Genomic DNA, 141681 nt, shown 5'->3' with positions numbered 1-141681 from the left:
TCTCCAGCCGGACCAGGCAGTTGAGGAAGTCATCAAAGCCCAGCTGCAGGTTCTCGTCTGTGTACCTGAGGACAATCAGCTGCAGGAGGCGACCGCTCAGCTGGAAGCCTGCGGGGAAGAGTGAGGAGACCCCAGCCCGTCAAAGGCCGGGCCCCGCCGGCGGGCGCACCTTCGGGAAGCGCCTGGCGCTCTGTCCGCAAAGTGCGGGTTCTCAGGCCCAGCGGGGGGCCGCCGTCCTCAGACACTGCATGTCTCCACTAGCTGATGATGTTTCTGGATGTTTGGTTTCCCTGGGAGGGAACCACATTAAGAACTCTGGCAGGGCCCGGGGGGGGCCTGTCTGTGAGGCATGTTCTGTGAGAAGCACCACGCAGCTTGGCAGGGGCTGTGGGCTGCAGTGGCCTCAAGGCCACGGCTACGTGCAAAGGACGGCCAACCCCAGACACTCAGACCGCCATGGTGGGGACTGCGGGGGGATGAGAGACGCCCCCTGGATCCCGTCCTTTGCGTAGGGAGCTCGTAGATGTTAGGACTGAATCATCTGGTTTGGATTCAGTCTGCTGGTGACAAAGCCAGGGGCAGGGTGGCAGATGGCGGAGGAAATCTGTGACCCCAACCGTGGGATCAGCGTGCCCTGCCTCGTCCATGATAATCACCGTCCTAAAGTGCAATTAGAGGCTTGGAAGCACCACGGCCTGCCACCAAAGGGCCACATGTACCCCCGCTTGGCCAGGAAGCTCGGCCAGAGGCTGAGAGAGGGGGTGAGGCTAAGTTCAGCCCTGGTGGGTACATTTGAAAGACTCCAATATTGCACAGCAGTTTAAAACACGGGTCCCGGTGTGCGGGAGTGAGTCCTGAGCCCAAGGCCTGCCTCCGGCACTGACAGGGCTGTGCTCTTAAGAAGCATGAACTCAGGGGCACCTGGGTGGCTCAGTCGGGTGAGCCTCTGACTTCGGCTCAGGTCACCATCTCACGGTTCGCTAGTTCGAGACCCGCGTGGGGCTCTGTGCCGACTGCTCGGAGCCCGGAGCCCGCTTCGGGTTCTGTGTCTCCCTCTCTCTCTGACCCTCCCCTGTTCATGCTCTGTCTGTCTCTGTCTCAAAAATAAATAAACATTAAAAAAAATTAAAAAAAAAAAAAAAAAAAAAAAAAAAAGAAGCATGAACTCAGGTTAAAGACCGGCCACCCTCTAGGGCACCAGAAGCAAGTGGCTTCTAGTCTCTTCTAGGCTTTTCTTTACCTGTGGCTTTCAGGGCGGTCCGCAGCTCATAGGAGGACATGGTGCCAGACTTGTCAGCATCGAACTGAAGGAACAGGTTCTACAGGGAGGACAGAGGCATTGAGAACCAGAGGGCACCCAGGGGCACCAGCCAGTGACAGCCAGCGCGGGAGGACAGACTCCCCACAGGGTCGGGCAAGGCCTTCAACACAGGCGGGTCCCTGTGATTTCCCTTTTCAATTTGGGCGCCAGCGCTGTGGTACTTTGCTAAGCCTGAGATGTGATCTTGGGAATGGAAATTCCACCATAATTACTTCCCTTCTGCCCTCTCCTGGCCGGCAGCACCTTGACCGTTTAGAACCCCCTCCTGCTCTAGGCTCGCGCAATCCCCAGAGGCCAGGCCCCGGCCGGGTTACTTACTGTCCACTTCTGCAGCTTGTCCCAGAACACTTTGAACTCCGCGAACTCCAGCTTCCCGCTGCCGCTGGTCTGTGCCGAGAGCATTAAGGAAGGAAGGGAAGAAGGCAGGTGAGCCGGGTTTCAACCCGGTGCCTCGTAGGACTCCAGAGATGAAGGGGCAAGGGGCTGGCCCGGGGGACTGGGGACACAGATCCAGGGCTCTTAGGGAGGCGGCTTAATTACAAACCATGCATCTCTGAAGAATGAAAACTGCAGGGGTGAGATGGGGAGGGCAGCAGAAGGCTCGAAAAAGCACATTATAAAAAAAACTCCCTTTATTCTCTTAGAGGGGACCCCAAAGTGGTAACAAGATCCCCAAGTCCCTTCAAAACCTTCCCCCCACTGGCCAGTTCGGGCCTCTTGATTCGGTTCCAATTCTAGGGGCGGCCATCTTGGGTTGTTCCCCGAGGAGACGCCTATCCTACCCGTGAAGGAGGCCACATTCTAGAAAGGTCTGCACCGCAGGAAAGCACAGCTATTTCTGCCCATGAATTTGGAAGGATACGTCCATTAGAGAAATGATGTTTTTACAGGAAATCAGGCTGAGCTTCTTGAATTTGACGTCCTTTTCTGAAATCACACACGAAAGCAGAATTCATGGGACATGTGATAAGATAAACCTATTTCCAGCTGCTGGAAGTCCTACGGTGTGGTCAGATCTGGGGCTGGTGAGGGGGACACGTGGTCACTCCCAGGATGCTGGTGACAGTGGAAACTGACAGGGCCCTTTGTGAGGAAAATTTGCTAAATATAAAAAAGATGCCTTAAAAATGGGAATATCTTTACATTCCTTATCCTAGTTTTAAGACTCCCAAGCAAAGAATTACAAATTAAGATTTTTTTTTTTTTTTATCGTTTGGTCATTAATAATGGCAAACATTTAGAACAGAAAGGGGCAACAATGCAAATGTCTCCCCGTGGGGAATAAACGACACCTGGTATATTCTTACAACGAAACATTATCTGGCCACAAAAAGGGATGCAGTGATCCTGGTAAATACTACAACGTGGATAGATCTTGTGAATGTTATGCTAAGTAAAGAAGCCCATGAAAAAGGACTCCCTATTACATGATTTTTTTTTTTCCCTACGTAGGCTTCATGCCCAGCGTGGAGCCCAACATGGGGCTTGAACTCACGACCCTCAGATCAAGACCTGAGCTGAGATCAAGAGTCGTCGATGCTTAACCGACTGAGCCACCCAGACGCCCCACAGGATTCTTTTTATATGAAAAGTCCAGAACAGGCCAGCCTAATAGAGACAGAAAGTAGATAGGTGGTTGCCATGGGATGGGGGCGATGGGGAGTGACAGCTACTGGGTACAGGGTTTCTTCTTGGAGTGATGGAACGTTCTAAACTTGGTGGTGGTCGCACAATTTTCCGAACATCCTAAAACCCGTCGGGGGTGAATTGTATAGTAGGTGAATTATATCTCAAAGCTGGGACATTAAAAAATAAAATTGTCAAGGGGCGCCTGAGTGGCTGAGTCGGATGAGCATCCGACTTCGGCTCAGGTCATGATCTCGAGGTTCACGAGTTCGAGCCCTGCATCTGCGCTGACAGCTCAGAGCCCGGAGCCTGCTTCGGATTCTGTGCCCCCCTCTCTCTCTGCCCCCTTCCCCACTCCCGCTCTCTCTCTCTCTCTTTCAAAAATAAATAAACATTAAAAAAATAAAAAATAAATGAAAATTGGATCTATAATTTAATGACAATTATGTGTGTGCACATATATCCACACACTGAGAGATACAGACGACATATACTATACACATACATGAAGATACACACACGTATCTTAACAGTGCTTATTTATGGGCAGTTGATTATTGGTGGCTTTGGTCATTGTCGTGGGGCTTTTCTGAATAGAATTTTCTGCCAGAACTGGCTTCGTTTTTGTAATCAGGAAAGAAACAACAAAAGCTATTTTTAAAGTCTACCTAAGGCCAGCCCTGGAAAGCAGGGAACCCGGGAGAGCTGGAGGAGAGCCCAAGAGGTATGCAGTCACAGGTCACACGTCCCCTCCATAGGAGCCCTGGGGTCCCCGATGGGTGGTGGGTATGAGCACTTACTCTTTCGCAGCACAGCATTTAAAAAATATTCCAGTTTCTCTGCAGTTACCTCCATATCCTGTGGGAGGGGAGATAATTGCTTTTGATGGCCCATAGCACCTTCTTTGTGAGTTGTTTCCAGTTCTGAGCTTGATTTGGCTCAAGCAATAGCCCGGCCCTCAAGGACCTTGCCACGGGCCCGTGTGCCCACGTCGTGAGTGACTGCAGCCTGCTGAACTTCTCAGGGACGATGGCCAACCCAGAAAGGACGGGAAGGCTGGGCCCCACAAGGCAAGCTTCCCCACTGAGCTAAAGTTCCCAAGTGCTTATGTCAGAGCACATTGATGTCTGGTTCTCCAAGCCTCTGTGCAGCAGAACCGCCTGGAGAGTATTAGAAATGCGGGCATGGATTATTTCCATGGATTGTTTTCAAAACCTCTAGGATGAATTTCAGAACCGCTTCTCTAAGGCCGTGTGCTCAGTGCGCTAAATCTCGGCATGGAGGACACTGAGAAGCTGGTTAGAGATGGGGAGGTCCAGGCCCCGCCCCTGACCTCCTGGTGAGGAAATCTGCATTTTCCCAGGATGCTCAGGCGATGTGTCTGTATGTGACTGAGCAGCGTGGACTTAGGGCTCCTTCTGTCCAGGATTTTGAACCAGCATGCGAAACAATCACCTGTGAAGTTACTTCCGCACACACCTGCCCAGGTGCCACCCCGGAGCTTCTGAGGCCCAGGTGTTTTTTGGTCGTCAATACAGTTTGAGAGAATCTCCTGCAACATTCCTCACTTCCCTTTCCAACCCGGATCTCCAGTTCCAGCAACTTCTGTCCCTCCTACGCTGGGAGGGGTTGCTCACCCAGGCCTGTCCTCCGGATGGCATCAGATGCCGGAAGTTAACCATTCACTCCCTTCCCCACCCGGCCAATCAGCCCCGGAAGGAGAACGGATGGCCGCTTTGCCTGCACGGGCCCCCACTTTTCTCCACCCAGACTGTTGTCCCCAGGTCTCCCTGACCTCCCGTTTATGGCACTGCTTGAAATCCCACTGTTAGGGCTTCGACCCCAGGGGCAGGAGTCACACGGGTTTTACGATTCAGGAGACCCATTGGAGCAGGAAGCTAATGAGGTCATTAGTACCGACCATGAAATGGTTAACTCTATTTATGGCTACCAGGGAACACAGTTGGGGACAGTTTCTAGGAGAACGGAGGAGGCCGGGCCAGGAGATACCCAGGGCCCCCAACAAACAAGCTAAGTACTGAGGGGGCAGGGATGGGGTCGGGGTCAGAGAGCGGGAGGTGAGGGACAGATCCTCTCCTTCCCCAGTGGCTGGCCCCGGCCCGAGCTGCCACACCCGGTCACGCTGCTGATGTCACTGAACAGAAATCATGTTTGTAATTTAACGGTGACGTCCAAGCAGCACCACCCTCCCCCGGAGCAGAGAGAACATTTTAATGGCGGTGGTCTATGGGTAGAGTTCAATGGGCCACGTCTTCCAAGCTGTCTCTAGCCTTTCACAGAACGCCTCTGGGCCGGGCTGAGCTCCTTTGGGTGCTATTACCCCACGGACAGTGGCAGACCGGCGTGAGAGTGCGGTGGGGGAGGCGGTCCTGAGAGCCTCTCAAGGGACTGGGGCTGGTCTTCCAAGTGACCTGGGCTGGCCTCACGTTGGAACTAGGTCCGCCAGGCCCCCGGGAGGCGTTGCTGACCAGCACCCTGCTGCATCCCTGGGCGGAGGAAACCAGGCCCCTGAGCTCTGCAGAGGAACAAGGCCGAGTGCAGCTTGCGGCCAGCCCTACCTCGCCGGCAACTTGTTCAAACAGGGCCCGGAACTGCAGTTGCTCGTCTGTCTCCTGGCCAGCTGGAGTCGGCTTCGGAGGCTAAAAAAGCAACCAGAGGAACTCACGTTGGGCCCCACGAGAAAGGAACTTGGCATTTGCTTTCCCAAAGAGATAGCAAGAGAAAAAGAGGCTCGCCCTGGAGACGGTGTGGCCCCGTGGGATACGCTGGGACCTCGCTGCTGTGTGGGGCGGGGTGGGGGTGGGGGACAGAACTGGCCACCATCTGTGGCATTAGGAACGGCAGCCTGATTCCTTGCGACGGCTTTTGAGAGGGAGAGTCTGGAAGGACTAATTAGTGGGACTTTGCAGGTAAGAGCGACAAAGGAGGCCAGAATCCTGACCGAGTTGGGGTCCCGGCCAGGGTGGTCACAGCCCCCCGTCTGACCCTCACCACTCTTGACTGCTTGACTCTTACTTGCTTCACCATCTGTGTTGACAGGTGGTAAACTCTTTGAGGGCAGGAGTTTGTCTCTAGCCAGGAGCCCAGGGCCTCGTGCGTGGAAAGAGCTCAGTAAACGTTTTGGGTGTTTTGTCCTGTGTGGATCCGAGCTGACTTGGGAAGCATCAGACTGTTCCGGCTACACCTCAGCACCTCTCGAAAGTCTTAGAGCCCTTGGACAAGTATAAAACCCGCCCCTCCCTCTCCCCCTCCCCACCCACGTATCGTCAGGAAGAAGTAACATGTTGCCCTAAGTCTGCTGTAAAAGAATCCACCAGCTACTCTCGTTTTCTTCTTATCGCTTATTTTTCTTAAATTGAATGTGATTTAAAGATAATTCATCCCCTTCGGAGGCAGCAGCCACTTCTCAGAGAACAGAGCGAGTTGGTTAGCACAGAGAAAGATCGGTCCAAACAGAGCTTCCTTCCGGGCACCTACCTCGTCCCCGTGCCTGGTCCTGGTGGCATACGAAAGACTTGGAAGGTACAAAGCCTCTTCTCCAGGAGGTTAGAATCGAGGTACTTACCTGATCGCAGGTAAGACACTCCCCAAACTCCAAAGTTTTGAATGATGCTGTGACTGGAGGAAGCTTTCAGGACAGACACTGAATCCCACCCTCCAGAGTAACATGAGAAGGCTCACCTCGGGAAGGTCAATGTTCACATCTCCATCCATGTCCCTGGGTGGGGCGGGGAGGGGGGCAGAAAACACACCGACTCACTTGTGGATTCACTTCCTCCCTAGGATCTGCAGCACTAACGGGGCCCCAGAGGGCTTGGAAGGCTCTGGCCCATTGAAGCCCTTCTTTTTCCATGATGTTTATGTGTCACAGGGTCTGCAGACCTCCTGCGTTGACCTCCCTCTGTCTCCCCTATCACTCAGACCCTGCCCAGCACGAAAATGAGAGGGAGGCAGTGTAGCCATCAGCCAAGGAGAACTCGTAAATCCTGGACTTCTAGAAGTAAAAGAAACTACCAGCTACCACCGCCCGTTTCCTGGATGTGCTTTCGCAAGGGATATTTATGGAGTGAGGGTTGGGCTGTGTGTGTACGTGCCTATGTTGGGGGAAAAGAGGAGAACTAATGGAAAGGTTTATTTTGCTGTTCACATATTTAGGGGAACCGATAGTGTTTGGAAAGCAATAATATTGGCAGCAGGAGGGGGGCTTCAGCTTTTAGTGAGACGAAAACATTTGGGAGAATCCAATCTTACAGAGGAAACTCGAAGCACTCCCCAAGAAAAACTGCTAAAAATTCAGAGGGAAGACCCATAATCAAACGTTAAAATGGAGCCCAGATTGGGGGGGTGGGCAGAACTGGCCGCTGCCTGTAGCATTAGGAACTGCAGACTGAGTCCTTGTGAAGGCTCTTCAGGGAAGAGTCTGGAAGGACTAATTGAAATTAGTGGGACTTTGCAGATAAGAGCGACAAAGGAGGCCAGACTCCTGACCGAGTTGGGGTCCCGGCCATCCCCTGGGCATGCACAAGAGAACGCTTCCAGAACTTTTTAAATTGTTTAAGATCCTCTCAAGAGGACGAGGCCAATGGCAGTAGAGGTCACTGTGGTTCTTCAGTTACTGAGCTACGGAGCTGGTGTGTATGCCGGAGGCCCCTGGGTGGCTCCGTCGGTTAAGCGTCCGACTTCGGCTCAGGTCATGATCTCACGGTTCGTGAGTTCGAGCGCCACGTCGGGCTCTGTGCTGACGGCCCGGAGCCTGGAGCCTGCTTCGGATTCTGAGTCTCCCTCTCTCTCTCTCTCTACCCCTTCTCTGCTCACACTTTGTGTCTCTCTGTCTCTCAAAAATAAGTAAATATTTAAAAAGAAAATTCAAGTACTGTGTTCAGGGCAAACGTGAGTATGGACCCTAGCTCTGCCATGTGTGAGCCTTCTATGAATGCCCGGGCTCTGATCTCACCCCACTGTTGGGGCAGGGAGCATAAAATGTGGGATGGACACAGCCTGGTTTCCCTCTCTTGTTATGGGTGCCCACAAAAATCGCCTATCTTCACGCCTCTCGTACAGGTGCTCTTGCGTGAACAGACACGGGGCTCGTACAGGTGCTCTTGCGTGAACAGACACGGGGAAATGTACCCTCAGCTTGCACTGGCATCTGGGAGAAGGCCGGAGGACAGCTCTCCAGCAGGATTTTTAAAAAAAATTTAAGATCTTATTGCCCCTATTTAGCTGATGGGAAAGAACCACGCCTTTTGTAATCAGCTCGGGAAACCCAGTCAGACTTGAGAACCGAGAGTATTCTCAACGCCCGCCACCAGTCCAACTCCATGCCACGAGACACAAGCTAAAACTGGAGGCCACGAAGTCACCGCTGACTCCATCTTGTTTTCTCAGGTCGGTCCTCGGTGGGGGGTGCATCTAGCTCAAATACAGAATTCTCTGCGATCCCTCGAATGCCGCTAGAACGTCGCCCTGATGGCGAAAAGAGCAGCAATGGGAAATTTTTTCTTAGAAGTATCTGATACGGTCTAATTTTTTGCTAAGACGCTGCAAAGGGGAGGCGGCAGAAAGTCGGGTGTATAAAATGGAGGGCAGACTTGGGTAAGGTAAGCACTTGGCTTTGGTGATTGTAAGTGCCTGACATTACGTTCTGGACTGTCGAGGCATCCATTTCAAAGACCCTCATCTCAAATAAACACATCTCGAGCGACATGGCTAGATAAAAAGCCCAGCTACCCCACCCATGAGGTTGCCCCTTTTTTTAGAAAGCTCCGGTAGACCATTTGACCCACTGCTTCCTTTGCCTTCAAGCATTTTAATTCACCAATAGTGACCCTTTTGAAACTCTAGGCTCCTACCCTCGACCCCAATAAAGGCAGAACCCCAGGCCTGTGCGCTCTCTCTCTCTCTCTCTCTCTCTCTCCTCAAGATATTGCTGTGTGACTCCAGGGGTGCTGTGTATCTTCCAGAACCTGTGAGCAATAAACCTTGTCCTTTCCAAGTTCCCTGGGTCATTGCTGAGATGCGTCTGCCCTCAACGTTGGCTCCAGCTGGGGAACTGTCTGGGGGGGCTCGCCACAGGGAGTACAGGCCCAGGAGAGTGCCCTCAGATGTTCCTAGCTGATGGCATCACTGTCCCTAGGCTGAGACCGACGACCCCAAACAACTTGGCAATATTTATTAACTGACGCTGAAAGAGCAGGTCATGCTAGAAACTTTCTAGAAACGTGTTCTAGAAGGAACTGGTCATTGTAATAGCCACCCCCTTCACTTTGTTCAGAAATAAGTCCTAGCATTTCTAAATGTGGGTCCCACTCCAGAAGCTTCTTGGACATAGAGTTTGGAAAATGAAGCGCTCCACCCGAGGGGGTCTGGTGAGCATGATTCTGGAAGTGGTTGGAGAGAGCAGCTTTTCAGTGGCCTGTTTGAGGGAAGGAAGGAGCAGAACCCAAATAGAAATGTATCCCACTTTGCAAATGGGTTAAGGGACCTTCCTGCCTGCTTTCTCAGGTGCGTCGTGGAGAAGAGAAGAAAGGGGTCAAGGCTCCAACAGTCCCCTGGTGACTTCTCGGGGATTGAACCACTAAATGAAGAGGGATTCTTGAACCTGTTACTCACTGGGTGATAATTTTCTTCTCCGTAAAGATCCTCAGGCAGAAATCAGCTTCCTGATGGGGCTCAAAAGTGCTGGGTATCAGGATATACTCCCCAGGGGGCAGCTGGAATCGGTCGGAGACTTCTCTCAGGTTGATGAACGTTTTGCTTCTGGCCTGGGAAGCATGGTACCTGAAGAAGTCTTTGTTCAGGTGTTCGTCTTTGCGGGGGCTCTGCAGTGGGAACGTAAGAGGGTGGTTCTATAAGGAGGGCCACTGGTCTTGGGTATTTGGACACAGTTTGGGGACTGACCATTGAGTCTCGGGCATGTGGCTGAGAATCCAGGACATAGGCGGTGGGCTCTAAAGCTCAGCTTGGTTCCTACCCACCTGGTAAATGGCATAGCCAATGGTCAGCATGTCGGCACCAAACCTCTTGAGTTTCCTTCGATCTTTCTGCATCAGGGCCACAAGGAAAGTGCAGTCCTCCTGCCCCTCATCTTTCTCAATCAAGGACAGTTTTATCTGTGGATTGGTCCAGAAGGTATCTGCCATTGAAAGAAGTGAATTATTTTGCTTTCCTTTAGAAAAACACAAAGGACACCCCCCTACACACACACACACACACACACACACACACACACGCACGCACCATCCACCCCCACCACAACCTCCCAAACCTGAGAAAGTCATTCATTTCTTATCTCCCTGTTCTGATGGCCCTCATACCCTACTTCCCATAATCCCAGTGAGAATGCCAAGTGCTCTCCCTTTTCATTTCCACCTTCTCTTGAACCATTTCCCACAGAACTTTTAAAAGACATTCTTCTGGGTCTAGTCAACTACAGTTCATTCCATCTTATTTTGTCCGTGTGGTATTTCAAAGGAGAGTGCGGTGCCCTTGGAGTTGTGCAATTTGAGCACTTTGTTGTGCAATTTGGCAATGTGAGCCACCCCACTCTGGCTCCAAGGGTGAGCACTGAGTGGTTTATGTTCGCCCCTGTTGCCTCGGACAACTGGAACAAAGCCAACCAGCGTGTAGCATTCACCAGGCAATATGGGTTCAAGGAATTCCCAGTAGAAGGGAGTTGAGGACTACTGTTGGATGACCCTTGGGAGCTCTCACTGTTCATGCAAATGAGGGCTCAGAAAGCCCTGAATGCTGCTGCCAGCCCTTCTGTGACTCTCAAGAAATCCAGACTGAGGAAAAAGTCAACAGAGGGAAGAGGGCAGAGCAGAGGATTACAAACCAATGCGTTGACAGAACTATGCCTGAAGGCCACCCCGCTTCTCCTCTGAATTTTTCAGTTATGTAGGGGAAAAATCCCTTTTTATTGCTAAACTAGCGTGAGTTGTGTTTTCTATTATTTGTGATGGAAAAGAACCTAAGTGGGAAAACAAGAGAGTTTCCTTGAGCAATTCTTATCCAACTTCCTGCTCCTTCTTTGCAGCCCTCACCGGCCATCTCTGAAATCTTACTGTCTAAACTCTACACTTCAGGCTTTCTCCAGGGTCCTGGCCCTGATCCACTGATGTACCCCAGGTTGGACTGGACACTTGGCAATGACAGAAAGTGACAGGTGGACGACCAACCTAGAAAATTGCGGCAGCCCCCGGCGGTGGAGCCCCGCACCCAGCTTCCTTGATGGACCGTCACCTCCCATTTGTGGACAGCATCCTCCTCCAGGGCGTCAGGAGTCAGGTTGCAGATTTCTACCTTGTCAAAGTGGGTCTTGAAGTCCCTAAACGCCATCCTACAACAAGGTGGAGAGACACCAAGGCGTAGGAGGTGATGGTGATGCCATGATCCACTCAATCGCTTAATCATCTAACCGACCACTAGTGAGTGTCTGCATCTGTCCTCAAGACTCAGGTGTGGGCAGACAGAAAATGCACAAACAAAGGTAAGGAAAACCCAGAGCCTCTGTACTCAAAATTCAAGGTAAATGCATCTCTAATTTCCAACTGAATGGCTTGTTAATCTCTCAAGCTTGTGGATCCTACGTGTTTTCCACAAATTTCTTTGACTCATGACCGCATGGTTCCTGAAGCAGGCCACCAAAGTTCACCCATCAAAACGGGGCCAAGGACTGCAACCCACTCCTTCCATCTAGAGTGGGGTGTAAGCAGTGATGTGTGGGTCAAGGCTGTTGGGAGTGGGGGTGTCTTCTCCAACCTTTCCTGTTTTTCCTCTTCTGCTGGCTTCCTGCAGGTGACTGTGTGACCCCAGGGGAGGGGGGAGCCATACAGAAGAAGGGGCTTGGGTCCCTGAATCACTGCACAGAAAGGGCCACCCACAGAATAAGGGTGTCTTCCTGGACTGTTATAATGAGTGAGAGATAAACTGTATTGCATTTGAGTCTTTATACATCTTGAGTCTATTTGTGACAGCAGCTGGTGTTACCCTAAGTCATTGGTGCCTTGAAGCATGGAGCTGCCATGACCGAATTCTTTTTTTTTTTTTTTCAACGTTTTTTATTTATTTTTGGGACAGAGAGAGACAGAGCATGAACGGGGGAGGGGCAGAGAGAGAGGGAGACACAGAATCGGAAGCAGGCTCCAGGGTCCGAGCCGTCGGCCCAGAGCCCGACGCGGGGCTCGAACTCACGGACCGCGAGATCGTGACCTGGCTGAAGTCGGACGCTTAACCGACTGCGCCACCCAGGCGCCCCAACCGAATTCTAAAATATGTGATATCAGCTTAGCATATGGGCAGGTTTCAAGGACATATTGGAGATAGAAAATAGATATTCATGTTAGGAATGGCAATATATTTATTAAAACTGTAAAAATAGGGGCAGCTGGGTGGCTCAGTCGGTTAAGCGACTGACTTCGGCTCAGGTCAGGATCTCGCGGTCCGTGAGTTCGAGCCCCGCGTCAGGCTCTGTGCTGACAGCTCGGAGCCTGGAGCCTGTTTCAGATTCTGTGTCTCCCTCTCTCTGGCCCTCCCCCGTTCATACTCTGTCTCTCTCTCTTCTCAAAAATAAATAAACGTTAAAAAAATAAATTAAAAAAAACTGTAAAAATATGGAAGACAGAGGCTGTGCTCCAGGGGAAAAGAATGGAAAAAGCTGGAATATTCACACGTACCGGTTTTTGCTTAGGGTGTTTAAGAAGGTATGTAAGAAAGAGGTGAGCTCAGGTAAGAATTGACTGGTTTGCTCACCAGGGAATAAAGCTAGAAATCCGAAATGTGTGGTCTTACACAGGGGAAGAGGCAACTGTTTTCTGAACCCCACAGGAAGAAATATGATTTAAAAAAAAAGCTTCTAGAGATGAAGGTCCATTAAAAACTTTCAGTTAGGGGCGCCTGGGTGGCTCAGTCGGTTAAGCGTCCGACTCTTGATTTGGGCTCAGGTCATGACCTCACGGTTTCGGGGGATTGAAAACCACGTCGGGCTCTGCATTGACAGTGCAGCTCCTGGTCGGGATTCTCTCTCCCTCTCTCTCTCTGCCTCTCCCCCACTCGTGCGTGCTCTCTCTCTCTAAATAAATAAATAAATAAACGTTAAAAAAAAAAAAAAAAACCTTTCAGTTACGCAAAACCTTTCAGTTTCCACCCTGTGGAAAGTCCAGATTAGGAATGTTTTGTGCCCACTTCAGTCTATATTCAGCTCTCAAGGTCGCTGCCTTCAGGGGTCCTTGTCATCAAGTGGGGCGAAGGAGTAGCCCGGGGAGCAGTGGGGCTGCCTGCTTTCAAATTCACGGTGCAAACTCGGATGATGGGTAGTTTGGGGGACGGGTGCCGGGCTGCAGACCCAGGCTCGGCCGCATGTACAAATCAAATTCTCTGCCAACCTGGGTGAATGCGAGGGGGTTGAGACAGATGCATTTGCTTTACCAGAGAAATCAAACAAAGACAGACAGACAAGGGAAACATGCAAGTAAGCCAAGGGCCATAGGGCGCTCTCATACCCGTTATGTCGTTAATACAGAAAGGAAAACAGAGGCCAGCACTGTACCAGAATTCCCCGTCGTCGAGAGAGGTGTGACACAGGCGCTTCTGCTCAGCTGGCCCGACCGAAAGCCACTCGGAGGAACTAGGGATAAGCAAAATCAGGCTTTAGGTGGAGGGTCTTGCACAGCGGCCGAAACAACACTGGCCTTGTTGGAGAGGAGTGTCCCTCCTGGGGAGGCAGGGTATGCGGCCATGTGGGGAATGGTCCCGGTCAGTGACTGCTCCCTGGGCCCCAGAAATGTCCCAGGGGAGCTGGAGGCTGGTTGAAAAGTGAGCGTCCAAAAGCAGCCGATGGAAAAGGCCCTTGGGGTCATTTGAACCTCCTCCATGGGGGATTCTCATGGGGCCGTCATAGGATGTTGAACACCAGCAGGGTAGCAGAAACTTCCAACTGGAAGCCACGAGTGGACTGAAATGCATGCCCGGGAGCACCTCCTGGCCTCGCCTCTTCGTTTGTAAGCGACGTTTTGACAGGTGATGGTAATAATGCCTTATGTTCACCTGGGCTTGAGATTCCACACGCCAAACACCTTCTTTACGTGACTGTGCTAGGAGGCCAGGTGGGGTTCTGTGAGGTTCACAGGCCCATTTCGTGGACCAGGGCACCCAGGTGGGCAGCCGTCACCACCCGCCTCCAAACCCAAGAGTTCCACCTCGCCTCCGAGTTCGCTGTGTCTCCGCGACCCCCGCAGCCACCCCCAGAGAGTTCAGGCCGAGTCACCACCAGTGTGGTGCTCAGCCAAGGCTGCCCGCCTCACCCACGCCCTGCATGGGCCCCTCCCAGGAGGAAGGAGCCCCTCTCCAGGTCCAAACAGGGTTGGAACAGCAGAACTAAGAGCCATTATTTTTTTTTTGAACCATTACCTTCCACAGGGCTCACCCCCCCCCCCCCCCCCCCCCCCCCACCGATAGCGGTCAGACTGGCTAAGGAGCGCTTTCAGCACTTCCGTCGTAACAGGGGGTCAGGATCAGGAATCAGGATGGGGACCCGCCCTCCATCACCCCAAGGCTGAGCGGGAGCGTCCGGCCTTGACCCCAGTAAATGCACTCTCCTTATTTCGCCCTCTGCGTGTTTCGCAGGAGAAGGAGAAAGGGGCCCCTCACTCTTTTACGCCGCGTGTTCTCTAAACTGAAGGACGGGATGAGTCTACGCAGGATAGGAAGCCGTCTCGTTCATTTGGGTTTCAGTATTTCTGTGCTTTCCATTTCTGCCAGGAGAGGGAGGCCGCTCTCTTCCCTCCTGTGATGCTGCTCGGGTGTGAATCCATCTCGGCCACAGCTCCCGGGCTCTGAGGAGGCAGGAGCCGAACCCGGGCGGCAGGTAGGGGGACAAGAGCAGCAATGGGAGGCCTGGCCTCCGCGGGGGCGTGTGCTGTGCCCTCGGGCTGGAGTCAAGTTAACGGAGACACAGACGCGGTGGCTTTGTTGTGAGCAGAGGACAAACACGAGCTCAAGATCTATTCAGGTTCGAGACTTGCCGGAGGTCTCCCCAGGGCCCCACGAGCCATGAGCGGGCGGGGCTGGGACAGCAGGACCCCAAGACGGCAGGGGCAGGGGCAGGGTGGGCCCCGCCCAAGCATATCTAAACATTCCCTGGTCCCCGTCACCTGGGCCGCTTCCCGAGGGACAAGGAGGGGACACACACCTGCAAAACAAAACTTTCTTTATAACTGGGGACCAAATAAAGAACCCTGGCTGACTGCTCTGTAATGGATGAATTTCCTGTCGCGCTTCCTCTGTCTCTCCACTGGGCCACCGGGCCTCTGGCCAGTGGTCACTGACCAATGAGAGAGAACCCTGGAATGACCTGCCTGGTGATATTTCAGGGATCCTCACACCCAAAATACTCATTGCCACCCCCACCCCCACCCAAAACACATACATACCAAATATCAAAGCTACCATAATTGGAGATCAAGCCTTTCACAATACCATGGGGATATGAACTATTCCCATGGGAGGGAATACATCCACTGACATAAATACAATTATTGGAAAGTTTAAAAAGACATTAGGGGCACCTGGGTGGCTCATTCGGTTAAGCGACCGACTTTGGCTCAGATCATGATCTCGCAGTTTGTGGGTTCTGTGCTGATGGCTCAGAACCTGGAGCCTGCTTCAGATTCTGTGTCTCCCTCTCTCTCTGCCCCTCCCCCACTCTCCCTCTCTCAAAAATAAATAAACATTAAAAAAAATGTTTAAGCCATTATAAGGGTGTTCCATTTTGACTACATGATGGACCAGAGGGCTAAAAAGGGAGGAAGTAAGGCCACCCAGAAGCAGGACCCTGAACAAGAGTCAGGAGGGAACTGGGAGCTGTAGACCAAGGGCCCCTTCTTCATATGTCTGCACAAACCAGTGCTGGCCCCTCTGTGCCCCAGAAGGCAAGGAGGTGGGGACTGACCTGTCACTCCAGGACCCGTTCCACTCAACCTGGCCCCAAGGGTTCCGGACTCTGATGAGCTCCACGTTCTGGCCTTGGAAGTTTACCTGGAGGGGAAAAACACCAGGGAGATTGTATATTCACATGTGGACCTCAGAGTGTTTCACCTCCAGCCCGGGCTGGATTTACTGAAAGCCTCTTGGCTGTGACACGCTAAAGCCATGTCCAAACTCATCGATTCTTTTTTTTTTTTTTTAATTTTTAAATGTTTATATTTATTTTTGAGACAGAGAGAGACAGAGCATGAGTGGGGGAGGGGCAGAGAGAGAGGGAGACAGAATCCAAAGCTGTCAGCACAGACCCCGGTGCGGGGCTCCAACTCGTCAACCGCGAGATCATGACCTGAGTCCGAGTCTGCTGCTCTGGTGACTGAGCCACCCAGGCGCCCCGAAACTCATCAACTCTTCACTGGCCCTTGGAATTTTCTAGTTCCTAGTGAACATAATGGCTAGCGTTACCAGCACCGTTATATCAATCACCCACGATGGTTGCACTGCAGCTGGGAAATAACGTAGAATTATAAATAACAAGAAACTAGTCCACACGAATCTTCAGATGAACGAGTTTTCTGTCTGGACTGGACTCTCCCTAGACGCGGAGACCAAGTCTTATTTATCAGTGTACCCTCAGCGTCTAGCACAGCGAGCGGTAAAGAGTGGCCAGAAGTACTCATGGAGTGAGTTTTCTTCATCCGTAACATCTTACTCATGGATCAGTGAAAATTATGCAAGCACACACTGGAAATGTAAACAATGAATAAACAAAAACCACTTGCAAGCCTTCTGAATCCAATCTCCCCCCACATTCAGGTGTCAGGTGAAGATTTCTGCTGTCCATATGGAGAACCCTTGGGCCGGTAAAGAAGGATGATGCAGTCATGGCCTTCATGCTCTGCCCTGGACCAGGAGAGAGGGCCAGTGCATTTAGAAAGATTTTGGAGGAAAGAGAGTAGAAGTAAATGACTTTTGTTCATCAGTGAACCAGAAATTTTAGCTCAAAACTCTTTACCCTCATGCACTGGGCACAAATTATATTTTTGACCTGTAAAAATTAAGTTAGTGTAACCTCTCCAGGGTCCAAGATGCAGCCCGTAGCTCATCATCTAAGATGTCCATGAAGAGAATTGTTCACGGAAGGTAAATCCCTTGTAGGTGGAGAGAAAGGAAAAACAACTGAACAGATGTGATGAAAGGTTTCTATTTCTTAAAATAATATTTGGAAGATGTAACATTAAAAATCACCTGCCAAAAAGAAAAAAACCACCTGCCTACCCAAGTGAGTGATTGGCCAGGCATTATGGGTGGGAAGGAGGAGGTAAGAACACTTTGCAAACAGTTTTAATTCTAAAGAATGCAACTGTATCCCCTGGTGAGGAGGAAGGACCGGCTTCCTTCTGCACTCCTTACTTCCCACTCCTCTGGACTGGGTTTCTCAAAACATGGGTGGCAGCAGGAGGAGACCAGAAGTGCTGGTGTCCTCTACAAACCGGGTTTGAGACTTGTCCAACAGAAGCATGAAGTGGGCAGACAAGCCTTCGGACTTCGTTGAACTTGAACCTGAGAGGATACAGCCCTTGGCTTCTTGTCCTCCTCTTCCAGGTCATCCCCTTTGCTTCTCTTTCCCACGTGTCCCCCCAGGAGCGCTTGTCCAAACCAAGCACTCACTAGAAGTCAGGGTGGTGTGCCGTTGGGTCTGGAAGCCCCCGGGAATCAGTTCCACCCTGGACTATAGCTGCAGAGAATAGGACTTTTGAAGGTTAATTTTATGCGTCACCCTGACTTGGCCACTGGTGCCCAGATATTTGGTTATACACCATTTGGGGTGTGTCTGTGAGGGTGTTTCTAGAGGAGATTAGGATAGGTAGACTGAGTCAAGCAGATGGCCCTCCCTAGTGTGGGTGGACCTCATCTGATCACTTGAAGGTCTGAATAGAACTACAGAAGGTGGAGGAAAGGGAGAATTCACTCTGTGTCTAACTGCTGAGCTTGGACTTTGGTCCTCTTTTGCTCTGAGACCAGGACATGTACCCTTGGTTCTCCTGGTTCTCAGTCTTTTGGACTTGGGCCAGAACATCATCCCCAGCTTACAAATGGCAGATCACAGGACTTCTCTGACTCCATAATCATGTGACCCAATTCCTCATTATCTATCTATCTATCTATCTATCATCTATCTATATTTTAAAATTGTTTTTAAAGTATATTTTAAGAGAGAGAGAGAGAAGGAGAGAGACAGACTATGAGCTGGGGAGGGGAAGAGAGAGAGGGAGAGAGAGAATCCCAAGCAGGCTCTGTACTGTCAGCACAGACTGTGAGATCATGACCTGAGCCAAGATCAAGAGTTGGGCACTTAACTGACTCAGCCACCCAGGCACCCCTCATCTATCTATATCTTATTGGTTCTGTTTCTCTAGAGAACTATGACCAGTACAAGACTGGTAGAATTAGGGTAGAAAAAAAAGAAAAAACAAAGCCCAGGCTCCCACACCAGCTAAACAAGGTTGTTACTCTGGTGGAATCACATGTTTCTCTCCCTCTCTCTCTCTCTCTCTCCCCCTCTCTCTCCTATTTTCCTCTTTTGAATTCCAGCTGTCTCTCATCCTTTAGATGAGACATCCTCAAAAATATCTGAAAGTGTGGTTTAGACTGTGATGCCCTGAGGGTTGCTTCAAGATTCACAAATCAGTAGGATACACCACATTAATAAAAGAAAGTATAAGAAATAAGAACCATATGATCCTGTCAATAGATGCAAAAAAAGCACGTGCAAAACACAGCATCCATTCTTGATAAAAACCCTCAACAAAGTAGGGATAGATGGAACACATCTCAACATCATAAAGGCCACATATGAAAGACCCACAGCTAATATCATCCTCAATGGGGAAAAGTTGAAAGCCTTTCCCCTACGGTCAGGAACAAGACAAGGATGTCCACTCTCACTGTTACTATTTAACGTAGTTCTGGAAGTCTTAACCAGTCTTAACCAGGCAACCAGCCAACAAAAAGAAATAAAAGGCATCCAAGTCGGCATGGAAGAAATCAAACTTTCATTATTTGCAGACAACATGATACTCTACGTAGAAAGCCTGAAAGACTCCACCAAAAAATCGCTAGAACTCATACATGAATTCAGCAGTTGCAGGGTATAAAATCAACTACAGAAATGTGTCGCATTTCTATACACCACTAATGCAGCAGCAGAAAAAGAAATCAAGGAATCAATCCCAATTGCAGTTGCACCAAAACCAATAAGATACCTAGGAATCCACCCAACGAAAGGGGCAAAAGATCTTTACTCTGAAAACTACAGAAGACTTATGCAAGAAATTGAAGAGGACACAAAGACATGGAAAAGTATTCCATGCTCATGGATTGGAAAAACAAATTGTTAACATGTCAATACTACCCAAAGCAATCTACACATTTAATGCGATCCCTATCAAAATACCACCAGCATTTTTTTGCAGCGCTAGAATAAACGATCCTAAAATTTGCACGGAACCACAAAGACCCCTGAAAAAGAAAACCATCCTGAAAAAGAAAAAAAAAAAAACCTGGAGGCATCATCAGGGAAATACAAATCAAAACCACAATGAGACGTCACCTCACACTTGTCAGAGTGGCTGAAATTAACCACGCAAGAAACAACTGGTGTTGGTGAGGAGGCGGAGAAACGGGAACCCTCTTGCGCTGTTGGTGGGAAGCAAACCAGAGCAGCCACCCTGGGAAACAGTATGGAGGTTCCTCAAAAAAGTGAAAATAGAACTGCCATATGATCCAGCAATTGCACTATTAGGTATTTAACCAAAGGATAGAAAAATACAGATTGGAAGGTGTACATGCACCCCAATGTTTACAGCAGCGCTATCAACAATAGCCAAACTATGGAGAGAGCCCAAATGCCCATTGGCTGATGAATGGATAAAGAAGATGTGATATATATAATGGAATATTATTCAGTCATCAAAAAGAAGGAAATCTTGTCATGTGCAACGATGTGGACGGAGCTAGAGTGTATTATACTAAGTGAAATAGGTCACTCGGAGAAAGTCAAATACTATATGAGTTCGCTCATATGTGGAATTTAAGAAACAAAACATGAAAATATGGGAGGGGTACTCTTAACGAGATCATACTCTTAACGACAGAGAACAAGCTGAGGGTTGATGGAGGGAGGGAGGGAGGGAGGGAGGGAGGGAGGGAGGGGATGGGCCAGATGGGTGAGGGATATTAAGGAGGGCACTTGTGATGAGCGCTGGGTGTTGTATGTAAGTGAAGAATCACCGCATTCTACTCCTGAAACCAATATTGCACGGTATGTTAACTAAAATTTAAATTAAAAACAGAAAAAATAAAATAAAATTTAAAACCCTCGAAGTCATTGGCAGTCGGATACATACAAATTAAAACAGTGATGCAAGATCACCTCATACCCGTTTGTTCGGCAAAATGCAAAGACCGGCTGTTGGCAGAAATTCGAGGAGGGGACAATTTGACACGTGTACTGGTGGAATCGTAGCGTGTTGCGACCATTCTGGAGAGTAATCTGGCACTATTTAGGCAATTAAGTACATGCCTCAGATCCCGCAATCCCACCTCTGGGCATGCATCCTCCAAAACGTTTTGCCTAAGTGTCTGAGGAACCATGTTAAAAAGAAAAAATATATATAATGTGACACACTAAATAAGTACAAGGGACTAGCACGACCGAGGCTATTCCTATACCCTGTCCACAGGGGTTCACATCGCCTACCTGGTCAATTCCTGTCACACTGTAGGCATGGCCCTTAATGAGACCAAAAGGTGTCCGGGCTTCAGACTCTGTAGCATTTCGGATCTGGAACATGAAAAGAGCACCGTTGGACCCATTGGGGACCTTAACCTTTTCTTCCCTGCCCAGACCCAGCTCCAGGCCGGGGCTGGCCCCTTCGAGCCATGTGCCTGAAGCATAGCCTCGCGCCAGGGTGAGGAGACCCTGAATCCCGCGACAAGTTCACTTTTTGCGCCCAAACAGAGCAACTTGACCGCCCCCATCATGCAGCACGGCACAAGACAGAAGTAAGATCCCATACACCCAAGAGAGGATAGCCGGCATTTAACAGTAGACAACCCTATGTCACACGCCTGAAAGCACAGACGAAATGGATAATTTACTAGCAAAGAACACATTCCCAAGGTCGACCCAAGAGGAGACAGAAAGCTTGAACAGGACTCTAACAACTAGCTGGGATAAAATTATATGTGTGTGTGTTTGCACGCATGAAGACATGGAGAGTCCTCTCTACAGATACGAATTTTTTAATGATATACGAAGCAAAAAAAAAAAAAAAAATTCAGGCAAGTATAAAGTAAGATTCCATTTAGTAAAACCAAACTAAACTTCTGCTGTGGTTGTGTATGTATGTGCATGCCTGTGTGTACAAAGAAGAGCGAGGTGTGAAGGGCACACACCCGGTGTCACAGGGCTGGGACTTGGGGAGGGAGATAGGGATTTGCCTTTATAGATCGCACGATTGTCCCACTGGCTACAGTAAGTACACCCCAACTTTGTAATTTGGAAAACATGAAATTAAAACCTCTGTTTTAATGAAAATAAATAAACATTGACACCACCCTCCCACTGCCTGAAAGTTATGTTCTTCCTCACACGGGGCCAGGGCAGCTGGCCCAGATCCCCAGCCCCAGGACAGGGGCGGGCATGTGAACAAGCCAATGAACGACTTACATCAATGGAGCAGCCCACGAGAGAGCCCCTCTTCAAGGCCTTCTCCAGAATCTCATAGAAGTTCTCTGGAGCCTCTTTAGTTGCAAAGGTCTCTGCTACACCCCCGGTGAAGTCTTCCATGGCCTCGATGGCGCTGCCTCCCTTCAGAGCCTCATAGCTACCGCTCAGCCTGTAAGGGCGGCAAGGAAGCACGGACACCGTTGCAGGGAACCAGGAGGACCACCAGGTGGCGCCCCTTGGCCAAAGATTTTCTAACTTGTAGGGACCGTCGTTCAGGGCCTTGCCCTGGCTGGGTGGTGCGGAAGGAAGATGGGAAGCAGGCATAGGGCTTTACCTGGAGCTCCAAGGATCCAGGCTCTCTGTGAGACAAGCAGTTGGCTGTGGTGGTAAAGGGCGTGGACTCTGGTCCCTGACCGGCTGCAGGTTCAAGGGCTGGATCCACAATGTACAAGCTGAGCGCTCTGGGGACACCTCCCTTACCCAATGCTTCAGTTTCCTCATTTGCAGAATGGGGGTGATGGGTGGTGTATGCTCCCTCCTGGGACTGCTGTGAGGTTTAAATGAGTCTCTCTCTCTCTCTCTCTCTCTCTCTCTCTCTCTCTCTCTCTCTCTCCTCCCCTCTCTCCCTCCCTCCTTCTCTCTCATCTTACACAGAACAGGGCTTGACCATGAAGGTGTCAGCTATATGTAGACCTGAGACAAAGTTGAAGATCTTTTTCTTCCTTTCTGGTCTTGCATAATCACAACTTTTTTTCTCATAGTTGTATTTTTTATTAATATAAGTTTTATTAATATAAATTCATATCAGGTAAAGCCCTATGCCTGCTTATATATTATATATAAATTTATATTAATATTATTATGTTAATTTCTATTAATATTAGTTGTATTTTTATTAATATTATTAATATAATAACTTATATTCATATAAGTTAATATAATATAATATAATTAATATACGTGCACACACACACATACACATATAGGCATCCTGCTTCAATTTTAAAACAAACTTTCCCATTTAGAATAGTTTCAGATTTAAGGAAAAAATTGTACATAGTACAGAAAGTTCCCATCTACCCCCACCCAATTTCCCCTAGTGTTAACATCTTACGTTAGTGTGGTGTACTTGTTCCCGGTGACTGAACCCATACATTGTTATTATTAAGGTCCTTACTTTCTTCTTATGTCTTTAGTTTTTACCTAATATCCTTCTTCTGTTCCAAAAACAGGATATCCCATCCAAGATATCACATCACACTTAGTCCTCATGTCTCCTTGGCTGTGACAGTGTCTCGGACTTTCCCTGCTTTCTATGACCTTGACAATTACGAGGAATACTGTCGGGTGTTTTGTAGAATCTCTCTCAATTAGGATCTGTCTGTTGTTTATCTATTGGTTAGACCGGGGTTATGGGTTTGGGGGAGGGAGACCACAGAAGTAAGGTGTCCTTCTCATCACGTCACATCCAGGGCCCAGATGTCACCATGACTTATCGCTGCCCATGGTGCCTTGACCACCTGGGTGAGGTCATGCCTGTTAGGTTTCTCCACTAGATAGTTACTCTCTCTCCCCCTGTCCACGCCGTCCCCTTTGGAAGGATGTCATTACGTGCAGCTAAGGAGCAGGGAGTTTTGCTCAACCTTAGATGACTTGCAATTCTTCTACAGGGTAGATTTATTCTTTTCTCCGATTTATGTATTCAGTCATTTGTTTATATCAGATGGACTCATGGGTATTTGCTTCGTACTCTGGCTTATAATCCAATACAACTTTACTTATTTTGTTCCTCACACTGTTCTAGGTTTGGCTATTTTCAGCTTCTCCAGCTGGCTCCTGGGTCCCTTTGACATAACCCCATCAGTGTGTGTGTGCGTGTGTGTGTGCGTGTGTGTCTAAAACATGTTCTCACTCCTTATTACTGCAAGATGCTCTAGGCTCATCTTATGAATTTCCCGCCCCTGTCCTACAATCAGCCTTATCTCCACGGAGCCTTGGTTCCTTTCATTGGAAAATGGTATTTAGAAACCAAGACCCGAGAAGTAGGAGTGCTTGTTGCTGTGGGGCTGCCATTGTTTCTAGGCCATCTCTGCTGACAAAGCGGGGAAATAACGTATATACACTGACCCTGTATATATACATATATCTTTATGAAACCATCTCTTTTAAACAAGACGTGAGTTCAGCCTGAGTCGCCAGTCCTAACCCATGACAACATGCATTATTCCAGCCTCCTCCCCTTGCTTCTTTGTAACCTCCTCTCTAACTGTGAAGAACCTAGCTCGACCACCTGCCTTAATTGTTCAATTCACAATTATATACATGTATCATATATTATATATGAAACATATATATTACAAAACATATATATGATACATGTATATATGCATAATATATGTATTATATATATACACACATATATAGCACATATATCATACACACACACACACACACACAATTATAAATGTATAATGGTATCAGAATGTTGTCCTGTGCCCCATGAGAAACAACTTTATCAGCCCAAGTAGAATGCTCGTGTACAATTCCTCTTGCCGTTAATCTTACAGACCCCACTCATCTCCACCGTTACTCAGGTTATCTCCCTTTTCTCCTACCCTCCAGTGAGTTTGTTTCATAAATTTGTGATATAGTTAAATGAAATGCATAGCCTGCATTTCATCCTGGGATTCTTCATCCTTCTCGATGATTTTTAAATCTTCTTGTATTAAGCTTCATTGTTTGTGCCGTAAAGGGTTATGGGTTTGGTAAATGAATGGCATCATGTATTTACTATTACAGTATCCTACAGAATAGTCTTGCCACCCTAAGAAAAGATCCTTTGTGCTCCACATATTCATCCCTACTCCTCTCTGTCCCTCCCCCTGAACTCCTGGCAACCACTGATCTTTTTATTGTCTCCATAGTTTTGCCTTTTCCAGAATGTCATACAGTTGGAATCATACAATATGTCGTGTGTTCAGATTGGCTTCTTTCACTCTGCAATATGCGTTTAAGATTAATCCATTTCTTTTCATGGCTTGATAGCTCATTTTTTTAAATCACTAAATAATGCTTCATTGCCTGAAAGTACCACATTTATTTACCCATTCATCTTGAAGGACACCTTGGCTGCTTCCAGTCTTTGACAATTGCGAATAATTGTGTTCAGGTTTTTGTGTGGACCTAAGTTTGTATCCAAGTCATTTGGGTAGAAATGACTTTTTACCCGACTCACCTACCGAGAAATGTGACTGATGATTCATTAGGTAAGAGTGTGTTTAGTTTTGTAAGAAACTGCCAACTTGTCTTCCAAAATGGATGACCCATTTGGGCCACCATGGCTCCCCCCATGGCCATTCATTGGCTCCTCCCACCAATGAATGAGAGTTCCTGTTGTCCACATCTTTGTCAGAAATTGATGCTGTACGTGTGTGGTGGTATTTCGCGATTGTTTGTAATTTACAGTTTCCCAGTGACAAATGATGTTGAGCATCTTTCCATGTGTTTATTTGCCCCCTGTCCATGTTTTTGGTGAGGTGTATCCCAATCATCTTGGGCCTCTTCTAATGACCAAAAACTAAACACAGATTTTCTTTTTTAGGAAACTTATTCTTCACTCTTTGAGTGAATACCCTTCATATTCCACTGACTCCTACCAGCTGGAATTCTTGACCCAAAGCCTTTTCCAGGGCTGCTGGGGGAGGATTTCCCTGTGCTGGGCTCACCGAGAAGGAAGCTATGCCCACCCAGCCCTGGAAAGCACAGGCTGTGGCCCCTGGAGGTGACGGTTGCACAATAATGTGAAGGCACTGAATGCCACGGCACTGTATACTGAAAAAGGATTAAAATGGTAAATTTTACCACAGCCCAGATGTTTGAGCTGTAACAGCGCTCGGTGGGAAGTCGGGAGAGCCAAGATCTGTCAACACATCCAGAGTTTCTTCCACCTCCCCTCCCAGCTCTTCGGAAGGCCAGATTTGTGACACAGGGAGAGAAGAGGGACGTGTGTCACCACTCTGCCCAAGAATGGGCACAGCTAAGCCATGACAGGAAAACTATCCACACTTTCCTTTTCCACCTCCGAGCCTGACCGAGCCCCAAGAGGGTTGGCCACACGGGGCCACACCTGTGAACTCTGTGTCCCTGGTCATTGAAGCTCTCTGAAAAGGCTCTGGGGATAGAGACCACTTCTTGGACCTGCCTGGCCCTTGGCCTGGCCCTGCAGGGGGCACTCACTTGGCATAGGCTTTTTCCAGCAGGGCACTCCAGAACTCTCTGTGGTCGGCTGAGTGGAGGAAGATCAGGCGGTCCCTGAAGGTGGGCAGTCGGTCATCGATGACCACATCCAGCCATTCGCTGTGCTGCCAGAACTGTTGGCCAGATGGAGATGGAAACCATGGGGGTGAGGCACAGGGGAGGTCCAACCCCATCTGTAAAGGCTTGGCTCTTTCTCCCACCCCGGGCTCCCTTGGCACTTCCTCCCTCAGACCAAACCTCCCTTAGGGTCTTGAGGAAACTCACACGTGGGTTCCATGATGGGTCCCCTGGACTTTGTCCACCAAGCATCCCACCCCACCGCTGGCAGCGGATTGGAGACCCAGTGTCGACCCATCAAAGCCAGGGTCACACGTGGACACTGCAGGGTGGGCCGAGTTAGCTCCTCTCTCCCGAGCGAAGGGGGTCATGTGGGGTTGGCTCCGCTGCTGCGCAGCTCGCTTCTCCATGTCCCTTTCTCCACCAATCGCAGGTTGTCTTGGATGTCCCTGCCTCTTGAGTTGCCTCCTTGCCCGGGGGCAGAAACTCTATAACTGATCTCTTTTGGCCATTCACACGCAGAGAGAGGCTGTGGTGGGGCACACTTGTGCCACGTGTGCCCACACCAGGTGAGCGTGCGTGCACCCGTATGTACGCGCGCATGCGTTCTTGTGTGTTCACACACGTACCTTTAAGCGAGTCCAGGTACGTGTGTGAGCGCATATGTTCACATACGTGTACGCGTGCATTCGTGTGCATGCATGCACACGTGTGTGAGTGCATCCACGTCAGAACTCAGATTGCCGGCCTTGGGGATGGAAGGGACGGGGCTGGCCCAGGCGTGTCGGGACAGAAATGCGTGCCTGCCCCGTGCTGCCCCCTTCATCGGATCCTTTTAGTTCTGTGAACACCCCACGAGCTCGATATCAGTCCTTGTTTCTCCAGACAGCTTGTGAAGGCCGGGGTCCCTAGGAAATCTGCCTGAGGTCACCCACAGAGGCACAGGGACGGGCGGGCATCCGTGGGTGGGCAGCTCTGCACAGGGACTACAGGGAGAGGTGGGGAGAGGACAGGGAACAGAGTGGAAAGAAAACTGCAAACGGATTCCCAGGCAGGCCGTGCCCACGTGAGGCTCTGCGCGGGTCCCACGGGGGTGACGCGTGTCCTGCCGGGACCCCAGCAGGTGACGTCTCAGTGCTTCTCTCTGTTTCTATTTCTTACCCTCACACACGTCTCCAAATCTGTGTTTCGTCAATAAGGAGAATCTCTCGGTTTGAGAAAAATATGAGAAATAATCCACTCCCTGAGAGGTATAAGATTTTAGGCCATTTACGCTGAATGCACAAGATATTCCAAAGACGAAAACCTGTAGCGTGGGCCTGCAGACTTGCCAAAGTTCTGGATATATTCCAAACGCGGTCCTTCGAGTGCGTTTAGACGTTAGCCCTTGACAAAGCCCAGTTTGGGGTGCGGCTTTCCCACAGATGGGGGCGCATTCCTCCCGGGATTACCAAGCAGCCAAAGAGGCGGGTGGCGTCACGTTGGACCCCAAAGACCTAGCTCTACCGGCCAAGGCCCCCTCTTACCTGGAAGTGGAATATCCCAGCATAACCGGGTCCAAAGCTTTGGTCCTGGGGGACGACTCGAACCAGAGCTTTTTCATTCAGCGTCAGGGAGGCGATGGCAGCTAATAGCCAGCAGTCGCCTGCGAAATGAAGGCCATAAATCACAGTGTTCATCGTCCAGTTCACAGTAAATTGGGAAACTCTACGCCAGAAGCAGAAGTGGGGGTGTTCCAGATGTGGCCACGTCTTTTCCGCGTTTAAGGAAATGGACAGAATACCACCAAGACCTCTGCTCCCCACCCCCCCACCCCCACCACCTTCTGCCTCCCTTCCTGGCTCTTCCCTTGCCCGGTTTATCATGCACAGCTGTTGTCGGCTGGCCAGCGTTATAGGATACGCTCACTTGGGTTTCAGACATATGCTCCATTATGCATCAGCTCTGTGCAGTTCCAGAGACTTCCCCTCCAGAGGGCGAGCCTCCATATGTCTGTGTCAGCATGCGCTGGGTAAATAGGCAATTCATAAGCGCAGCCCAGGAAATTGGGGGGCCCTCAGAAATAGCCCTTGCAAGTGCCTGGGGAGTATATTTACGGCACCGAGGCCTCCCCACAGCCCAGACTCAGTGTAGTTAGAGATCGCAGTAGCTCCAATTATTATTATTTTTTAACTTTTTAAAAAATGTTTATTTATGAGAGAGACAGAGACAGAATGCGAGTGGGTTAGGGGCAGAGCGAGAGGGAGACGTGGAATCCGGAGCAGGCTCCAGACTCTGAGCTGTCAGCCCAGAGCCTGACGCGGGGCTCGAACTCACGAGCTGCGAGATCACCACCTGGGCCGAAGTCAGACGCTCAGCCGACTGAGCCACCCAGGCGTGCCTCCAATTATTGTTCATTGTCAAGGTTTGCTGACTGATCTACGGATTTCTGCAGCGATGTCTTCATGATAACACACATCTAGAGGACAACTGCAAGGTGCAGTCAGATCTCAGACCATATTGATCTGCGCTGTACCGCAGATCACTTGGCCGCGTCGAGAATGGAATGAGCCCCTCTCTTCATTGCTGCTTGGGAACTAGGGGTGAGCAGATATTTGGAAGTATCCATTTAACCAACGGGAACCCCTCTGTTTTCTCCCAGATCTATCTGTTTGCCATAGATACCACCACCGTCGTTGGAATTCAAGACCCCGTCACCCTCAGCCGGGCTTCCCCGGGGCTCACATTTCTGGAAAAGACCATATACCCCATGACCCCTTTCTGATTGTTGTGCACAGGCAGGAGAGACTCACAGAAGGCCTAGCATCAGGGAAACGACTCCCAGAGTCGCTCTGCTTCTGGCTTTCCCTAGGGTGTCCCCCAGGGGGCACATGCCACAGGTTTCGAATGCCTCAGCCGCTCTTTGGCAGCCTGGGGTCCGGCCTTGGGGAGATGGTAATGAGAAAGGACACAGGATCATTTGTTCAGCAAGGTTCACTGAGTGCCTCCTGGGAGGTGGTCCCTGCTTTCAGCTCTGGGGTCTGATGGAGGGGCCCCTGCTGTGGGGCTGACCTCCTCCCCACTCTTCTCCAAGCTATGGCTTTGCCTGGTGCAGGAAAATGCCTTTCTTTTCCTGAGAGTGTGGCAGATCATGTCTCTTCAGCCAGGAATGCCCTGAGCGTTTGAAGGAGGAGATTCAGAAGCCGGGGCTATTCACACAACTTAAACCAAAGGGGAAAACTCAAGAGCAAAGCAATATTGCTTTATCTCTGCTGGGCCCGTACGGATGCAGGGTATTGCTTATCCCAGTGCTATGCCCATAATAAGGGTACCCTCTCAAGGTCAGTTTGTTGGGCAGCCGGATGAACAGACAATAGCAGGCAGGGGGCCGCCAACCGGGAGAGGTGGGAGATGGTGATGTTCTAGCTTTTATTTTGGGTGGCAGACTCACAGCTGTTCATTTTATTGTTAGCCCTCATTGTGCACACATATGTACAGTATTTGGAAATAATAAAATTGTTATAAAGTACTAGTTACAGGGGCACCTGGGTGGCTCAGTTAAGCATCCAACTTCAGCTCAGGTCATGATCTCGCGGTCTGTGAGTTCGAGCCTTGCGTCAGGGTCTGTGCTGATGGCTCAGAGCCTGGAGCCTGCTTTGGATTCTGTGTGTCTCTCTCTCTCTGCCCCTTCCTCCCTCATTCTCTCTCTCTCTCTCTCTCTCTCTCTTTCTCTCAAAAATATAAACACTAAAAAAATAAAGAAAACAAAATAATAGTTACAATCAACACCAGCTAAGGTTAAATATGCAGTTGTAATTCCAAATGGGTGTTTGCACTCCTGTGACAAACCAAAACTTTGAAACACAAAGAAGCCTGTACGATGACTTTCTAAGCGAGGGGGCAGTGAAGGGAGATAGAGGAAGAGTTTGGGGGTGAGATGAGAGAGAAGATGAGGAAGGGACAGACAGAGTCTCCCGGAGAAGGCTTACCCTCAACAAATGAAGACCAATCTGAATGTAAATAGTTTCGGAAGGTCAAAGTTCTAGCTAGGCTGTCTAATTCTATCATCTATGTACAGTTGACCTTTGAACAACATGGGGGTAAGGGGCACCGATCCCTGGCACAACTGGGAATCCATGTATAACTTCTGGCTCCCCCTAAAATTAACAACTGGTAGCCTACTGTTGACTGAAGGCCTTAGTGATAAGTTGATTAACACATATTTTGAATGTTATATGTATCCTGTACTGCACGCCTACAATAAAGTAAGCCGGAGGGGCGCCTGGGTGGCTCGGTAGCTTATGCGTCCGACTTCGGCTCAGGTCATGATCTCACGGGTCATGGGTTCGAGCCCCACGTCGGGCTCTGTGCTGACAGCTCGGAGCCTGGAGCCTGCTTCGGATTCTGTGTCTCCCTCTCTCTTTCTGCCTCTCCCCAGCTCGTGCTCTGTCTCTCTGAAATATTAAGTGTAAACATTTAAAAATTTTTTAAGGTAGAAAAAAGAAAATGTTAGTAAGAAAATCATGAGGAAGAGAAAATCCATTGGCAGTACAATACTATATTTATACAAAAAAAAATCCATGGGTAAGTGGACTCATGTTGTATCATTGTATCTCTCTTTGTATCTGTCATCTATGTATCTTCTATCTATCTTCATCATCATCATCATCTATGTATCTTATCTATCATCTATCTATGTATCTTCTATGTATCTATGTATCTATCTATCTATCTATCTATCTATCATCTATGTATCTTCTATGTATCTATGTATCTATCTATCTATTATCTATCTGTGTATCTTCTATCTATCAATCTATCTATCTATCTATCTATCAATCTATCTACCAACTAACATCCCTCTAGGTTTGTGACTCTGGGTTCAATGTTTGGGTAGCTGGGTCATTGAGCATGGTCAGCTGTGAATCCGGGCCTCATAAGCTTACAGCTCCACTGGTTTTTTTTTTTTTTTTTTAAGAAGGTCTTTTTTTTTTTTTTTTTCCATAAATAGAATAAAGGTAAACCCAGTCCAATTTTGGACTAAATCCTGAAAGGCAAGATCCAATGTAACTGACTGGGGGACACTCTCGGATCAATTGTAGGAAGGAGATTGTGAAGCTCCGGGGTGGGGGGGGTCCCCCAAAGTCTGAGCCCCTGGGCGGCATAATGGTTAAGAGCAAGTTCAGATCCCGACCGCCCAGCTATCGTTCCTGTGACTCACGTTACTTAGCCTCCCTCAGCTTCGGGTTCTCATTTATAAAATTGGAAGGGTCACTGGGAGGCTGACATGGTGACGAGTTAATGCGAGTATTAGCTGTGTCATGGGGCAGGGAGCCAGACCGGCGTCACTGGGCATCTCTGTTCTCTGTAAACTCCTGGGTCGCGAGCCCCACACCGTAGGCACATCCACCCCCAGGGAACAAGAGTACAAGTCGCCCAGAGTCTTCTGGGCTCCATCTGGGGGCACAGACTGGCAGACTGGGAGGGAGGAGAGGAGGAAGCAGCAGGGGGCAGCAGTGCTGTTCCCCCAAACCCTGTGCCCCTTGGGTTTCCAGGGTCCCGTGCTGCCCTTGTCACGGAGGCAGCTCAGAGGCCCTCTCCTGCTGGCCCCTACGGGTGCTCTGTCCAACCCCCCTCTCTCCATGCCCCATCTCGCCCACTTACCAAGCTCCCCCTGGCAGATATCTGTCCTGGTGGCCCCTCCAAGGATGAATTCTGGGTTTTCCACTATTTCCTGGAAGAACAAAGGCGATACTGAAGTGAGGCCCGCCATGTCCTGGGCCGGTGTGCTTGGAGCAGGTGCAGGGTCTCTCTCCGTTCTGGGAGCAGAGGGCTCTTTCCTGTATTTGATTCTTTTCCTACGGAGGGACGCCACAAACCTGGGCCTGTCTCTGGGAGACATTCCTCATCCCCTGGGGAGAGGTCCTACCCTCTGCGCGGTCCCTCAATGCAGTCCTCTGGTCAGACAACTCCTGCCATGCCAGGCTGCAAAGCAGGACCAGGAACCGAAGGTTCTCAGGCCCTGGGCTAGGAGTCAGGGGGAGCATGAGTTCGAATCCTGACTCCTGGCTTATGGGCATTACACCTTCTGTGGGCTTCAAATGCCTCATCTTAAAATGGGGTGATACAGGGGCACCTGGGTGGCTCAGTCGGTTAAGCGTCCTACTTCGGCTCAGGTCATGATCTCACAGTCCGTGAGTTCGAGCCCCGCGTCGGGCTCTGTGCTGATAGCTCAGAGCCTGGAGCCTGTTTCAGATTCTGTGTCTCCCTCTCTCTCTGACCCTCCCCTGTTCATGCTCTGTTTCTCTGTCTCAAAAATCAATAAAAACATTTAAAAAAAAATTTTTTTAATGGGGTAATACACCACAGACTGGTGTCTAGGATTAAATACAAATTTCCACTCTCCCCACCCAGCTTCTTTCTTTTTTAAAATATGTATTGTGTGTATATATATATGCAGTAAAACCTTGGTTTGCGAGCATAATTCGTTCTGGAAACATGCTTGTAATCCAAAGGACTTGTATATCAAACCGGACTTCCCCATAAGAAATCACAGAAACTCAGATGATTCGTTCCGCAACCCAAAAATATTCATATAAGAATGATTACAATACTGTGATATTATGTAACAAAAGAAGGAAAATGCAAAATATAAAGAAAAAAATAAATTAACCTGTACTTCCCTTTGAAAAGCTTCGTGGCTGGTGTGAGGGAGACAAGAGAGAGGAGGGTTATTGTGTAGGACGACTTTCACTATCACTGATGGAATCACGGCTGTTTGTTGGTTCAATGGAATCTTTTTCTTTTCGTGCAACTTTAACAAGGAACCTAGCCAATGACCCAGAATGAAGCAAAGCATTCCTAAGCTCACTCTTGTATGGAAAAGCAAAGGACTGTCCTTAGGTGCTTAGAAGCACAAAAAATACACGAGTCCCAGTTGCGGGAACTTTCCAACCTCCTGAAAAATTTCTGATTTCTGCCAAACACCATGGCCTGAGACTGAGCGTTTGAGCATGGGAGACGATCACCCACAATCCTGCGGTGAGAGACAGAGAGACAGAGAGAGAGGGAGAGAGACAGAGAGAGAGAACCATTGGCTCAGTTGTGGTCATGTGACGTTGGGCATCACATACTACTTGTATTGCAAGACATTGCTGGTTTATAAAGTTAAACTTTATTAGAAATGTTTGCTCATCTTGTGGAATACTCACAGAACAAGTTACTTGCAGTCCAAGGTTTTACTATATATATATATATATATATGCACACACACACACATATACACATGCATATACACACTATATAGTGGGAGATATGTGCATATATCTCTCATGTCACTTTACCTCAGTGCATTATATATATTCTATTATATAGTTCACATATTATATTATTGTGTATACATAGTTATTTATACATACACTTATATATACAGAGAGACACACATAAAACATTAACAAAAAGGCATTTGAAAGCAATTGTATAAAACTCATATATTCTTTCCAGTTTTCTGGGGCACCAGTCTCCATTCCTGGCACGGACTATGGCAAAGACCAAGACAGAGAAACCCCCTGCCCCCTGCCCAGTGAGGGGGGACAGACCGGAAACAAGCGAGCAGATGTACAAGTTCAGGAGCGCTGAGCACCGGGATGGAAAGTGATGGCGTGAGGCGCAGGCTATTTTAGCTGGAACAGTCAGGGAGGGCGTCTCCGAGAAGCAGGCAGTTGAGTAGGGAGTCGGGTGAAGGTCCAGGGAGAGGAAACAACAAATCATGAGACAGAGGGGAAAGTTCTGGCATACAGCAGATGCTTGGTCATTTTAACTGGATCTGAGTGCAGGCTGAGTAAGGGGCTTTCCTGCTTATTTCCAGAAACAGGACTGGAAGGAGAGGTCCTCACCAGGCCCAGGGTGGATGCCTCAGGGGACAGCTCTGCCCTGAAGGGGTTTCCTCAAGCTCCCCGGGACCCTGCTGCTCCTCTGGCCCGTGTCCCAAACAATCACCAGAGGACGGCGATTTCTTTGCGGGGAGGAGGACTTCTCAAGGCAAAGAGCCAAAGTATACAATGATGGTGCTCTCTCTGTAGCCCGCAGGATGCGCCCGGCTGGCACGGTGACGACCCCCAGAACATCAGCCCAGAGAGCGCCGCTTGGCTTCATTTCCCAGTATTTCAGGAAACTCCGGCCAGAAGAACTTCTGAACACCGTGCCATGGGTTCGCCAGGCCTAGCAGAGGTCTGAGCAACATCCAGAATGCAGTCCCCTCCAGTCCCGCCCTTAGCTCCAGGCGGGCTGGGGGGGGGGGGGGGGCTGTCACTGGATCACCCTAATCTCCGGAAGGGCAGGAAGGGCAGCACAACGTGGTGGGGGACAGCTCCCCGACCAGGCCGGCGGGGACCCTCTCACACGCGCCGTGTCCCCTCCGTGAGCCCAGTTCCCCAGGGGGTTTGCAGGCGGCTCAGGGCCGGGCCGTGGGAAGGTGAGGTCCCCGCGGTAGCCCTCCCCGATCAGCAGAGGGGCTCGGCGCAGGCCATCTAACCTCTCCAGCCTCTGTCGCACGACACACAGACCGCCCTCCTCCACCTTGGACATTCGACGCCAGGTATGGAACGTGTATTGGAGCCCCCGCCCCGAAGGGGCACCCGGGGTCCTCCCACGGCGCTCCCTGCACAGCCAGCCGCCATCAGGGGGCGCTATAGGGCCCCAGCAAGCAGGACCCCCACTGCCGCGGTGGCTCACTCCCATAGTGGATGGAAAATGGACTGAAGCTTGGCAGATTCTGCCCAGCAGGCTGTGGCAGGTGTCGGGCCGCCTGGAGGCCAGATGGGCCGTGGGCGACGGGCCCCGCCTGTTCCCCCTCTCGACCGTCCCCTCCCCCGCCTCCCGCCGGCCCATCCCCCCCCCCCCCCCCCCCCCCCGCCACTGCACCCACTACGCCCGCAGCTGCCGCGGCCTCTGGGCTGCATCTTGCAGTCACTTGTTGTTGTCCAGGAGACTTTTATCGAATTGCATCCAAACTGTGGTTTGATGGAGGAAAATACAAAGGGAGAAGACTCAGAAACTGTCACCAAGTGAACACCCATCAGCCAGCCGGTGTCAAGCCCGGGGGTCCCCGGATGCGCGGCCGGGGCAGCGGTCCCTGCCGGGTGCCCGTGAGCGGCGGGGGTCGGGCGGTACGGGCGCCGTCCTGGAGGGTGTGAGGATGCGCATGCCCAAAGAAGGGGCGCCGCGCGGCCAAGTGTTCGGTGCCATGTGCCGCGTGACCGCACGTGTTGACGGATGTGAGTTTCACGCGTGTGAAACGTGTGCGACCCGTGTAGGCGTGGGGCACAGATGGCCCGTGCGCACGTCTCAGGCGCGTGCTGGCTCTGTGTGTATCTGGGTGCCCTGCCTGTGTGCCTGGGGTTCGTTCCGGAGGCATGTTTGCTCGGGGCCTGTTTCGTTCACTTGGTACATCATCAGGGGCTCAGCCCCACGCATAGACTTTTCTGTACCAAGTAATCAACTTAAAAGGGGGCAAAGTCACAGTTCTAACAAATTCGGAGAGGCCGGGCCCTATGATTGACAGGGGTGTGCTCCCCAGGGCCGCGGAGGTACGTGGGGACACGGGGTTGGGGGGGAGGGGATTCTCAGGACAGCCCGCAGTCTCTGGAGGCACAGGGGTAGGGGCCAGCCGCCTGGGCGGGGCAGTCATGGCCCCATGCCACAGTGTACCCAAGCTAGAGGGGTGTGGGCATCTTTATAAGGAGGTGCGGCCGGGGGTTTAGGCTGCGAAGTGAGGGAGGGGATCACATAGAAGAAAGCAGATGGACGCAGGCAGACAGGGAATTGAGGAGAAAAAGGCCAGATGAGACACTTGTGATCTAAGGAAGTGGGGCTGCGGGGGCCCAGGAAGACAGGCCCCTAGTTGACTGCACCGTGGCCCTCCGTGCCTGAAACCCGCCCCTCCCCACCCAGACCCACGGCCCTTTCCAGGCGGCCCCCTGGAGGTGATCTCACCTTCTCCCCAAGCATAACGTGTCACACCCCCCACCTCCACTGCGGGCCCCCAGGTGATCCCCTTCAGTGCACCCTTGCCCTGGGCTCCCTGGAGGGCAAGGCTGGCTGCGGACCGCCCTCTGGCTTCTCTGATTCCGGCCGCTCCTGTGCTCATGCCCGGCCTGCAAAGCACAGCGGTGTTTGACAAGAAGGTGGTGCTGGGGAGGGCACCCTGCCCCACGGTCCCCTGGGGCAGCTCCGCACTTGCGGCCCCAGCAGGCACCACCTAAGTGCAGGGCAGAAATGCAAATGGCACCCCAGCCACACAGGCCTTCTGGAGGGACACTGCTGCCATTTCCCTGCTGCCCCCCGGCCCCCGGCCCTGTGCCAGGGACCCTGGACCTCCGTCCAGCAAGAGGAATATCAGTCCTCACCCCCCACCCAGGCCCTTGCTCCCGATTTCACAGAAGTCTGCAAAACCCCTTGGAGAGGAAACAGAGAGGTGTGTTTCTGGGAATGAGGACAGAAGGGAAGGTCTGTCTCAGGTGCACGCGAAGTGAAAGGCAGAACAGACTGAGATTGAGTCCACAGGAAGGACAGCAACCCAGTCGACCTGAGTTAGATAAAGACGTCGTTGGGGCCCTCGGCCGAGGGCAGAGGGGCTGGGGTGTGCCGGGGGCTCTGGTCTGTGGGTGGCGGCCTCACCCATCATTTGGGGCAATCCCAAGGGAGATCAGTAGCGAAGACGACTAGCTCCTAGAGCTGAGCTCTGGGACTCTGGAATCCCTCGGAGGTCCCGGTGGCCCTTGTTCCTCGGGGGGCCCGCCTCCGGGAATGGGAACAAAGGCGTTCCCCGCCCTGGCCTGTGCGCATCAAGCTTTCGTGCTGGAGAAAATCCAGCTCTGGCCAAGAGAAGGGGAGTTGTAGGCAGCGGAATGACAGGTTACGCCAGAGGGTGGAGGGGCAGACTGCGGGGGCAGGGCGCCTCCCGGGCCCGGGAGGTGATGGTGTCTGGGTACGGTGACAGAGGGCAGCGATCACAGTGACACTTATTTACAGGCCCCTTTCTGCGTGCCCTACACGTTAGCACAGGAATCCTTGCAACAGCCCAGCACGGGAAGCAGCATCATTACCCCCCCCCCCCCAACTTCTGTGGAAGACAAAAGACCCCTCAGCAGCCGGGAGGGTCTTGTTCCCCCGGTTGGGGGTGCTGAAAAAGCTGCCTCTTCCAAGGTCATGGCTTTCAGGGGTACCGCATCCCGTGACTCATCGGTGAAGGGCACAGACCCAGGTGGGCCGGTCACCCCCACACCAGGCGACTCTGAGAGCCCATCCCAGCTCCAGAGCGTCCCGTGTGGCTGGCCGAGGACTTCGTGGGGCCCTATCCCAGCCCCCCAGGGCTCCTTCCACCCACCCCTGCTCGTCTTTCCACAGGTATTGGCCCCAAGGGCACCCATGATAAACTGACAAATGTCCTGCGGTCACTCTTTGTGTGGGGGTCCACCCAGCGTCTCAGCCCAGCCCTTTCTGTGCTCACCCTGCCCGTGGCGACCCGTCCCCACGGGAGCCGCTCCCAGGCCAGTCCCCGCCTGGAGGGAATGACGGCCAGCGGTGCCCGGGCAGACGTCAAGGCCTGACTAACCAGCACAGCAAATATTGACTCCTCGTGCTGGCGCCCCTGGGGACCATCTCCTCCAGACTGTTGGGGGTGGGGCAGCTCGGACACCGGCTCCCCTCCGGGAAGGCAGATGCGTGGTTCGGGGAGAGAAGCCCTGTGTTCCGAGTGTCCCGTGCATCCCCTTACTGAGCACTTGCTTGCTGAGTGACTGTCCATCCACACCGAGCACCCAGGCTGTGGCCAGAAGCTACGGGCACGTCACGTGCGCCCATGCGGTGAGAACATGTCACCGGAGACTTGGCTTGGATACGCTTTGATCCCCACTTGCGGCCGACTGACAGGCCCCTCTCTGGAGCCGGGCCCCAGTCCCGGGCTCCCCTGGGTGGGAGTCAGAGAGCTGGGGGTGGGGTGTAGCCAGACACCTGGGAGCATCCCTGACCTGCCCATATATCCCCCCTGTGTGTCGTTTCCTGTGCAAACCGCCCAGCATCTCAGCAGTGGACTCGGCCGATGTGCCTGGCAGGTGTGTGTGTGTGTGTGTGTGTGTGCAGCCCGCCCTCCCAGGACCCCCTCTCCTGGGCTGCTGAGCCCCACCCCTGCCTGCACCCCCCGTTCCTGCTGTACTCACCCCTGGCCGTTTCCACACGAAGGGGATCTGGGGCCTCTCACTGTAGAAGAGAGAGGAGCTGTCGGCTGGGAAGTCTGCATCCTCAAACAGGATGCCCTTCTGCACACACTCCTGCCTCAGCTGCTCGAAGCTCTGGCCCGAGGAGTGGGTGGCGCGGGCGTCCTTGGGAACTGGGTGCTTCTGGGGCCCTGGGGACCGATAGAGGTAGGGCATGGCTGCTCCCCTGGCGGGTGGGCTCCTGATAGGTGGGAAGAAGCAAGGCGACTGTGTCAGCCAGGAAGGAGCCAGCTCGGGGGCACCAGGGCTGAGTGGCCCTTGGCCTCCACCTGTTTGCCTGGGAACCTCCCCGACACGACGGAAAGCAGGCACGCCCTGATGGCAAACTGTGGAGAGGGCTCTCTGCCCTCCCTCCCAGGGCGCCTGCAGACCCAGGGGGAGCAGTGAGCCTGCGCCGATTCTGCTTCATGCACCACCGGGGAGACCCCGTGGGAGAGGATTGCGTTATGGGGAAAGAGGGCAAGAGGGCCGCTGCGTGAAGCCCCTGCTCTTCTTCTAAACACTTTACAAGGATTTCTCTGCGATTCTCGATATAGTCACGGTCGGCGTTGGAGTCACAGGGTCTTGCGTTAAAAGCCTGGGACGAGGGTTTTTACAGGACCCCCCAGTTCCCAGGAGTTTCAGCTTAGTTCCACACACTTTCTGTCGGGTGGACCCTGCCTCTTGCTGTACCGGGAATGTGTAGACCTCAAAGTTGTGACGCATGGCTTGAACTTCCAGTTTTGCCTAGGGTGACCTTGGACAGTCTGTGCCTGTTTCCTCGGAGTCAGGACAACAGCCAGGCAGACAGGTGTGACAGTATGAGGGTCATCCATTTCTGGTGGCACCTCCGTCAAGGAAATGATCACCAGCCCAGGTTTCTGAGAATTTCCCCTTCAAATGCCCCAGGGGAAGTGAAATTCAACACCGACCACGCCATTTAATGTGGGGCCTTCCCCACGCGCCAGGAATTTGGGTCCTTATTCCATTCCCATTATGTGGATCTCTGGACAGGGGTCTTTTCGCCTGGATCTCTCCCGTGGACTGAAGGAACCAGTTTTTTGCTTTTGGGTTTTTTTTTTTTGTCTTGTTTTGTTTTGTTTTTTTTGTACGTTTCTTGTAATAAGTTCTGCCTGCTGGTCTCTAGCCCAGAGACACGGGTGGCTCTGAGCCCCGTAGGCCTCACAGGGCCCATTCGTCATTTTAGCTGTATTTCCTTCCCCTTGGCAGAACAATCTGCTGAAGTGAATTCTAAATTAATTGATCCTTAGCGGGCCCTCGGGGGGCCTTCCAGTCCTTCCCTCCGCACACTTGGCCTGCAACGAATACGTTTTGCTCTCCTTTTTCCAGAGCAAGCCCGGGTGTTCGTGCATGGGACAGAGGGATGCAAGGATCATATCTGGGGGTGGGGGGGGGGGAGTCTGTGACGCCTCTGGGCAAAACTCAAGAACCAATGGTCTGAACCCTCACCCGGGTGCAGCCCCTTGGTCCTCGGACTCCAGTGGGCTCGGACATTACCACAGGGCAAACTTGTCACAAGTGCACAAAACAGATTTGATCCTGTACCGGGGGTTGTCCTGGTTTCCACGCCTGGCTCAGCAGGCGATGGGTGCCGTTCAGGGCCGGCCACCTGCTGTGTGGGGAGGGGTGGAGGAAGACACCAGAAGGCAGGTGAGCCAGGGCGCATGCCCAGTGTGCAGGTGGGAGGGGCGTGGCTTGCGCCAGCCAGGGGCGGTGGGAGGGACTGGTGGGAAGGGACAGGTTCTTTTCGGAGGGTTAGTAGTGTCAGGCCTTCCTCGTGGGGTGCTGGGACCCCGACCCGAGTACAAGAACAGATGAGGGGTAGACCTAGACGTTCAAAACTTTGGATGCGATGGGAGGAAAATGCCCTCCTCGTTGCTGGTGGGAGTGCAGGGCGTAAACTGTTATAAGCACTTTGGACTGTGGCTTATTAAACTCCATCAAAGGGGGCGCCTGGGTGGCTCAGTCGGTTGAGCGGCCGACTTCCGCTCATGTCATGATCTCCCGGTTCCCGAGTTCGAGCCCTGCGTCGGGCTCTGTGCTGACAGCTCTGAGCCTGGAGCCCCGTTCAGGTTGTGTGTGTGTCTCTCTCTCTGCCCCCCACCCCCCGGCTCGTGCTCTGTCTCTCTCTCTCTCTCTCTCTCGAAAATAAATAAAGATTTAAAAAATTAAAAAAAAAAAATTACAAACGCCCAGACCCCCTGAGCCATCCATTTCCTCCTAGCAACTTCTCCAGCAGATAGACCCACACCCATGCAAAGGGAAAGACGGTGCCCGCTTATTCATTTCACCGCCACGCTGTTGACTTTAGAGACCAGCAAGTTCCACGGTGTCAGCACGGAACCGTCTGCGGGGCTCGAACCCTGGCTGGTCTCTCGGCTCTGCCCCCTCCACCCCTGGTCAGGGCAACGCCTCGGTGGTAAAGGTGACCCTTCCTTCTCAGCCGTGGAAATGGTCACCGCCGGGCTGTCCAGCGTCATTCGAACCCCCTTCTGGCAACTAGGGAGCTTCCCCTCTTAGAAACCCCATTTCCTGGACCCGATTCCCAGGTCTTCCTCGCTGCCCAAGGCTACGTAACTCAAGCTCAGATGCACCTCAGATGCCCCCCCCCCCCCCCCCGGGAGAGACTGGTTCCGAGCGACAGGTGGAGAAGCAGGAGAGAAGGAATTTGTTTTATGGGTGTTGTCGGTGCAAGGCGCTGGTGGAAGCATTCTGGGCCTGATGGCCTGTGTGCGGCAAGCTTTCGGTATCCTGTGTCAGCCTCCAGCGTGTCGGCCTGTGACACCAGGTCTCTGCCGGCCAGTGACATTTCTATAAAGAAGCCTCATGATGGCGCTGGCCATCGCATCCGGCTTTGTTCTGGGCCTCTGGCTTCCCTGTACCCTTTCACCAACGTTCTTTTGCTTTTTTTTTCCTTTAAAAACTTTTAAAAAATGTTTATTTTTGAGAGAAAGAGACAGAGCGTCAGCAAGAGAGGGGCAGAGAGAGAGGGAGGCACAGAGTCCCACGCAGGTTCCAGGCGCCGGGCCGTCGGCACAGCGCCCGACGCGGGGCTCGAACTCCCGGACCGCGAGATCATGACCTGAGCCGAAGTCGGATGCTTAACCGTCCGAGCCCACCAGGAGCCCCACTTTTGCCGCTGTGGCTTGCAACTAGGAATCCTGGGGCCGGTGGAAACCCTTGGCTTATCTGCACGTGGTATCCGGGTCCCGGAACCTGGGTGGGCTCGCAGGCCCCCCTCTGCCTGAACAGCCTCGGTGCCCCTTCTTGTCTGGTACCCACACAGGCCCCCTGTGAAGCTGTCTGCTCCCACAGAAGCAAACGGCACCCGGCGCAGAGAGCACTGTTGGCAGAGTCCCCTACAAACGTTTGGGGTTTTCTATTGCTCTCCGTCTGCAGGTTGAACCGAGAGGAGTGTTGGGTGGGTGGAGGCAATGACTTCAGAGGTGGAACTCATTCTCACCTTTGACTTCTCCCCACCGCCCCCCCACCCCACCCCACCCCATTGCCAGGAACATTTCCCACTTCCTCTCCGTGCCCTGTGGGAACTTTTCTTATGCCCTTACACTCCTTCTCTTGGACTTTTTGACTTAGAGAGGGGGTTCGATGACCTTAATATGCCAGGTTTGGTTTTGGGTATGTAAGGTAGCTCAGGAAGTTTAGAGAAAATGCTTTCTCAACTGACTAAATATGCTTAGCTTCAGACTGTTTCCTCACTGTGGACTTAATCTCTGTCTGGGAGCTCAGGGCTGGGCCCTTGGCTGGCTTCTGTCCTTGTCAGGTGATTGTCAATGTGGCCACGGAGGTTTTGCAGCCGCTCTGGTAAGAGGAGGGTCTGTGTTCCCAGCCTGAGTCTGGGCCCGGCCTGCGAGCTAGTCTGCACCGGGACACGGTTGCAGATGCACTGACGTGTGAGTTCCCGGGCCCCTGGACACCCTGGGACTTCTGCCCGGTCCTGAGAACCCTTGTAGCACCGTGTCCACAAGCCCTGGCCAGTGTGCTGCTGCGCGAGGGGCCGCGGGGAGAGAGGGTCCAGCCATCTCGGCTGTCCAGAGCCATCCCAGCTCCGTCGTGCCCTTCCAAGCCAGCTCTGGTGGAGATAGCAGAGCCCGCCCAGAACAGGAAGCCCGGCTGAGCCCGATGTGAAACACCAACCACGGACTCATGAAGGACCATGTGCTGTTTAAAGCCCTTCAGCTGGAGGTGGATTGTTATGCAGCGAAAGCTAACTGATACACCTCCCAGGAAACAATAAATATGGGAGCCGTCATCCTGAGGTAGCCAGGAGCTCAGCATGACTGGGGGGGTAAACACCCACTGGTTTGGGATTTAGCGTTGAAAAAAAGATCCCTGGGGGCGCCTGGGTGGCTTAGTGGATTGAGCATCGGACTCTTGATTTTGGCTCAGGTCAAGATCCCAAGGCGCGTGGGATCGAGCCCCACGTCTCTCTCGTCCTCTGCCCCGCCCCCTGACTCATGCGCTTTCTCTAGCTAAAGAAAAAAAAACAAGTAAATAAATAATTTTGAAAAATCCCTGTTACGCATCATTTTCTAAATCGGATAAATTTGGTCTGGGGAGCCTCGGTGGCTCAGCCGGTTAAGCGTCCGACTTCAGCTCTGGTCATGATCTCACGTGAGTTCGAGCCCCGCGGCGGGCTGTGGTGCTGACAGCTCGGAGCCTGGAGCCTGCTTCGGATTCTGTGTCTCCCTCTCTCTCTCTGCCCCTCCCCTGCTCACTCTCTCTCTCTCAAAAATAAACATTATATAAATAAATAAATTTGGTCTGAGCTCCCAGTCTGCAGAACTGATGAGAAAGGTCAGCTCAGTTCGTTTTGGGGAGGGCTCTGCTGAGGGTTGTACAAGGTCTCCACAGGTCGACCCAGGAGGGCTGGGGGTCTCTCAGGGCAGTCACCGCCAGAGCTAGAGAAACTCTCCCCTGTGGCATTGGTCCCCTTGGCTCTGTGAGGGTGTAAATTGTCCTGACCCTAATTCCTCTGCATAAGATCCCTTATCTCAGATGTTAATCCCCACCCCCCACCCCCGCCCCATTCTCCGCTGGATCATCCAACGGAAACATGGATTGGGGTGAGTCTGGAAGATTCCTTCCTTCGTTTCCAGAGATACTATGGGGGATTTGCTCTGCAAGGATCTGAAGGATCCTTCTATCCTAAGTCCAAGCACCACATCAGGCACCCTCTGATGCACCAGAGGAATTATCCCAGAACGTCCAGGCAGAACACTCAACTGTCCTCGATCGTCCCAAATCCAGGACGCCTCACAATTACTTACACAGCCTGTCCCAGGGGCCTGGGATGCGTCCAGCTTAGCTTTGAGGAGCCCTTGGATTTACTGGAACATCAGACATCATGAACCTTGATTTTATTTTGAGCTCACTTTTAGGGAGATTGGAATAAGGGAGGCCCGAAGCCCCAGGGGACTTTGAGAACAAGTCACATGGCTCTGGGCATGAATAATGCGGAGTCGGGAATGTCCTAAAGCATCTCCCATCGTGTAGGAGGTAGGACAGTCACCCGTAGCCACCGGAGGCAATTTTCGTGCCTGTCCTACAGGTTCCTGTCACCTGGGACTTTTTTCTGCCCAGTCAGCAGAGTCCAAAGACATCTGTTGTGTGAGAATCTACAGCTAAGATTCTCTGGTTGTCATTCGCAACCCTGCCGGCTAGGCTGGCCCAGGGACGCCAAACCGGAAACCCCGAAATAATCTATGGTCCCTGCTCATTTTTCTAGGTAGAAAATCCACAGTTTTCACCGGATTCCCCAATGAGCTTGTTTCCCTGGAGTTAAAAACCACTCATCTCCAATGTGGCATCCACATCTACTGCTGTTGTGATTTTTGAGATTCAGTAACACAAAACGATGATCAGAACCAAAAAGATACTTTCTCCTCACATCTATCTTAGTATTATCAACGATATCATATGTTTGGGCATTTATTGTTTTACAGGGAACACTGATGAAATCATGGCTCGAGAGAAGCAGGAGCATAGTGACCACAGCATCATTCTTGTGAATTACTGCTGACAAACAAGGTTCTTTGCTACCAGAGGTCAAAGCTTGTGTAGCTTTTCTGTAGCTGAAAGGGAAGGAATAAAAAAAAGAAAAATCCTCTCATCGTAGGCATTTGCACATTTTCCACAATGCTGCCGCGTTTATTAAAATAATTAAATTGAAAAGACCCCCATTTGCGCCCTCTCTTACATCACACACCCAGCTGCATCTTTAGTAATTGGCACGGATTTAATTCCCGTCTCTTTCCGTGGTAGAGGTTTATCTTCCTGCGTCTCATCTTTCGTCACTTTTCGTTTCGTCTTTTGACACATCGTGTTCAGATTCTCGTAAGTTGTCTTCTCCCACGTTGGGAAGGGAGCCATGAGGCAGCAAACACATGCCACGTTTGCGCAGGATGAATGGCTCAGGAGAAGAACTATTTGTCTCCTCTGAGCTAACGGCCTTCATAAAATCTCAGAGCGATCCTTGTGCTCCAACTTGCAAAGGGGATTTATTAGCTCAGGCTCCCATGGAAAGATAATTTATAAAGTCGCTGACTGTCAGTCCTAGCTATAAGGACATAAAAGAATATAATAATCGCTTCTTTTTGATGGGGCTCTTGTCATCAGAGTACTGTGGTAGGAGCTGCCACGGTAACAAGTTCGATTACGATGTCTGATTTATAAATAGAGGTTCCTGCTTAACTTAGGGAATTAAAAAATGCGTGAGCTTCTGGGGACGTAAAACTTTGGAAACTGGTCCAGCAGTTCCACAAACGGTTAAACACAGTTACCGTGGGACCTAGCCACCCCACGCCTAGGCATCATCCCCCCCCCCCAAAAAATGAAAATATATGTCCACACGAAACCTTGTTCATGAGTGGGTATAGCCATATTATTCACAATAGCCCAAAGGTAGAAACAATCCATATCAACTGCTCAATGGATAAACAAAATGTGGTATAGCCACACAGTAGAATATGAGCAGGTCATAAGAAAGAATGAAGTGAGGACACTTCATGCTCAACTGCAGAAACCGTGGAAATGTTGTGCCAACTGAAAGGAGCCAGTCACAAAAATCCACATATTATATACTATAGACCGAACGTCTGCGTGTCCCCCGCCCCCCCACTGCCAAATTCATGTGTTGAAACCTAACCCCCGATGCGATGGTATTTGGTGGTGGAGCCTTTGGGGGTGGTTAGGTCATGAGGGTGGAACCCTCATGAATGGGATCACTGCCCTCTGCAAGAGGTTCCAGAAAGCTCCTTCGTCCCCTCTACCATTGGGGGCGCAGTGAAAAGACGGTCATCTGCGAACCAAGAAATGGGTTCTCATCAGACACCCGATCTGGCGGTGCTTTGAACTTGGGACTTTCTCAGTTTCCAGATCTGTGACAAAGAAACGTTTGCTGTTCAAGCCACACAGTCTGCGGCATTTTTGTTACCAGCCCAAGTGGACCAAGATATTCTAGGATTCCGTTCACGTGGATGACCAGAATAGGAAAATCTGTAGAGACAGCAAATAGGTTAGCGGGTGCCTGGGGCTAGGGGAGAGCAGGGGGTGGGGGTGATAACTATAGGATCCGGGGTTTCTCTGCTGCGATGAGAATGTGCTGAAACCGGCTGTGGTGATGGTTGCACATACCTAATAAACATTGTTGAATTGTGTCCTTGAAGTAGGTGAATTGTGTAATGTGTGAATTATATCTCAATGAAGCCGTTTGTGAAAGGTGTGTGTGACTTCTGTGCTTCATTTTGCCCCTGATACTGTTTTATAAAGTTATGTGCTGCAAATGTGATCTAGGTTTTAATAACAGTAAAAGCAGTACAAGCAATAACCATCATATAGGATTCCTGGCCATCCCCTGCACGCAGTCCTGTACGTTCTCCTTCAAGTTATGCAGATCAATGCATGTAAATCAGGCAGAAAAGCATTTACCAGAAGAGCTCGGGAAGCCCAGAAAATGGACAATGGCTGGCAAAACTAAGAACAGAACACAGAGGTGAGCAGGAGGTGGGGTAGATCCAAGAGCAGGGAACAGGAACATTCTAAAAGCAGGGTTGGAAGCCGGGATGAATGGGACCCAGCTGTCCCCACCGTTCACACCCCTGTGCTTTGGATTCAGGCTTCAGATGACTGCCCGTTAGCCTAAGGAGGGCAGAGTTTCCAACTAAAGACCCTTCCAGATGCTACCAAAGAACCACAGGGGTCCGGGTGCCGAAAAGAGACCGGAGCACACTGCAGTCTCCAGGGACATTTTTGGTTCGGTCCAGGGCGAAACTTGCAGCCCCATCAGGAAATAGAGCTTCCAGAGTTTGCAATTTGGCCCCAAAGTACTGCTCGCAGAATCCCATTAGATAGTGTAGAGGCATGTGGCTGAGTTAGGAAAAATAAATCTGGAGCAGAGAAAACATTTAATTAAACCCTGAATATGCGAGTAACATACTCCCTCCTTGCTCAGCCCCTGTTTGTATTTTGGACCAGTGTTCATGCTCCAGATGTGGTGAAAATCCTGGGGAAACAGAAATGTTTGAAATGATTTTTCTGATCGAGACCAAAACAATGAGAAATCAATCAAGTTAAACAACAACAACAACAACTTTGCGTTAAACTTTACATATAAAGAATGTGTTTCAGAGTTCGGAGGCAGAAAACTATTTTAGGGGCTGAGTATTACTAAACACACATGTTTTCTCAGCTGCATCAATAGATGAAAGATACGCAAAACCTTTGGATTTAGGGTATCGTCTTTCTTTGAGTTTTGATACCTTTTTCCAAACTCCCCTACACGTACATGAGGCATTTTTATTTCATTTTTGTTTTTATTTTTTTTAATGTTTATTTAGTTTTGAGAGAGACAGAGCACGAGCAGGGGAGGGGCAGAGACAGAGGGAGACACAGAATCCGAAGCAGGCTCCAGGCTCCAAGCTGTCAGCACAGAGCCCGACGCGGGGCTCGAACCCACGAACCGTGAGATCATGACCTGAGCCGAAGTGGGATGCTCAACTGACTTGAGCCACTCAGACGCCCCGTGGCATTTTTCTTTTAAATGGTAAAGTCAGGGTCCTGGGAAGAAATAGGCAATATACCCAATGGGGCAACTGAGAAGAGTTTAATCAATGAACTATTTACCAAGATGTGGGCAGGGAAAACACAGTAGGTTGAGCTGGGGCTCAACCTTGGAGCAGCAGGGGCACCTTTGGAACCTCCACATCTGGGGGGGGGGGGGTTGGTAGGGGGGTAGTTCCAGGATGGGGGTGGTGGGCAGGATAAATAATGATCATCTCCCCCGCTGGCAACGACCAACTGGAAGCCTGGCCAAGGGAGCCCTGTGACACCATCCATGTAGATCAGCCTCCCGGGGGACAGAGCAGGGTGGCGAAGGCTGGAAAGTCCATCTAGAGGGACAACCGGATCAGCCAGCCCAAAGACCCAACGGCTCAAAGGGGTTCGGGCCTCCGACAGTGGGGCAGGGCCTGGGTGGGGGGGCCGAGCGGGACAAGGGTGGCACTTTCCCCTCACGTAACCTCTGTACTGAGGTTTTCAAAAGGACCGTCGATGAATTCTGACAATGATTTTAAAATAAAAAGTTAAAAATAGTAAACACGGCTTAGAAATCATTTAGTTAGAGGTAAGCAATGACGCCTTGGGTCTGCTCTGTGAAGGAGAAACAGCCTAGCCGATTGTTTATAGAATGTACGAGTTACATTCTTCACCGGAGACTTTTTGTGGTAAAATACGTGTAACATAAAAGTTACCGTCTTAACCATTTTTGAGCGTACAGTTCGGTGGCTTTAAAGTACATTCACCAGGGGGCGCCTGCGGGGCTCAGCTGGTTAAGCATCCGACTCTTGGTTTTAGCTCAGAGGGTCGTGATCTCGTGGTTGGTGAGTTCGAGCCCCGCTCGGGCTATGCCGGCAGTGCGGAGCCTGCTTGGGATTCTCTCTCTCTCTCTCTCTGCCCCTACCCTGCTTGCTCTGTCTCTCTCAAAAATAAACAAACTAAAGTCCATCCAAAATGCCGTGTTGGCCATCACCCCCATCCACCTCCAGAGCTTTTTCATCGTCCCAAACTGACACTCTGTGCCCATGAAACAACAGCTCCCCATTCCCGATCCCCCAGGCCCTGGCAACCACCATCCCGCTTTCTGTTACTGCGAACTTGACCTCGTATAAGTGGAATCACGCTGTATTTGCCCTTTGGTGAATGACAGTATTTCACTCAGCACGATGTCTCCAAGGTCCATCCATGCGTAGCCTATGTCAGAATTTCCTTCCTGTTTGAAAGCAAGCAATCTTCCATTGCGCATACATCCCGCTTTGCCTATCCGTTCATCCATCGGTGGAGACCTGGATTGCTTTCGCCTGCTGGCTGTTGTGAACCAAGCACAGGGAATATAAAGGAAACAAACATAATGCAAACACACTCATACACAAAGTCCAGTGTGTGCCTGTGACCCCACCAGGGGTCATCCATACGACGACGAAGGATCATCCGTATGAGAGAAATAGAAAAATCGTGTGCCGCGTGTGTAAGAGACGGGATGAGAAGCTTCGACGGATTTGAGTTCAGCTCCATAGAAGTGGATCCCAGGCTGCTGCCTGAGCCCTGTCTCTCACCTCGCGGGGGAGGGTGGTGTCCCTGAATGTCTGGTAGAATAAGTCTTCAGAAGGTGGACTCCGGATGGACAAGATAGAAGACAGGGCACGGGGGTGACCCAGTGGGAGGCCAGCCAAGATGAAGACTCCAGTCTTCATCATAGTGGCCCTCCAGTGGCCCCACCAAACCAGATGTCACAAGCGGGCAGAGCCTGGGGTGCCGCAGTTGTGGGAATCCACGTGATCAGAAGAGTTCACCCCGTCTCGCCTCGTTGCCACGTTTTCCAGAGGAGAAGTCAGTCCTTCAAATGCTTCCTATATTCACAGAATAGTAAAGGTGCCATTTTGGCATGACCGGGTTTATTACCTTGTAGCAAATGAGACAGCTTTTTGGGGGTGCGGGTGCAAACAAATCTCCTGGTAAGAACAACAGCCTTATGACCAAAGGGGCTCGTGGGGTTTCCTGATGGTATTTTTTCACAGGTACTTGCTTTCACAAGCTTTAGCCTTTAGATCTTTTGTCTGTTTTAAACTGGGTGAGCACGTACAGGGCGCCTGGGTGGCTCAGTAGGTTAAGGATCTGACTCCTGGTTTCGGTTCAGGGCACGATCTCACAGTTTGCGAGTTCCAGCCCCACCTCGGGCTCTGTGCTGACAGCGCAGGGCCTGCTTGGGATTCTCTCTCTCCCTCTCTCTCTGCCCCAGGCGTGCTCTCGCTCTCTCTCTCAAAATAAATAAATAAACTTTAAAAACTAAACTAAACTAGGTGAACGTGTAAAAGTGTGCTTGGAAACAACTAGTAACGACCTGGGTTTAGGAGCTGACAGAAATATCCTATCATTTCAATCAGAAGGAATTTTCACAAAAAAGGGCTGAATTTTAATAGGCCAGCTATTTGTTTGAGCCCACCCACGCCCGGGGTGGTTTTAGGTACCTCCCTGCATTCCTTGTGCTCATTCTGTCCACCGAGAAAGCCAGGGCTGATCCCCCTTGGTGGGCACACCGATTTTTAAGACCTCCCTGTGGCCAGACACTGTTCTAGGTGTTGGAGATATTGCAACAAACAAATTCAATGCTCAGCGAGCTCATCATACGTAAAGCAATACACAAACAAGATAGTTTCATGTGATGCTTATTGGTACAAAGGAGGGAAAGAGGTGTCCTGGGATAAGGTGGGAAGGGACGTGTGGGGCCAGGGTGCTTCTCTGGGGTGCTCACGGAGACCTCTGAAGGGAGAAATTTGAACTGATAGGTGAGTAATGAGCCACTGCTCACAGATCTAGGAAGAAATCATGCTCGATAGCAGGCCGTATATGGTTTCCATGTCCAGGGGTTCAGGAATGAGGTCAGAGTGGTCGGAGCCCAGAGGACAAGGTGGGGCATGTAGTGGGGCTTAGAGAGGAAAGGCAGAAGTCAGGTTGTGTGAATGGCTCTGCGTGGCAAGGATTCTGATTTGTCACTAAATGCAAGGGCTGCCATTGGAGAGTCTTGCTCCTCGAGCGAATACGATGTGATTTACATGGAAGAAAGAACTCACTGCGTGCCGTGTGAATAACAGATGGCAGGAAGCAGGGAGTCTAGGAAGGTGGCCAGTGGGACCTCCGGGGGAGCCATGCATGCATTCGACCAGCGGTGATGGGGCACCACTGGGGACACTGAATCAGAAACAGGGTCTTCTCCCAACCCAGAAATTCTCTCCGCAGAGTAGTGGAGAAAGAAAATACTTTGATGAGAGAATAGGCATTAAGCCCGAATGTGATGGGCATCACAGGGAATCCACGAAAAGATTGCCGAACAGACACGACCATTTACACACACGTTCTCAAGACAGACGATAACTGGTCCTCAAGTAAGAGGACTTGGCACTGTTGGTCACGCAGAGTTCATCTAACTTTCCCTGGTAACTGGGGTGACCATCTGTGCTAGCTAAGTGGCTTTATCCAAAGGAAAGACACGCCTCTCACGTCTGTATGATGGGAGGTAATTTCATAACGTGGAGCCAGGCGCCACACACGTTAGTCTCCGACTGCACACAGGGCCTGGGAGACCAGGGCTCTGTGGCCCTTAATGTTTGCATTTCAAAAAGAAGAGAAAGTGTTGGCAATCAAGTTTTCTAGAAAACAGATGGTGGGGAGATCTCTTCTCCCATTCTCAACAAGGAGAATGGGGTCTCCTATTTATAATCTGAATTTGCCCTTACAGGGCCCTCGGTGTGTGGGAAACACTGCCCAGGAGCGCAGGGCGGCTGGGCTGCGGACTAGTTGGGCGCCATCAGGCTCTTGCTGGCTATGGATGAAAGTCCAGGGACAGATGGAAAATGGAGGTCAAAGGGCAGTGTGGGAGCCCAGCGAGGTAGATGGTGGGCAAAGTGCACGAGACAGAAGCCCTATAGGGCTCCGGGTCGGGTGGAGGGTCAGGTTGGCTTTGCGTTTCTGTTTGCAGTCAGCCCAGCCAAGTTAGCTCCTGCTCCAGCCTGTTGGCTTAAAAACCACATCCCCAGCTGCCCTTTCACGATTGGTAGCACACTGCGTGCCTAACACTCACATATGTTAGCCCATTTCATCCTCATTACGACTCTTGAGATAGGAATTTTTCCCCTGGGGACGGCAGAGGATGTAAAAATCAGCCTGCTATGTTCCCTAACCTTAAGTAAAGAGGATATGACACGAGAGCAAGAATAATGCAGGTGCCCAAAGCGCCAAAGCACCTATTATATGGTCTATCCTTTTACCAGGTGCCCTGTTATGGATCATGGAAATGAACTGGCAGATGTGAAGTCTTAGAAGGGTGACCTGTACATTAAAAGTGCTTAGCAAGCAGCAACATCTTACAGTTGTTGCTATGATTCACGGGTGACATCTTTGTGCGTAAATAGGACCTCGCCAGCCTGACATAAGACCCTTGAAGGCTGAAGAACTTCCTGTATTGTGCCTCCCAGTGGCAGGTCAGGACCTCATACAGAATACGTGCTCAATAGTTGTTCACAAAGGATGAGGGTTATTGGTCCCTTAGAAATGGCTAGAACTTGCCATTCCTCGCCCACACCCCCCACCCCCCACCCCAGCCCCCCACCCCCCCGCCGCCCTGCCAAAGCATGGTGTCTTTCTGGAGGATAAAAGTTCAACAGAACTTTGCATGTCCTCCTCAGTTATTTGCTTAAGGTTTCTCTTACTTCTCGAGCCTGTATTGATTATTTGAATTTTGCTAGAGAATTGTCATTATCACTTAGGTTTTTATGCTTCCGGGCATAAACCCTTATACAGTATTCTCTCTCAATTTCCTAATGTCCTTTGTAACTGCAGTCTGTTTATATGTGTTCAGTCAATATTTACTGACAGTCTGATCGATAGTTTTGGCTTATGATCATGGAAGAACCCAGCAAGTGTAGTTGGGTATTTGTCTCCGGGGGAAGATATCTGGGATTCACAGCTTGGATGCTTGGTGTTATGTGATGGTCTTTCTGCTCCGGCCTGGGAAATCACTGAAACTGGTTCAGGTATGAGAAGCAGTTCTTGGAACAGGAGATCACGAAGACTGGCGCAAGGAGTTGAAGAGAATTGTATCTTTCTCTGGCCTACCAACTTGAGGAAGAGAGATCATCCTCTTTTGGGCATCAGAGTCATACCTGAGCACCACGGTGGGATTTTAGGGCCCTCCAAGGCCTACAGGGGTGCCGATTTCATGCAACTTTGCCAGAAAGTCCGACCGTTCATCAGTCACAATGCCACCTTGACTCCAGAAGGCCGCCATTGTCATGACCACCTAGGAGAAAGGGAGAAGGGAGGACTTCCGGATGCCTGATCCAAATTCCTTATTCCTTGCCTTGAGATCCAAGGGAATGACATGAGGTGGAAAAACAAGGATGGGGGAGAGAGAGTGGCTGAGTTCACTCAGTAAGGCTCTGTGGAATGGGCAGGGGAGAAAACTGAAGACAAGAGGGAAAACGAGATGGCTGGTCCTGGGGACTGCTTGGAGCTCTGTGATTCCTTCAGTCTGAAGAACAGACACAGATGACTCTTGACTGAGTTATGGAGCAGGGATGTTTGGAAAGGGTGTGAGAAGAGATTCATGCACCTGTCAGACTCCCTTCTGTTGACTAAGGATACAACAAAGTAACGGAAATGGTCCGCCCAGCGAAATGTTTTTGTTCGTTTGTTTGTAAACATTGTAAGTACAAACCAGATCGAACCCTCTTCTTCTTTGGCTCATCGCATGACATCTTATACCCAGCCCTTATGTCCAGCTTGACCACTTGCCAGGGAGCTATTTTCACAAGGCCACTGGCCCCGCTGTTGGTGAGATGGGCAAAGCAATTGCGGTGGGTATGTCTCTTCCTAAGGAGGTTTAGCTCTCTCCACGACAGCCAGGGGGAGGCCCCAGTGGTGACCCAGGGGTCCCGGCCTCCACTGTAGGGCTGGCTCTGGCCAGCAGCCTTTGCCCACGCTCCTCCAGTGCCTGACTCCCCTGCCACCACCACCCCCCCCACGCACACTCTGACTTCTCCCCTCCTTCCTGTCTGCAGCTGGAAGTCGCTCCCTAATCGTTCTCTTCCCAAATTTCTTTGCAAAGTTTTCCATGGCAGAAAAGCTGATCATTAAGCAAATACTATTTCTGGCACTCGGTTTTCGCAAGAGATATGTCTCAGGCCCAGAAGGACAGCATTTCTGTCATCATAGCTCTGGCGCTTTGGTGGGAAAAGGGTGACAGCATTTTTCCATTGGACAGCCATTCGGTATCTAAACTTATTAAATGGGGAGCAGTACTGGGTTCTGTAGACTTTTCCCAGCCAAAAGAAACACTGGAGTCCAAGGGGCGCCTGGGTGGCGCAGTCGGTGAAGCGTCCGACTTCAGCCAGGTCACGATCTCGCGGCCCGCGAGTTCGAGCCCCGCGTCGGGCTCTGGGCCGACGGCTCGGAGCCTGGAGCCTGTTTCCGGTTCTGTGTCTCCCTCGCTCTCTGCCCCTCCCCCGTTCATGCTCTGTCTCTCTCTGTCCCAAAAATAAATAAAAAAAAAAAACATTAAAAAAAAAAAAAAAAAAAAACACTGGAGTCCGGCCACATCGCTGCAGTAACATAGGCGCAAGACGGTCTGCAGGGAGAAAATAGACTTAGAAAGTAATACCATCTGTATGTTCGCTCATGGTACCTCCGTCTACTGACACAGAAACGGAGCCTGTCCGGAACCATCTCCGAAACGCAGAGGAGCCCACACAACAAACTTAGGACACCCGAGAATGTTCCCTCTTCAATAGGAATACTGTAGTCAAACTGCCGTGACTACTGGTGACTTTTCATTGAAAACATATTTTCTGGAATAAAAGCCATTAATTTTATTCCATTAATCATTTTATTCCATTATTCCGTTAATGGCTTTATTCCATTAAGCCATTAATTTTAATTCATTAATCAATTTCTATTATATAGCGTCGTTAAATCATCTTTATTTTTCTTAAGTTAATGAAACATTTTCCATTTTTATTTCTCAAAAGGGATTTTCATCAGGATAAATTCTTTTCCATTTAAAATTTATCGTGAAGAGCGGATTAATCAATTCGCTCTGGTCCTCATCAAATTGTCTTGAGTACGGCAGCTGCTACCCAGAGTTTCCTTTTGTTTTTCTCTCCCCTACTCACCCTTTGGTCAAGTCCAATGTCTCAGGCAGATCTGAATTTGCCAATGGTATTTTTTAAAAATTTTCTGTCGATGACAAAGTTTGTAATGGGGAGTTCTAGCCATCGTCTGGATAGGTTATGTAAATCCTTTCTACCTGTCCTTTTCATCATGGGGTGGATAAAATAGGTCATCCAACTTTTTTTGAGTCATTTTGTTCAGAATTTTCTGGATAGTCCTCCATTCATGCCGGCATAAAATAATAAAATTATACACAAAATAGGTGCTGTAAGCACAGTAGATGTTTCCAACGCTAATATTCAAAGAAAAGGATGACAGACAAGTATAGATCTATTACCTTTGTCACTGACGATCTGAATTAACGACATAGATTAGGTTCCGCAAACTTTTTCTGCAAAGGGCCAGGTAATAAATATTTTAGGGCCATCCATACGTTCTCAGTTGCAGCCACTCCACTCCGCGGTTGCAGCCTGAAAGCAGCCATAGACTGTATGCAAACTAATGAGAGTGACTGGGCTCAATTAAAACTTTGTTATTTATATTTTTTTTTATGGAAGTGTAATTAACATACAATGTTATGTGGGTTTCAGGTGCCTGACATCGATTCAGCAACTCTCTACATTACTCAGCGCTCAACACCGTAAAGTCACCCGTTTGTTCTCTGTGTTTAAGAGTCTGGTTTTGTCTTGCTGTATTTTTTCCATTCCTCACATAAGTGAAATCGCACGGTATTTGTCTGTTTCTGCCGCACTTATTTCACTTCGCACGATACTGTCCAGATCCATCCATGTTGTCACAAATGGCAAGATCTGGGGCGCCTGGGTGGCTCAGTCGGTTAAGCGTCCGACTTCGGCTCAGGTCACGATCTCGCGGTCCGTGAGTTCGAGCCCCGCGTCAGGCTCTGGGCTGATGGCTCAGAGCCTGGAGCCTGCTTCCGATTCTGTGTCTCCCTCTCTCTCTCTGCCCCTCCCCCGTTCATGCTCTGTCTCTCTCTGTCTCAAAAATAAATAAACGTTAAAAAAAAATTTTTTAAAACAAATGGCAAGATCTCATTCTGTGCCTAATACTCCATTGTGTGGATACACCCCATCTTCTTCACGCACTCATCTCATCAATGAACACTCGAGTTGCTTCCATAATTTAGCTATTGTAAATAATGCCGCCGTAAGCATAGGGGTGCATGCATCCTTTTGAATTAGAAAGAAGTGTTTTCCTTCTTTTCAGGTAAATACCCAGTAGTGGAAACCCTGCCTCAGATGACATCTCTAGGTTTAATTTTTTTTTAATGTTTATTTACTTTGAGAGAGAGAAAGAGCGTGTGCGAGCGAGGGAGGGAGGGAGGGGCAGAGAGAGAGAGGGAGACAGAAGATCCGAAGCAGGCTTTGTGCTGAGGGCGCAGAGCCTGATGCGAGAGGCTCAGATCCACGAACCGTGAAATCATGACCTGAGCCGGTCAGATGCTTAACGAATGAGCCACCCAGGCACCCCTCTATTTTTAATTTTTTTGAGGAATGTCCATACTGTTTTCCACAGGGGCCGCGTGAATTGACATTCCCACCGACAGTGCACGAGGGTTCTCTTCTCTCCACATCCGTGCCACCACTTGCTAGATTTTGTATTTTGATTGTAGCCCTTGTGACTGGTGTGAAGTGACAGCGCACTGTCCTCCAACAAAACTTTATCTATAGAGCTGCGCTCCAGATTTGGCCCGTGTGCCATTGCCTGCCAATCCCTGGAACAGGTTAATGTTGTTCTATTACTTACTTTATCAAAGGATCCTTGACTTGCTGGGGTTGACCGTAGACTACGATGGATAGAGAGCTCCTGGAATGCACATTAGAAATGGTTTCTCTTCGCCCAGCCTCTCAGGATCAAAGCCTTGCACACCAGCAATATGTGTATCAGCAGGGTCATACCCAGTTTTCTTAGAGGAGCTCATCACCCTGTGGAATTAAGTCAAGAACCGTAAAACCTCCTGGGGAGGGATAAAGGGAAGATAATCGTATTTCCATCGTACAGAAAATGGAGGCAGGGGCACCCGGCTGGCTCAGTTGGTTAAGTGTCTGACTCTTGATTGCAGCTCAGGTCATGATCTCACAGTTGTGAGATCGAGCCCCGCATTGCTCGCGGAGCCTGTTTAAGGTTCTCTTTCTCCCTCTCCCTCTGCACCGCATCCCCCCCCCCCCAAATGGAGGCAGAATGACCCTCCAGACCTTCATCACAGGGTTAATTACAAATGGAGCATATTGTACGACAAAATAAAAACTAATTGCAAAGCACAGCATGATGCTAGCCTTGTTATTCATCCCAGGCTTCGAGTTTTCATGAACCTCATCTGGGCACAACAGATGAGGTTCTGAATTTAACTGGGAAATTGTTACACTCTAGACTTAGGTTACTCCCTTAAATACAAAAACTCCATGCGCAACGCGGGCCTTGATCATAACCCTGAGATCAAGAGTCGCGAGCTCTACTCAACCGGGCCAGCCAGGTGCCCCGTGTGTCAACTGTACTTAAAGAAAGAAAGAAAGAGAGAGAGAGAGAGAGAAAGACCAAATATCCAACTCAAACAAATGTGAAAAGGAAACCCCATTACAAAGAGGCTAAAGTTTGATGGGAAATTTACTGCACTCGGCAGAATTAAGTTTTTGGCCTCTCGGTGGGAATGAAGGTTATGTTATTAGGGATCAAGTCCCTATTACTAGCTGAACAACTACACATTGTCATCTACAAACGCTACTATTGTGCTCAAACAAGCAGAGGTCCAGAGACAGACAATTGTTGGCACTGGCTGGGCAGCTCTGGGCCAATCAAAAGCTCAGGTTTTCTCTAACATTCTTAGTTTGTCGGCCTTTGGTCTCTCTGTTTGTTGTGTCGCGGCTGCAAGATGGCCGGCCTGTCTGCGGACGTTACCCAACATTTGAGGGAGGAAGAAGGGGTAAAGTCTGAGCCACCGACTCTGCTTACACAAGGAAAGCAAAAAGACTCCCAGAAGCAAGCCCTCACATTTCTGTTCGTGTCTTACCAGCCAGAACCATCTTACTTGACCATTGATGTAATTAGTGGTTATCGAGGAGGCTACGAAAGTGGCTCATTACTTTTCCCAATTTCCACGCGGATGTGGACAAAGGACAAAGGTGGAAGGGGAGAGGAGAGGTCCACATCCAACAGCGTTTGGCATAAATTTCATTGCTACTTTTTACAACAACCCGGAACTGGATTCACTTGCTGTGTCACTTAATATTGAACCAGGTAGGAATAAATAACCCACTTCTTATGCATACAACAGTCATCGGCGACCAGGAAAAGCTGTTGGGCAGTCATCTCTGAAATACGCTCCAGTCCCAAGATTTCCCAGACTTTTGTTATCTCGAATCCACACCTCCTCCAGCCCGATCTTTGCTGCATCTAAATCAGCAGCCGCACCCACCATGCAAAGGCTGCGTACGGAGGTGTGCGGGGCAGGGTCCAGGGCATCCTGTGATGTCTGGGAGACCTAACAAGGAGAGCAGATGCCTCCTGGTGAGGTGGGGGAGGGGGACTATTTTGTTTTATTTACCAGGAGTCTAAAGCCCATGTGAGCTGAGAAACCCGTCTTCGCGTTTGAGTACTCTTTATTGGAAGGAGATGGACTTCTCCCTAATGAGCCCATTTTACAAACTGAGAGCCCAGAGAGCTGGTCTCCTGGCGCGGAGGAGCAGCGAGGAGGACTCACAAGTCGTGGAACGTGTCCTTGTCATAAAAAGAAAAACTTGGACGCGGGACAGGGCCCGCCTCCCTGCTCCCTCCCTGGTTCCAGTAAATGACGTGCTGTGTAGTCATGTGTCCCGGACCAGGCACATCCGTGGGACAAGAGCTCTGATGCAGGCAGAGGCAAGGCCCCCGTGAAATCATTAGTTTTGTCCGAGAAGCAAAAACAGAAACCCAGTTTCTGTGTTTACCCCACATTCTTTCCTTACTTCGTTCTACCTGGTTCAGAGTCCGATTGCATCACAGACATAAAGAAAGCATCTCCTACTTTCCCGGTTTGGCTTTGTTTTGCTTTAGAGTAGGAGTTTGTTTGTGTTTGTACCTTGGCTAGCTGGTTGGTCAGGAGGGGGGAGAGGGGGAGTTTTAACTCAGACTGATCCTCAGCTCAGTCCTCACCACAGTCCTCACCACAGAGTGGCCTTGACCCCCAGATGTCATCAGCCTGAGTGCATCGCTGCGGCCCAACGCTGCCTGCTATCCATGGCTCCCTTCGTGGACCCAGTTCTGAGGGATGGCTTACTCAATTTCATGGCCAGTATTTCCTCTTTGTTCAACAGCTCTCCTGGAGCCACAGATAAACTGTACCTAACTTCCACTGATGGAGTGAACACACGAGAAATTGTACCTGTTATTAAAAGAAAGAAAGAAAGGGGCGCCTGGGTGGCGCAGTCGGTTAAGCGTCCGACTTCAGCCAGGTCACGATCTCGCGGTCCGTGAGTTCGAGCCCCGCGTCAGGCTCTGGGCTGATGGCTCGGAGCCTGGAGCCTGTTTCCGATTCTGTGTCTCCCTCTCTCTCTGCCCCTCCCCCGTTCATGCTCTGTCTCTCTCTGTCCCAAAAATAAATAAAAAACGTTGAAAAAAAAATTAAAAAAAAAAAAAATAAATAAAATAAAAGAAAGAAAGAAGAAAGAAAAAGAGAGGGAAAAAGAAGGAAAGAAAGAAAGAAAGAGAAAGAAAGAAAGAAAGAAAGAAAGAAAGAAAGAAAGAAAGAAAGAAAAGGGAAAGGAAAAAAGAAAGAAAATAAAAGAAAGAAAGAAAGAAAAAGAAAAAGAAAGAAAAGAAACAGGAAGAAAGAAAAGAAAGAGAAAGGAAAAAAGAAAGAATAAAAGAAAGAAAGAAAGAGAAAGAAGAAGAAAGAAAAGAAAGAGGAAGAAAGAAAGAAAAGAAAAGAAAGAAAGAGAGAAATTGTACTATCAAAAAGAAATTGTTCTAAATCTGAACCAGGTCAAAAGTTTATAGCCTGTTTGGCTACTTCTTCTGGGAATAATTTATGGTCTGGATAAAATGCTCTAGCAATTTTCTGATTTATTTTAATGAGCTTGAAAGCCCGGCATCGAAAATTCACCCAGCCGATGGTCACCCTTGGGAGCTGATTAATGGCCTTTAACCAATCTCGAAAAAAGTTGACGCAGACATCCTTTACTGTGTCCAACTTAACAATGACTGCTTCCTTATTTTTTCCCCAATAACCTGTCATTACCAAGAGCGAAATTTCTGCTGAGAGACCTCTCTCCACCTTGCAACAAGTCTGAAATGAACTTTGATGTGTGTTGGAACCTCTGAGACGCTGCTTTCAAATACACTAAAGCCTGTAATTGTGTGGCAGGGACTCTCAGGACTGAAGAAATTGCGAGAAGGGGGGAATCGCTCCAAGGGACTCAAGGGCGTGGTTTGCAGAAGCTAGCCGATGGGGGGGGGGGGGGGGCGGTGGCCCGGGTCTAGGGAGCCGGTGAGCACTCAGAGGCGGGATGCTTTGGATGTTCCCTTGAGGCCAGGCCACCACCGAGCCATGTGGGGCCACAGACAAGTCACTTTTGAGGGGGACTTATCTATACAAGCAAATTAATTTTAAAATTATGTGACAGAATTACATCCCAGAATTCATGGGCCACCGTGAGAGGTAGTGACTTTTCTTTAATGCAGACTTAGCACGGTGGTTACAGAAGAGGCACTTATGGCTCTATTGTCTAATCAGTGAATGCAAAGGTTCCTCGTGTTCTTTATTGTCAAGTGTGACATTACTGGATAACTTCCTACCCACCGCAGCACATCGGTAGCGCCTCAAGCCTGTTTGTGCTGAGGCAGCACAGACCTTCCCGCCTCTGTAGTTCCCCGACACCACGTCGTCACTCTGGAAGCTGTGTCCTCAGTGGCACCATCTGGGGATGCTGGCTCCCAACGACTCACCAAGGTTGCCCTGTATTTGGTTGATGATGACAAATGCAAGGGGGCAGTCTGAATTAGAATCCTTTTTCTGGTCATGTGAACTTCACTGCTTGCAATTTCTTTTTTAGTTTATTTATTTTAAGAGAGAGAGAGAGAGAGAGAGAGAGAGAGCATTCAGGAGGGACAGGGAGAGAGAGAATCCCAGGCAGGCTCCCCACCGTCAGTGTAGAGCCCTCTGCAGGGCTTGAACTCACGACTCACGAGATCATGACCTGGCCTGGTATCGGGAATCAGACGCTGAACCAACTGAGCCTCCCAGGCACCCCAACTGTTTGGGATTTTTATGGCATAAACAGAATAACACGTCTTCTAATCGTGTCCTCTCCTGAGCTCCATGGGCCAGGCAGGAAGGGTGTGTTCCTAGAGCATCATCTCTTCCAGCGTTGACCTGCCTTCTGCACCCAACACCCGCAGGGAGGATGGGCGAAGAGCCGTGGTATGAGGGCAAAGGGGGGTCTCATTGTCCCAAGGAATGTCCCTCCCTCGTCTGGCATGGCTGGAGACCACCCTGGAGGGCACAACGTCACTGCACTGATTTGAGGTGCATCGGTCAAATGGATCAGTTAGCAAGCCTGACTGGTCCAGAGCCTGTGGAGCGTGTAGGGGGTGCATTCTGAGGGCCAGAGGCAGGGGGTCCACAAGAAGAAGGATGCCCGCAGTCACCCTGAGAAGGATACATGGGACACAGGTGGATGAGAGCAGATACATGGACCCACACATGGCTCAAGCCCGGGGTTTGGCAGTGGCTCTTGGTAGCTCAGAGCCCTGAAGTCCCATGTGTGATTTGAGAGTTCTCCAAAGGGGAGCATGTCAGTACCATTCTGGCAGCCCAATCTTACGGGACCCTGCTCTTTAATGTCAGTGAAAGAAACTCGTGCCCGTCGGCAAGAGTGAGCTGATTAGCAGACTGCCCTCCGAGACCTGGGATGCTCCATAGGCAGGAGTCTGAGAGCTACTCAGACATCTGGTCACCTCCTGATGCAACGTGGGGGATGAGTAGAAGGGGGGGGGGTTGCATTAAAGGGGAGAGCCAGGACAGAGACCACTCAGGCTGTGGTCCTGTCGCCCTACCAGTCCAGGCACCAGAGGACTTAAGAAGATTAAAAGAAGGTGCTCTAGGGCATAGTTGGCAGGATCTAAGGGTGGTAGTCTTGGGAGGCCCCTTCCGGTTCTATGGTCCCATGATTCAGCTCTTCATGCCTTAATTTACCCACTGTTTGGGGCCATTTTGAAATAATACAGTAAAACATATTTTATACATATTTTGGGTTCAGGGACCCTTCCCCAGACTTCACGAGTTTAATAAAAATGTGTGCACTATGGTTTGTCTAGACAGCAGATGTCCTCCTGCCCCTTAATACTGTGAAATAGTTGCTGTCCTTTGGAGAGCTGGGCTAAGACTCATGATCAGAAATTGAACTTCAGGGGCGCCTGGGTGGCTCTGTCGGTTAACTGCCCAACTCTTGAATTAGGCTCAGGTCATGATCTCAGGGTCATGAAATCAAGCACGGAGACTGCTTGGGATTCTCTCTCTCTCTCTCTCTCTCTCTCGCTCTAGCTCTCGCTCTCTGCCCCTCCCTCCCCCCCAATAAAAAGAAAATAAATTGAACACAAGAATGACTGTGGTAGGAAAAGAGTAGCCATTGATGTCAGACAGACCTGGATTCACCACCTTCTTTCTGGGTGACATTTCGCAGATGGCTGAACCTCTTGGGGCCTCCGTGTTCTCTCCTTGGGTGGTGGGCATGCTAACATTTGTACTGCAGACCTCTAAGAAGATGTATGCACCCGGCATGTAGCAGCATGTTAAAAAGAAAACCACGGGCCCCAAATGGTATCGCTTAGGCTAACTCGGCAAACCAAGACTGAATAGCTAACCTAACTGCAGTTTCAGCCTCCCAAGGACGCAACCTTTCGTTGGTCAACGTGGAGTTTTCTGGTCGACCTTAGGAAATTTACTCATAGACCCTTCCGCTCCCCTTCGGAGGGCAATGTTGTCTAAACAGTGAACTCCTTGCTAATAAATTCCTTTATTAGTTGTCTGTATGCCCTCTCTCTGCCTTCAAGATCTTTTGTTTGGCTCAGTGGGGCTCCCCTCTCTTTGCTGGATGGGATGCTGCCCGGCTCACGAATCATTGGGTCTTCACATTTACTTGGTAGAATTTTGATTTTTAACCAGCTGCTCAATCTAACCTTGTCCTTGTCTTGGTTATTGGTTTCATCATTCTCTCCGGGGCCTGAGCTTGGAAATTTGACTGATACCTGGCACATGGATGCTTGTCACAGTTAGAGGACATTTGTAAAAGCGGAAGTCTGGGGGCACCTGGGTGACTCAATCGATTGAGCATCAGACTTGGGCTCAGGTCATGGTCTTGTGGTTGGTGAGTTCAAGCCCCCCATCAGGCTTTCTGCTGTCAGCGCAGAGCCTGCTTCAGATCTTCTGTCCCCCTCTCTGTGCCCCTCCCCTGCTTGTGTTTCTCAAAAATAAATAAACATTAAAAATAGAAGAAGGAGAAAAAGAAGTCCACGGGTGCCTGGGTGCCTCAGTCGGTTAAGCGTCCAACTTCGGCTCAGGTTATGACCTCATAGTTTGTGAGTTCGAGCCCTGCATTGGGCTCTGTGCTGACAGCTCAGAGCCTGGATCCTGCTTTGGATTCTGTGTCTCCCTCTCTCTCTGCCCCTTCCCCACTCGCACTCTGTATCTCTCTGCCTCTCAAAAATAAACAAGCATTAAAAAAATTTTTTTTAAAAGTCCGGCTTCATGGCACTCCTCTGCTTAGACATCTTCAGTCCCTCCCTCTTGTGGCATCGACTTTGATCTCTGAGCTGGTGTGCAGGCTCCAACCAGTGTCCTTTCTTTCCACATCACTCGGTCACACGCCCCAGACCTGGGGGTGCATGTATGTTTCATCTTGGGCAGTTGGCTCCGATCCTGGAGAGTTTGGCCTGAATCCCTGCATCCGGGGACACCCATGAAAGACTCGGCACCCTCGTGGTCCCTGGGGACAAGCACAGGAAGCAGCGGCAATTTTCTGTCACCCCTGCCCTCCCCTGTAGCACCTTAGGGGTGCAGGCGTCCCCCAAACAGGCTCCACGCTTCCCCACCTCTGTTCCCATCGTATAAACCTCTAAAATCCCTTCCTCAGCTTCTAAGTCCAGCTTATTTACCCTTCAAGGCGTGACTGAAATGACATTTCTGCCTGAAACCTTCCCCAGTTTGAATGGATTGTTCCCTCCCGTGATCTGAAAGCTCTTTGTTGGTGCCTTTCCATCTGGCTGTATCATTGCTGGTGTCTAACCATCTCCCCAGCTAAACCACGAGTCTCTAGAAGGTGCTTCTGCTTGGTCGTGTGTTCCTCCCCCTGCCCGTCAGAGGGCCTCTCATGGAGCAGGTGCTAAAGGCTGCCTGAGCTGCTCAAGGCCATGGGGTCAGATGTCACCCCCGGGCTGCCCCTCCTTCCCCTGCCCACGAGGCTTCCAAGAGCACTCTTGGGGCCTCTTTGAAGCACACCCCAAACAGGGCTCTGTCAGAAGGCTTGGGTTAGGGGCGCCTGGGTGGCTCGGTCGGTTGGGTGTCCGACTCTTGGTTTTGGCTCAGGTCACGAGCTCTTGGTTTCGTGGGTTCGGTCCCCACTTGGGACTCTGCGGATAATGCGTAGCCTGCTTGGGATTCTTTGTCTCTCCCTCTCTCTCTGCCCTCTCCCACTCGCGCTGTCTCTGTCTCTCTCAAAATAAATGAACTTAAAAAAAAAGAGAGAGAGAGAGAAGGCTTGGGTGGCTGGCCTGGGGTTGCCAAGCCTCAGGGCAGAGACACATCAATCACACCCCTACGTGGGACGCTCCTGTGTTCCGGACCTGCGGCCCCAGTGCAGGAAAACTTCAGTAAATGTGTAACTTGACAGCATTCCAGCTCATCCTGTTCAGCAGTGAAAGTGTGTTATCGATCACCCTGACTTCCTGGAAGGAGTCCCTGCATGAGAGTCGCTCTGGCGCCTGTCCCCCAGCCCGGCCTGGCTGCCTGAGGCCCCCCACCCCCACCGCTGGGCCAAGTGATGTCACCCCCCCTCCTCCCCAGCCTGGGCACAGATCGCTCTGGGAACGGTGCCGTCCCCACCCCTCCCGTATAAATAGGGCCTCCGCGGCCCTGCCAGGGGAAGAGGCTGCCTCTGTTTGGGGGAACTAAAGGCGGAAGGTAAGCTGGGAGGCCCTCTCCTTACACACCCCTCCCTGTCTCTCTCAGGGCAGCTGAGTCATATGCAGGGAGGAGAAGCCGGTGGGGGGCCTCTGTGGGGAGGTGAAAAGAGCTGCTGAGGGCCAGAAGCCAGGGGTCCCTGCAGCACGGGGACATCACCATGGAAGACTCACAGGCTGCCTTTCCTCTCCTGTCACAGCAGACATCCAGACGTGGGGGCTGTCCTCTCCCACAGCACAACCCAGCTCCCATCAGAGGAGCCGTCCCTCCCCAGCAGAAGGGAAGAGAGTGGCCGGGTCCTCCTGCCGCCCATGAGCGGGGCTGGGGCCTCAGGGGCTGGCACAGGAGCAGAGTCATGGTGGCCTAGAGTCCCCTGGGTCCCCTGCCAGCAGAAGGAAGAGCAAACTTGCGGTGCAGGTGGCGGAGCTGGGGGAGGTGACTCAGTTGGCCCCCGGGGCCGCGTCCCCACGGGGCTCGGATGAGGAGTGGCCAGCGTCTGACTCCCCGCCCCTCCCTCGAGGCAGCGCTGTCTGCGTTCAAGGCTGTGTTCTGTGCACTCATCACGCTGTACCCCCGAGCCTCGGGTGGCTCAGCCATAAAATGGGACAAATGGCAATGCCTGGCCTTCCTTGCTCCTGAACCAGGGTGTATGTAAATCAAAAGAGCTAATCTAACGTGAGAGTGCTTTCTAAACTTTAGGATAAACTAGAAAGACAAAGTCTCATTATTTTGTTCAAGAGGCACTATAGATCGGTGCTGAAGCGTGTGGACTATGGCGTCTGGGGGGAGGGGGGGAGGGCCTGGGTTTGAATCCTAGTTCTGTCTCTCTGACAGAACTGCGTGACCTGTGTGGCCTAGAGCAAATCACCGGACCTCCTCTGCAAACCCGCGGTAAGTGCTCCATTTGACAATTATGTACCAAGTACCTACGAGGTCCCAGGCGCATTTCTGGGACTGCGGTGTCCATGCATCAGCGAACAAAACCGAGCGAGGACCCCGCTGTCATGGGGTTTGCTTTCATGTGCAAAGGGACAGAACTGAAAACGAAAAAATAAACAGATACATGCTGCAGAGGGTTACAGGGTGATCGGCGCTAAGGGAAAAGGAAGTAAAGCAGGATCGGTGAGCCCAGGGTGTCAGGCGTGGCGGGGGACAGTTGCGGTGTGAAACGCGGGGTCAAGGAAGCCCCAGCAGGAGGAGACGAGTCTATGGAAAGCCCTAGAACACCGCCCGGCAATGATAAGCATTGTATTAGGGTCGGTTGCCGATCTCACCATTTCATCAGGCCACGGAACCACGAGGAGTCGGGATGCCTGGAGGAGGGGAGGGGAGAGGGAGGCTGAGGGGGAGGGTGGTGGAGGAGGGGAGAATCACAGGCTCCTGCTGCGTGCTGACTTAGGACCAGCCGGGGCAGCAGCAACTGATCCCAGCTGAGAGCAACGACAGTGATCCATGAAATGGCTCCCTCCCACCCCCCCAGACGGTGCCGAGACGAGGCGGTGCAGGAGGGGTGGAGCAGGGAGGGGGCTGTGCTTACCTGCCTGGCCCCAACCCTGGACGGGGTGCCTGTTACTGCAAGATTTCTCCGGCACTCTGCTTCCACAAGCTTTCCTGATAACTCAGTGTGGTCCAGCTTTTCTTTTTTCTTTTTTTTTTTTTAATTTATTTTTTTTGAAGGGGTGGGGAGGGGCAGAGAGAGAGAATCCCAAGCAGATTCCATGTTGTCAGCGTGGAGCCCGACTCGGGGCTCGATCCTACGAGCCGTGAGATGGTGACCTGAGCCGAGACCGAGAGTCGGACGCTTGACTGACGGAGCCGCTGGCAGGCCGACAGCAGAGAGCCCGACGCGGGGCTCGAACTCACGAACCTCGAGATCCTGCCCTGAGCCGATGTGGGACGCTCAACCAACTGAGCCACCCAGGTGCCCCTGTGTGTGCTAGTGTTGTATTCCAAACTGGTTTACCGCCTCCCTTGGGGCCAAGAGGCCTCCAAGATTCCGGCAGTCTGGTCCACGTTTGGTTTTCGAGGGGAAAACTTACAGCCAGGGGCGCGTGAATGTATGAGTTTGCTTAGGGGCCATATCAAAGCCCCAGAGACTGGGTCACTTAAGAGACATGTTATCTCACGATTCTGGCGGCTACCCACCTGGGATGAAGGTGTCAGCAGGGCTGGCTTCTTGGGAGCCTCTCTCCTTGGCTTCTAGATAGGTGGCCATCCTCAGTCTGTACAGTGTCTTCCCTCTGGATGTGTCTGTGTCTTAATCTCCTCTCTCTGTTTTTTAAAGTTTATTTATTTATTTTTGATGGCGGGGGGGAGAGTGCACAAGCAGAGGGTGGGGCAGAGACAGAGAGACAGAGAGAGTGAGAATCCCAAACAGGCTCCACACTGTCACCATGGAGCCCAATGTGGGGCTCAAACTCACGAACCGTGAGGTCATAACCTGAGACGAGATCAAGAGTCGGACTTAACCGACTGAGCCACCCAGGTGCCCCTGAATCTCCCCTTCTTAGAAGGACACCAGTCAGATTGGAGTAGGTCCCCACCCCGATGACCTCATTTCACCTAAATTACCTCTTTATGTCTCCAGATATAGTACATTTTGAGGGACTGGGATTTCAACAAATAGTTTAAAACATTTTTTGCCTTAATATCATGATACGTTATTGCCGAAAGTGGTCCCTTAAACATCAGCTTGAGTGTTTCCATATTAGTCTCTATTAAACATATAATTATTGATGGAAGCAGAAGATCACTGATTAACATAACGTAAAAGTAATATACTCATATATCCTTGGAGAGAAGTGCTTCCAGTATTTTGTGAAAACATTTGTGAACATTTTTACTTGATTTCACGGACGACTTCCTATTTCTGTTTAAACTCTCCAGAGGTCTTAATCCCAAGACATCCCCACCGCTATAAAAATTAGACAAAACAACCGGGGCGCGCCTGGGTGGCTCAGTCGGTCGGGCGTCCGACTTTGGCTCGGGTCACGATCTCGCGGTCCGTGAGTCCGAGCCCCGCGTCGGGCTCTGTGCTGACAGCTCGGAGCCTGGAGCCTCCTTCGGATTCTGTGTCTCCCTCTCTCTCTCTCTGCCCCTCCCCCGTTCATGCTCTGTCTCTCTCTGTCTCAAAAATAAATAGACGTTAAAAGAAAAATTTAAACATTAGACACAACAAAACACAAAGCCCACCCCAAAATAAGCCCCGTGAGAGCGCAGCCCAGCCCACAGCGGCGTTTTGCACCTGCGCGGTGTCTTCCCCAGAGCTTTGAAATTTACCACTTCTCTTCGACGTGTGTAGACTTCGATAGATTTCTCCTGGACTGAACGATCGCAGGGAATATTGGAACGGCTAAAAGTCTGGCTAGAGGGCCCCTCCACACCGAGTAGAACTGTCACCCTTGACAAGAGGACATTTTTGCAGGGTCCGCGGAAGTGAGCGCCCCCGTCAGCGATGGCTCCTGGTGGTGCGAGCCTGAGGGCCGCCGTCCTCTGCCTCCTGGCCTGGGCCGGCCTCGCCGCTGCTGACCGGGTGTACATACACCCCTTTCACCTCCTCGTCTACAGCGAGAGCAGCTGTGAGCAGCTGGAGAAGTCCAACGCGGAGGCGCCCAAAGAGCCGACCTTCACACCGGTCCCCATTCAGGCCAAGACAACCCCTGTGGACGAGGAGGCCCTCCGAGAGCAGCTCGTGCTGGTCACCGAGGGGCTGGAGGAGGAAGACAGGCTGAGGGCGGCGAAGGTGGGGATGATGCTCAACTTCTTGGGCTTCCACATGTACAGGATGCTGAGTGAGTCGTGGAGCACGGCCAGCGGGGCGGCCATCCTGTCCCCAACGGCTCTCTTTGGCACCCTGGCCTCTTTCTATTTGGGCGCCCTGGACCCCACGGCCAGCAGACTACAGGCGTTCCTGGGCGTCCCCGGGGAGGATCAGGGCTGCACGTCCCGGCTGGATGGCCACAAGGTCCTCTCTGCCCTGCACACCATCCAGGGCCTTCTGGTCGCCCAGGGTGGGGCCAGCGGCCAGCCCAGACTGCTCCTCTCCACGGTGGTGGGGCTGTTCACAGCCCCCGGCCTGCGCCTGAAGGAGCCATTTGTGCGGGGCCTGGCTCCCTTTGCCCCCATCATCCTCGAGCGCTCTCTGGACTTGTCCACGGACCCAGATCTTGCTGCCGAGAAGATCAACGCGTTCACGCAGGCAGTGACGGGGTGGAAAATGAACAGCCCCCTGTCAGGAGTCGGCCCAGACAGCACCCTACTTTTCAACACCTATGTCCACTTCCAAGGTAAGACAGACCCTGCAGGTGGGGTGGGCTCTACCCCCGGGCCGGTTCCAAAGGGTGACAGTTCCCTGCGACTGTGGCTGTAATGCCCAACATTTCAGCTCAGCGAGGGCCAGGCCCTGGAGAAGGGCAGGGTGGCGCATGTGAGGGAGCACCCAGGAGTCACTCTCGAGGAGGCGGAACTATCGGCCACCTACCTGCTGTCCTACTCTGTGCAGCTACTAAAGTACATCCTTCTACTTTTCTCATTCAATCCCCTGGCGGTGTGGTGGAGAGGTGTTGCTGCCCCTAGAGGAAAAAACAACAACGCAGTGGCCTCCTCAAGAGAGCACAGGCACGAGCGGGTGTCCCAGGACCCAAGCCCCCACCTCCTGGCCCTGGGGCCCAGCTCTACGCTCAGGAGGGAGGGGTTCCTGTCTCTTGAGAAGGTCAATGTCCATGCAAACATAGCCCGTTTGTTTGCTTAAATCCCTTTCATGTTGGGAGGGGCCATTACTCCCTCCTCCCGCCGCAAAAAAATCCCTACGAAGACAGTTCGCTCATTCAATATATAATCACGGAAGAGGTTCGCATGCGAGCTCCCCGAGTTGGGCGTCTCCGAGGGGCCAGGCAGGAAGAACGCACAGGTCCCGACCCCAGCTTGCCTATTCGAGCCTCAGCAGGGCAGCTAGGTCCCACAGGCGAATGCCCAGGGTACAGAGCTGCAGGTAAAAGTCCCCGAGGAAGGGATCTGGGGGGCTGAGCACCCAGAGGAGGGAGGGTCACTGGGGAAGAGGACAGAGGCCTGGGGGCGGCTCGGGGAGCGGGGCTGCAGTGGAGAAGAGCAAACATGTGAGCAAAGGCTAGCGAGTTCGGGGCCAGGAACCAGGGCAAGGGCGGCTCTGTTTGGCCGGAGCTGGGAGTGAGCGAGTGTGGCTGGTGCAAGGCGGGGCCGGAAAGACGGGCTGGGGTCCGACTTGGAATCTGACGTTGGGAAGGCTGGCGGGTGTTGGAGCGGGCAAAGGGTTCTGTTCGGAGGTCGCCCAGGCGGCCTGTGCCATGTGTACTGAAGGCAGGGTGGGGGGGGAGGGGGACTCCCGGGAAGGCTGCTCAACGGGGCAGGCAAAGCCTCCCGGGAGCATATGCTAAGGTAGTGGCTCTGCAAACTGAGGGGCCGGGGAGGGTGCGTTTGCGAGCCAAGCAAGCAAGCAGCCAAACCGGAGCCAGAGAGAGAGAGAGAGAGAGAGAGAGAGAGAGAGAGAGAGAGAGAGACGTTTAACAGAGCATGGCTGCTTTCTTACTCTGAAAACACTCTGGAAGCCTGTAAACCGCAAGGGGGAAGGACCTCCAGCCTGTTCTGGGTGCAGGAGGAAGCTGGCAGACCCGGGAATGCTCAGGTCCCAGTGCTCACAGGTCGTGGGAACAGAGTCCAGCACTGGGGCCATCCAGCTGAGCGGGGGGGGGGGGGGGGGGGGCGCCACACCCCACGGAGGACAGAGGGGACTCGTGGGCTCAGCTCGCCATTCCTAAGAGGAGCCCCAGGAGGAGAGCTCACGGAGGAAGTCGTGCCCCCAAAAGGCGAAGCTAGGGAGCCACAGGTGCCAGAAACGGGGACTCATTCTGGAAAAGCCCCCGTGCACGCGTTCACATGATGGGGCTGGACAAGAGGGGAGCGAGGAAAGCCACGAAGAGAAAAGCAGAACCGTGCTCAGGACTCTGATGCCCTGGATGGTCACCCAGCCCCACCACATCCCTGCTTCTGATCTCCCTCCCTGACCTTTCTGTGCCTCAGTTTGCATCCAACAGAGACGCACCTGTCCGCCGCGGCACGTCCACTTACGTCTTGGGAGCTCTGTGTTCCCCTTTGGCAATGACGTTCTGTTACCGTGACCTGAGCGGAGGTCAGGTGCACGTTCCCAACTGGCGAGCACTTGGGGGCTGGGAGCCCGCGAGCTCCAGGGCGCCATTTGCCCAGGCCCTGCTGTCATCCCAAGCTGGGTGCTGGCCCTGACAGGTTCCACGACGCCAGCTGACTTAACCTTGAGGGATTTACTTAACCTCTGGACGAGGACGGTGTGCTGTGCTTTTCAGATGAGCAGACGGGACCGGGCAGCCGCCTCCGGTGCAGAGTCTCACGTCTTTCTGTCTTGGTGGGAAAAGAGTCAGTGCTTTCTTCCCCTGAACTAACGAGTCCCCTGCCAGGCCTGGGGGAGCCTGGGAGGAAGGACACCACGGCTTGTCGCTCCTGTCTCCCCAAGGCCCGACTACAAAGCGGGAGGGAGAGGCTGGGTCTGGCGGTCCCTTCTTGCCAGACCCAGGCCCTGGGAAGGCACCCTTGTCCTTCCAGCCCCCGCCCCTCCACTTCGGAGACCTCTGTTTCCAGAAAAGGGAGCCGTGGCTTTTGAAGCTGCCTTTCCTCAGACCCCCAGCTGCTCTGTGACAGACTCACCCTTACCCTCCCCTCATTCCCCCAGAAAAAACCCCGACGTGGGCCACTCACAGTGACCGAGGAGACTGCAGGGGGGAGGGGCTGTGCCAGGGGCTCCGGTCACAGGGAGGCCCCCAGGGACAGGGCCTTCGGCAGGCGTCTGTCCTGTCTCCGAGGACAGCTGAGCCGGGTGGCAGCTCGGTTCCGCCACCACGTGCACAGCCCTGCGGGAACGAGGGCACCAGAGAGGGTTCACCGCCCGCCGGCAAGGCCCGGTGCCAGCTTGCACGGAACGCCTCTGCTCAGAGCCACTGGTCGCGCCGGGTCGTAGGGGTGTCCCTGGCAGCACAGGGGCCCGAGACGTGGAGCCTTAGTGACAGGAGGTGTGTGCTCAGCTCCGCGTCCTAGGACTTGAGAAAGGGAGTCTCTGTCACCGCCGGCCCTGCTCGCGGGCTGGAGAGCGAGCGTGCACTGGGGGCGTGTCGGGCCGTGACCCTATTCTGGATGACGCGGTGATGGTGGATACAGGTCACTGCACGTCTGTCCAGACCTGGAGAATGTACGGCCCTGATGTCAACCACGGGTTCTGGGTCATGACGATGTGTCCGTGTCGCTTCATCGGCGTCAACGGACGTCCCGCCCTGGTGGGGGTGTCCGTGGGGCGGGAGGCTGTGCGTGTCGGGGGAGTGGGGGGGGGGGGACACACAGGAAATCTCTATACCTTCCTCTACCTTCTGCTGTGAACCCAACAATTGAATTTGTCAAAAAAACAAAAGAAAAAGAAAAAGAAAGTGAGCACGGCAGCCCACAGGCTTTGGGCCAGGGCAGGTCTGGGGTGAGTTAGTCACTCAGTCGTGGTGGAAGGTGCCTAAATTCTCCGCCTTCCTTTGTGGGCCTTAAGGCGAGAGGTGTGAAGTCCCAGGGTGGCACCTGGCGGGTGCAATGTCTTCACCGCTGGCGGCTGGCGTCACCGCGGTGATCTTGCAGGAGGAGGACTTGAACGGGCCCCTGGGGCCGTGGGGCTGGTGATGTGCTGGGCGGGGAGAATGCCCCCCTGCCCGCGCTTCCGGGATCTGCCCTCCAGGCCTCGCCCCGCCCCACCCCTGCTCAGTGGCGCCCTCGGCCCGAGCCCACCCGCCTGCCCCTGCCCCAGCTGACCCTTCCCCTCTTGTCTCCCGTCCGGGTCCGCAGGAAAGCTGAAGGGGTTCTCCCTGCTGGAGGGGCTCCAGGAGTTCTGGGTGGACAACACCACGGCAGTGCCCGTCCCCATGCTTTCGGGCACGGGCACCTTCGAGCACTGGAGCGACGCCCAGAACAACCTCTCCATGACCCGCGTGCCCCTGGGCAAGAGCGCCTGCCTGCTGTTGGTGCAGCCGCAATGCATGTCGGGCCTGCAGCAGGTGGAAACCCTCAGCTTCCAGCACAACTTCTTGACGTGGCTGAAGAATCTCTCTCCCCGGTACGGCTCCCGGGAAACCGCTGGCACCTCTGGGGCTCCTCCCCCTGGAAGCCGGGGGTGGGGGGGGGTGGGGGGAGGAGGTGTGAGGCGGGAGTGGGGGTGAGCAGGGGCAGGCCGGGCGGCCCCTGCTGTTCAGGGCTGGAGGGCCTGGGCATCCCCCCATCACCCCTCCAGCCATCCACTGACGTGGCTCTCGGTTTACCAGCTTCTTCCGGGAGCACGAGAGGTAATGGAGCGGGGAGCACGCCTTCCTCGGGCTTGTGCTCACCCGCTGGTTTTGGATGCCCGCATTTCAATCTGCCCCTTTTGACGCCAGCCCCCCATCCCCGTCTCCCCCCCCCCCCAATACACACAATCTGCTGCAATCCAAGAGCTTGTGGGGGGCCGACTTCCCAGAAGGGTTCATACCCTCCTGAGAGACCCGGGGGAGGGGCTTTTTCTCGAAGATGACCTTGACCCCACAGGCCCCTTGGTTTGCTCCACTCCTGCGGTGGGGAAGAAAGCAATTCTCTGCTGGGGGCGCTACACTTGACCTACCACCCAGGCGCAGGGCAGTGGGGTCCGGAAATCTGCCCCGAGACAGGCACTTGGGGGGGGGGGCCTAGTGGCCTCCTGAGGTCTCCTTTCTAGATGATTTTTGGTTGTGGTGGGTGGTAAACACCTAACACTTACCACGTGACCCATCTTTTAGGTACACGGCTCAGGGGCACGGAGCACATCCACACTGTTGCGTGGCCCTTACCGCCACCCATCCCCAGGATCTTTCCCTCTTCCCAGACTGGAACTCTGACCCTATTAAACACTAACTCTCCATTCCCCCTCCCCCCGCCCCTGGCCGCCACCTTTCTACTTCCGGTCTCTGAATGTGTCTATTCTAGGACCTCAGAGGAGTGAAGGCATAGGGTATTTGTCCTTTTGTGACTGGCTTATTTCCCTTAGCATCTTGTCCCCAGGGTTCACCCACGTTGCAGCCTGCGTCAGAATTTCCTTCCTCCTTGAGGCTAACATTCCATTATATGGATGGACCGTGCTTTGTGTATCTTTTCATCCATCAGCGGACACTTGGGCCGCTTCCACCTTTTGGCTATCGTGAATAATGCTACTAGGGACATGGGTCCACCGTCACCTCTTGTGAGGGTTTGGTACGTCACTGGAAACATCCATGGGCTCTCAGGGATGCCAAAGGAAGGTCAACTGAGCTGATGTAAGGAACGTGCCCACCACTGAGAGTGACAGGACATCCCTCCTATCTCTCTCTCTCTCCCGCCACCCCCCCACGGTGGGGGGTTTCTATGTCAAGGACACCACTGAAAGGTAGCTAGTAAGACAGGATGCATTATTTCAGAGAATAGCATTTTAAAGTTCTCCAGGTGATACACCTTCAGTGCAGCCAACCTAAACCCAGAATGGAAGCATAGACTGTCCACAAACACCCAGAGAGCGCCGCTGTTAAATGTATGCCCTTCTCACCGTATTCCCAAGGACATGGAAGTTTTTTGTTATGTTTGCTGCTGACAAACTTTTCCCAAGATGGCCTAGCCGGGTGAGGGGGGCCCAGGGCCTCACGGTGGGGGCCACCGGGACCTCCCTAAGTGTGTGTCACCCTCCCAGGACCATCCGCCTGACCATGCCCCAGCTGACACTACAAGGCTCCTATGACCTTCAGGACCTGCTGGCCCAGGCCAGGCTGCCCACCCTGCTGGGTGCAGAGGCGAACCTGGGCAAAATCAGCGACGACCAGCTCAGAGTCGGAAAGGTACCATGCGGGAGGTGTCTGTCTGTGTCGGAGCGGATTCCGTGGGTTCGCAGAGTGGGAGGCGTGGACAGGAGGGACACAGGGGGAGCTCCCGGGAGGCGGGCGGGGTAGGAGATGAGAGCATGGCCAGGTAAGTGTGCACGCAGGGTAGGAGAGAAGTGACCAGAGCCTTCTAGGGCTTTCTGGGGACAGGTGGAGAGCAGCGAACCCTTCCCCACCATGTGTTCTATGGCTCTGCCCAGCCTGGCCTAGCCTCAGGGTCCCTCCCAGATCCTACAGCAGGGCCAGGACTTGGGCCATGACAGTGAGTGCCCCTAGGCCCAGTGCCAGCCCTGTCAGAGGGCCACCTGCTTCAGGGAAACGCTTGGTGGTAGGCAGACTGTGGCTCTGCTGCCTGGAATGATGCACCTCTGCAGCGGGGCCGCCTGGACGCTCTGCTGGGGAGAAGAAGGGCTGCGGTTCTGGCCTTGGAGACCACTGTTTGGGGGGCATGAACCCCTGTGCTACGTGAGTGGGATGAACCGAGCACAGGGGCCCGCAGCCGAGGGCCCGGGGTTTTGCCGTGGATGGCAACAGCAAGGTGGGGAGTGGAGGGACTCTGGGGAGGAGCTGTCAGGTGGGTTGGGCAGAGTGGGGGTCGTCTACACGGAGGGGCGGGGCATGTACGGTCTGGAGAAACGCTCTCCGGCGACAGCACTACATAGCTGGGCCCTGAGGGCCTTCGGGAGCCGTCCCAACACCTGCTGCCTTGCAGGTGCTGAACAGCGTTCTTTTCGAACTAAAAGCAGACGAGGGAGAAGAGCCCACAGAGTCCGCCCAGCAGCCTGACGGGCCCGAGGCCTTAGAGGTGACCCTCAACAGCCCGTTCCTGTTCGCCATTTATGAGCAAGACTCCACCGCCCTCCACTTCCTGGGCCGTGTGGCCAACCCGCTGAGCGCGGCGTGAGGCCTGGGCCGCCACCGAGCCGCGGCTGTCACCGTGAGCGACAGGCACACAGTAACGCCGATTTGTCACCCGTCTTCCACTTTTCCTTCCAGTGAGTCAGTGCGGAACGGGAAGGAAGCTGTTTCTCCCTGGTAAACGTGGCACTGTGTATCACGAGCAGCGGAACCTTTGGGAAGAAGGCCTCCCGGGTTCTTAGGTTTATCTTGGGCCACGTGAAGGGGGGGGCGGTGCCAAGAACCAGAGTTTATTAGCACAGGACGACTGTTCAGAACAAAGTGTGAACAGACTTAAAACCGGTTCGTGAAACCAAAAACTGCTTTCCTTTTTATCAGAGAACAGAAATCGGGCTTTAAAATTATACAGTTTTCACAGCCCTGGGTTTATCCTCGGTTATGGAATACGAACGCACGACCTGCATACGGTCTCCACGATGCCTTAGTTTTTTGTTGGTTTCTTGGTTGTCTTCCCCAGGATGCTGTGATCTTGGAAAAACACAAGCGTCTGAATTTGTGTTAGAATGTTAATACCACGGCTGGTCATCCCTTGTGTTCTTAATAAACGTCTTGCAACAATACGCAAAAGAGGAAAATTCTTTTCACTCTGCAGCAAAACAAATACATGCCATTTAGCTTAACAGACCGTACAAATGCTAAGTGCATTCAAGGGCTTTGAGCCATATTTTGGATGGAACTTCCCTGGAAGGTGCGGGCCGGTACTTGGCTGTCATTTGGAGAGGTTTTAGATGATGCTTTATTCTGGACGCTTCCATCCCTAAATGGCAGATGGGCATGGGGGTGGAGGGGAGGGAGGCCCCATGCCGCGACATGCAGCTGTGAAGGAACGGGGCAGGTGGGCACCTCTTCCTTTCTGGGGACACAGGGTCGGATCGCTGCTCCCATCGCCCAGGGACTGGAAGACAGAGAAACGAATCCTTCCATCTGCTGAGTGTCTCTGAGCGGGTTAGACGCCCGCGTTCCTAAGCTCGGGCAGGGACTGGGGAGGAGGTGGGCACCCGGAGGCCCACGCTGTTGCTGGTAACAGTGAAGATGCTTCCTGATGTGCACAAAGCCCCGTCTCCTCCTCCCTCCCACAGCTGCTGAAGTAACCAGGCAGGCTCCGTAATACGGTAACCACTGACGACGGCTGCTGGACAGTCACCGGGGGGTAAGAGTGGGGATGACGATTTCAAAGGCGACCCAGTTCTTGCCGGTATGCGCGTTCAGAGGCGTAAGCAGAAGCATCCCGTGTTCTGCTTGAGCGGTGACTGAGCTGCCCACTGGTGCCCAGGCCTCACCCACCCCCCTTCCTGGGCTTCGTAGCCACAGTCCAGGGCGCTGGGGCCAACTGAGCATGTGCTATGAGAGGCAGGCCTGCTCCTCTGATTGAGGCTCGGACCGAACAGGAACACAGAACAGGAACAACGCCCTCCATGCCCCAGTGTCCCCCTCATGTTCCCAAGCGCCCTGCCAGACTGGAACGCAGCTCCCTGCTCTGATGTCAAGGTCAAGGGGACAGCTGGTCCCCCCCCAACCCCCCCCCCCCGCCCTTCTGTGGCAGTGGCAGGCACATGAGAGGCAGCATTGGTGGGTGCTCGGGAACGTGGGTGCCAGAGATGGGCGGGCTGAGCAGGAAGCCCAGATCCAACACGTGCTGGGACCCGGAGCAGGGGACATCACCCCTCTGGGCCGCCCTGCCCTTCTGTGTAAAGTGGGAAATACCCGAACGAATAAAAGAATAACAGCAATCATGTCAACGGCAGTCAGTCCACAGTGAAGTCAGGACCTCTACCCTGTCTGAAGTCCTGTTCCATAAACGTACAGCAGGCAAAGCGTCCTCCCCTAGAGCCTCCGGAGGGAGCACTGCCTGGCCAATACCTTGATTTCGGCCAGTGACAACCATCGTTGACTTCTGGCCTTAGAGCGGTCAGGGAATAAACTGGTGGCAATGTGCTATGGCGGCGAAAGGAAACACTCAGGCATGTCTCCTATCCGGCACTGCTGGGGGACCCTCAAGGCTCTCCCCCCACATTCCAACCCCTTCAAGAGCTGATGGTCCCCCCATCCATTAAAGAGGATCACTGGCCATACAGGGACCAGCTGGCACCTGGGGGGCGGAGGAGGTGAAATGTCCCAGGGGAAGCTTCTGGGAGGGGCCTTGAGTTCGCAAACCCCTCCCTGCCTTTGAAGCTGTGGGTGAAGATCTCAGTGCCTGGAGACCTGCCTCCCCTTCCCCAGATCAGCCTCTGCTCCCTGACCACACAGGGGCCCCCGCCGCATGGCACACAGCTATGGACGGCTGCTTTGAGGCTCTAATGCGCAGCAAACGAGCCCGGGTAAGAGTCTCCCCGCAAATATCAGTACCTCACCCGGTGTCAGGCCGAGCGACAAGGGCCCCGGCGGGACAGACACAGCAACAGCACCCGTGCTTTGTTTGGTCGCTTTGAATAGGCAGCAGTCCAGGAGCCCTGTTGAACTGTGGGTATCGCTGGGGGTCCCCCTGTTCACTGCTGGCAGGGACTCTGTCCCCCAGCCCCCCGGCCCAGCCCCGCTTTCACCTGGGTTTACCTCCCATCACGCTCTGCCCTCCCTGGGTCTCTCTTCTCAGAGGTCCAGCGGGGGGGCAGCAGCTGGCATCCAATTCCTTGCTGGTTTGGGCTTTTGGAAACGGCCACTGGATGCCAGGTCTCTGGGGGGGGAACTGGAAGTTGAGGAAGCAGGAGCGCATTAGAGAGTCACGACCCAGGGCGCCGGGATGGCTCAGTGGGTTGAGCGTCCCACTCTTGATTTTGACTTGGGCCATGATCCCAGGGTCGTGGGATCGAGCTCCACATTGAGCATGGAGCCTGCTTGGGATTCTCTCCCTCTGCTCCTCTTGCCCACACGCTCGCTCTCTCTCTCTCTCTCTCTCTCAAGAAGTAATAAGCACAATCAGAGTCTCATGACTCCGTGTGGCCCTTGGTGCAGAATCTACAGCCCCACCCAGACCCCGTCCTCAGCATCTGCACCGTCACCGGGAGCCCAGGAACGCACACTAGACTTTCGGGTCAGGGTTGAGGCCGGCCCGGAATCTGCGCTCCCAGCCACAGGCTTCGAGAAGAGCCGGGGCCACAACCGGCAGCGCCCCCTCTTGGATTCCCGCTCTCAGGGGGGATGCCACGTCTTCGATCTGAACCGGAGCCGTGGCGGTTCGCCCCGTGAGTCCTAACACAACCGCAAACGAGAAACGGTCCATCTGTGTGCGCGCCATGGGTTCAGAGCTGTTCCTCCGACCCCGTCCCAGCACCTCCCTCTCCGTGCGGACACACACTTGTGAGGTGCCCAGGGCCAGCACGGAGCCCCAGGCTCCACCACCGACGTCCTCCTGATTCGTGCACCGTGGTTTTGAAGTCGTCCCCAGTGACCTGAGACAGCACCGTCCCGCTGCGGCTGGGGGAACAGAACACGGTGCGATCCTAACTTCGTTTTAGAAAGCGACTGGCCGGGGCGAGCACATTTCTCCCATTTCTCCCACAGAGCAGGCTGCTGGGGCTGGAGCAGCTGCTAGGAGTACCCAGTACCCGGTTGCCAACGACCCCCTGCTGTTCTTTGTCCTTGGCTCTTTTATAAACTGGGAAGTGGGTCAGGATGTTACCAGGATACAAAACACCACCGTTTGGCAGATTAATTGACGCCAATATGTTAATTATGGGGGGCGGGGGGGGGGGGTGTCTGTTTCTCCGAAATCTTTCGTCACTAAGTTCCAAGTCGTCCTGGGCTTGCAAAGCGCTTCCCCAGAAGGCCGGGGAATGATTCGGCAGCTCCCGTCCCCTCCGGCCTCAGGTTTCTGCTCAGGACCTAGAGCTTCCCACGGCCCACCCACCCAGGACGCTCACCAGATCCCGAGCCTGTACTGAGTTCAGGACCTGAACACGACTTTTGCCTGATCCGTGCGGCGACCCCCAACCCGAACAGACACGAGGCTGCCGAAGACAATCCCGCTTCAGAAGCTTCGAGTGTGAAGCGTCCTCTCCTTGCTGCAGAGACACCGATGTGGGTGACCCCCAGGTGCTGTTCCGGAGCCCGCTGGGACACCACATGGCACGCAGGATGCAAACCACTTTGCCTTTCTAAAATCTGAAAAATTCTAGGCACCGAAACACGTACTGAAGGTCTGGGACAGGTTTTGGACTTGAGGATCATCCTGTGTGGGTTGGTTTGTCTGTTTGGTTCCTGATAGAATTCATTTTAGCGCAGTTTTAGGCTCCCGGCAAAACCGAGCACACGGTAGTTCCCATATGCTGATAGGTTAGACATCCGGTGTCCTAAAAATCCTGTGTGCCCCACCTGTTCATCCCCCACAACTCCTACCACCACTCGTCTTTCTCGGTCTCCGTAATTTTGCCTCTTCCAGAAGGCCGTAGAGCTAGGATCTACACGCAGCCTTTTTGGATTGGCCTCTCTTGCTTAGCAATATGCGTTTAAGATTCCCCCAGATGTTTTCATTTCTTTTCAGGACGGAACGACATCCCATTGTCCAGATGGACTGTTTATTTATCCGTCCATGAAAGACAACTTGGTTGTTTCCAGTTTGGGGCGGGGGGGGGGGGTGGGCAGTGATCCGTGTGCAGGTTTTTGTGTGGACACAGGCTCGCCATGTGGTTTTTAAAGCTGCAGGACGAGCAGACGTTCTGGGTGCCTCTGAGAGGCTCTCACAAACACCGCGGGTGGTGAACGTCAGTGACTCACAACACTTCGGTGGGGGGGCGGGTCCCACAGCCCACCTCCCTACATTCCATGTTACTCTACGCTTCCGTGGAGTTACCTGCAAAGTTACCCTCTGAGGCTCGCTGTGAAGCTTTGTTAAGCGGGTCCAGACCAGCCTTTGGTTTAGGCCAATCTGGTGCCGCTCCTGAGGCCGATCCTTCTGAGGGCGCCACTTGTGGCCACTATCAGAGTCTTTCCATCCTGCCAGTGGGAACATGCCGGGGTCCCCTGAGCCTGGAGGATGATTCTAGCTGCTCCTTTCTAGGACTGCTTTCCTTGCCTTGATAGCCTCCTGCCCCACCAGCGGCTAACCAGCACCCGGCTATACAAAGTGAGCCACCTTCCTCTCCATACTCTGCCCCCCAAGGTCTAGACTCCTTGCCTCCCCCCCCCCACCCCCCCCACCGCCGCCTCCCCACTCCAGACTCTCTCACATCAGAGTCACCGGCTCCGGGTCCCCCTGTGCCTGGGCCTGGACCCTGGGCTGTCCACACACAGCCCACCTTGTTTCCCTTCTCTCTGGGATCCGACACTGCTCTTGTCCAGCGTCCGCACGGTGCCGTTTCAGACGCTTGCCTTGGTGTTCAGTTGTTTAAGGTGGGACAGAGATTCAGGTCCTCGTTACTGGGTTACTTCACAATCAAGACGCCACCCCAAAGATCAAGAACACATGTCAGTCCAACATTGACGAGAGCGAGGGAAAGAGGAGAGGAGAATCTGGATTGTTCTGGGACTCCGTGTGACAGGGGCGACGGGGCGAGTGGCGCGTGGAGGCATTTCTCAAAGTCACGGGAAGGTGTGACTTCCCTTGGTCCAGACCGGCCTTTGCCGCCATCCGACAGGACGCCCGGCGGCTCTTCAAGAGGGGTGGGCAGTGCCGGGGAAGGCTCGCCTGGGCCAAAGACAGCGTCTCCTTCACAGCTGCCTAACCTGAGGTGGTGGGAGGAGGACCAGGGGAGGCCGGCGTCCTCTCAGATGGTGGAGGCTCCATCTGGGATGTCTGGTGGCTGGCGAGGAGAGGTCTCTCTCACGGCTGAGGATGCCACGCGCTGACAACGTGAACGGTGCCTTCAGGTAAGAACCCCCAACAGGCCTTGCTTCAGAATCCACCGTTAGCTCGGGGCGCCTGGTTGGCTCCGTCGGTTGAGCGTCCGACTTCCGCTCAGGTCACGATCTCACGGTTTGCGGGCTCGAGCCTCGCGTCGGGCTCTGTGCTGACAGCTCGGAGCCCAGGGCCCGCTTTGGATCCTGTGTCTCCCTCTCTGTGCCTCCCCTGTTCCTGCTCTCTCAAAATAAATAAAAACATTAAAAAAAACAAAAAACAAACAAAAAAACAAACTCTACCGTTAGCTCGACATCTGAAGTTCGGCACTATTCTCCGGTTCTGAAACATGAACTTGAGCGGGAAGGTCAACGGGAGGGTCACGTGGACGCCCATTATCGCACCGCCAGGGCGGCTGCTGTCCTTAAAGCTCGACGCTGGCCTCCTCCATGCCGGAGGTCCGGGGCTGCCCTGCTTTAGCCCGCGAGGCATGCAGACCCAGGGGCCCCCTTTTCCACAGGCATGTTCACGGCTGAGTGGCTCTCACAGGACAACTCCACAGAGTAGTTCCAGGGAGCTGCAAAGAAATACTGGCAAAGACCCCCAACAGGACACGGGTGTGTAACTGAAGAAGCTCTAAAATCTGCTTTTTTTCTCTTCTTCCTGGACACACAGCTAGACCCATCTCCAGCCCCTGGAGCGTGCGGAGCTCTCCCCGCCAGGGCCGCGGCCCCGCCCCCGGGTGGCCCTCATGTGCTTTTCCTTTCCTGGTTGGCTGCAGCAGAGGCCAAAATGGTGGGCCCCCAAAAAGGTCCGCACACATGCTGGCCCCTGGAATCTGTGCATGTGACCTTAGTGGGCAAAAGGACTTTTGCAAACGCGATTAAGTTGGGGATCTCACGACGAGAGCCTCCCGGATTACGCAGGTGGGTCCTAAATCCAACAGCAGTGCTCCTGTAGGAGACAGAGGAGGAGACACAGAGAAGAGCAGGAGGCTGCGTGAAGGCCGAGGCCGAGTTGTGCCATCATGAGCCAAGGAACACCTCGAGCCACGATAAGTGGGACGGGCAAGGGGGAGAGGAAGTGTGGCCCAGCCGACACCTGATTTGGACTCTACCTCCAGAACCAGGAGGGAAGAGAATTCTGTTGTTTTCAGCCATCCCGTTTGCGGTAATTTGTTACAACAGCCACAGGGAACTAACAGGAAGTGACCCCCGGGGTGGGGGGGTGGGACACGGAAGCCACAGGACGGAGGTGGTGCCTTGCAGGCAGCCTGGGTCCCTGAGAACTGTGTGGAGCACCCCCACCCACTCATCCCCTGCCTCCCTGGTACCACATGACCAGTTGGCCAGAAAGACTCCTCTGCCTGAGCCTTTTAGATTCTGTAGGATATAAAGTAAAACACTATTATAGTTTTACTGTAAAAATGTATCATTCATCTTTATAAACTTTGTTCCATTATGACTCTTCAAGCCAAAGCTCAGAAAACACACGTTAAATGAAGGAGACGTTCTGGGGAGCCAGGGATAAGTGTTCTGGAACGTTCTGCTTTTTACTAAAGGTTCTTGTTTCTCCAGCCTAGACACAGGAGTGGGACAACACGGGCGTCGCCCAGAACGAGCCCAGAAATGTGGTTACTACTGAACCCAGGCCGAGCCTGGGGCTTGACAGGTGTCCGGGAAATGGACGCCTTGGGCCCCAACCCTGCCCGATCAGCCCCTCTGTTCCGATGCTCATATCAAGGGGGGAGAATTACCTGCTGCTGAGCAACCTGGACTCTGGAACCATCTTCCCTGGATTTAAATTCCAACTTTTTTTTTGTTTTTATTTATTTATTTATTTTTGGGACAGAGAGAGACAGAGCATGAACGGGGGAGGGGCAGAGAGAGAGGGAGACACAGAATCGGAAACAGGCTCCAGGCTCCGAGCCATCGGCCCAGAGCCTGATGCGGGGCTCGAACTCACGGACCGCGAGATCGTGACCTGGCTGAAGTCGGACGCTTAACCGACTGCGCCACCCAGGCGCCCCTTAAATTCCATTTAACTATTTTAACTCCTTAATTTCCGTTTCCTTGTCTCCATAATGGGGATAAGCCTGCTGGAGTTGGAGGGGTTAATACACTGTATCCTTGTCAACCACGTTTTGAAACAAACGAGAAAGAGCAGTCAAGGAGAAAGGAAACACTGGGGCTACTGTTGACCAGCGTCGGGCTGGAGGGAGGCGCTCAGCCATGTGGCTAACCCGGGGGACCACCGGCAGGTAGACAGGTCTCGTCACCCTGGCAGGGCTGGGTCTCCACTCCCAGAGCTCCCAGAGCTCCCCACTGGGCAAGGTGGGAGGTCTGCCTTGCCCACAAGGGCATGTCTGCACTCAGAAGCTCCCACAGGCCCAGCCACCGGGTGGCTCACACGGCTCCCGGCACGACGCGCGGGCCCTGCTGGACCTCCCTCAAATCCTGGGCTGGGCGCACGAGCTCAACTTCTGCAGGCCCATCGCTGAACTTGGGGGACGCGGGTGGAGGCGGCAAGAGACAAACGTGGGTGCCAATCTATCCCCACTGGCTCCAGGTCGGCCTTGCCCTCTCTCACTTCACGTCCAGCTTCCTTCCCAGCTGCCCCCTGCCCCTTGCTGCCTACGAGCCCAGCACCGCGAGGTCCAAGCCTGATGCCAAATCCCTTCTGCTCTCACACCCACGGGCCGGGGTCTGACTGGACTCCCAGTACCGACCCGTCAGTCCCGCTCCAGCCGGGGCAGGGCTCAGTGCTGAGGCTGGGGCACCGGCTCTCCAGGGGAGCACAGGCAGGCCCAGCGTGCAAGCCCTGAACACTCGCGGGGCCGCACGGCCGCAGAGGCGGGGAGGACATGCACCCAAAGCCCCTGCTCTCACCACTTTTACGGGGGTTCCTCTCACGCTCCCTATTTCCCCGCGCTGCCTCATCACTGCGCTCACACACTTACAGACAAAGTCTCTGCTAGCGCCCGGATCTGCTTTCTTGATTGCCGATCGCTTACTTTTCCTTGCTCTCCCTGGAGCTGACCTCCGGGCCAGGAGACAGAGATGCAATGAAACGCAGGCTAGAGGGAGAAGCGCCCCTGCCTCGGCGGCCCGTCTCGGGCGCCTACCTCTTCCCAACATCCCCGCGGCCTCTCCCTCCCGAGACGAGGGCCGCGGCCTTGTCGCCTCCCACACCTGCAGTAGGAGGACCCGCTGAGGAGAGCGAGAGGCAGGTGCCCTCGAGGAAACGTGCCCGACACGCCACCTCCCGGCCAGAGCACTCAACCCACACCGGATTCACAAACACGAGCCCACGTGCTTCTGGCAGACACTTCTTTTATTCAGGAAATGCATCTTCCTACAGGTTCCAGCTCCTGCCGGGACAGCGTGACCAGGAGCACTCTCGCTGAGCACCCAGGGGGAGAACGGAGGGGGCGCCCCTTGCCGCCTCTCTCAGGGCGTCACGAGGCGTCACCGCGTGCACCGGCTTTCCCGGCGGAGGAGGGGGAGCCATCCGACGCGGTCGCCCCCCGCCCCCCACCCCTGGCGGGTGGGCACTTCCGACAGCGGGGTCGGGGCCCGGGCCCGGGCCCAGCTTTCCAGAGTCCTGTGTATATATTCACTTTAGTCGTATTTTAGAAATCAGCTCTTCCGCGCTAAGATTTACAATAAAAATAAAATAATTTGCTCTGTAAACTAGAGTAGAAAGTTTCAAGTGTCTTAAAAACTATCTTCCATACAACGGAAAAAGGCTTCTGTGTTCTGTCCTGGGCGAAAGGAGACCCCAGTGTGCGGAGAGAAGCTGCCCTGGCGTGTTGCTCGAGACGCCGGGCGCCGTGGAAGCACTTCTTGGCCGCGGAGACTGGGCCCGAGGACAGAGCCACTTTCTTCCCCTCGGGCTCCACGTCCAGCTTTCCCCTCCCCGCGGGCTCTTCCAAGATGCTCACGGCTGCTCTGCCGTTGCCTGGTCCTTGGTGGCGGCAACCAGCTCGGCGAGGGCCGGGAAGCTCTTTATGTCCTTTGTCGCCAGGCCCATCTTTTGTATCTGCAAAGGCCACGAGAGCGGATAAAGGCACCGCGGTGTGAGCTGAGCGCGAACAAAAGAGCCTCATAAAGAACACACGGGATGTCACCCCGATCCTCTCTGGAATCTGAAAAGGGCGGCTCCCCAAAGGCTGGCAGAGCCTTCTCCCCTCACAGGAAGGATCTGCTTATTGCAGAGCTTCGCTTTTGGGGGTTAAACACTGCACCCTCAAAGACGCCAGTATGTTCATTTATCTCAGTCCATCAGATCAGGCTCTTGCCAGGGGAAGAGCCTCTTTTGTGGACTGCAAAGGAGGCGCACGAAAAGAAATCACCAAGCGAACTATTTTTTAAGTGGGGAGTTTTCACAAAGTGCCTGAGCACTTGATGTCTTCACGGGTCATCGACAGATTTTCTTAGAATCTGAGGGACTGTGGTTGCCGTGGCAGAGCAACTACCGTGGATTGCCGTGGTAACCGAGTCGTGACAAACTACGTGCCCGCTTTTGTTAACGGCAACACACACGCGCACACACGCACAGGAAAATCTGGAAAAACCCACAAGAAGCATTTAGCATCTGTCAGCGTGCTGCCGTTCATTCTGGGGGCTGGCGACCAAGGAGTGCCGTCTCTTTTCCTGCACCCCCACCCCCCCCCTTCTCTGGCTTCTTTGTTCCTCATATTTCTTTACCAGATTGTCTGGTTTGTAAAAGGACTGCAAGTTTCTCTTATGAGAGAGAGAAATAGGGCAACGGACTTCCGCCGGGATAGATCTCTAAATTCACATCAAAGCAGCAGAATTTAGATCTCCAGGGAGGACCCTGACGTGCAAGAGTCCTCAGTCAGCTAGAAAAGCAAGCACTTCCGGATGGAAATTCTCCTCCAGCTGCAAGATCTTCCTGGAGGGTGTGTGCTATACGGGGACCCTACACAGTTTAGAAAGCCAGCTTCTCAAGAACGAGAGAAGTTTCCTGATCCTTGAATGAGTCACCTGTGTGAAGAGAGGCCTGGCACGCAACCCACGTCTGCCTCCTAAGTGACACCACGTCCAGCAATGCTCCTGCGCCTGCTGGGACTCCAAAACCTGTGTTTTATGGGAACAGAGGAGACTCGGCCAGGGAAGCAAAGAGGTCAGGCTTAGACGACCTCTCAGGGGCCACACTGAGAGATCCACGGGCTAATGCTTCTCTACTTATTCTAACCGCCTGACTACGTGTCAGGCACTTCCCCGGCGGTGGACAGAAAAGACGCCGCCTCCGTCTGGGAGCTGCCCCTCCAGTGGGCTCCGTGAGCCAAGCGGATGCCAACTGCACCAAAGACCAGTTGGTCAATTTCCGGTATTCGTTACGCACATCCCTTCCCCTCAAGTATTCTGGGGCCCTGACCCCTCCCTCCAGCCCCGGGAGGACACGCTCGCCCTCGGCAGCACGTCCGGGCTCACATGAGGCACCTGACGACGGCTCGGCGGTTACCTGCTCTCCCAAGTACTCAACGTCCAAGGCCAGCTGCAGCCTGATTTTGTCGTCGTCACTCATGCCGCCACCGGGACCGATGGGGTTGGCGGGAGTGGTTTTCCTGGCTTGTTTCAGCCGCTTCAGGCTCTCCTCCATTTTCTTCACCGAGTTCAGAACGTCGGACACAGTTTCGTAGTACCTTGGGCACAAGACGCGCTTACTGGTGAGACCGAGGGGCTAGCGTGCATCCCCAGACCGACTGGCTTGGTGGGCCAACACAAGAGATTCGTAAGACCAACACTCATTTCCAATAAAAGAAATCGGCCATGGTGAACTGACCAATGTTTCTTAAGACTGAAAAAAAGGAGCCTTGACACCCTAGCATCACAATCCCTCAGAACTTATGAAATACATACGTGAACTCTGTTTACAATTTTCATCCCGGACACCAACAAGAGAACATCGAAGGCCAAATGATCTTTCCTACTCGAAGGGGGCAAGAGCTGGAGCTCATTCCCCAAGTGCAAGTAACAGATTCATTTACGGTCAGTTCTAGGAACAGTTCATCTTAAGAACGGAAAGCTTTCAAATTTTTAAATAACACTAATTACCTTCACAGTGCTCTCAATATAATTTGCAAATTATAAAGGAGTTGTATTTCAAAACTTTGTTTACAAGCTGGCTACTTGGTGCTTGGTATATATTTGCCCACAAAAACAAGACTCTAATTCACTGTTATGTTCTAAATTAACCCACAAATGTTCCTGAACTCAGAAGTAATTGAAATAAATCAAGTACCATGAGAAAATAATTAAACAAAATCCAATAGCAAAATTGAGTAAGATGCTTTTGACATAACTCAATGCCGGCATTTGGGGAAAAGTCTATTAAATGAGAAACGAAGAGACATTTGACCAAAGGGATCCCGAAGACCTCCTGAGATTTTCACGGGTTGCAGGGTTTTGGATACTGAACGTTTATCAGTTACAATCAGGCTTCAGAACGTGTGTTTTCTCTTCCTTGGCCGCAGTGGTCTCGCCAGACTGCGCTTTCGATTATCTGGCGCGAGCAGAGCCACTGTGGACACAGGAGAGAACGGATCTTACGGGAAAACGTGTGCCTGGCCTTGCAAAAAGAGGGCTGCGTGAAACACACCCTGCACACCAAAAGCTGGGCGTGCCGGGGGAGTGGGATGTGCCTGCGCCTCCATGAAGTCCTTGACCCAGGAGGTGCGGGGCCAGGGGAACCCTGGGCGGCTGGGGGGCAGGTGGCCCATCGCACTCCAGGTGCTGGGGGGGGGGGGGGGGGCCAGAGCAGCTCAGCCACCAACTCAGGTGTGAGCGCCTGCACCCGACCCGTCCAGCGACGTGGCCATCTGACGTCGTCAACAAGCCACGTGCCACCCTCCGATGGCCTCCGCAGTCTCTGACTTGGGGCTTCCCTAAGCAAGTTCGGGATGGCCTACTTCTAAGGTACTTACTTATGAGTGCTCTCAGAGAGGGCGCCTTCTAACCACTGTCGGATTACTGCCTGTCTCAGCTTATCCTTGTGCCCACTCTGAAGCTGGCGAAATGGCTTCAGGGCACTGTCCACGTAAGAGGAGGCTGTGGTTGGCACTTCCTGGAGTAATGATGGTAGGGGTTGAAAAAAATGTATAGAAAAAAAAAAAAAGAGTTATTCAAACTTCAGAAGGATGTTACTAATGTGCCAGTTTGGAGACATGAACGAACCCCATCCCTCCCCAGTAGTGACACTAAGGTTGTCTCCCGAAAGATATCTGAAAACAGGAGGGGTCAGGAAGAGTACAGCAAGGGAAAATAATGTTTAGAGCCAGAGAGAGAGAGGGAGAGAGAGAGAAAAGGACAGAGAGAACAAGTTCTGCAGTGCGTGGTTACGGGGGCCGGGAGAGCAGTGTTTGAGGCCGTGCATTTCTAATGGGCTCCCGCCAGGTCATGCTAATGCTGCTGGTCGACAGAGTGAGACGCAAGGATCTAGGGCGAGTAATTGGTTCTGTTTTAGCTTCTTCGTCTGCAAACATGGACACTGGTGCCTACTCTGGAGAAGAGCAAACGACAGCATCTGACCGCCAGCGCACCGGATCTGACCCGCAAGCACTTGGTCAATACCCCAGATGGGAAAGCTGGTAGCTTCCGCAAAGAAAATGAATGTATCTAGGAATACAGAGGAGGTCTCTCTCTCCCGCTCTGAAGTGGGAGCTTCAGGGCAGACCAGACAGGGAAAATCAGGTGGCAAAGTCCTCTTGCTGGAAGTGGTAATCCTACTGCACGCCCCAGATTTTGGGAAAAGGAAAAGAAGAGCCACAAGGGAGACTCTGTCCACCTCCGCTGAGCACTCACTGCCTCCAGAGCACTGAGTCACGCAGGCGGGGGGGGGGGGGGCAAGACGCCCGTGCTCGGCACACAGAGACCGCCCCAAACCAGGGACGCGTAGGAACTCCGGGGACGCTCCAAAACAACAGGTCCCGAAAATCACTTTGGTGCTAAACTGCCTGACACCCAATTCTACAACTGGAGAAAAAAGAAAATTCGATGGAAAATTAAGCGAGATGTGGCAAGAAGGAAAGGTGCGTATAATGCACAGAAAGAAGAGCTCAGGAACGGAAACGACAGCTCTGGTCGAAACGAATTCCCCAAGTCGCCTTTTTGCCAAATGAGACAACGGGGGATTTCGATTTTAAACCCCAGTGTGCCCGCACCCTTTTCATCTCAGAGATGTTTTTCATATTCCTGATACAGCTTTTCGAATCTTTTCGAGTTACAGAACAGCAAAGCAGGTACTTGCTAGAACGATATGAAGGGAGCAAGGTCGATTCATTTTTTTCCAGATACAAGAATCAAAGTATAGGAGTTAAAAATATTTTGTTAAGGGGTCCCTGGGTGGCTCAGTCGGCTGAGTGTCCGAGTTCGGCTCAGGTCACGATCTCTTGGTTTGTGAGTTCGAGCCCCGCGTCGGGCTCTGTGCTGACAGCTCGGAGCCTGGAGCCTGCTTCGGATTCTGTGTCTCCCTCTCTCTCTCTGCCCCTCCCCTGCTCACGCTCTCTCTCTCTCTCTCTCAGAAATAAATAAAAACCATTAAAAACATATATCTGTTAAAAAGCTTTCTTTTCAAATTACTACCATCTTTCCTTAAGGCCAAGGGAATCCGGGAAGAGGCCGTGCTGTGTGAGTCCAATTACCAAAGCAGCTGACCATCCACCTGCAGAGTCCCCTTTTCACAAATAAAGCTTCTCGGGAGGAGGCCGGGCAGGCCTGCCTTGGGCTACCCCTGTGCACTCATTTCTGGGTCTCACTCAACAACCCCCTGCCTCTGTGGCTTTCCTGTCATGTATTTCCCCACCTCAAAAGGCTTTCCAGGGAACAGTGCTGACCTTATTGGTTCTTCGGTAGAGCCTGGGGACCTCTAGGGCACTCTTCAGGTAGCCGAAGCAAGACTCACTTAAGTCTTGGATGATCCTGTCACTCAAGGCAGGAGCACAGGCGGACAGAGACGTCTGGGAGTCCTCCAGGGCTGCTGTCCAGACACAGAGACTGAGTTTAGCCACTTACTGAAGCCCGGGTGCGAATTTTATTTTAGACACTGTCACAGTATTTAGAGAGTGTACAACAATAAGCCGAATCAACTTATTAGAATTAAACAAAATATCTCATCTAGAGAAGTTATCATCACAGAACAGAATATAGAAACAACCAAGGATTGACAACTAGAAAAGAAAATGGTAGTTTAAATATATGCTACAGGCTCTAAAGTTTTATTTTAAATTATTTCTTATTCAGAGATGTGCTGAGTCTAAAGATTCATTTTTACCTGAGATAGAAGAAAAATTCTTAAAGCCAATCATTTCAAGTTTTGGCTTGATTGTTTCCAAGAGTTCTGGAAGCTGAAATAAATACATGCACTTTATATATTCGGTTACTTTTTTATAAATCAAAGGAAGAGGCAATTCAACTTGCACCTATAAACTCTAGCATACTATTAATGAAAAATGAAACTAAACTCAAGACTTCCTATAATTTTCATCAGAAGAAAGCAAAATTCTTAACGCTTTCACTAAAACAGAATCCAGCAACACGGGAAACAGCAGTCCCCGGCTATTAACAGGCCCAGGGAAGAAGCAAAACCATTTTCTATTCTGTGGCTTTCACCGATACCAAACAAAGACCAGCGGAAAACAGACTCACGTATCAGAGCAAACACAAATTTGGCCCACAAAGCCCTGTTAATGATAAAGGCCCCAAACGTGGACATCCCCAGAGAAAACAGGGGGAGAAGTTTTCACAGTTCACTTTCAAAGTACACGCGAAGGTTAACTGTTGCCAGGAAATACGTGGTCAAGTGGGGGTACAACCCGTTAAAATCCAACCCGCCAGCGATCATGCCAAAACGCGGAGCTAGTGAACGGTGGGGCATGGCTCACTCGTCACTTGTGACGGGAACACTGAAAAGGCAGCAGAGACCCCCCCACCCAGGTTCAAAAAATATGAGACTAGACTGACAAGCAAGGAGGCAGAGAGCCCCCCTGCGGGGGAAAGCTGGAGAGACCGCTCGGAGCGCGGGCGAACCTGTGCTCTCCGGGAGGCCCTGGGCCCCACGATTCCAAGCCCCATGAGGCCAGATGGGGTCAGACCCTTGCACATGTCACTTTGTACGAAAACACCGAACCGAGCCCCCGGACTTGTCCTGGGACACAGGCCTACCTGCTCCTGAAGCTTGTCCAGGTCGGCAACCACATACATAAGCTGCGTACTGGAAATGGAAGCCACGGGCCTTGTTTCCACGGGGCCACTTGCTTGGTCTTCACTGTTTCCCTGGGTAACCGAAGGGTCTTTGCCACCAGTCACCAAAGGCTTTTTAATATCCTTGGCACTTTCATTAGAGATGGGCCTGAGTAAAAGCTGAAAAACCGTTTCAACGATCAACTACTTTTCCACCTGCCACATACCTGAGCATTAAGTTTTGTGGCCCACCATCTGCAAAGTATTCAGTAAAAGTTTACCAACGAAAGAACAACAAGGAGAAACAAAGCCAAACTACAACCCCATGGACATTTGTCCTCCTTAAGCTCGCGTCTCCTTTCTGGTGATTAAAAGTAACAGGCAAAAACCAAAACAGGTCCCTGAACGAAACTAAAATTAATTTCTGGAATATCACAGTTAAAAAAAAATTCATTAGCTCAACTAGGTAAATCATTTACCAGGTTTGCTCGGTAAATTTACCTAATGTCAATTATAATTAATTAATAGGGATAAAAAAAGCACAATCCAAACCTCACCAGGTTTCAAATAGTATCAACAAAAGTGTTACTTGCACAATATGATTTGTTACAAGGGAAAAATCAAAGAGAAGTACCCCCGGCACAAGGAAAAAACGGAATAATGAACATGTGAGGCAAAATAATTTCTTGGAGACCTGAGAATTACTGGCTGGTAAGAATGCAGGACCCAGCCTACTCAGGCCTAACCGAAGAATCACATCAACCCCGCTGCCTCCCCGGAATCAACTGCACAGGGGTCTTCAGAAACCGCTTGGTGGACAGGGGGGTCTGTTAAGAACCCTTCTGCTCTCAAAGTAAATAAACTTAAAAAATTAAAAAAAAAAAAAGGGGGGGGGCGCCTGGGTGGCTCCGTCAGTTGAGCGTCCGACTCTCAGTTTCAGCTCAGGTCATGACCTCACATTTCGTTGAGTTTCAGACCCACATTGGGCTCTAAGCTGACACCACGGAGCCTGCTTGGGTTTCTCTCTCGCTCTCTCTCTGCCTCGCCTCCTCCCCCACTTGTGCTGTCTCTGTCTCTCTCAAAGTAAATAAACTTAAAAAAATTAAAAAAAAAAAAAAAAAAAAAAAAAAAGAACCCTTCTGAGCAGAGGAAGGCAGAAGGGAAAAAGAGAACTAGCTTCCACCGAGCTCCCAGAATCTGCCAGGCACTTCTGTCAACAATCTGCTGGTCAACAGATCCCTTTTTACTCCTCACGGATGGAAACCGTTTTGCCATTTCACAGGTAAAGAATCCGGGACCCCTAGAGCTAAGTCTCCCAAGGCCACAAAATTTCAAAGTGGCAGAACCTGGGGGCGCCTGGGTGGTTCAGTAGGTTAGGTGGCCACCTCTATTTCAGCTCAGGTCCTGATCTCAAGGTTCATGAGTTCGAGCCCCGTGTCGGTGCAGAGCCTGCTTGGGATTCTCTCTCTCTCTCTGCCCCTCCCCTACTTGTGTTCTTTCTCAGAATAAACTTAAAAAACAAAAAAAAAAGTGGCAGAACCTCAGTCTGTCTGCCGTGAAAGCCTGTGCTCCTTCCGTTAGAAGACCCTGCAAGACAAGCCGGGCTCTCCTCTCCAACTCAAGATTGCATTCCTTCTGATAGCTGAGGCTTTGTCACGCCGTCCTTCCTGACAACTTACGCACGCCTAGGCCCATTTTCATACTCATCACGCACAGTGAACAGGCTGCATGTCTGTCTGTCCCCTGCGACTGTCCAGGAGGGGCCAGGGCCTCTCTGAGCACGAGACGCTGGCTCGGGGACTGCCTGGGTGCTCAGGGCTGACCTGTACGATCACCGCTACAGCTGTGTGCACGACACCTAATCCATCTTCACAGGCATGCGGATACTTAAGAGAGTCAACTACTCGACAAGGAGAAAAGGAGGGTATTCTGAAATGAAGGGAAGGTTAATTAATTTTATTACCTTTTAGTCCAGATGATCATACGATTTTTTAAAACTTCCAAATATGATTAAAATGTGTATGTTTTTATTTCTACTCATTTTCATTAAAATGAGCATCTCTGTCTTAATTTCGAGGCATCTCGGAGATTCTGGCTTTGAGATGGGAAAATGAGCTTGTCGGGACAGTGCTTTTCCACAAGAGGAAGCACGGACAATGGGATAACAGACACCCATACAGGCAACGGTGGCAAGAAAAAGGAAACAAATACTGGATACAGACTTGAGAAATGAGTCGATTTTTGTCCTCCAGATGACCTCTCATGACAGCCTGGCCTTTAAGAGTCTTAGCGTATTTAGCTTAAGGTATCTTTAATTTTTTTTTTTTTTAATATTTATTTTTGAGAGAAAGTGTGCACATGAGCGAGGGCAGGCAGAGAGAGAGAGAGGGAGAGAGAATCTCAAGCAGGCTCTGTGCCATCAGAGCAGAGCTTGACTGACGGGGCTTGAACCCACCAACTGTGAGATCATGACCTGAGCCGAAATCAAGGGTCAGATGCTTACCTAACTGAGCCACCCATGTGTCCCTCTTTAATTCTTTTTTAATATTTTTTAACAATGTTTACTTATTTTTAAAAGGGAGACAGAGTGCAAGGGGGGGAGGGGCAGAGAGAGAGAGACTCCGGAGCAGGTTTCAGGCTCCGAGCTGTCAGCACGGAGCCCGACGCGGGGCTCGGACCCACAAACCGCGAGATCGTGACCTGAGCCAGAGTCGGACGCTCCACTGAATGAGCCACCGAGATGCCCCCCCCTTAATTCCCAACGGTCGTGATTCTGGACGAGCTACGCGGCCAGCCCTCACCTCGCTGACAAACACAGAGTACCGAGCCAAAATCTGCAGTGTGAGCCTCCACAGACGATGCGCCAGCACCGGCAAGAACATCTCGTCCGACCAGCACCTCTGAAGGCTGCTCCATGTTCTGTGAGAAGCCAAAAGGCAAAACGAACTGCCAGCTAGAGAAACAGACAGACACGTAAAGAATCTCAGGCAATTCCCAGCTAAATTCTAATAGTTCTGATGCATAATTCAAGAGTGAAGAACGCGGCCATAATCCATGCTGTGTCATCTTTTGAGGCAGTGCGTTTTTCTAATTTTACACAATTCCCCCTCCCGGATGTTTGAGACTGAACATCTATGGCATTCGGCAATCACTTGTCAACAGGTATTTTGTACCAAGTCCACAAACCCAAGCTGGAGTGGTCCCCTGCAGGCGTCTCAACTACAATTCTGAGTTTGTCCAGTTTCGTTTGTCTGCTCTTCCGTTCCTCTACCGGAACTCGCTACATACAGGAAGTCGATCACATAGGACCATGTTTTGCAAAGACAGACGAAAAACCACCTCGGAGCCTAAAATGGTGCAGTCAGCCTGACTTAGCTACACAGAAGGGAGCAGAAACTTAAGTGGGAGTGGCCTAGAGACCCGTGTGGCTATCGAAACAGCCGTGCGTTACGCGAGCGGCCACTGGGAGTGACTACAAGACACAAGATCAATGAGGCTGTTAAGGAAACCAAACCTGTCTGCAACCCACCACCCACTGTCACCTCCCCAGTGTCCCAGGACTGGGGCTGAGGGCTCAGGAGGCCTGAGGCAGGAGCCCCAGTTGTAAATCATCCCCCAGGAGGGAAGGGCCATCCTGACGCTTTACCTTAGCCTGGGAGGAAAACGGATGGAATCCAGTTTTCTATAAAAAGCGCTGATCACCAGGGGCTAATCCCCCGTGACAGGTTATATTCAGAGACAAAACTGAGGTCTGCTTCTTACGTTCTTAAAGCATTTATTTTCAATCTTATTTTAATTCCAGTGGAGTCAACATACAGTGTTGTCCTAGTCTCAGGTGTACAACATAGTGATTCAACGCTTCCATACATTGCTCGGTGCTCGAGATACGTGTGCTCTTTGTCTCCATCCCCTACTTCACCCCTGCTCCGCCCCACCCCCCTCCCCTCCGGTGACCACCAGTTTGTTCTATCTGAGAGTCTGTGTTTTTTGGTTTGTTTCGTTTTTTTCTTTGTCCATTTGTCTCGTTTCTAAAATTCCACCCTATGAGTGAAATTACATTGTATTTCTCTTTGTCCAAGTGCCTTATTTCACTTAGGATTACGCTCTCTAGCTCCCTCCGTGTCGTTGCAAACGGCAAGATTTTGTTCTTTTTTTTTTATGGCTGCATAATAGTCCGTTCTTTTGATCCTCTAAGGAAAGAAGCTCTATGGACCAAAAAATATACTTTTAGCCTTTTAGAAAAAAAAAAAAAAAAGAGGTTGAGCCGTGTTTTTAAGCTACGTTTTCACCTGCGCGACAAAAGAAGGTGAAAGTACCCTCAGAAAACGAAGGCTTAGGTAAGCGCTGAGCTTAACCCCTTGCGTGACATCCGCCATTGATCGCTTTACGGAAATTACCTGGAGCGTCCTCCAACCCAGCTGTAAGTGCTGCTTCTAAGGATCCCGCGATCTCTCTAAATCTGAGAGAAAAACAAGAGCACAGGTTAGGGTTTATGCTGCTGCTGCATGCCTTTACCTACCCGTTCTCCCTTCCTCCTGAGCCACAGGAACTTCCTCCGCTGGCTTGTCTCGAAGAGCGTCCCAAAGACACCCTTACAGATGCCCGGCCGGCCCCAGGAGGCCCATTCTCCCACTGTTTTCCACCGAGCAAGGAATAAATTTCTCCCGATTAAGCCACCGTCAGGCAGGGCTTCTCTGTTATCTGCGGCTGATTGGAATCACAACCAACCCCGTGTTTTTTGAACTAAACAAACCACCCGGTTAGACCGCCATCAAGCAGCCCGTGTCAGGCCAGGCCCACGTGGCTGTACTCGGTGTCATCGCCTCGCGGCCACAAGACAGCGGGATCTCCGATCCACCTCGACTCACGCTGCCGTAGGGAAAAAAGGAAACGTCTCTAAAGTAAGGAATGGGAAGGCTGGACTCCGGATCTGTTTGCAGTTTGAGAAAAGTCACCGCGAGCAGTCGGTGAACACTACAACAGCCCGCTGCGTGTGCTGTTCACACTGCTGCCCAGCCTCCCGTGCTGTCCGGCCCCTGCCTCCCGGGTCAGTCCTCCTGGGTGGTCAGCTGGCACACCAGGCAGCGCCTTCTCCCGTCACAGAATTCCGTTTTAGTAACTGCGTGGGCACGTTTTCAGGGCTGTGTGACATGAAAACGCTGTGTTTTGGAAACAAGCTGTGCACGTGGCATCGGGTCCCAACTACGGAACCTCCGCCGTCGGACCTTCCCCAGCACACCCGTCACCTGCTAGTTCCCTTGCTGGCAACACATGCTGACACCCGCTCAAGATTAATTTCCCTGAGCCTTTTGGGTTTTTTATAGTACACATTTTTTTCAAAGCAGTTCAGAGCCTGAGCTTAAGGAACCTGTCTGGAGGGTGAAAGGAACAGCACGTCAGACCAAGAGCAGCGGCCGTGCCCTCCATGAACGTGCAACACGGCCCAGAGCCCCAGGCCCCCGGCTGCCCCGAACCGCAAGAGTTGGCTGCTTTCCCGTGGGAAAGGAAGCCCCCTCCTACTGCCCAGGGGAACCTGCAAGTGAGAGGCACGGGTGCTATGTCGCGGCCTCGACACAGCCATCTGACCGTGCAACCACGCTGAAAGACCCATGGAAGTAAAACTACCCAGGTCACTTGGCAGAGCTGTGCCTCCCCAGCCGGGAGCCCAGCGGCAGCCCCTCGCGCAGCTCTGCTGGGCAGTTAACTTCCAGGACTGAGGTGAGGTGCTGTCGTTCTTGGAAAACGGCAAAAAGGGAGAGGCCACCTTGGGGACCCTTGAGAAGCCGTGCTGGAGTTGGTCCACGCGCGTGTGATGCCCACGGCGCTTGCTAGGGTATCTGTAACAGAGGTGACCCCAGACAGGATGTTTCTACATTCTGAAATCTGGGTTTGGGAGAGGCCTCTAGACCTATCCCTCCACGCATGCCACAGGTATGCAATCATCGCAAAGCGCTTCCGTAAAAATAAAAGCGGCGAGGGGCGCCTGGGTGGCTCAGTCGGTTAAGCGTCCGACTTCGGCTCAGGTCACGATCTCGCGGTATGTGAGTTCGAGCCCCGCATCGGGCTCTGTGCTGACTGCTCAGAGCCTGGAGCCCGTTTCAGATTCTGTGTCTCCCTCTCTCTCTGACCCTCCCCCGTTCATGCTCTGTCTCTCTCTGTCTCAAAAATAAATAAATGTTAAAAAAAAAAATTAAAAAAAATAAAAATAAAAAAAATAAAAGCAGCGAAGGTAACACTGCCGGGCGTTGCAATCTCTGCCCCGTAGTATCCAAAGCGTCGCGGGGCACATGTCTACTCCACACACACGCGTACTCGGGGCAAAGGGAAAGCACGTCGATGCTGCAGAAAGCCCACGTTGCTAGGAGGAGATATATTATGTTCAGCATGTACTGAATGCAATACATCTACAGTGAATGTTCCGGGAGTATACAATGTTCTAGAAAGACTTCAATTAAAGATGGCGGAGAACTTAGCCTACGGCAGTTCAGGGACTGAGCCTAGTCTCTGCGGAGCCACCGGCTCACTGCACTGGAGACCACTGGGTCATATTTGCATTTACTTTCTTCCTGTGAGAAACTGAATCGTAAACCTTTTTCTTGTTTTTGGAGTTTGTTCATTCATTCTGAGAGCGAGCGTGAGCAGAGGAGGGGCAGAGAGAGAGGAAGAGAGAGAATCCCAAGCAGGCTCCGTGCTGTCATCTCATGAACGGCGAGATCATGACCTGAGCTTAAATCAATAGTGGGACGCTTAACCGACTGAGCACCCCCCCCCCCCAGGCGCCCCTAAACCTGCTTTCTACTACACCTACGGGAACAAGTGACATGAAGGCCAGGCAGGGCATCGGGAACAGTGAGGGGTTCAAGTGCACCCCCGGATGGTGCTGGCTGGAAGGGCCACCTCGGTTCCTAGGATGACAGGATACAGGTTTACCGTCAGACCAGTGGCGTAAGCCTGTTCCCAAGAGAGCAATGTTCACGTTCCTCCCTATGAACATGTCAAAGTATACCACCCCATGGGTTTTGGGCCTCCTTTAAATGGCCCTGAAGTGAATCCCCTCACAATGTAACTCTGACCCTAGTCATGTTTGTGAAACTTCTGGTCATCACTCAGAGTAAACAATGTGACGCCTGGTAAAAATCAATAGGGCAGTCCTACAAAGTATTATTTGAACTTATTTTTTTTTTAATGGAAAAACAAACATAAGTGAATACAAGTTCCACACTTCGCAACTCAGATGTGATGTTTTACAAATTTCACAAATTTTAAGTAAAATGGTTTACAGAGAAAGGCTCACCGATCCTTTTGATTGCTTACTGTTAAAATCTGGTAACGTACAAAATCATTCAGGGAAGTGGCTGACTTTAAACCCACCTCGGCTGCCGGCCCCGTGAGAGGCGGCTGAGGGGAGGCTGTGCTGTCGCTGTGGCGTCCGGCCTGGCGAGCCCAGAGCACACCCCGAAACAGCCACCAGAGCTCCAGGGGGGGCAAGTCCGGGGGGGGGAGGGGCGGGGAGGGGGACGACAGTGCAGGATCTCCAAGGGTGGGGTCACGGGATCTGGGGAAATGACTAGGAAGAGGAGTTTGGAGGCAGCAGGCAGGACTATGTGATGTCACAGTACTGGACGTCTAAAGCAATCTAACTTCAAACCCGGACCACAGAAGAAATGCTAGACATTTCTTCTCCACTGCGGTCATATATATACACACACGTACATACATACATATATACATACGTGTTAGTCCCCAATTTTATTTTTTTTATTTTTATTTTTAGAGAGAAAGGGCACAAGCAGGGGAGAAGGGCAGAGAGGCAGAGAGAGTGAGAGTGAGAGTGAGTCAGAGAGAGTGAGAGAGAGTGAGAGACAGTGAGAGAGAGTGAGAGTGAGAGAGAGAGAGAGAGAGAGAATCTTAAGCCAGCTCCATGCTCACCACTGAGCCTGATGAGGGGCTCGATCCCATGACCCTGGAATCATGACCTAAGCTGGTATTAAGAGTTGGGCCTGAACCGACTGAGCCACGCAGGCGCCCCTCTATTGCAGTCTTATACTGTGAAAGAATACTTCACTGTTTTAAATTCCACTCCTGCATCAAAAGGGCTTCCTGCCCTGGGCTGATCTTCATTACCCTGCAAAAACCACTCCCAGTGCAGTCCATGAATACCTTAGAAGAACAAATCCTTCATATCCTACTGAGAGACAAGCTACGTGGTGATGTCACGCTGGCAAAATTAAGCATAAAATACAGTGTGGTACGAGCAAGGGCGCCTCACTAACATTCTGGTAGCTGTGATTTCATTATCAGAAGATGATTACATACATTCTCAATCATGGCAAGCAATTACAATCAAGGGACCTAATCCTTAACGTATTTCCCCCTCTGTAATTTCCCCCCAGAACTCTAGGGAAAAGGACTGCATCCTAATGAATGAAAGCACTCAGCGATTTCAACAAAAAGCCTGCAACTCTTTCCAGACCTTCCTAACTAAAACGCTCCAGTTAATGTCATTCGATGAAGGAACTTACCATGACCTCGTTCAAGACACTCTGCAAAAATGGCTGTTTTCGTCTGTTTTTCTAACAGAACATATGTTGCTAAGAGTTTATCCTAAATGTCCCCAGTTTATGAAAGCACTTATTTACGTACGTGGTATCGTCACGACATCTGTTAGAAGTGTCACCATTTTCCAGAACAGAGAGAACAAATGTCACAGATGTCAAAGACATCCAAAAGATGTCAGAGACGGCCAAAATAATAACTAGGATTCTCATAAACCGACTGACGGAACCAGCTGCGAAGAATACGCTTCTCCCCACTCTCAGGGAAAAACCAGCACAGAAAAGCCAACAACAGACCCACGTGGGCCGGGCCTGCTGCCTGACGAAGGCGGGTGGGGAGAAGGACAAAACGGACAGGCTGCCGCGGACGGAGCGCAGGAGGACGGAGCTGGGCGCGGGGCCCACCTCGGTCCGAGGCCGGGGTCCTCAGCCCTTTAATTACCAAATGGTTTTTCTGTCATGCCAACCGGAACGCCAGCAATGACGACACTTCTTGCACGTTCCCACTTTCGATCTTGTTTCCCAAGGAACGGCACGATCATCTCCGAGGACTGTTTCCTGGAGGCAACACCCTGACCTGGTATTCTAGTCCCATTTCAGAAGGCTGGGGGGGGGGGGGGGGGGGAAGGAATAAATCACTGACCTTATTTGAAAATAAACAGGCAAGTTCCACTTATTACTGAAGCTGTGATAGGCGGGATGTGCTCTTAATCTCCTCACGCTGGCCTGTGTTCCACACTGCTGTTCAAATGCTCTTACAAAATCCATGCTTACGGTGTATTTCTAAAATAAGAACAGGCGGAATTTTCACTGTGAGCAAACTAACCAGGAACGAGCACATACAGGGAAAACTGTAATCAAGATAAAGAAGAACACTCTGACTCGTAGCTTCCAGAACTGACAGAGACCTGAAAGGGGTCGCCCGTCCGAGGTCCTGACTTGAAAATTCGGTACTGCCCAAAGCGGGTCGGTGACACGCTTGAGGTTTTACGCGGCAAGCCTCCCTGGAAACCCAGTGCTCTGCAAACGACAGCTCTCGTATTCTCGGCACCCCTAACCTCGTCCACTGGAACTGGCAGAGCCAGTAAATTAAGTGGTATAATTGTCACTGCCACTCCAGAGGAAGGAGTAGAACATTTTTAAAAGGAAAGAACCAAAGCAGGTGAGCCATCACATGATCTCCATAGACCAGACAGCACAAAAACGGACGGGGAGCTACCAACACCATGAAGAGCCGTGGCTGAAACTTACTTAACGTTCATCACCCGCGCGCTGTGCCTAAAACTGTATTCTTTAACGTGACCCACAAAAGTACCCTCCCAGGTTAACTACTGTTATTATCATTTGAAGGATGACGCTTCCTCTTCTATTCAGGCTCACAGAGAATTTACCCAAAGACAAAGCTGAGAAATAGAGCAAACAGCACCCTGGTTGGTCAGCAGAGCAGAACCGCAGCTGTTGGAAATGCGCATTCCTCTGTGGGTCCTCTGGTTCCCCCCCCCGCCAGGGCCCAGGCTCTACGGGGAACATGTGTGGACACTCCATATCCTTCTGGGTCACCCAACCATTCACCGAAACTTCCTCACATCTGCGCTTGGGCAGGAATTTTAGTTCACTCAACACTACAGGCTTTTCATTTCTTTCAACTGGTTGGGCGAGGTATTGAGGAGTTGAGACCAAGGTATTATTCATCCTTTGGGGATAAAAGTAGACAGACCTCTGCACACGACGAGATGCTAAAGGAACACGAGATATTTCTCTCCTCACGAGAAGCACGTCACAGCCAGACTGAAAGCTGAAAGCATTTTGTGAAAGGAACTGACCGACGCTGTGCTCACTGGAAACAGACCCAGCCACGTTAAGGACTGGCTTAGAATTCCAAAGTCAAAGTTCTGTGAGAAAGTTTCCTTTCTGAGCTGAAACATCTCTTGAGCATAAACGTGATCAGCACAACTCCAGAGGACAGCAAAACGTAAAGGGTCTTAAATGGTGAATGTTTAAGACCGCTGTATCATTCTGCTTCTGGGGTCTATTTTTAAAAGCCCTACTGTTTTCAAATAATAAAAATCACTGTCACACGATTCACTGAAAACGATACCACGTGATCACATGATTAAGCATACTGTCATGTCGCACAATTAGTCGGAACAGGGAAGTGGTATTTCTGTGACACTATGGCTCCAAATGTGTCTTCTCGTCTGTTTTGAAGGCCAGCAGGCCCCAGGCTCAGCACACCTTACCGTCTGCCACTATACACGACAAATTAATGAGGATTTTAAAATCCAATCGAGACCTTGTTTTCCTTTAAAATTATACCGTACACATTTGCAAACCTAATTTTCCATAGAAAACCACTGCAAAGGGACTGGCTTTTAATGGTCTCGAGGATCTTTTTGAAAAACTGAGAAAATGATGTGCATACATATCTTGTCACATTGGTACCTAGGCTGAACCTTACTCTGCATTTTAAAATTATAGTATATAGTCCCAACAGTATCAGAGACTACTACTTGGATGAAACATTTTGTGTATTTTAAGGAAATGCTCACTCACAAACTCAGATTTTTATTTTTAACAAAGCACAGAACGAAGTCTGTGCAGAAAGCATGATTTTTCTCAAGCCTCTGATTAATATCTTCGAGAATCAGGATGATGGAGGAAAAGTACCTCGTGAAATGCATCAGGATTTCCAGGATTAAAAAGCGAAGGCAGTTTTTCTTCTAATCCTCGTACAATTTCTGGCCAGACAGAATTCACCAAAAAATCATATCCAGGAACACTGTTGCCTTTTTCACTGTAAGAAACAGCAACACTTCAGTCAGATACACTGCACCCTATTTACAAAGGGCAAAATTCTACAGTGGTATTTTAACTCAAAGTTCCACAGCCTAAAACTTACTTCCACCTTTTTAAAAAACTGTACGTCAGTTAGCTTGTTTATAGCCTTCAACTTCTATTTTACTCCTTGATCCCAGTCTCACCTTGAACCTGAGCGCCCTCTGTATTCTGACTCCTGTATTTATCACATAGGAGAGCAAGCTAGTGTCAAGGATAAGGCAAAATTACTACATCGAATTGCCTTGGCAGGATTTCTCCCTGGAAGCAGGCTATCGTATTTACACTCTATCTTGGAAAAGAAGTAGTCTAATAACACAAGAAAAGCGATCTTCGCGTGCAGTCTTTTTTTAATGTTTACTCATCTTTTTTTTTTGAGAGAAACAGAGACAGAATATGAGGGGGAGGGGGGGCGCAGGCGCAGAGAGAGAGAGAGAGAGGGAGAGGGAGACACGGAATCGAAAGCAGGCTCCAGGCTCTGAGCTGTCAGCACAGAGCCTGACATGGGCTTGGACCCACAAAGTACGAGATCATGACCTGTGCTGAAGTCAGACACTTAACTGAGCCACCCAGGCGCCCCTCTTTGCATTGAATCTTAATACCACTAAGCTCTAAAGCCCTGGAAATCATGCTAATTTGCCAGTTACTAACAGCTTCGTGAAGATTAAGCTATCTCTAAGATTACCTTCAGTTCTCAAATTCTATGACTATTCCATGTAAAATCTTGATTCCAAATCCTGATGCAAAAAAACTTGTCACAGTCGTGTTTTTTTGTGTATCCATGCTTTATTTTGCCTTTTTTTTTTTTTTTTTTAAGCAAAAGTCTAGACTCTGGATTTCTAATTCAGACTCAGATGAGAGGCAACACTGAGATGAAAGCATTCACTCAGGAGCCAGAGTACCTGGGTTCAAATGGTGGGCCTTTTACCCTGTTTTGTTTTCTTCATCTTTAAATTGAGATGACAGGATGGAGATCACAGCATCTTCAAATGGGTTAATATTTGTAAAGCATTTAGGCTTGTGCCTAGCATACAGGAAGTGTTGTGATAGTAGGGCTTAAATATATAAGTAAATAAATAAGTAAGGCATATTGCTCAAGTTTTCTCTTGCACTTAAAGACACAAAAATAACTTCTAGGTAAATACCATCTCACTGAATGCTCAGTTTTAAGATAACTTTCTTTAACAATGGCCAGCAATTCAATGTATGGTCTTTTTTTAAGTCTTTATTTAGGTAATCTTCACAACCAACGAGGGGCTCAAACTCATGACCCCGAGACCAAGAGTCGCACGCTCCTCCGACTGAGCCAGCCAGGTGCCCCAATATACGATCTTATTTCGGCAAAACTGGGAGTTTTGTAGCTAAGTTGCAATACGAAATTGGGTATTGAAAATAAAGAAAAAAGGGGCGCCTGGGCGGCTCTGTCGCTTAAGCGTCCGATTTCGGCTCAGGTCATGATCTTGCGGTTTGTGAGTTCGAGCCCTGCGTCGGGCACTGTGCTGACAGCTCAGAGCCTGGAGCCTGCTTCGGATTCTGTGCCTCCCACTCTCTCAAAAATAAACAAACACTTAAAAAATTAAAAAAAAAAAAATGAAAACAGCGATAAAAGCTTTCCTAATTTTCCTCCTTAGGAAAAATTGCCAGGAAAGATAGGTTATCCAGGAAGCCATGCCTTACTGGCCAGCAAGGGCTACCAAACAATCTTACTATAGTTAAGTACTGGTAAGAAATCACTGGCCGGTTGGAGGAGGGCTGGGGAGGGCCAACAACATGTCTATTTCCCACATACCCAATTCCACACCTCGCAGTCTATACTTTCAGCCACGCTAAGAACGAGCTCTATTAAGGTACCTAGAGAAGAGGAGAATAAAACTGGGAATTTTAAAACTATAGATGCACAGCATATAAGCAATATCAGATGACAAGATCCCCTCATCCCCAAAGCAAATTATCTACTTAAAGCCCCAAAGAGAAAACTTACATCTACAAGATTAACAGCTGAAACAGATGGCTAATGAGAAAAACGAATCCACATTCTCTGGAAGACAGATCCTGCATGCTGCTGGCACTACAGATATAAAAGGCATATACAGAGGGCGACACGAAGGAAAAAGAACAGAACGTGCGAGGGAAGCACCGAGAGTGGGGAATCCTGGAGGCCGGAGCCGAGCGAGGGCAGGTCAGGGCCAGCAGGACAAAGGTGCCTGAAGCAAATGACGACCTACCAACACACGGATTAGATTCCCCAACCCTCCGAGGCTTCGACGCGAATTCTGCCACGCTGAAAACTATGGAAAGGCCTTCGCAAAGCTTTGAAACTCGGCATTTTCGGGACCAAGACTGCCCTTGTCGAATCTAATGACTGCTTTGTTTCAGAATTGCAGCTTCCTTAGTTTTACATCACAACTTCTACTGAATTCTCACCCCAAATCCAAATCCAACTAAATCTTCACGATGACTAAACACAAGCGGCAAAACCAGGCCGAAATCATGCGGTGGGAATAGAGAGGGTACTTCAAAGGTCAGGTGGCATATAGTTTTTCTTCTTCTTGTCTTTCCAAAGAACAAAAATTCCTTTTCTTTCCAAAGAACAAAAATTCAAGACCAAATGCACTGATCGCCTACTTCATAAAGATCTGAGACCTCCTCTGCCTTTCTGACGATGAAAATGGACCAAGTCTTTCATTTTGCAAACACGGGGAAGTCACTAACTTCAAGACACGGTGACAGGTGAGGAAGGTGTGGGCAGCGTGGAAGGAGAGCACACCTTCAGCCTCTGGGAATGACCCCTCCACAGAGGTTAAGAGCCAACATGTACTGGAACCGAGGACATGGTGAATGCTGAACACCAGGGGAAAGCGGTCTCTTGAAGGAAGTGGTATCTGAGCGGGAGCTCAGATGGAGTTGACAGGTTAACCAAAAGCCACAGGCAACGGGAAGCGCAGGAGACAACGAGGAAAACCACAGAAGCCCCCAGTACAGATCTTCCTTGACTTACGATGGAGTTACATCCCAATAAACCCCACGTAAGTTAAAAATATCATGAGCTGAAAATGAAAATACACCCAACCTACTGAACATCAGAGCTCGGCACACCCTACCTAAAATGTGCTCAGAACGCTCACAGCAGCCTGCAGGCGGGCAACATCACCTAACACAAAGCCTATTTTACAACACAGTGTTGGCTACCTCACGTAACTTGCTGAAGCCTATACTCAAAGTGAGAATCCGGATGGTTTCAGTGTGTCGGTTGCAGACCCTCGTGATGGCGTGGGTGCCTGGGAGCTGTGCTCGCTGCCACTGCGCGGCATCACAAGAGGGGATCCTACTGCGTATTGCTAGCCTGGGAAAAGATCCAATTCGAAGTCTGCGGTATGGTTTCCGCTGAATGCGTATCGCTTTTGCACCATCGTAAAGTCAAAAAGTCCTAAGTTGAACCGCTGTGAAGTCAGGGATCTTCTGTACAAGTTGTGTTAGGGAAGGTCAAGTGCTATAGTTTGGCCAGGGACCATAGTGGTACGGGGTGGGGTTGCGGGGTCGGGGGTGGGGGGTGGAGTTCCACAGTAGAAAGGTCTACAGTGTCGAGAACCACCAGGACCAGAGCATCAAGGACCTCACGGGCTGTGCCAAGAAGACTAGATGTTCCTCTATAAGCAACGAGAAGCCATTAAAGACTTATGAAGGTGGCAGAGCTCTGGGCAGATATGACAACCAAGGGCTGCAATGAAGGGGGACAGGTGGAGCCAGGGAGGCCAGGAGGGGAGAGCCTGTTATTCCAGAGAAAACATGACAAAGGCCCGGACCAGGGCGATGGTGAAGTGGAATGGGATATTTATGAAGCAGAACTGGAAAGTCATGGAAATTAAGTAAAAGGAGGGGAAACTGAAGACAACCTTAATCACTATTAATATAAAACTTATTGAATCAAGCTGAGGGGCGCCTGGGTGGCTCAGTCAGTTAAGCGTCAGACTCTCGGTTTCAGCTCAGGTCATGATCTCGCAGTTCCTGAGTTCAAGCCCCGCATGGGGCTTGCTCTGACAGAGCACAGAGCGGAGCCTGCTTGGGATTCTCTCTCTCTCTGCCTCTGCTCATGCTCACTCGCTCGCTCGTTCTCCCCCTCTCTCCTTCCCTTAAAATAAACTTAAAAAAAAAAAAAAACCCAACTTGTTAAAGCTGAATTGATATTTATAGACATCAGAATAATGGAAGGAAACCAATTTTGATTTCAAACCCGATTAAGGAAGAAGTATAGAGAAGGTAAAAGGGGTTTTGGATTCAGAGAAATGCAACCTTCAAGATTAGCTCCTACTATTAGTTCCATTACCTAGAAACCGAGGCTAACAACACCCGCCTCATGGCATTAGTAACAATTAAATAGGAAAGCGCACTCGTTCCCAGTTCAGACAAGACAGCCAGTAAGCAGTACGCACTGGGAGCCACCAAGTGCAATCGCCGAGCTGAGCTGACCGGGAAGCTCAGCAGTTTCAGTTACCTGGAGATGGCCCCTCCTGTGACTTCTCGAAGAAGGCGGCAATGGTGAGGAACAAACTCCAAGAGCTTATCATACATGATCTGAAGGCCGTTCGGATCAGACTCAACAATCTGCTCTACAATCACCTATCAAAAGGAGCATCATTTGTTTTAAAGCACCTAAAAGAGAAGTATGAACTATATACTACAGAGGGAAGAACAGAGAAAACCTTAAAAACACAATTCCTGGGGCGCCTGGGTGGCGCAGTCGGTTAAGCGTCCGACTTCAGCCAGGTCACGATCTCACGGTCCGTGAGTTCGAGCCCCGCGTCAGGCTCTGGGCTGACGGCTCGGAGCCTGGAGCCTGTTTCCGATTCTGTGTCTCCCTCTCTTTCTGCCCCTCCCCCGTTCATGCTCTGTCTCTCTCTGTCCCAAAAAAAAAAAAAAAAAAAAACAAAACAAAACACAATTCCTCTCTGCCCACCCTCCTCCCCAGCTGACATGCCTTCAAAACAGAAGGTAAAGCACACCTTCACTCAACATCGCCTCCTAGGGTTAGGGGACACAGCTCTGACCCGGGGGAGACACAGGCTGGGTGACAGAGACTGGCCTAGAGCCGAAACACCACACACACTCATCTGCTTCCCGTCTTGAGCTTGAAAGCAAAATACTGTGTGTCCCAACAACAGCTCTGTACTGCCTTGACCTTGGCCTAGCCAACCACCACCAGATTAGGGAAAGGGTTGGGACAGAGAATGATGGAAGAAAACACATTTTATTTTACTTTATTATTTTATTTTTTGTGGGAAGGTTGAGAGTCAAGAGGTAAAGAAAGGACAAGCACACAAATTTAAAATACAAACGTGGCCATCGTCCCTTTAATATGCCACTGAAACTTAAAATATTTTCTTAATTTGGCACATTAGATGCAGCTCAATGAAAAAGGCATACATTAGGAGCTACCCTACTTTCACTTACGGATAAAGCATAACGTAGTTAATCGGTCTTTTTCATACCCACAGAAATAGGCATGAAATATAACAGGAGACACACAGGGAACTGGCAGATCATTTATTTTTAGTGATCCTAATGAAGTTGAGAGGCTTACTGAAATTAAGCCTTAAATTTCACTTTTACCAACAGGATTCACTGTCCCATTTTAAAAATGGAAGGCTTTCATCCTGAAGTCACAGGGCTTGGAAGCTTTGTACTTACTGGGACAGGAAGAACATTCACACTGACAGGTGACTGCAAGAGGGTCTTCAAACACTGAGGGCTGGCTGGCTTTATGGCTTCTATCGGTTTGAACCAGACAGAACTGCCATTTTCTAAGCCGGAAATTGTTGAATGTTGGCAACCTTGTATGATACGACCTATATTCTGGCTCCTCAAAGGCAGGATATACTCCCTGCCTGTAACTTAACTATACCCCGACAGGTGAAGGGTCCTGGACAACCAAGTTTGGGTTTAAGGCACTAATCTGCCCACAAAAGCCCTTCATCTTTGAACATTCCCTCCTTCCCACTTCCTGGCCTGGCAGACTCCCCCGTGGTTTTCAACACTTAGGTCCAATCTATTCTGGGAAGACACCTCCCTCGCGGACTTTCCAAGCTCACGGGGCTGTCCACACCCTCCGCCACCAGGCACGTGCTGCGGAGCGGTCATCGGCCTAACTGTTCTACTCCTCTACCCTGGCAGTGCAAAAATGCTTTTTCACAACCTCACTGACGTAGAATTGACACAACTTAAAACTGACCTGCAAATGTTCGGATCCGGACCTTCTCCCTAGGCAAGACCCTCACCCCTATGGTATTAGGATGATCCCTGGGTTATGACATCACTAGAGAATACTGGAGAGCATGCTCGGTTCCTGGCACTCTGACTGTAACCAACGGGGGGACCGAGCTTCTCCTACAACTGAGAGTGCGGTAACTATGAGACTGTACAGAAAGATCTCTGATCTATCCCCCCACAGCCAGTGAAGAATCCAAGTCCGAGTAGATGCTCTAGGAGCGTCTGAACGAAGTGCACACACCTCATCCACGTAGGGTTTCACTAGAACTTGACCGACTAAGGCCTCGGCATCCCGTGTCTTGTCAATTGTGGCATAGGTCCGTAGGCAGTGCCGTATTATATCAACGTTGGAAGTCTGGAGACCTTCTAAGAGCAGGCCTTCCAGTGACTGCTGTAACATGGCTGTAATGCCGGCTATCCGCTGCAAGCAAAAACAGCTGTAAGGAAAGTTCCAGGTAGACCAATTGCTAAAAATTCAAATATGTATATAACAGACCTCCTATTCTACTAGAATATACGTAAGATTAAAAGATTAACATTTTCTGGAGAGTTAACAGTGAAATCTCTTCTCCCCACGATTTCTTTACAAGTAAATCTTTGCTTCATCTAAGAAATGACAAAAAAAGTTATTTTCTTCTTAAGCTACAGAGTAAATCCGACAAATGTGTTTAAATCCAGCCAAGGGCTTTGGGTAAATTAATTCTGACTACCTCGTACAATGTGTCGAGTTACATGAAATTCAGAATTCATTTTACTCGTGTAATTTGGAGAATATGCTTGTGACTTTACACAAAATCTCTCCAACATGACATGAGAGAAGCAGGGTCCCCAGAAACCAAAACTGAAAGAAAAAATTCAACGTTGGTTTCAAAGTCCTCTACAGCAACAATTATCAGGGGCAATACGAGATTTAACTAAAATCATTCAGCAAATTCCCAAACAGCAAACTGTGAAAATCTAAACCAACACTTACCGGTCTTACTTTGTCCAAAAGAGGCATGCCTTTGCTTTGAACGGCATGAAACTGTAGCTGGTTAAATTCTGTGGCAATTCTCTCCAAAATCTGTCCAGTCAAAAGTGGGCTAGTAGAGACAGTTACAGAAATTTAGTTCCCAGAGTTATTTAATTTCCAAGAGACGATATCACCCAATTAGCAACAGTGAGGCTTTAGCACCCACGGTGTCGTAACTTTTCTTCAGGGTGTTTTCTCCCACAGACGCCTTGTCACAAGGTGAAAGCTAACGTACCTTCCGTGCTGTGCATTTTCACTACGAGCCATAAGCATAGCACGTTCTAGGTGTGGTGGGGAGGTCGTCACGTATAAGCAAGCCACTGACACTGCCTGGCCCCAGCCACAGGGCCCACACGAGCAGCAGGAGCTGGACCGGGGGAGTGTGGGTGCAACTGCGTGTTTCCACCACGTTCCTCAGGCTCTCCCATTCACGAGTCTTCATCTCTAACCCCCTTCTCTCTCTTGCCCTATCCCATCATTCATAGCCGAATCCTCCTCTTCTCTACCTGCCTCATTCTCCCTCCTTCCAGAAGACCTCTAATACGTCTCAGGCACCAAATCCTGTTGTCCCTTCAATAAAATCAAACTGGCCCTCTAGCAGCAATAAATGCAACACCTCAAAGCAGCTTCCTTTAAATTTGCGTGTACCAAAGAGCAGAAAGAGCAATCTACATGCTCTGGGTCCTACCGAGAAAAACATGCATTTGTATCGGCTACCACGTGTAATAAATGTACTCCCCCTCCCTCCAAACACATTATAAAGCATCAACATCACTTAAGAGGAAGCTGAATAGTGAAAGATGAAAACCATAAAGGCACTGAAAGTACCTGCTGGGCTCTTCTAAGGCATCCCACATCTGACGAGGCACAAGCAGGCAGTGAGGGGAAAACCCACACCATCAGGAAATACAAAACGCTACATGCAGACCAGCAGTGATCCACCCGGCCCTGTTTCCGCAGCATCCAAACGAGCGTAGAGGGAAAGCGCCCAGCGTGACCAACCCCGAAGCTGAACCTCTAACTTGAATAACCTAGCGTGGACGTGTTGTTTACCAATTATCTCAACGTCTCCTGGCCTAGGAAGCATGATCTATTTACTATTCACCAACGTGGCTCTGGCTTTCCTTTGTCTACAGCTCAAAGCTGCTGTTCAAAAGGAAAGAAAAAAGCCTCAAAGGTGATTCTGAGCAAGAAAGAGCATAATAGCTATTACATTAAAGGCAGAATTGCCAAAGGAACAGTATTACAGAAACAGAAAACACTGAGGGATTTCTATCAAAGGAACACAGCAGGAACGGGCAAAAACAAAGAAAACTGGAAGGCGCGCATTGGAGCAACAGAGAGGCCGAATGAGGATGCGGCTAGAGGGACCATCAGCAGAGCAGAGCAGCTGAAGACGAGCCGGTTCCACCAGACGGATGGGAACGGACGTTCCCGGGGTCTCTGATAAGTGACGAAGGGGTCAGGGGCACAAGGGCAGTGGGCCGAAGAAACACACCCGGCAGGCAGCGAGTACCCATTTCCACGTCTGGATTATGAAAGGAGGCAGAAACGGAGGACCCGAGAACCCCCTTCCTTTGGGATGTCTCCTTTCTTTACTCCATAATGAGAGATGTGGAGCGTGGGGTCTCTGGGGACCCTTCCGAATCTAAAACATTAGTTCCTAAAACTAAGAAATCCCCATGCCTTCTTGGTGGGACCAAGCCTTTGAACTCTAGGTATAGTCAGTTTGGCTGTGGGTGGTGCTGCCTCAATGATCCAGTATTCCTCGTGGAAAAACGCTATAGCTGTCAGGGTGATTTCAAAAAGACAGCTCACGTTAAACCCAGATTTCCTAAGGGGGCAGGCCTGTGTATGCCAGGTATGGCTGACAGTCCTTCACTGGTTGAGACCACCTCGCACGTGGGGTTGCTGTCAGCCTTACACTCCAGGGGACACAGGGCACCGAAGGACCTGGACTCGGGCTCCCCAAGCCTGTGTTCTTCCCACTGTTCCACAGCGCGTCCCGCTGGTGCCGCCGTGCTCTGGCAACTCATTTTCCGAGTCCCTCATCTACCCGGCTGATTGAAAATTCACACTAAGAAGGCGGTAAGTCACAGCGTAACACAGAGAGCGGTCATCTTTTTCTGATTTCAGAAGCTTTTCCTTCCTCGTTCGTGCATTTCACCTAGACGTGCCCTATACTGTTTCCGTTAACGATATAATGCTGGTGCAAAACACATCAATGGTTAATACTCTGGGCAGGTCTAGAGAAAATCTGAGAAAGATGAAGGCTATACCCTGAAGATCAACAAGGATTTTGCTAGCTCTTTAGGGAAGGGGATTCCAAGTGTAAAAACTTTCCACGGGAGGCACACTGCCTCTGACCCCCAGTGTTGGAACTACATGGCCTACTAAACCCACAAAGGGTTTAAAATGACGTATAATAAACTTTACCATTTCGTGCACTCTACTCTCTGGAGCTACGTTCGAAAACGCTAAGCTACAGACTTGGGTTTTCTCCTTATTCAGAAATGAATTCTAACTAAAACAAAACAAAACAATATTTAAACTGGATGTGAGGTATTAATTTAAGTGCTGTTTAGTAAAAAAAAATACTTACCTGCTTGCTTCTAGTACAGATGTTTCTTTAGAACTTTGAGAATTTAAGATTTTTTCAATTTTTTCAACTGATCGAATAACTTGTATAAGCCTCAACACGCACATCTATAAAGATAAAAATTAAGCAAACAAAAAAAGTTATTATAATGTTTAACCTTAATCATCTTGTTTTCCATGCTAAGTGCCAGAAAATATAAAACCAGAAAGAAGTCAAGTTTGAATATATAGAGCATCCTACATTTTGAATATTTCTATAAAACACTGAATTGCCAAGAATGGAAATCTTAATTTTGGCTTTCTGGAACAAGCATATTTCAATATTCTACTGCAGATTAATAGTAAAAAAAAAAAAAAAAAAAACACAAACAAAAAACCCCTAGACTTTTGCTTTCTCATGCTCTGTACTCTTATTTCTTCTTTTTTCCATCCTGAATCTCTCTATGGGCAGTCCATTTATTTTCTTATGGCCCTTTCTTCACCTTTTCAGTTTCTGATCGTACTTATCCTCTCGGTTTACATGTGCATGATGTACACCTATATGCCCTAGTGTCAATTCATTGAAGGTATTTTATGCTACAAATATTGCCAAGAGGTTGCGGGACGTTATAAAAACTCTTATCCTTAAAAGAACGAAAAATACAAAGTCATCTGTTAAACAAATAGTACCTGAGAACCCTCCTGGGAGCTAGACATTCTTCCAGACAGTGGGGACAGCAGTGAATAAAACTAGAAAAATGTCTGCTTTCATGAAGCTTACAGTCTTGTCTAGAAACACACCACATGAATTCTTCGGACAAAAGCTGGGAGAAGATGTAAAGGAGAAATAGTCTCTAAAATAAGCTTCTTTCTCCCCCGTGAGATTTAAGAAAACATGCTAATAAGGGGGCACCTGGGTGGCTCAGTCATCTCACCGTTCGTGAGTTCGAGCCCCACATCGGGTGAGCATGAGCCCCGCTTTAGGTAAGCTCGAGACCCACTTCGGGTAAGCCCCATTTCTCTCTCTCTCCCCCTCACTTGCTCCCTCTCTCTCTCTCAAAAAATACTAAAAATAATAATAATAAAATATGCTAATAAATACACGTACAAAACACTGGATAGTCAGAAGTCTGGAATCCCAATTCCAACTCTGCCCTGACATCCTTATGATCACGAATACAACCAGGGGTGTGTGGAACAGGTGTCGAGGATGAAGGCGTGCCCTTGCTGTGATGAGCACCGGATGACGTACGGAAGCGCTGAATGACTACACTGTACACCTGAAACTACTATAACCCTGTATGTTGACTAACTGGGATTCAAAAACTAATAAGAAGAGCTAAAACCAGAGCATAAACAAAAAAATCAGGAAATAAAATTAAAATCCAGGGGCACTAAACAGTAAAGGCAGTGCACGCAGACGTGTATTTAAAGAAGGGCAACGAAAAAAGAAACAAACATGGCCGAGCATGAGACAGCAATACTCTGCCTTTTCTAGAACAACTAACCTGCAGTAGAATACAGGGGTGGAGAACATTTACGTGGCTGTTAAACCACCAAGTGCTCCACTGACATCAGTTATTATCATTTCTTGTTCTGGAAAAAGTGAGGGACCTTGAGACCATGTGGGTACCTCCAGAATTCCGTCTTACTATTTCAAGTAGATAACGTGACATTATAATGCGAAATATGCACATGCAAAAGAGCTTTGAAAACAAAGCTGCATAGGACTGACCGACAAGCATGAGGGGACACGAGGAGGGGACACAACTGGCACGTAACGTGGGAAATCTACTGAGGGATACCTTTTTCTTCCTGATGTCCTCTTGCTTACACATCCGTTCATCCACTGCCCGAATGCCTTCACTGACAGATGACCTGAGGCTCTTTAAAAGCATAAACAAAGTATATTGCAGAAACTGTTCTGTAACATGATCAGGTTTATACATTTAATTCAACCTCACAGAACTTAATACCTGCAGACCAGTATTATGCAGACACTGACAATAACACGAAATATCAGACACACATGTTGTTGAGGGTACTCATGATTTAGGGGCAAAATGACATAAAGCCAGGGTTGCACTGTATTAACGGCCAGAAGAATAATAATACATATACAGTGAATGTCATGGGTGGTCAGAGTGGAGAACAGGTAGTCTGAAGCAAAGTACAGAAGAGTCTGGAAAAGGGGTGGGACTCAAACCCGGCTCTGAAGCCGTGCATGGGCGGAGAGAGGATCTTCAGAAGACAAGAGGTAAGAAGGTGTAGACGCGTCCACACTCAGGGTCACAGCCACGCACCCGGGTGCGCTGTTGGCTTCGTTTTGGAGAGAAGTAGAAATAAGGGAGGGGTCAACTCAGGAGGACTTCACTCAGATAAGGGCTTTAGATGGGATTCCACACATTCTAGAGAACTAGAGAATGTTGACGCACTGACCTATCGTAGGTCCTAATATTTTGGAAATATTAGGAATCAAGGAGTAAGAACAGAATGGCCAAGAAAAGGGAGAGCTCACAGGTGGAGAAAGAGGGCCGGAAGCTAAGGAACGAAACCAAGTAGAAGACAGGAATTAGAGCCAAAACAAAAGTTCACGGAAACAGCTGGGATAAACTGGACACATCACAAAAATTCTACAGAAAGGTGAATTATTTCACTCAGAAAACATCATGAAATACCTACTAGATGTCAGCTGTCGTGACAGCACATGAGGATACAACAACGAAGACAGAAACAGTCTTATCCGTTAAAGATCTTAGAATCTCTTAGAATCTTAGATCTCGTCTCTGAGTCGGGACCAGAAAGGAAGGTCAGGTCTGTGGCTCATTAGGACAAAAGCAGCTATAAAGACGGCTGTGGAAAAGGAAGGGGACACGGTGCTCGCGGGGACAAGGCAGGACGGGAACCTGTGTGCGAGGCGAGAGCAGGAGTCAGCAGAGCAAATCTACCTTTGGGGAGAGGGGTTTCAGAGAAGAGCGGAAGGCCAAACGAAGGCTGGGCTCAGGGGACACCACGGCTATGGGGCTGGGGGAGGAAGGGGCACACCAAGGAGGCAGGAGAGACACGAGGCAGCAGGCGTGGAATCCAATAGTGGACCACAAAAATCGCTCTTCCCTTCTGGGGGAAAGCACCTCAATAAGATTTTGTAACATTCAAACGGGACATAAACAAGGAAGAGTATTAGTAGCTCGAGGCATGGCTCCAAATTTCCCTCTTCTATGAATTCTTTCCTGCCTACCCCCCCTCTGGGCTTCTCAGCACGGACATTGCTGGGACTCCACGTTTTTTCCAGCTCTATCCATGCACCGGGCCTTCCCTTGGATCATCTTCCATTTCTAGTATCTCCTCAGGTTCCAGGCGCTGTCTTATGGGCTGATGCACGAGGTCACTCAAGCTAGGGGTGACATACCCAGGACAGGACGGTGCAGAGCACCAAGTTCACAACGGTGCATCCAAACGGAGGGGTCGGGGGAGTGGGGGGGGGGGGGGGGACGAGTCAGGGCATCGACACAGACTGGGGGGTGGGGGAGGACAGGACGGCACAGTTTTCTGTTGGAAGTGATGCCCTAAGTTCCCCTCCGCTGTTCACCAGGTGGAGTTCCCATTCCCAACGTCTGGGAGTGGGGAGTTCTATTCCCACAGCAGGGATTTTCTCAGAGAAACATTATTAGATATTATATCTATATCATCTTTCGGTTACATGAAAGATTTCATAGCTTTTGTGGACCAGTCTGGGAACCTGACCGCATGTACATTACTGTCTGGGCGGGGAGGGGATACTTACAAATTAGGAACTGTTCAAATGAGCCATTCAGAAGCTGGAAACCACTTACATGGGAGTAAGGTGGCATTAATAAGTTGAATTTGGAAATATTCTTCCTCTCCCCTGACATTTTAAGGCTGTCTACTCTGAGAATCTGTGTTCTTCAGATCGAACATGTTTTTTAGGGCATAATACCACATGCAAAAATAGAAAATCATTTACAACTTTTCTGAAGGCAAATACGATAATCATGAAACCATGAGAAAACAACCACCGCACCACGAGCTGACAGATGAAAGGAATTCTTCTTGGAGAAGGCAAACGAGGACCACATGCTTTCCAGCAGCTTGTTTTATACTATGTAGGGACTTACCAGAACTTCTTCTCGTAACTGTCCCAAAGGCACAGAAAGCTGATTGAGGGCCTTGTCCATGCCAACCTAAAGGCAAAATCACGTTGGCACACACACATCACAATCAGGAATAACAGTGAAGTATCTTTTAATGATCAAAGCAGTACTAGACTTATTTTTTTGGTATGACTGTATTTTGCTGAGTAGTTAAATAACGGAAATGTTACTGTGCCATCAATGTTGTTCATAGAATACGAAAAAAATCTGTTGGTATACATGAAACTATACAAACAAGGGAAGTCCTAATAAATGAAACCTTCAAACAATTTGCCTTTAGATGCCATTTTAAATGAATGTGAAAAACTGTAACGGAAGGGGCACAGCTATCTGTCCGTAATTTATGATACCCAGCCAGTTGATGTGAAAGGCCAACGGGCTATGTCTCTCCTAAACATCATTATAACCCTTGAGAAAAATCCAAATTAAACAGAACAGAAATCAAATTTTCTGGGTTTCTAATCCCACTGGAACATTTATGTTAGGGGTATATTTCCCAAAAGCAAATATGCCTCATTATTTTAATGCTTCTTGAAATCCCCACGGAGCTGCCGACTTTCAGCAGATTTAAAACAAAATGAAGTAAGAACAAGGGGACTTTTCTGCAAATATTATAACCCAAGCATTTCTAAACAGCTTTCACAAACACTTGACACACTCACTACAAATCATTCTTATGTTTTTATAAAACCACGCCTTCTAAATATCAATACTGGCCCACGTCCCCTCAACCTAGCTCTGGCTAACGCATCCACCTGAAAGTAAATTCAACACTTCCTTCAGAATAGTTGGTATCTGCTCTTGCAAATTAGCCTCAACCAAGTTAAGACTTCAGGGTAATCACTTAGCAACTACCAAAAACGACGACTCCGATATTCTTATCCTCTGCTGTTGACTTATTTACTAACGATTTCAAAAAAATAATCAAGCTAGAGCGGCCCGAAATGAATTTAAACACTAAAACCAAACAAATGCACACCAAACAGTTTAGTTATTTTACTCGTGAGCTTAGTAATCTCTTTAGGTTTTTTTTTTGGGGGGGGGGCGCAGGGGGAATCGACTGAAAGCTTCCTTTTAGAAATCTACACTCCACTCTGAAGAATAAATATGGATGAGAGGGCCTTGCGGATTTCCGGCTTACCAAGTTTGTGGACAGGTTGACAAAATCTGCATAGTCTTTGTTGATGAGCTCCACCATGGCTGTTTTGAGGAGTCGGTAATAGAGTTCCAGGTCACCTCTCAGTTCCTCCAGCTGCACGCGCTTCCGGCAGTCGGACACGAAGTGATCCACATCGAAATCTTCCTGAAAAATCAAACCGCAAAGAAAAAATGATCGCCAATGATATCACATTTTACGTATAAAAATCAAATCGGAGACAGAGAGAGAAACGCCATTCTACTCATTTAGAAGGGGCTCTGTGGCTGTGCAGGGCGGGGCGGGGGGGGGGGGTGGGGAGTGTCTAGGGACACACAGTGACACCAGGGCGCCTGCTCACGTCACAGAGGTGCGGGAAAGGGGGCCCCACCAAGAGCATTCTCTCCTGCTGCCTAAGTTCCACAAGGGATTTTTTTTTTTTTTTAATTATACATTTCAGAGGCTTGTCTCAAAACAGGAACAGCCTTTGCTTCTTTATTTTAAATGTGACAAATGCTCATGGCAAACTTTCAACCAATAAGGAAATAATTATATTAAAGAGTGTAAAAAATCATCTGCTCTCACTGGGTGTTGTATGGAAACCAATTTGACAGTAAATTTCATATATTAAAAAATAAATAAATAAATAAATAAATAAAAAATCATCTGCTCTCTGAAGCTCTATGGATAAGCACTGTTCACGTCCCCCCTCCCCCCCCCCCCCGCCCACCTACTATTTAACATTGTGATTCACATCCTCCCAGACTTGTTGTATTTTGGTCTTTTCTCTTTAAAATGTTGTTACTTTTTCAAAAGTTGAGATACAACGGACACATAATCTTTCAGGTGTCCAAGATAATGATTTCATGGTTTCATCTACTGTGAAATGATCACCCCAAGACTAGTTAACATCCATCACCACACACACATTTTTTCTTGTGATAAGAACATTTCGGAGTTACTCTTAGCAACCTTCAAATGTACCATATGGTATTTCCTAGAAGTACATGCTGTATATCACATCCCCAAAACTTATCTTACTAACTGGAAGTTTGTACCATTTGACCCCTTCATCCATTCCCTTCACACACCCCTCCCCACCACCTCTGGCAACCACCAATCGGTTCTCTAGGACTTCATTTTTTGTTTTTGTTTATAGATTCCACACATAAGGGAGATGATACGATATGTGTCTTTCTCTGACTTGTTTCACTTAGCATAATATCCTCAAGGTCCATCCATGTTGTCACAAATGGCAAGACTTCCTTCTTTTTATGGCTGAATACTATTCCACTGTCTATACACACATTTTCTTCATCCATTCACTCGCTGATGGACACTTAAGTTGTTTCCAAGTCTTGGCTGTTGTAAATACTGCAATAAACATGAGGGGCCTGTGAGCGTAAGCCTTGCCGGTCACTGGAGCCACATGACCTAGAGGAATCCCTTAGGTGGCTACTGCAAAACATGGACACCAGATGAGCATTCAAGCTCCTTTTCCAGAGATACCAGTGAGCAGGGGTGAGGCAGAGAGACGGCACAAAGGTAACACCTGCCAGTTCCGTCTTTGCAGACTACAGAGTGGGCCCCAGATGAGTGTTAAATTAGATGCCGGCCCCTCAGTGCTCTATGATAAGCAAATGGGCCTCTTTTACAGAAAGTCTGAACCTTTTTCAATCGGCTACTTCTGTGCTGAGTCCTGGAGTTGGGGGACTCCACTCAGGTGACTGCTTTAAGAACTGTTTCTCTGTTCCCCACAGCCTTGTGGGTCTCACGGATGCAAGCCTTGTTGGCTTTCAAAGCTAGATGTTCTGGGGGCTTGTCTCTGAAGTGCAGGTCTTAAAAGTTGGGGTGCTGGATGTGGGGTTCAAACCATTCATTGCTCCTAGGGGCGAAGTCTGGATTGTGAGCTCCCTCCCAATTGTGGGTCACTGTGCCAGGGGTGGGATTTATGGCAGGACTGCATCTCACTTCAGTGTAGGTTGTTTCCTTATTCACCTAATGTGTAGGAGTCACTCAGCTAGTTTTGGGTATTTTTCAGAGGAAACTGTTCCATATGTAGCTGTAGGTTCAGGGTATCCGTGGGAAGAGAGGAGTTCAAGATCCTCCTACACCGCCATCTTGAACTGAAACCCAGACCTTCTTTATGTGTCTACACAGACACACACACACACACACACACACACACACACACACACGGCAGCTTAATATTCATGTTCTTCTCAACTGTTATTTCCCATTTAAAAATGTAACTTCAATGTCTTTTCATAAAACGTATACATTTGTATTAATATTTTACATGGATGTTAAGTGTTCCATTGAACAGATGTTCAGAACCTTTCATAATCAATTTCCAAGTACTGGTCTCACAGATTAGTTACACGCTTGTTTCCCCTTTACTACATTTTGGTGCCCCTGACATAAATGTTCACATAAATGCTAAGAACCATATGCACCATTCCTTAAGAGTACTTGTTTCAACTGACTTTCTTAATCAGCCAAACACCCACCCTGATAGTGTCAGAGAAGAGGAATTCATACCAAACCATAATTTCACAGCCATCTACTGAAAAACCACCTGCTTCTTAAACTGGGGCCAGAATTAGCCTGGACTTTTGCCTCTTGAGACCACCTCAGACAACACCTTACGTTCATGGCTATGAAGTACATCAGAGAAGGAATGCAGAGGCACAACTCAGCTCAGAATCCTGGCTGTGCTACTAACCAGCTGTATGCCTTTAGGTAGATCATTTTTCCTGCCTCATTACGTATTCTCTGAAGTTCTGAACTTGACGATGGCATTCTAAATCATGTAACTCAGACCCTTGAACAAATGCTACCAGGTAGCATCAGTTCTCAACCTGTCATTTATGTATTTGTTCTCAGATAAACAAATGTTGCTCAACACAAGACTAAATCACTTCCCAGTAATCTGTGAATACTGAATTAGGCAGCTTTTGCTGTGACAACAAGCCCAAACTCACAGCAGCATCGAGCAACAGACACGTTTCACTTACCAGGAATGGTTTTACTCTATAGTGTAAATCTGCTAAACATTTAAAAGGAAGACTTTGCAACCCATAGACTTACGGTCAATTGATTTTTCAAAGGATGCCAAGACCAATGACTGGGGGAAGAAACAGTCTTTTCAAGTGCCCACCACAGGGACAATATCTACACACAAAAGAATGAATTTGGAACACCAACCTCACACATGCACAAAAAAGTAACTCAAAGTGGATCAAAAGCTTAAATAAAAAAGCAAAGACTATAACACTCTTAGAGAAAACAGAGGTGAAAATCTGTGTGACTCTGAATTACATAATGCTTTCTTAGACATGACACAAAAAGCATAAAAAATAATCAGTAAACTGAACTTGATCAAAATAAAAACTTTTGTGTGTCAAAGGATACTACTGAGAGAGTAAAAAAGACGACCCACAGAATGGGAGAAAATATCTGCAAATCGTATATCTGACAAGGATCTAATGACCTGAATATGCAAAAGCCCTTATAGCTCAACAATAAAAAGAGAAATAATCTAATTTAAAAACAAGCAACAGACTTCAAACTGATATTTTCCCAAAGAAGACGCACAGATGGCCAAGAGCACATGTAAAGATGTTCAACATCATTAGTCTTTAGGGAAAATGCAAATCAAAACCACACTGACCTACCACTTCCCACCCACCAGGATCCAATAAAATAAGAAAAAAAACCCACAAAAATAAAAATAAAAAAAAAAACCCAGAAGACAAGTGTTGGCAAGAAGGCAAAGGAACTGGAACCTCCTGTATTGCTGGCGAGAATGGAAAATGGTGCAGCTAATGTGGAAAACAGCTCAGCGATTCCTCAAAAAGTGAAACATACAACTACCCAGTGATTCTACATCTAGGCATATACCTGATAGAACTGACAACAGATGCTCACACACAAAAAACACTCACAGCATCATTCATAACCGCCAAAAAGTATCAACAACCCAATGTCCATCCATTGATGAGGATACTTTAAAGGTGGCAAAGCCTATCACGCAGCCAAAAAAAAAAAGGGGGGGGAGAATAAAGTACTGTTACGTGCTGCAACATCGATGAACCCTGAAAACATTCTACTCTAAGGTTAAAGGAAGCCAGATACAAAAGGTTGCATATCATATGATTCCATTTACAGGAGATGTTCTAGAACAGGCAAATCCATAAAAACAGAAAATAGATTAGTGGTTGCCAAGGAACGGGGGGAGGGGAGAATCAGAGCTGATAGGTTTCTTTTTGGGGGGAAGGACATGTTCTAGCATTAGACAGTGGTGACGGATGCACCGTGGAGTAACGTACTAAAAACCAGTGAAGAATACAGTTTAAAACGGTAAATTTTATATCACGTGAATTACATCTCAAGGAAAAATGAAACAACTTAAGCATCAACAAGTCAAATGTGCAGATACTTTAAAAAATCTAAAGTAACGCTAATTTAGGGGCGCCTGGGTGGCTCAGTCGGTTGAGCATCTGACTTCGACTCAGGTCATGATCTCATGATTCATGAGTTCTAGCCCCACATCAGGCACTGTGCTGACAGCTCAGAGCCTGGAGCCTGCTTCAGATTCTGTGTCTCCCTCTCTCTTTGTCCCTCCCCAGCTTATGCTCGCGCTCACGCTCTCTCTCTCAAAAGTAAATAAACATTAAAACCTCCCATGTCTGAAAAGCTGGAAGGAGTCAAGACTTGTGGTCTGTAAGCCCTGAAGTAAGAAGAAAAATAGTTTCTCTTTATACTCAGCGGTATTTCCTACTTGAACCCAGGTAAAGTACAAATGCCCCAAAAGGCCAGAAGTTGTGAAATCACAAGACGTGCTAGGACACAGGATATTAAATCAGCAAAACAGACCAGTTGCAGACAATTTAAGAACCATTAACCACTAGAGTAGCAGTGACATCACTCAAATTTAAAACCAAATAGAGTTTAAAAGTTGAGCTACTTTAATGCCTTTGCATTCCGGGACGGCAAACAAAGACGAATACAAAATAACCAGGGAATTAAGCATTTAAAACTTACCAAAGACCCAAATATTAGTATCCTTAACACGGGGATAACTGCGCAAAACTGTGGAAAGGTCAAAATGCTCTAAGCTGCCAAGCAGTATAACGTTCCCCCAAATACATGGAAATGTAAAGTCACTACCTACCACATCCACAACAGAACCAGAGACCCCCCCCGCCCCCTCCCCCCGCCCCAGGCACTACCATTCTGCATCTAGAAATTATGGGAGGTACGAAGAAGGCACACAAAATTTATGATCTCTGCCCTGAAACAGATTCCGTTTCATCGAGACACAAATACAAAATAAATGCTAACCCACACATTACATAAAATACAGCTCAAAAGACCTAAGAAATTAGTGTGAGCCCATGTGTGTGTTACCAACCTTCTTGAAGACCAGAGGACAACAGAGACGAATAAAAGTCCTTGTATATCCCCAAAATATTACTTAAATATTGGCCACGCAACTCGAGCTCTGCTCTAAAACCTGGGGACACAGCCATGAGAAGGTCTCCGCTCTTAAGGAACATATATTCTAATGCAGAAATGAGAAAACAAACTTGTAAACAAATAAATGTGATACTAATAAATAGTGATCAAAGTTACAAAGAAAATGGGACACTGTGAAGGTGAGTGATGAGACAGGGAGGTACCTGAACTTGCATGACCAGGAAAGACGTAGAACAAAGACATCTGAGTTGAGATCCAAATGACACGACTGAGCTAGCCTGGGGAAAGTGTGGGAACAGTGTTCCTGCCTGAGGGAACAGCATGTATGCAAGAAGGTCCCTGGAGCTCTTCCCTCGCATCCCTGTCCTCTAATCTCTCACTGTGGCAGGGTGACGGGCACATGACATGGCCTAGGACTTGTGTCTCCCAAACACAACTTTATTTGGTTACTAAGCTATTCAAGCTTGAGAAGTTTAAAAACATACGCTAACGAATTCTTTCCACCATCTATAGACAGATCATCTTAAAAGTATCATGAAATAGTAACACTTAAATTCTAAGCAACATCTGTTCTAACATTTTGTTGCTGTTGTTCCAACATTATTTTAATCAATTTTATATCTAACTCCTTCATTCCATATATATATATATATATATATATATATATATATATATATATATACCCGTTTGACATACTTATGAGAAGGCAAAGGAAACCTATATTCTGTAAATTTATTCACCCATCTAACAAGTATTTGAGCACCTAATTATGCTGTTCCAGCTGATTTCTTCTCTTTCTCTCTCCTTTTCCCCTCAATTTAACACTAATCATAATCTATGTTGGGTTTTAGTTTACTTTTTCAACTTAATTTCTTGAGCTACTTAGTGGAATTATCTAGTTCCAGCGTTCTCAACATCGGTTGTACGTTAGAATTGCTTGAGGAACTTAAAAAAAAAAAAAAAAAAGCCCAAGCCCAAGGAGCACCTGGCTGGCTCAGTCGGTACAGCGTATGACTCTTGGTCTCAGGGGCGTGAGTTCGAGTCTCACGTTGGGTGTAGAGACTCCTTAAAAACAAAATTTTTAAAAAAAGAAAAAAAAGAGCCCATGTCCCAGTTTGTGATTAATCTGTTTAAATGTTTTAAGAAATTCAATGCTAAATGCTATCAAACTAGTTAAATAACAAAAAGATCTTCTTGCTCTCAAAATTTGAGTATTACTAATAATCAATAACTCGGTACGCTAGAAGTGCAACATTTTATTCAAATGAGAAATTTTTTAACAGGATTACAAAGAGTGGATTCGAAAATCAAAAGCAAGGAAAAACAAGACTGCAGCGTGAACACGGGGAAGCAAAAGCAAGCAAGAAAGTACATGACCATGAAGCGAATGCTCAGTCTCTGAGATCAGAGGCTTGAAGAGAAGGATTAAAACCTAAAAAGAAAGAAAAGAAAGATCTCAGTGCACTCAAGGAGAAGTCCCCCAACACCATTCCTGCTTATTCTTGTGATGCAACCACATCCTGGCTGATGCCAACTTCACCAACTCTTCCACGAAAGCCAAACTTGGCTTAGTACAATCAGTGATGGACCGTGTGTATGCCAAGTGTATCCCCTGTAGAACGGACTGTGTAATGGCTGAAACTGAGGAATTAGGGCAGAACGGGTGGCTCTAAGGACTGCCAAGGATCCAAGATGTGAATGACGACCACGCACACACAAAGGGACCCATGCAGAGGACTGCTTCGTCCAGGGAGTAATTCAGTACAAGTTTGACACTGTGGCCTCAGTGGACCCAGACCTTAAAGGAAGGATCTGGAAGATCCCTGGAGTTCCCATCACGTACATTTCTAACCACAGGTACAGTGTTGAGCGGATGCCCGATGATTATGGAGCCCCTCAGTTCTATTTCTTAAAAGAGAGGGTTCCTGAGCCTTCCTTTACCAACTTTTTGTTTCCATTTTGTACAGCAATATGCCACATCATGAATTATCCTACTTACCCACTTGCTCTGTTATGAGCGGAGTACGGTTAAATACACTCACTTTCTGATGTTGTTTTGAAACTGACGTTTTGTATCATTTTAAATTTTGTTGGATCTTTTTATAAATCAGAGGACTGCTCACATAAAAAAAAAAGATGAAAATCAAAAGGACAACCAAAAAACCACTTTTTTGCAAGAACCTCGTCTTGCAAAAGTGCCAATCAAATAAACTTTGTCCAATGTCACTTACCTATCATCCAAAGTAGTTCACATCAGTAAACTTTTCTATGAAAATGAAATGTAACCTAAGTTCTAGATGGGGCTAATCCAAATTTTTTTGTGGCAGTCAGTCTCAAAAATATTATGATGTCTCAAACTGATGCGGAAGAGAAAGGAATCTTTTCATCGAGACGTGGCATCAAACTAAGAACCTACAAGGTTGAGCGCTCAGCTCCTGTGAGATGAAAGCACTCCCCGGGGTGGAGGTCACTGGGCATCGGCCGCGGACCCGCTTTCAGACTGTCTGCGTTTCGCCACTTTCCTCTTTTCCTTCTCTGTCAGTCGCTCTGTCAGTTTCTAGGTGCCGTCAACGAAGTCCACCTCGAACAGGCCACCTTTTCCCTCTCGTCTCCTCTACTGTACCTAAGCTACAGGCCAAGAGTCCAGATCACCAGCCTTGTCAGGATTTCTTCTAAAATAGGAGGCAGCCCTCGGTCTCTTCCGTACTGGTGGAATGCACGCATTCAGACTCTGTGCCATCTTCTGGGCCGTTCTCAATATTCCGATTATCCCACTTCCCAAAGTTCCCACCTGTGGCCTCTGGAAAGGAACATGTTATACAGTATTATTTCCCAAGACTGAAGCATGGGGGTCAGGAGATAAGGCCCGCGATGTGCCCCCAAATAACTGTGTGACTTTAGGGGAAGTCACGACACCCCAGGCCTCAGTTTCCTTGTCTTCGAACCAGAAAAAGTGACTACAGTCCTTCTTTCACAGAAGCATGAAATGTCAAGGGCTGGAAGAGGCTGCAGAGATTATGCAGATACTGCGGAAACCGAAGCCCAGAGGCAAGTGATCGGTCCCAAGTCACAGGCCAACGGACAGCAGGGCTGAAAGTGAGACCCACGTCTCCAGGTCACAGCCACTCAACCAGCAAAATACAAGATCTGAGCAGCTGGTCATTTTTCCCTTTTCTATTTCCCCATTAGAATACATGCTCCTTGAAAACAGGAACGCCCTTGACACACTTCCTGCTTCAATATCCCCAATTCACCCAATTACAATAAGGGAGGAGCCTCAGTGACTCACCCCCCAGATCTGTATTCTCTTGTAGATGCTTACAGTCACCATAAAGAGGGTTCCTGATGGCGCTTCTCATTAAAAAGGTATTGTGTGCCTACCCAGGGTGCCAACAAAGCCACTATGCGCTGGGGGTGCAGGAAAGGAACTGATACAGTTCAGAAGAAGCAGACTGGCTCAGCATAGAAACGCACTACACTGCCTGCCAATCAAAACTATCCCGAAGGGGAATGAGCCTCTTTGAAATAGGTTCAAATGTTTTGGAAAATGTTTCCTCACGAGCCTGTGGACTAACCAACCACCTGTTACACGAGACCAGATACATGTTTCGAAAAGAGCGCTCTGCCTGTAGTGTAGATGAGGGACTAGAAACAGGCGAGGACGGGTGCAAGGAGACCGGGTAAGAGGCCTTGATGGTGTGATGGCCAGATAGCACCGTGAAGGTATGCGAAAAGATGGAGAGTAGATGGATTCAAGAGGTATTCAGGAAGTGAAATCCACGGGACTTGGTAACAGACTGGATTTTGGAAAGGCGACAGAGGGAGGAAGGGACTTCCGGTTTGCGGACTTACAACTCGATGCATGGTGGAGCATGTACTGAGACGGGCAATAGGACAAGAAAGCTGGCTTTCAGGGGAGGAGGTGCTCACCAATTCAGTTTCGAACATGGTAAGTTTGAGGGACCACAAAGACATCCAAGAAGAGACAACAAATGCAGTACATAGGTTTGGAGCTCAGGGGACATCTGGGCCAGAAAGAGGCATCTGCCTCCCCTGCCTACAGCTGGTCACTAAAGCTGCATGAAGGGCCATCTGGGGCAAGGAGAGGACACGTGACTGAGCCCATAACCAGCCATTCATCAGCTACAGGAGACAGGAGACGGACCAGAGAGGAAGAAAGACAGAAAGCAATGCAGAGCATTTGGTCTGCCGGGAGGGGAAGTAAGGAGACAGAAAAAAGGCCAGCAGGATTGACTTACATCCGGTTAACTTCGTAAGAACTCTTTAGTGGGATGAGGGTCCCCTAAGAGTGACAAGTGAGAAAGTAAAGGTGACCCCTGAGCACCGGCTGTGATGTGCTCCAGTGTCAGGGCGACCCCTCGAGGCGGGAGGGCCAAGTGGAAGAGGCTAAAAGGGGAGCAGGGGTGCAAACCAACAGGAAGGAGTGCAGGAGAGGGTACGAACAGGGTGCTGAGGAAGCAAGAGGGCACGGGCTCCAGGCGTGGGTGAAAAGCTACCTGGAGGAGGGAGGAGAGCCCCTCCACAGACCAGGGAAGGAGGGGAAGGGAACAAACACAAAGATGGGCTTGTTATCAGCAAGACGGAGGAGTTCCCATTTGATGGCCGCTATTTTTTCTGTCAAACTGGAGATGAGGTCATACATCAGGATGGAAGGGGAGGGCCATGACGTCAACAGCACACCCACGCAAACAGGTCTAACTTACCTTGGTCGGCATTGCCACTTTCTCTCCCTACTGCCAACACCTTACGTCCTATTCGTCTATGAGTTGGCTGTCAGGCCTAAGGACCTTGGTATTTTTAAGGTCACAAAGAATGATGTTGCCACCCCCTCGGCCCCAAGTGGCCCTTCCGGATCTGCCGCTCCTGTGTGTTGACCACCTACGTCTTTCACAAACCTTTCCCCTCCTCTGTGTTTCTCCTTAGGTCTCATAAAAACCACTGAAATAACTTTGTAAGTAGTCTCCTGCCGCCACTCAGCTCCAACGCAACAGGCGGGACCATGAAACTTCCCGCTTTAAACCTGACTGTAACTCCACGATGGGTACTGTCTCCACTTAGACCCCTGGCTGCAGCCTTCAAGGTACAACTTGCAGCCCCACCCCATGCACCTGGCCTCCTTGCTGGTCTCATTCCTGGCCCCTCTTCCAGGCCCCGGCCTCTCTGGACTAAGGGTAGATTCTGGGCACACACGTTCGTCCTACCACCACGCTCAAGAGCCAATGCCGTGTGTTCCCTGGCTTTGTACCACCACGTCCAAATTGCTGGCTGGCACCCAGCAGGTGATCAGTGAGTGTCTGCTGACCGATGAGCAACTGCTACCACTGCCCAAGGAGGTCCACCTCGCGTGTGACCGACTGAGGGCCCATTTCTAGTCAACAGACCGGACTGCAAGTTACCTCCACTCCCCCAGTGAAAATACGATTTTCTCTCCCTCTCCCTCGGGCACAAAACCTCTCCAGTTACAAAACGTGTAGAAACAGAACCCCGACGGCAAGCTCTCCACCCATCCTTTCTGCCATGGAACTGTAACTTCTAAAAAGTCCCTCTGAAGGAAACCCACGCTGCAGGTAACCTTTATCTCCAGGTCCCACCCAGAAAATCAATAGCAAAATACACAGAACAGCTGTTCCGTGTATTTTCCTTCTACCAACGAAGTGGTCACGTTAATTAGCCCTACAGATTGTGTGGCATGTTTGGAAGTTTTAGAGCCGTGAAAGAACACGGAGCCGCTGGGATTCCAGCCACTTGGCCAGTGTGCTCTCTCCCTACCTCGAAGCGCTACTTTAGGACTTCTATTCTGAGAGTTCTATTTTCTGAACCTGCTTTGACCAAAAGCATTTTGTCAGCTCACAGTGAGAAATATGGCGGGGCTAGGGAAGTCTGAGAAAATGCTCCTGTGATCTCTCCTCATCATGTATCCTTAGTTAGCGAAGGGCTTCCGGATCAGTGAATTCACTCTGTACTCTCTTTTAGACGTTCCATTCGAGGGGCACCTGGGTGGCTCACTCGGTTAAGCGTCCGACTTTGGCTCAGGTCATGATCTCACAGTTCGTGGGTTCAAGCCCCGCATCAGGCTCTGTGCTGACAGTTCAGGGTCTGGAGCCTGCTTCAGATGCTGTGTCTCCCTCTCTCTCTGTCCCTCCTCTGTTCATGCTCTATCTCCTTCTCTCTCTCTCTTAAAAATAAATAAACATCAAAAAAAAGTTTAGACATTCCATTCGAGTTACACCTTTTATTACAGTGGTTTAGAAACACCACTGTACAAGAACAAGAGTACCTTCTTCCTCGGTCTAGACAGCCCTACGTATTAAAAACAACAATGGCCACAATACAGAGGATCCAGATAGAAATGCTTTTTAAGGCCAGAGTTTGGGAGATATGATCTGAATGCAAATATCAAAAGCCGGTTAACCTTGAAAAGGAAAAAAAAAAAAACATATTGGGAGTTGAAGCCACCAAAAAATAAGACACTTAAATTCACTCTTTCAAAATTTTAGGTGCCTACAGAACCAAAACTTTTAACTTTTTAACACCGAAGCCAGCTACTAAGTGGTGTCAAAAATCCCAGTCCTTAAACAGTACACATATTTTTTTTTTTGATAGTTTAAGTACAGACCCAGAGGGATACACAAACTGGGTATGCAAAGTTCCTCCTGGCTCTGATTCAAATCTTGGACATTTTCAAGGCTGTGCTTTGATGAACCTTTATCGTCAGTAAAACGTTCTCAGTTTAGATCTCTAATCAGTACGTTTATGTCCTACAATTATCCGCAGACAAGTTTCAAGTTCACCTTAGGAAGAGAAATAGGGCAACTTTAGAAAAGGACAATGGTCCGCTCTGTAGCCCTGAAACAGAAGTAAGGACAGTACAGTCTTTATATCTCTCATTCCAGGAGCTGTAGACGAATGTCAGGCAAAAACTTTAGATAAGGGCCTTTTTTACCCGACCCGATCCCTGGGTGAGCACGTACGTTTAGAGACGTTTTCAAGACACGCTCATCGAGCTTCTAGGGGCAAGGCACTGGCAACAAGCTGCTGTCAGACAAGGGGGCCGGCAATCTGACCACACCCCGCGCGGTAACAGAGTCGGGTCCTAACAGGGGCGTTTACGTTTAGCTCAAAACTTTCAGGCCTTTTCACTCCATATGCGCGATTTCACAGAAGTGCTGTCTCCAAGCTGCACCTACCAAATCCGAGGCCAAGAGACTCACTGCGAAGCGCAGCGAGGTCCCCGCGCCGAGGGCCCGTCCGCGGCGGGCGCGGCCCGGGAAGCGCGCAGGAGAGGCCCGAGGAGAGGCCCCGGAGGGCAAAGGAGGGCAGACCACCCACGGCCCGGCTCCAGGGAGCGGAGCCCCCGGCGCGCACCTTCATGAACTCGTCCTTGTCGAAGCAGAGCGTGTCCGGCCCCTTGGGCAGGTTCATCCTACTTTTCTCCATCCCGCCGGCCGCCGCCTCTCGGCGCCGAGACTCGAGCGAGGAGAAGCAGGAGGCTGCGCGCTCGGACGCTGCGGCCGCAGCCACGGCCAGTTTCCACGGCACAGAGGCACCGCTTCCGCCAACATGGCAGCGCCCGCGCCGTGGCCAATGAGCGAGGACGCCGCGGGTCCGCCTCCGCCTGCGGCCGCCAAGAGCGGCGCGCGGACCGCCGCCGCTGCTTCGGCGGGTGGTGCTGCCCCCTTGCGTCGGAGGGCGGCACTGCGGCCCCGCGCACGCTTCCTCCGGGTAGCCCAGCTCCGGGCCAGGCGGGGTGAGCCCGGGAGGGGACCGGCGGGAAGGGTCAGGGGCGCTCCCTCCCCACCCCACCCTTTCCACTGGAAAATCGGCTCGCAGCCCGTGTCTTCTCCCTGAGATTGTTCCGCGGAGAGCATAGCCGTGGCCGGATGCTGGCCCCTTGGTTCTGAGGCCGGTCTCCCAGAGTTGGGCACATCGCCATGTCACTCCTCCGGTTCCCGTGCGCCGCCGCCGCCGCCGCCGCCGCCGCCTGGGCGCTGAGGCCTCGGTGGGAGACTGGGCCACCGCCCTTAGCCCCGGCAGTCGCAGGCGAGCGTAGCTTCTCCTCCCGTGGGCTCCGATCCTGGGAACTGCCGGGAGGAAGGTGGGCAGCTGGGCACAGCCTTAGGTCCTCTGGGCAGCAACCTGCTCCACTTCGGGCTCAGGTCCAGGGTGGGCAGCTTCGGAGAACAACTTTGGGTCGTCAGGGTTCTTAAAACCTCGAGATTTTGTCGCTACCTGCTGACAAAACACAGCCGACAAGTAGTGCATGCGTATTTTTTTCTAATCTAAGCCAGGAATTGGCAAATGTGTGTGTTTGTGGCCAGTATTGGTGCAATCGCCGCACCTCCCCGCAGTTTCTGAGACTTTCTCTCTCCTCCTCCCCGCCACCCATCCCCAAAATTTATTTTGAGGTTTTCTTTCTTCTTCCTTTGTTCTTTCTCCCACTGCTGCCCCCCCACCCTTTCGTGTGAATGCCATGGTCAAATGATGCTTCATTTTTCTTTTTTTTCTCCTTGAATTTGTGACAACTCAAACCACAAATCACGCTTCACACTCTTCACCCTGCAAGTCTTTGCTTCCTGCAGCCTTGCTTTAAGAAACCAGGCCTCTGCTGCTGTTGGAGATGCCATTAACCCTTAATAGTCCTAAAAGGAACAGTGGAAGACAATGCCTTACAAAGACAGTCTTGTGTTCAAGTCACTCCAGACAGGAAACTGGCCACGTTTTAAACATGTGGGTATGGAATCTGCAACAATCTATTCCCTACCATCGGGCCTGGCAAGGCTTCGCGAAGGAAATACTTCCTGCCAATACTCAGAGAATGTGACAGAGGATGAGAGCTGGAGTCAGTCCAGAAAATCAGAATAAATTGCCAGAGGAGCAATTATGAGGAGCGCACTCTGTGGCCCTATTATGTTTCTGTGGCTGTAGGGAATGAAAACCTCATCATTTCGTTTTCGTTCGTTTACTCTTATTATGAAATTTTGCAAACATGCAGAAAAAGGGTGGAGAGCACAAGCCTTCCCAAGCCTGTCCACGAACAAGGGGAGGGGGGAGTGTCTAAAATACATATTTTAAGTTTATTTACTTATTTTGAGAGAGAGAGCAAGCAGGGGAGGGGCAGAGAGAGAGGGAGACAGAATCTCAAGTAGATTCGGCACCGTCAGTGCAGAGCCCCATGTGGGGCTTGAGCTCACGAACCGCGAGATCGTGAGGTGAGCTGAGATCAAGAGTCAGACGCTTCACCGATTGAGCCACCCAGGCGCTCCTGGAATATAGTTTAAAGCAAATCCCAGGCACCACATCATTCCTGGCTCCCAAATACCTTGGTTTATAGTTCAAAGAAAGCTGAGGAACTCTAGCTGAGCCAGGAGTTGAACCGCTCCTTATCTCCATTATAATTCCCTTCTGCAAGTATTGCCAGGCCTTTGGTAAAGAAATGAACCTGAACGTGTGCCTCCTGGGGTGCTGATGTCGGGGATGCTGAAGGGGTTAGGTGGCAAAGAAGGATAAAGACCCCGCTACCTGCTCTCCTCCCAAGAGTCAATAGGGAACAGCCAAGACCCCACAGAGTGGGCTTGGAATCATAGGCTGTGGTAATGATGCATCCTATCAAAGCCAGGAGCTGCAGGAAAGACCCCAGATGCTAATGGAGAGCATCTCACTTCGGCTCAGGTCATGATCTCACAGCTCTTGAGTTCGAGCCCTGTATTGGGCTCTGTGCTGACAGCTCAGAGCCTGGGGCCTGCTTCCGATTCTGTGTCTCCCTCTCTCTCTGCCCCTTCCCCCACTTACAATCTGTCTCTCTCTCTCAAAAATAAATAAACATTAAAAAAAGAAAGTAGGTACGTAGCCTAATCAGTAAAGACATGATCGGCAGTCAGTCTATCCTAGTTTCTCCTGTCTTCTCCGATCTGTACTTTCCTCACGAGAGAGACTTGAAATTGACATTTTTTTTTTAATCTATTCCCTAATTTGTCTTTCTTGCCTTAATCTCATTCTAAAGCTTGTGCCTGCGAGTTCATTTCTAAGTAAATGTTAACCCCCTGTGACTTTGCATCTCTGGAAAATTCTCAGTTCCCTATTTTCTCTGCCAATGTGACAGGTCCCCATTTCTCCTTCCCACTCTTCTCTATTTATACTTTTCATATTTTTGGCAGCTTTGCTGCGGAACACTCAAAAATCGCAAAGAGAAATATTGTGCTCCGGGAACTCACACGAGCGTTTTCTCCAAAATCATCCATCTGCCCCTTCTGATCCTTTCCTGAACTGTTGGACTGAAGCAGCCAAATCCTCCAACGGCAACCAGAGTTGTCTTTGTTCACTACTGCAGGAGAGGAGGGTTTCCATTTTTTTTTTTAAATGTTAATTTTTTTTTTTTTTTTTTTGACAGAGAGAGAGAGAGAGAGAGAGAGAGTGGGTTGGAGCAGAGAGAGGGAGACACAGAATCCGAAGCAGGCTCCGGGCTCCGAGCCGTCAGCCCAGAGCCCGACGCCAGACTCGAACTCACCAACCGTGAGATCGTGACGTGAGCTGAAGTCGGATGCTTAACCGACTGAGCCACCCAGGCGCCCCGAGGAGGGTTTCCATTTTGAACTGGAACTGAATGTATAGTCTGGCAGCCCCAAATTCCCAGGAAAGCAAGCGTGAGGCGGGGTGTGGAGGACAGACATGGTGTCAGAGGGCTCCATTCAACTTGAAAATCTCACAATGAGCCAAGAAGACCATTTTAACATCTTCTGTATTTGAATTATACCCTCTTTCGTTCCAGAGTGGATTGGAGGTCATTTGGTTTGATTCTTAAATATTTCCCATTCCAACTAGAAAACAGATTAATCCTAAGGGATCCCAAATTCTGCCTCTTTCCCCCAATCAGTGAGTACCCAAATGGGGTATGACAGTACCGGAATATTCTCCCATGTGAATTTTATAACAGACTAACATTTTATCGGTCTTATTCAAAGAATAGAAATGATAGCGATAACTTTTTAAAAGCATTATGGGGAAAATCATGAAAGACTATGAAATGAACCTGAAAGATTGTAGTGTTTTCAGAGGGAAGTTAGGTGTTGTCTCACATACCCTTCTGGGCTCTCTGATTCTGTGGGATATTCTGTGCCTTTCTTGTGTTTGAGCTATTTTGCAACTCTGTAAATCGTACGTAATTGTGGTGGTAACATCTTAGTGGTTCCCTTGTTAATTAATGAATTAAGTAAAATCCTTACAAGCGTTCATCTTATGTTTGCATAAAGGTCATTATTTTATCTTTTTGAGAAAATTACTGGGGCGTCTGGGTGGCTCAGTCGGTTAAGTGTCTGACTTTGGCTCACGTCATGATCTCACCGTTTGTGAGTTCGAGCCCCGCGTCGGGCTCTGTGCTGACAGCTCGGAGCCTGGCACCTACTTCGGATTCTGTGTCTCCCTCTCTCTCTGCCCCTTGTGTTCTCTCTGTCTCTCAAAAATGAGTAGACATTAAAAAAAAAAAAAAAAGTATTAAAAAAAAGGAAATTATATACAAGCAGCATTTCAATTAATAAACTATGGTAGGATTCTAGTAAATGAAAGTGCAGACAAATCAAATCAGAGTGAATTTTAGAATCACCTTCTGTGCCCCATTCCTATACCCGAGGGAAAGAATGGATGAAGTTCAAGACCAGGCATTGGCCCTGAGGCCAGAATCTGTGTAGACACTGTCATGCATGACAAATGTATAGGACTCTTTCCCATCAGTGTTCCTCAGGGTTCGGTTAACCTTTCTCTTCCCAGCTCCCCTCTCCTGTAGTGAGATCAACTGTGCTCTTGGTTTCAGCTCCTGTTCACGAGCTAATACCTCTCTAATTGCTTAACCACCATCGGCTTCTCTCCTCCCCACCAGACCCATGTAACTGACCACCTCCTTATACTGTTTCACTTTCATATCCCACCGGTGCCTCAAAACTCGGCATGTTGCAAAGATCATCCAAACGATGATACATCATCTTTTCGGAAAGGCTTGCTTCTCCTTCATTTTGTTTCTTTACAAATGGCCTCCGCCAATGCCAACTGCATGTACCAGAAAGCCAGGAATCAATCATAGAACTGAGCCAACCTGTTGTACTTTGAAACACTTGACCACAAACCTGCGATGGGTATTCAACACTGACTACAAACTCCCTTGTCTCTCCAGGGGGTTTGCTACCCCTCTAATGGATGACCATCTTCAAGACTTGCCTCAACAACCCCCCCCCCACCTCTTCTGAACAATGTCTCCTACTCTAAGCTCATGCCTACTGTCACACTTCAAGGAAATAAAAACGAATTATGGAGGAATTCCTCTTGTCACCATCAAATCAAACCTATACCTGCATTTGTATCCATTTTTGTTCATTTCTAAGCATTTATTCCACAAATATTTAGTAAGTACCTGCTATGCGCTCCACACTGCCCTGAGTGTTTGCAACTCTGTGGGAACACTACAGAAAAGTCCCCGTCACTATGGAATTTACATTGCAATTGGAGAAATGTACAAGAAACAAAGACAATGTTAGCTGAAGGTAGCTCAGGGTTATCGAGAAGAGCAGTGAGAGACTATTAAAGGGGAGGACTTGCCCCAGCTCTAACCTACCCAGCTGGGTGCCCTTTCTTGTGCTTGGGATTCTTCCCTCGGCATTGCCAGGGACATCAAGGTCTCCTTTCCAATGGATTGTTGCCATCAGCATACAATTGACCTTCTGTCTTCAAAACAAAACAAAACAAAATGGACTTCCTTTGACCTTACATCTTCCCACAGCAACCTTTTTATTTCTTTCCCCACTTCATTCACAGTATAACTTGTAAAATATTTGTCTATACCTGTGGGCGCCTAATTAGGGTACCATGTCCCCAAAGATACTTGAAAACTCTCTAAAGAATCCTTGAAAAGAGGGGTGCCTGGGTGGCGCAGTCGGTTAAGCGTCCGACTTCAGCCAGGTCACGATCTCGCGGTCCGTGAGTTCGAGCCCCGCGTCAGGCTCTGGGCTGACGGCTCGGAGCCTGGAGCCTGTTTCCGATTCTGTGTCTCCCTCTCTCTCTGACCCTCCCCCATTCATGCTCTGTCTCTCTCTGTCCCAAAAATAAATTAAAAAAAAAAAAAAAGAATACTTGAAAAAGGGCACCTGGGTGGCTCAGTCAGTTAAGCATCCAACTCTTGGTTTCAGCTCAGGTTGTGATCTCATGGTTAATGAATTCAAGCCCCATGTCGGAGCTAATAGCGTGGAACCTGCTTGGGACTCTCTCTCTCTCTCTCTCTGCCCCTCCCCTGCGCACACGTGCGTGCGCTCTCTCTTTCAAAATAAATAAACTTAAAAAAATGCCTTGTGCCCAGATCATTTTAAGGGAGTCCATTTCCAGATCCATACTCCATATATCCTCTGTAATATAATTCTATGTCCAAGAATGGGTCTGATATCATGATACTCCCCTCACACCCTGGGACAGCAACATACACCTCCCAAATCTTATTAGAGTATATGACTTGGGCTGATACCAAAGTTGAAACACCGCCTTTGTTTTAAGTAATGCCGTTCAGTGAGTAATCTTGGGGCTCTGCATTTAGTGCTTCCTCTCCTTATTAAGGTTGAAGGTTAGCATTGGAGAGAAGGTATTTGGGCTGATGTTGACATGCTGTGAAATCAGAAGGACAATCAGTTCGGGTTCATGACACGGATGCCTTTATATTTAAATTAAACTATATATATATATATATATATATATATATATATATATATATCCTTTAGGGACACGATAGGAAAAAAACACACACACACACAAGTAAGCATTGTAATGATTTCTTTCCATTCCAGTGTGGCTCGGTAAGTAAAATAATAGAAAACCAGCTTGTTCTTCTTTTCAAAAAATGAAATGGTATCAGGAACATGTTATTCCAGTGAAGTCAATCCTTTCCTATGTTATTTTTTTAAATATTGTCGATGTCTAGTTAATAAACTATACATGAGCTTGTGATGCAAAGTCTCTAATGACAAACTTCAGACGCCAGCTTAAAAATGTTCGAGGCGTGGGGTGCCTGGGTGTTTCAGCTGGTTAAGCATCTGACTCCGGCTCAGGTCATGATCTCACGACTCGTGAGTTCCAGCCCCGCTGCATCAGGCTCTGGGCTGACAGCTCGGAGCCTGGAGCCTGCTTCAGATTCTGTGCCTCCCTTGCTCTCTGCCCCTTCCCGCACCTGTGTGCACTCTCTCTCTCTCTCTCATAAATAAATAAATAAAACATTAAATACAATGTTCAAAACACCAAAAGTGTCCCCAGCTATTGTTCAATCTGCCCTGGGAGCAAAACCCCCGGCCTCCCAACCCCCGTTTGAGAATCACTGCTCTAGATGATTCCATTTGGCATTATTGATTTCAGTACTTTGTACAGACTGAAGGCTCTGAAGTTAGTGTCTCCAATCCTGACCTGCCCTTGGAGCCCAGACTCACATGTCCAACTGCCTACAGCATTTCTCCATATGAATATGTAACAGAAGTCGTATTGTTTTAAGTTTATTTATTTATTTTGAGAGACAGAAGGAAAGAGAGCAAGGATGTGCGGGGGGAGGGGCAGAGGGACAGAGGGAGAGAGAGAATCCCAAGCAAGTTCCATGCTAACAACACAAAGCCTGACTCAGTGTTCGATCTCGCAATCCACAGGATCATGACCTGAGCCAAATTGAGGAGTCAGATACTCAACCTACTGAGCCACCTAGGTGCCCCATGAGAGTCATATTTTCAACACGATTTCTTTTTTTTAATTTTTTAACATTTTTATTTATTTTTGAGAGACAGAGACAGAGAGAGCGTGAGCGGGGATGGGTCAGAGACAGAGGGAGACACAGAATCCGAAGCAGGCTCCAGGCTCCGAGCTGTCAGCACAGAGCCCAATGTGGGGCTCAAATTCATGGACCGCGAGATCATGACCTGAGCCAAAGTCAGAAGCTTAACCAACTGAGCCACCCAGGCGTCCCTCAGCATGATTTCTAACCTGCTTTCTCCTCAACCAGCTCATTTCCCAGTCTCCTCATATTAGTAAATGGCATCCCCATCTACCTAGTGGCTAAAGCCTCAGCCCCTGAGATGACTCCTTCCTTTCCCTTATCTCGTATCTAATCCATCAACAAAACCTGCTGATTTTACCCCCAAAAGTGAAGTCAGACTTGATCACTGCTCTTCATATCCACAGCTCCCATTTGAATCCAAAACCTGAAATTTTTTTGCACTTCAGATACTGCAGACAGGCTCTGGTCCCGCGACTACACCTGTACAGGTGCATCACAAGACTGTTAGGAACTACCACCTGGCCGAATCCGATGATTAATTCCCAGATCTCAAATGACTCAACCCGTCCGTCCTAAATGACGCACAAGTCCTTTCACTTTGCTTGGAATGTTACACTTTATTCATCTAGATTCTGACTCTTCCTTCGTTTTCCACCCTTGTCACTGATGGCTGCTTTCTGTTGACTTGGCTGGGTTCTCCTGAACTTCCTGATCTTTAAACGTCGGTGGGCTCCAGGACCCAGACCTTCGGTCTGAGTTTCCTGTTAGTTAAAAACCAAAATTCAACTGAGTAAGTTTTAAAGAACTTACTGGCTTTCTTTAATGATTCATGAAATGGGAAGCATCCCATCTAACAGATCAAAAGGAGCTCTGAGGAGCTGCATAAAATGAAAGGCTTGTTTGGCACAGGGCAGGAGGAGCATAGAAGTGACACCAGGCAAAAACAAAAACAAAAACAACAACAACAAAAAAAACCAGGTTGGTTACGGCCAGGTGACTTTCCTTCAGGGGATGGCAGGGGTCTATCATGCAGATGATCCGGTGGCTCCTGATTGACTCGTTTGAGAGGGGGGAGCCCATGCTGTAATTAAGTCTCAGTTTGGTGACATGGGCTTAGCGTAAGTGACGCCATTTTGGGCCTGTTGTCTTGTTTTTAATGGTTACTTCATAACAAATAACAGCAAGTTTAGTAGCTTTAAACAACCCAGTTTATTATCTCATCATTTGTCATCAGGAGTCCAGGCACAGCCTTATGAGGTCCTCCACTCAAGCTCTCACTCCAAGCAGAAGTGAGGCTGTCAACCAGGCTGTTCTCACCGACGGACTCACCTGGGGAAGAATAAGCTTCCAAACTCACTCAGGCTGTTGGCAGAACTCACTTCCTCGCATCTGTACGGTTTGGTGGGAGGTCGGGAGGAGATTCCGGCTGTGAACCAGACATTATCCTCAGCTCCCAGGGGCCACCTGCAGTTCCCTGCCATAGGTGGCTTGAAACATGGCTCTTTGCTCCTTCAAGGCCAGCAGGAGACCTTCCTGCTATAGTGCGAAACCAGAGTCTGATTTAATGTGATGTAATCATAAGAGTGATAACCTCTTACCTTGCCAAGTTCTACTAGGTTAAGAGCAAGTCTTAGGTCCCGTCCACACTCAAAGGACATAACACAAGGGGACAGACACCACGGGGCTGTTGAACAGCCTCTGTCTGTACTCACTGCGTAGATAAGCCCACTCCTTCTCACGTCCTGAAATATCACCTCTATCCTAATGATGCTCGTGTTTGTGTCTCCAGCCTGGACCTCATCCCTGGACTCCGAATGCATGTACTCAGCTGCCTGCTTGGCATTCCTGTTTGGGTTCAACCGCCATCTCAAATGTAATATTTCCTAAGCCAACCACCCCTGTTTCCCATCAAACTTGCCTCTCCTGTAGTCTTTCCCATCTTAGCAAATGGCACCTTGGCTGTTCCAGTGCCTCGGGCCAAAGAATCGTAGAATCATCCCAATTCTCACACCCTTTCCATACACTCTGCACTTATCTACAAATCCTGCGAGTTTGCCCTTCAAAATACACCCAGAATCTCACCACTTCTCCCCATTCTCACATCTACCACTCCGGTCCCTCCACCACTCTACTCACGTAGGTCGGTGGTCCTCGACCAGGAGGGTTTTGTCCACCGAGGGGACTTTGACAATCTTGGAGACCATATTAGTTGTCACAACTGGGGGAAAGGGTGCTGCTGGCATCTAGTGGTCAGAGGCCAGGAGTCCTGCTAAAGAAACATCCCGCGGTGCACAGAATAGCCCCCACGACAAAAAAATCTATGTGGCCCAAAATGTCAACAGTACAGAGGTCATGAAATCTCCATCTACGTTAATGCAAATAACCTCCTAACTGGTTTCCCTGCCTCCACCCTTGCTCCCCACCCCACAAGTCTATTGTGCACACAGTAGCCTGAATAATTCTTTTCTAATCTAAGTCAAGTCAAGCCTCTTCAAAGCCATCCAACAGCTTCTCATCTGGCACAAAGTTAAAGACAAATCCTTCTCAGGGCCTTTGAGACTGAACACGACCCCACTGCCGCCCTTACCTGCCTCTTACCACTTGCCCTCTTGCTCTTTTTCTTTGTCCAGCATTATTGGTCTCTGTTCCATTTTTTAAACGCACCGGATGTGCTCCTACCTTGTGTCTACTGTTTGCTTTGTTTGGAATGTTCTTGTCCAGACAGCACAATTGCTCGTTCCTCAATTTCCTCCAGGTCTTTGCTCAAACGAGAGTCTTCTCTGACACACTCCTCCATAAAATACCAATAAAAAATAAATACGAATCTGCTCCCTTAAGCCCCCAGCCTCCGTGTCCCCTTACCCAGCTTTACTTTTCTTCCTAGTCCTTGTCAACATCTCATACGTGTGTGTGTTTATTTGCTTATTTTCCGACTCAGCCGCTAAAATGGAAGCTCCACGGGGGCAGCAAATTTATTTTTTCTATTGTTAACTATTCTTCTCTCTCTCTCTCTCTTTTCTTTTTTAGTGTTTATTTATTTTTGAGAGAGAGAGAGACAGAGCACGAGCAGGGGCAGAGACACAGGGAAACACACAGAATCCAAAGCAGGCCTCATCTGTTCTCTACACAGCAGCCAAAGTGAACTTTTAAAAATGCAAAAGGAGGGGCGCCTGGGTGGCTCAGTCAGTTGAGCGTCCGGCTTCGGCTCAGGTCATGATCTCGCAGTCTGTGAGTTTGAGCCCCGCATCGGGCTCTGTGCTGACAGCTCGGAGCTCGGAGCTCGGAGCTCGGAGCTCGGAGCTTGGAGCCTGGAGCCTGTTTCAGTTTCTTTGTCTCCCTCTCTCTCTGACCC

At 50.1% G+C, this 141681-nt stretch overlaps 3 protein-coding genes and 1 pseudogene across 9 annotated transcripts in view; 2 read left to right on the top strand and 2 right to left on the bottom strand.

The window, feature by feature from the left end:
- CAPN9 (calpain 9) overlaps positions 1-38482 on the bottom strand; it is a 44118-nt gene extending 5636 nt beyond the window's left edge. For 2 of the 3 annotated variants that reach the window (XM_058696117.1, XM_058696118.1), the window contains exons 1-18: positions 38195-38482; positions 31641-31710; positions 27524-27642; positions 25920-26053; positions 21684-21852; positions 20712-20795; positions 15918-16003; positions 13518-13595; positions 11149-11309; positions 9946-10103; positions 9581-9789; positions 6650-6686; positions 5527-5607; positions 3748-3805; positions 2184-2248; positions 1640-1708; positions 1241-1319; positions 1-108 (exon numbers count right to left, since the gene is read on the bottom strand). The exon at positions 1-108 is cut by the window's left edge and continues 9 nt beyond it. In XM_058696117.1, coding sequence (XP_058552100.1) covers positions 1-108; positions 1241-1319; positions 1640-1708; positions 2184-2248; positions 3748-3805; positions 5527-5607; positions 6650-6686; positions 9581-9789; positions 9946-10103; positions 11149-11309; positions 13518-13595; positions 15918-16003; positions 20712-20795; positions 21684-21852; positions 25920-26053; positions 27524-27642; positions 31641-31710; positions 38195-38407 — 1978 coding nt within the window. In that variant the 5' untranslated portion in view covers positions 38408-38482. Of the gene's footprint in view, positions 109-1240; positions 1320-1639; positions 1709-2103; positions 2249-3747; positions 3806-5526; positions 5608-6649; positions 6687-9580; positions 9790-9945; positions 10104-11148; positions 11310-13517; positions 13596-15917; positions 16004-20711; positions 20796-21683; positions 21853-25919; positions 26054-27523; positions 27643-31640; positions 31711-38194 lie in introns of those variants that run through there. The other variant, XR_009252087.1, reaches the window with a different exon arrangement.
- Positions 38483-64536: 26054 nt separating this feature from the next.
- AGT (angiotensinogen) lies at positions 64537-76080 on the top strand. The gene is made up of 6 exons (XM_058696116.1): positions 64537-64655; positions 65490-65546; positions 68080-68941; positions 72537-72804; positions 74416-74560; positions 75315-76080. The coding sequence occupies exons 3-6, from the start codon at positions 68110-68112 to the stop codon at positions 75504-75506; spliced, it is 1437 nt and encodes a 478-aa protein (XP_058552099.1). The 5' UTR covers positions 64537-64655; positions 65490-65546; positions 68080-68109; the 3' UTR covers positions 75507-76080.
- Positions 76081-84605: 8525 nt separating this feature from the next.
- On the bottom strand, positions 84606-131265 carry COG2 (component of oligomeric golgi complex 2). 5 transcript variants are annotated; one of them, XM_058696114.1, is made up of 18 exons: positions 130913-131131; positions 118052-118213; positions 116875-116940; positions 114544-114624; positions 112764-112867; positions 110123-110231; positions 109391-109570; positions 107378-107502; positions 102718-102844; positions 100694-100833; positions 95893-95954; positions 94297-94448; positions 91478-91675; positions 90588-90660; positions 90151-90290; positions 88243-88382; positions 86781-86961; positions 84606-85331 (listed from the first exon to the last, which is right to left on the bottom strand). In XM_058696114.1, exons 1-18 carry the CDS (start codon positions 130982-130984, stop codon positions 85230-85232), a joined length of 2214 nt encoding a protein of 737 aa, XP_058552097.1. In that variant the 5' UTR covers positions 130985-131131; the 3' UTR covers positions 84606-85229. The 5 variants fall into 5 exon arrangements, with proteins under 5 accessions (XP_058552097.1, XP_058552096.1, XP_058552098.1 ...); XM_058696113.1 differs by having other exon boundaries at positions 90151-90293; positions 130913-131130; XM_058696112.1 differs by lacking the exon at positions 84606-85331 and adding an exon at positions 85344-86392 and having other exon boundaries at positions 130913-131138.
- Positions 122319-128716, top strand: LOC131492488 (rRNA-processing protein FCF1 homolog; annotated as a pseudogene).
- Positions 131266-141681: the final 10416 nt, after the last annotated feature.

This window comes from Neofelis nebulosa, chromosome 13, assembly GCF_028018385.1.
Source record: "Neofelis nebulosa isolate mNeoNeb1 chromosome 13, mNeoNeb1.pri, whole genome shotgun sequence".
In the NCBI taxonomy this organism is placed as follows: domain Eukaryota; kingdom Metazoa; phylum Chordata; class Mammalia; order Carnivora; family Felidae; genus Neofelis; species Neofelis nebulosa.
The sequence above is the reverse complement of the archived record's forward strand: the minus strand, read 5'-3'. Positions and strand labels throughout refer to the sequence as shown.

Excerpts from the sequence above, each read along its gene's own strand:
- AGT (XM_058696116.1), top strand. The coding sequence starts at position 68,110 with ATGGCTCCTGGTGGTGCGAGCCTGAGGGCCGCCGTCCTCTGCCTCCTG. Across the intron at positions 68,942-72,536 it reads CACCTATGTCCACTTCCAAG|GAAAGCTGAAGGGGTTCTCC; the intron begins GTAAGACAGACC and ends CCGGGTCCGCAG. Across the intron at positions 72,805-74,415 it reads CTGAAGAATCTCTCTCCCCG|GACCATCCGCCTGACCATGC; the intron begins GTACGGCTCCCG and ends TCACCCTCCCAG.
- COG2 (XM_058696109.1), bottom strand. The coding sequence starts at position 130,984 with ATGGAGAAAAGTAGGATGAACCTGCCCAAGGGGCCGGACACGCTCTGC. Across the intron at positions 114,625-116,874 it reads AGTTACGAGAAGAAGTTCTG|AGCCTCAGGTCATCTGTCAG; the intron begins GTAAGTCCCTAC and ends ATGCTTTTAAAG. Across the intron at positions 91,676-94,296 it reads ACTCTGTGTTTGTCAGCGAG|CTTTTACTCAGGCCCATCTC; the intron begins GTGAGGGCTGGC and ends ACGGTTTTTCAG.